Source organism: Panthera pardus, unplaced genomic scaffold, assembly GCF_024362965.1.
Source record: "Panthera pardus isolate Hobbes unplaced genomic scaffold, ASM2436296v1 HiC_scaffold_6, whole genome shotgun sequence".
NCBI classification, from domain to species: domain Eukaryota; kingdom Metazoa; phylum Chordata; class Mammalia; order Carnivora; family Felidae; genus Panthera; species Panthera pardus.
Window position 1 is genome coordinate 112,417,440 of NW_026526991.1, and position 128,378 is coordinate 112,545,817.

General features: G+C 36.1%; 1 protein-coding gene across 4 annotated transcripts; it reads left to right on the top strand.

Moving 5' to 3' along the window:
- Positions 1-491: 491 nt before the first annotated feature.
- On the top strand, positions 492-121,476 carry ARHGAP12 (Rho GTPase activating protein 12). Of its 4 annotated transcripts, XM_053895797.1 has the most exons (19): positions 494-665; positions 18,702-18,740; positions 20,831-21,585; positions 65,228-65,491; positions 73,124-73,264; positions 74,438-74,518; positions 85,356-85,481; positions 89,493-89,567; positions 94,429-94,490; positions 98,533-98,614; positions 105,150-105,251; positions 109,175-109,273; positions 113,044-113,146; positions 113,953-114,069; positions 115,907-116,005; positions 117,321-117,398; positions 117,495-117,629; positions 117,856-117,958; positions 119,074-121,476. In XM_053895797.1, the coding sequence occupies exons 3-19, from the start codon at positions 20,908-20,910 to the stop codon at positions 119,246-119,248; spliced, it is 2,520 nt and encodes an 839-aa protein (XP_053751772.1). In that variant the 5' UTR covers positions 494-665; positions 18,702-18,740; positions 20,831-20,907; the 3' UTR covers positions 119,249-121,476. The 4 variants fall into 4 exon arrangements, with proteins under 4 accessions (XP_053751774.1, XP_053751775.1, XP_053751772.1 ...); XM_053895799.1 differs by lacking the exon at positions 109,175-109,273 and having other exon boundaries at positions 492-665; XM_053895800.1 differs by lacking the exon at positions 73,124-73,264 and having other exon boundaries at positions 493-665.
- The last annotated feature ends 6,902 nt before the right edge of the window (positions 121,477-128,378 follow it).

The following is a 128,378-nucleotide window of genomic DNA, read 5'->3' on the forward strand; positions in this document are numbered from 1 at the left end:
AGCTCCTCATGGACCCAGTAAACGGACTCACTGTCTCCAGTGTTCCATTTCGTCCCCAGGAGGTAGCTGGTGGCACTTTTTCCGAGTCTCCCCGAGGGATTTCCGGGGCGGTGGACGACTGACCTAAGCCTGGCAGCAGCTCCCAGCAGGCCAGTGGGCCGAGAAAGGGAGCGGGCAGGGCCCACCGCCCCGCTGTCTTTCCCTGGGCTCCATTCCTGTCACCCTAGTGCTCGCTCCGTTTCCCGTTCGCCCTTCCCTCGTTTTCGCCCGAGCGTTTTCTCTCAACGTTTCCCACTTCATGTTTACAAAGTGCTTACGCCCACTTGGCAGGCAACAACCTCGCCAGCCCGAGTCCCTCAGCCAGTCCCTCGGACCGCCCCCCTCCTCCCGGATCCACCTCAGCCGATTCACCCGGCGCCCGCCCGGGTCGTCACGTGAGCCCCGCCCCGCCCCCTGCCATCACGTGAGCCGCCAGCCCCGCCCCGCCCCCGCGCCGGCGCGCTCCGACGTGCCCTGGAACTTACCCTCCCTCGGAGACCAGCCTGCGGGGACGGGCTGGCCGCGGCCGCCGCGGTTGTGAGCGCCCTTCGGGCTCGCCTGGGCGTTCTGCAGACCCCGTGCTAGTACAAGAGGGAGCTGCCTCCCGCGAGGCCGCCGTCCTCTCGGTAAGGTGGGGGACACAGGTTCCCGCGGACGGAGGGCAGGTTGGTGAGGTGCTGCACAAAGGCGTCCGCGGCCGGGGCTGTGCCCGCCGAGGGCGGCGGAGTTAGGGGGAGGTGTGTGCGGGAGGCGCGTAGGCGCCGAGGTGAGCGCGAGGTGCGGTCGGGAGCTTCGCGGAGGGGGCGCGGCGCGGGGCGCGAGGTTGGCGCGGGGGGCAGGGGGGCCGTGGCCAGCCCATTGGCTGACGTGGGCGAGAGGGTTTAAATGGCTCTAAAGTTGTGGCTCCTCTGCCCCCCGGGTTTCCTGACTTCCTGTGTGAGGGCAGCGCCCGCCCGCCCCGCCCCTAGGAAGGAGGGCGTCGGGGTGTGTGTGTGTGTGTGTGTGTGTGTGTGTGTGTGTGTGTGTGTAAGAGGCAGGCTGGTGCCGCCCTCCTTCCTCGCCTTCTGCAGCTGCGTGTGCCCGCTCTCTAATTGCTGTGGGGTGTGCAACCCTCCGCCCATCCAGGCAGCCCACCTGGGGCCTCCCCTCGACTGCTGACCTTAAACTGGGCACTTTGGTCTCCGCAGTCTTTAGAGGTGCTCCGCCCCTGTTGAATGGACACTTGCTACTCTAGCTCTTCTGGGAGCAATCTCCTCAAAGTCCTTGAATTTAAAAAAAAAAAAAAAAATGCTCCTTATGAGCGTGCTGCCCTCCTGCCGTTTCAACGCAGTTGATTGTCTTCCAAGAATGGCTGTCCTTTAAGTGTTGGATCTTAAGTTACCGCAGACCCTCTGAGAAGAAATGTCCGCAGGGTCAGCATACCCTTTGAGAAAAACTCAACGGCCTTCAGTTTTAGAGGCTTGCGATGTTTTCCTTCGACTGCAGCAGCGGTTATAAATGCATTTGCAAAGGCTAAAGCAAAATGTTTAAAGCATACCTTTAGGAAAGTTCTAATGCCGTTCCAAGTGAAGTGTTTATTATGGGTAAAGGCACCTAACGCTCGAATTGTTTTATAGTTAATTATGACCTATGAGCAGATTTTATTGAGCATTTATGCACATATTCCAAAGGGGAGGAAATGTGGAGGAAGGAGCAGCAAGCGAGGAGTCACTCGGCTTCTGGTTCAGATTCTGCCACCCCTTCTGAAGGTGAGACCTCGGAAGACTCGGTGTTACAGTGGAAGGTTGTTAAAAAGTATCTAGCCCCTGGCCACGCCTGTTTCCTACTGAAAAGTTGGGAAATGGTGGCCTAGAGCTGTTATTTATTTGTCCATATCCAGTGTTCCTTCCCTGGTCTGTAGAAGGGTGTGTTACAGAATGGGTCATCTTTCTGTACATTTTCTTGTCTGAGTAGACATTCTGGCTGCTGGTGCTAGTATTTTTCTCTTTTTCTCTGTTTTGAAATGGCTTGGAAAGGTTTCAAAATAGGGATTTGGGAGCCCAGAGAAGTGCCTAAAAGCAGGCTGTGAAATTTTAACCCTGAGCAGTGCACCGTGAAGAGCCAGACAAGCCCGATGCACATGTGGGACCCGCGGTTGCACGTAGCTCCGCGGCTCTGGAGGGGTTTGTGCTTGGGGGAAAAAATGAAGTGTAATGAACAGATTATGTGTTTATGTATGTGTATGTCTAGGATTTGTTGATAGGATTCTGTTCAACTTTATCCACCATAAAAGTTGGAAAAGATTGCTAACGCACTAATTTTTGATATAATGCCATTTGTAAAGGTTATTCATATATAGACAATAACTTACATATTTTTATTTTTTACTTACTGTACTAGTTGTGAGGCACAAGTGAAAACGTGTACTATAAATGCTGTAGAAAAACAGCGTATTATTTGCAGTTAATCACTTGGTTTTCATTTAATTAATTAGAAAGTATCTGTTGGGTGCTTTTTTTTTTGTAAATAGGTGGATAGACAGTGGGCTTTACAAACTTAAGTACTTGAAGTTATGAAGTTGACATTCCTGAGAAAAGGAGGGTAATAAAATGTTTAAATTGATTGAAATAAAGCAGTGAATATAGTGAGGTATAAGTGGTAGTACCAATATTTTGCTTATCTGAGAAAATTGGTAATAAGAAAAGGTAACTTAAGGTGAATCTGGCTCAAATGGACATTACAGTTTTCTAATAGTGGGAGAGAAAAGTGAAATTAAACTTTTATTTTATCTCATATTTAACATTTTTAGTTTTAATTGCAAATATGCAGTGTTTTGTGGATTGAATCATACCTGAAAAGGTATGATTATCACATACCATCATTTTACTTCAAATCATGCTTTTCAAATCTCTCTCTTTTGAGGAACCCATTGGGCCACTATCTTTGTGGTTTTTCTTTTCTTCTGTTGTTAACTGGTCTAATTATGATACATCCTCAATTGTGGACGGCTTTGCTGTGATTCAGCCATTTTCCATTTACTTTCATTGACTTAAATATTTTGCAGTTTCAGTTTGCAGTTCATTAGCTTTTTATTTGAACCAAACTGCCAAATGCTGACATCTCTAAGCACCCCTCCCTTGTTGATAATTAGTGTTTCTCAAACTTTAATGTGCATGGGAATCACCTGAACTTCTAACAATCCCCCAGGTGATAGATACCCTTGCTGCTCTTCTGCCCAGGCCACACAAACTATTGTCCAAAAGGAATGTAATACCAGTCACCTGTGTATTTAATGTAATGTAATTTTTTATTTAAGTAATCTCTACACCCAACATGGGTCTTGAACTCACAACCACGAGATCAAAAGTTTCATGCTGCTGCAGCTGAGCCAGCCAGTCAGGCGCACCTCACCTGTGTAATTTTAAAGCTTTTAGTAGTCACATGATAAAAAGTTAAAAAAAAAAAGGGGGGAACCCAAGTGAAATAAATTTTACCATATCATGTAATCCACATGATTCTTTTATTCAGACTAAGTGTTCAAATCCTATGTGTATTTTACACATCCAGCACATCTCAATTTAGATTAGCCACACTTAAAGTGCTCAGTAGCCACATTTGGCTAGTGGCTCCTGCATTGGACATCACTTCTGGAGTCTAGAATCTAGACCACTGCTCTTCTAAGTGTATTTTTACATTAGCCCCATCAGCACATCAGCATCCTTTGGGAACTTGATAGGAATGCAGATTTGGGGGCCTCACCTCATACTGTTCTCATTATATTGTCTGGGTTTCAGTAACTTGTGTTTAAAAAAAATTTTTTTTAATGTTTATTACTTATTTTTGAGGGAGGGGAGGGGCAGAGAGAGAGGGAGACACAGGATTCAAAGCAGGCTTCTTCTGGCTCCCAGCTGTCAGGACAGAGCCCAACATGGTACTCATGAACCCCATGAACCATTTAAACCATGATTTTATCATGATCACAACCTGAGCCAGAGTCAGATGCCCAACCAACTTAGCCACCCAGGCTCCCCAGTAACTTGTGTTTTAAAAGCTACAGGATATGGGGCGCCTGGGTGGCTCGGTAGGTTAAGTGTCTGACTTCTGTTCAGGTCATGATCTCACAGTTCATGGGTTCGAGCACTGTGTCTGGCTGTGTGCTGACAGCTCAGAGCCTGGAGCCAGCTTTGAGTTCTGTGTCTCCCTCTGTCTCTGCCCCTCTCTCTCTGCTCCTTCCCTGCTCATGCTCTGTCTCTCTCACTCCCTCAAAACTAAACATTAAAAATATCTTAAAAAAGAAAAAAGCTACAGGATATGATTACAAAATGTATATGTGGTATTCTGAATGGAATTCTAGAGCAGAAGAAGTCCATTAGGGGAAAACTAAGGAAATCTGAACAGAGCATGGTTATTGTGTCAGTGACAAATGTACCATACATACATATATAAGATGTTAAAGGTAGAGGAGACTGTATACAGGGTATATGGGAACTCTCTGTTTATCTTTGCAATAATTTTGTAAATGTAGAACTCATCTAAAAAAGTTTTTATTAAATGTTTATTTCTTTTTGAGATAGAGAACATGAGTGGGGGGGGAGGGAGGGAGGGAGGGAGGGAGGGAGAGAGAGAGAGAGAGAGAGAGAGAGAGAGAGAGAGAAAGAAAGAAAGAAAGAAAGAGAGACAGAGGATGAATCCCAAACAGGCTCCTCGCTGTCAGAGCAGAGCCCTGCAGGGGGCTCAAAACCCATGAGCTGTGAGATCATGACCTGATCCAAAATCAAGAGTCAGACACTTAACCGACTGAGCCACCCAGGCACCCCGCAACTTTTGCATTTTTGAATAAGTGATTAGTGTGGATATTCTGTATCATGCCTTATAGTTGACAGAGTGCTTTTTTCTCTTTCCATTCTCACAAGGATCTTTTGAGGTTTGTGTTGTCTGTTTTACAGGTAAGTTAAGGTGCTCATAAATGGCAAATCCTAGATCTAAATTTCAGACCTCTAACCTTGATTTCTGTGCTTTTTTGCCACAGGAGAATTTAGAATACATTTTACGTTTGAGTGGTAGCTTTAAAAGTTTGTTGAAAATTACCACTATTTTGCTATATATTACCGGTTTGTTTAAAAAAATCAGTTTTGTATACATTAACATATAATAACATTTAACAGTAGAAAGAAGTGAACTATAGATACATGCAACTACATGGATGAATCTCAAAAGCATTGTTCTAAGTGAAATAAGCCAGATGTAGAAGGCTACATACAGTATGATTCGTGGGTTCTTTTCTTTCACCACTTTGTTTCCTTTAGTGAACAGTGATTAATGTGATGGTCTGTATCAAGCTTTATAGTTTAAGTACTTGTTCACATTTTCTCTTTCCATTTTCACAAGGATGTGTCAAAGTTTGAGTATAGTTGACACAATGTTACATTAGGTTCAGGTGTACAGCATAGTATTTCGAAAAGTTACATGTTATACTCTGCTCACCCACAAGTGTAGCTACCATCTGTCACCATACAACACTATTACTGTAGCATTGACTATATTCGTCGTGCTTTGCCTTTTAATTCCATGACCTATTCATTCCATAATTAGAAGCTTGTATCTCCCAGTCCCCTTCACCCATTTTGCCCATCCTCCTCCACTCCTCCTCCCTTCCCAGAATCTCTTAAGGTTTCCATTCTTTCCTATTTTACACATGGATGTACCACAGTTAGTTTAGGGTTTCATTAGTTGATAGGCCTTTTTTTAAAAAATTTTTTTAATGTTTATTTATTTTTGAGAGAGAGCGAGAGCGAGAGACAGTGTGAATGGAGGTGGGGCAGAGAGAGAAGGACACAACAGGATCTGAAGCAGGCTCCAAACTCAAGGAACTGTGAGATCATGACCTAGGCTGAAGTCAGATGCTTAACCGACTGAGCCACCCAGGTGCCCCAGTTGATAGGCCTTTGAGTTTCCAGTTTCTGGCACTTATGAATAAAACTGTTATGAATGTTGATGTAAGGCCTTTGTATGGACTTATGGTTTCACTTTTCTTGGGTAAATACCTAGAGGTATTGAAAAGGAATGGCTAGATCATATGGTAAATGTATACTTTATGAGAAACTGACAAAATGTTTTCCAGAGTGTCTGTACCATTTTGCATTCCCATTAGCAGTGAATGAAAATTCCAGTTGCTAGTATTCTTACCATGCAAGATATCCTTTATATATACTTTAAGTCATTGTAGTATAGGAGAAAGTAATATTTGGTGCTTTAAATTTGTATTATTTTTTTTTAATTTTTTTTTTAATGTTTATTTTTGAGAGAGATAGAGAGTGGGGTTAGAGGCAGAGAGAGAGGGAGACACAGAATCCGAAGCAGGCTCCAGGCTCCAGGCTCCGAGCCGCCAGCCCAGAGCCCGATGTGGGGCTCGAACTCACTAACCGCGAGATCATGACCTGAGCCGAAGTCAGACGCCCAACCGACTGAGCCACTCAGGTGCCCCTTAAATTTGTATTATTACAGGGTTTTTTAACAGGTTTATTGAGGTATAATTGCTGTCTAATAAACTGCATATATTTTAAATGTGTAACTTAATGAGTTTTGATGTATGTGTATGTGTGTGTGTGTGTGTATATATATATATATATGTATGTATGTATATATATAACCTGTGAAACCATCACCACTATAAAGAACATGTTAATCTCCTCCCTTCCCCCCCCCCCCCCCCCCCAATTTTCTTGAGCTCAGGATAGTTCATTCCCTTGTTCTCTGGTCAACATTGATTTGTTTTCTGGGGCTTTAGATTCATTTCCATTTTCTAGAATTTTATGTAGATGGACCCATATAGTATGCAGTCTTTCTTGTCTGGATTTTTTTTCACTCAGCAAAATTATTGTGAAATCCAGTTTGTTGTGTGTATTAGTAGTTCATTCCTTTTTGTTGCTAGGTGATATCCCATTGTGTGGATATACCACAATTTATCCATTCACCATTTTTTTTAATGTTTGTTTATTTTTGAGGGGACAGAGTGCGAGTGGGGGATGGGCAGAGAGAGAGAGGAAGACACAGAATTTGAAGCAGGCTCCAGGCTCTGAGCTGTCAGCACAGAGCCAGATGCAGGGCTCGAACCCGCAAACTGCGAGGTCATGACCTGTGCCAAAGTCCAGCTGACTGAGCCACCCAGGCGTCCCTATCCATTCACCTCTTGATGGACATTTGGATTGTTTCCAGTTTGGGGCTGTTACAAATAAAGCTGCTGTGAACATTTACACACAGGTCTTTGTGTGGACACCTGGTTTCATTTCTCTTGGGTAAATACCTAGCAATAGAATCCTTGGGTCATATGGTAGATATATATTTAAATTTTTAAGAACCTCTCAGACTATTTCCAAATTTTACCATTTTACAGGTCCACCAGCAGTGTTGAGTTCTGGTTGCTCCACATTCCAGAAAACAGTGGTATATAGTCAGTCTTTTAAATATTAGTCATTCTAATAAATGTGTAGTATTATTTCTTTGTGACTTTAATTTGCATTTCCCTAATAACCAAAGATGTTGGGCATCTTCTCATGGACTTATTTATCATCTGTAGATCCTCTTTGGATAAGTATATCTTCTACCTATTTTTTATTGGGTTGTCTTTTTTTTTTTGTTTATTTATTTATTTTGAGAGAGTTGGGGGACAGAGGGTGAGAGTGAGTGTGTGTGGGAGGGACAGAGAGAGAGAGAGAGAGAATCCCAAGCAAGCTCCACACTGTCAGCGCAGAGCGTGATGTGGGGCTCAAACCTGTGAGCTGTGAGATTATGATCTGAGCTGAGATCAGGAGTTGGACACCAACCTCCTGAGCCACCCAGGCACTCAGAGTTTTTATTGGGTTGTCTTGTTGACTTGAATAGTTCTGTATATGTTTAAATGTGAGTCCTTTCTTGGAGATAAGTTTGTATGTATGTTCATGAGGGATGTTAGGTCTTTAGTTTTTCTTACAATGTCTTTGTCTGGTTTTGGTATGAGGATAATGTTGACCTGATAGAATGAATTGGGATGTTTTTTCTCTGTTGCAATTTTCTTCAAAAGGTTTGTGTAGAATTGGTATTATCTTCCTTATATTTTTGGTAAAATTCTCTAGTGAAGCCATCTGGGCTAGGACTTTGTGGGAAGATTTTTAAAGAGATGTCAATTTAACAGATACAGGGCTTTTTAGGTTATCGAGCCTTGGCAATTTGTCTTTCAGGAAATTTGTCTGGTTCATCTAAGTTGTTGGATTTATTGGGTTAAAGTTGTTCATAGTATTATCTTACTTTTGATGCCTTTAAAGCTGTAGTTGTGTTCCCTGTCTGAATGCCTGATACTGGTAATTCATGGTTTTCCCCCTTGTGTTGTGGATCAATTTGACTAGAGGGTTAGTACTACTGATCTTTAAGAACCAGCTTCTGATTTCATCTAACACTTTTCTGTTTTCTCTCTCAGTGATTTCTGCTCTGATCTTTATCATGTGATATCTTCTGCCTACTTGATGTTTAATTTGCTTGATGTTCATCTTGTAGTTTCTCAGAGGGGAAGTGTACATCATTGATTTGAGACTTCTTTCGTTTCTAATATGGCCATTTAGTGCTATGAATTTTCTCTGAGCACTACTTTAGCTGCATCCCAAAAGTTTTGAGATGTCATGTTTTCATTTTTATTCAGTTTAGATTTCCTGTTTGATTTCTTCTTTGACTTCTGAGTTATTTAGAAGTGTGTTGTTTAGATTCCAACAACAAATTTGCAGCTAAGTTTTTGTTAATTTATAACTTAATTCATTTGTTAGAGAATATACTTAGTATGATTTTAGTCCTTTGAAATTTATTGAGATTTGTTTCATGGCCCAGGAACAATTTGTTTCAGGCTGCAGAAAATCTTTGTTTATAGGAAACTATTGGACTGGTTGCACTGTTTTTAGTATTTCCATTAGCACTGTGTGTCTGATTCAGTTGTTGGTAGACTTATCAACATTTTGTATTGTCTTTATTTTTTGAAAATAACTTTATTGTGGTTGGTGTGTAGCAATAATCTTGTTTTGGTTTAATTTGCATGTTTGGATTTTCAATGTTTTGTAAAATAATTTAAATCTGAATAAAAATTAGGAATCATAGTGTGCTTTCTTTTTTCAATCTGAGGGATTGGTAGTAGTGATAATTCATCATTTGTATGCCACATAAGTGCTACTTTCAGTTTTGTAAAAGTTTGAATGTGTTTTTGCCTTTTAAAATTTACTTTGAAAGCGTATCTGTAAAAGCTGTGTGAGGATTTTAGTGACTTTTGTGGTTTGGGGGTAGGCAGGTGTAAGGTGATTTAAATTGTATTCTGCAATGACTATTGGGGTAATATATACACAGTAGTATTTTATGTATGTACCACATTTTGTTTAGGCATTTATCTGTCCACAGACATTTGGTTTTTCTTTCCATCTTTTGGCTATTGTGATTAGTGCTGCTGTTAACATGGGTGTCCATATATGTGTACAAGTCCCTGCTTTTGGATATATACCCAGAAGTGGAATTGCTGGATGTTTTAAAAAACCACCATACTGTTTACCCCGGTGCTGCTACTGTTTTGCACTTCTACGAGCAGTGCAAAGAATTGCAATTTCTCCACATCCTCACCAGCACTTGTTATTTTGCGGTTTTTTTGGTTGTTGTGGTTTGATTTCCATTTCCCTAATGATTAGTGATGTTGAGCATCTTTCCATGTTCTTTTTTTTTTTTTTTTTTAAACATTTATTTTTGAGAGAGACAGAGTGTTAGCCGGGGAGGGGCAGAGGGAGAGGGAGACACAGAATCTGAAGTAGGCTCCAGGCTCAGAGCTGTCAGTGCAGGGCCCGATGTGGGCCTTGAAATCACAAACTGTGAGATTATGACCTGAGTTGAAGTTGGGAGTTTAACTGACTACGCCACCCAGGCGCCCCCATCTTTCTTTGTTATTGGCCACTTGTGTTATCTTCTTTGGAAAAATATCTATTCAAGTCCTTTGCCAACAATGGCTCTTATCATGATGTTAATTTGGAGTAGGTTGGTATAATGTAAGCATTAAACAGAATAGTTTTTTCTTTTTTGAAAAGTTACTGAGGTCTGACTAGAGCTTTGCAATGGCCAGATGTTAATAATCACTATTCTTGTATTTGCCTTTGTTTTGTAGATTGTATCTTTTTTTAAAGCACAGGATTTGGTAAACATTTGAAAGTAGTTGAATGTAAATAGTCATTTCAAAGATTTTAAGAGGGTAATGTGTATAGTTTTGGAGGAATATCTGAATGGGTTGGGGGAGAGGGTGGTTAATACCGAGGTAACCAATAGAATTGTGAAGTGAATGAAGTTTTTCTTCTAGAGTAAATTATTAGAAGATTAGAAATCCTATTAAACTTTATAAAGACCAAGGTTATGATTTTCTTTTCTTTTTTTAAGTTTATTTTGAGAGAGAGCGAGAGAGTGAGGGAGAGTGAACAAGGGAGGGGCAGAGAGAGGGAGAAAGAGAATCTGAAGCAGGCTTCGTGCTGTCAGCACAGAGCCCAACTTGCGGCTGGATCTCACAAACTACGAGATCATGACCTGAGTAGAAAGTAAGAGTTGGATACTTAAACTGACTGAGCCATCCTGGTGCCCTGATATTCTTATTAATATATGACAACTTGTGTAATGATATGGACTGAGATCATGAGCATGGGTGCTTCCCCAAAGGAAAATCAAGGTGCTGTTACTATAAGGGGGGACAGGTTTGATGCCACCAAGGCAAGATCAAATTTATGTGACCTGTAAAAAAGGTTACTTTCTTTTTTTTAATTAAAAATGGTTATTATAGAAATTTCTTAATAAGAAATTAAAATATGGGACTCAGGTGTTGGGTATAGAAGGAAGAATCCATTGTTTGGAGTGCATTCAGAAAGAAGTAATAAGAAAGCTGAAAAATACAGAAGCAGAATTGATTATTGTAGAAGGGTGGTTTTAAAGGTTAACATGGAGCCAGTATCCATATAGGTAGCTTATGAAATAGAATCTGAAGGAAAAGGAAGTTAACCTATTGGCTCAAGAAAATTTTTTGATCCTTAGACTTTTTACTAGGTCTGAGTTTGTTTGTTTGTTTTTTTTTAACCTTATAGGCTGTCTTCCTGGTGTGTGCAAATGGATCTGAAAGGATTAAATTCTAGTTTAATCATTTTTGGTTTGAAAGGGCTTGATCAGGATGGTTTACTGAAGTACTGAGTGTGTGAAATTTTTAATACAGTGGGCTCCTCACTTTCTGCTCTGTCATATATCAGCTGGATCAGTATTTACTCTCCACATATAAGAGATTATTTTAGAATGATTTTGAACCCTACTGCCTCTTAAGTAATTGTAATTTATGTTTTATTGAGAAAAACAGGCACTGTGATTCTCCATAAATGCAGTGTGTAAAAGTAAAGAATTACAGAAATGTGAGTTTTTATTTAAATTATTCAAATGTGGGGCAGCATAATGTAAGATTTTTTTTTTTATTTTTATTTTTCAGAGAGAGCTCCATGAGTGGGGGAGGGGCAGAGAGAGAGGGAGACAGAGGATCTAAAGCAGGCTCTGTACTGACAGCAGAGAGCCCAATGTGGAGCTCAAACTCAACGAACTGTGAGATCATGACCTGACATGAATTTGGACACTTAACCTACTGAGCCACCCAGGCCCCCCCTAAGATATTTTAATATGAATATGAAATGGGTGCCATATCACTTTGAATTATAGTTTAAGAAGACAGTAGTTTAATAATAAGCATTAAAAAATGATAAGCATTTAGATCTAAGGAGTAGATAGTCCTTAAAAAAAAAGTAAATATAGTCCTTAAAATCCAGAGGGGGAAGGGTCACTATGGCACTACAAGGAGCTAGGGGCTCATCTTGTATATTTTCTGCCCCAGTCCTTGAATCAGCCATCTCTCCAAAGAGCCTTGTTTCCTTTATTTGGAGAACGGTATTAGAAACCATATCTGGATGTTAGGTGTACTTGTTGCTGTTAGGTATCATTTTTACTGACAGCAAAATGTGTATACTAAGCAATATATAGATACATATCTGTAGTATTTCTTTATAAAATCACCTTTATTTTTGTTGTTATTGTTCTATTTATTTATTTTTATTATTTTAGTTTATTTATTCTCAAATTAGCTAACATAACAGTGTAGTCTTGGCTTCAGGAGTAGATTCCAGCGATTCATCACTTACATACAACACCCAGTGCTCATCCCAACAAGTGTCCTCCTTAATGCCCCTCACCCATTTTCTCCACCCCCATCAACCCTCAGTTTGTTCTCTGTATTTAAGAGTCTCTTACGGTTTGCCTCCCTCTCTGTTTTTATCTTACTTTTCCTACCTGTCCTCTACGATCATCTGTTTGTTAAGTTTCACATATCAGTGAAATCATATGATATTGATTGATTTATTTTGCTTAGCATAATACTCTCCAGTTCCATCCACATTGTTGCAAATGGTGAGATTTCGTTCTTTTTTTATCACCAAGTAGTATTCCATTGTATGTATAAACCGCATCTTCTTTATCCATTCATCAGTTGATGGACATTTGGGCTCTTTCCATAATTTGGCTATTGTTGATAGCACTGCTATAAACATTGGGGTTCACGAGCCCCATTGAATCAGCATTTTTGTATCCTTTGGATAAATTTCTAGTGTGGTTGCTGGGTTGTAGGTTAATACTATTTTTAATTTTGTGAGGAACCTCTACACTGTTTGTGTGGCTACACCACTTTGCATTCCCACCAACAGTGCAAGAGGGTTCCCCTTTCTCCACATCCTTGCCAACATCTGTTGTTTCCTGAGTTGTTAATTTTAGCCATTTGATGGATGTGAGGTGGTATCTCCGTGTGGTTTTGATCTCTGTTTCCCTGATGATGAGTGATGTTGAGCATCTTTTCATGTGTCTGTTTGCCATCTGGATGTCTTCTTTGGAAAAGTGTCTATTCGTGTTTTCTGTCCATTACAGAATCACCTTTGTTATTTTATCTGTAGTAAGCTAAAAATGAGTTCGTATTGATGTTTCCAAGTTTAATCCATGGATATTCTAGTCTTTTCCCCATGATTATAAATTTCCACTCCATCACTGAGAAACCTGGTTCCTATCATCCATATTCCATTTAATTAATTATTTTGTTACAATACACAAATATGGCTGTATCAGAATTTTTGACTTGTACCCCCATGGGATGTGTTTTTTATCAAGTTAGAATACAGTATTTATGTTCAATTCCTTTGCCTATATTCTTACAAACTTCACTTATTTTCAAAATAAGTTAGATCAGCATCCTCTTCCCACCCTCCATCCATTCAGTGAGGTTGTTCCATGCATTTGTCATACTATTAGACTATCTTGTCTTAATTCATTATTATTTATATAACATCATTATTTGTGTTATAAAGATTAATGGCTTTTGACGTGTACATTGTCTTACACCCACCATTACAGTATCATACAAAATAGTTTTATTGACCTAAAAGAATCCCCTGTGCTTCGCTTGTGGAACCCTCCGTCTCCTCCTCCCGTCCTGGCAATTACTGTCTGTATGGTTTTGACTTTCCCAGAACGTGATATAATTGAAGTCATTCAGTGTGTAGCATTTTCAGACTGGCCTCTTTCGCTTTGCAAAATATATTTAAGATTAGTTTGTATCTTTTCTTAGCTTGATACCTTATTTTTATCACTGAAGAATATTCCATTGTGTGGATGTCTCACACATAGTTGGTTTATCCTTTGTCCTATTGAAGGATTTCTTTGTTGCTTCCAGGTTTTGGCAGTGATACATAAAGCTGCTGTAAACATTTGCCTGCAGGACTTTTTGTGGACATAAGGTTTCAACTTATTTGGGTAAATATCTTGGAGTGTGATTGCTAGATCGTATGGCAAGACTATGTTTAGCTTTGTAAGAAACTGCTAAGCTGTCTTCAAAGTAGCTGAACCATTTTGCATTACTACCAGCAGTGAATGAAAGTTCCTGTTGCTCTACATCCTCACTAGCTCTTGTGTTGTCAGCTTTTCTTGGATTGTAGCTATTGTAAGAGGTGTGCTGTGGTGTCTTGTTTTAATTTGTAATTCCCTAATGGCATGATGAGCACTTTTTCATGTGCTTATTTGTCATTTGTCTGGTTTTTTTCATGATTTGTCTTTTCAGATTCTTTTTCCATTTAAAATGTTAGGTTCTTTTTATTGACTTTTAAGAATTCTTTGTATATTTTGGACATTAGTCCTTAATCAGGTATGTATTTTGAAAATATTTTCTCCTTGTGTGTGGTTTGTGTTTTCATTCTTTTAGCAGTGTCTGCCACAAAGGAGTTCTTAATTTTAATAAACTCCTATTTTTTTTCTTTCATGGATTGTATATTTGGTGGTATAACTAAAAACTCATTGTAAAACCCAATATCATATTTCTTCCCTTTTAAATTAGAGTATTTTCTCCATTCTTGTAACAATCCAAGAAGTTATTATGTCCACCCTTATTTCTGACTAAGACTTTATGGCACGAATCATTCTAAAATACCCTATGCAAATGTAATTTTTAGTAAAAAATGCTTGCTTCCTCAAATGCTTTGTTGTTTCCTCATTATTCTTTCAGATTTAAATCTCAGTTTTTAAATTTCTTTTACTACTCTATGTTTGTGTTCTCTCCTGCTTTCCAGTTACCCAAATATTTCCTGTATCCTTCTTCTGTCCCTGTTTTTGCTATTTCTTCATGGCCAATATAGTTGATAATATTAATCACTATATTTTTCTTCTCTTCTTTAGGCCTAAAGAAATGTCTTACATCCTACACGTTTTTATTATTAGAAAACAGGTGTCATGCATTGTGAAAAACTCTAAGTGCCTGATAAGTGGCCTATGATTTTTCATTGTGCAAGTGTACAATTTAAAAAAATTATTGGGGCGCCTGGGTGGCTCAGTCGGTTAAGTGGCTGACTTCGGCTCAGGTCATGATCTCACGGTCTGTGAGTTCGAGCCCCGCATCGGGCTCTGTGCTGACAGCTCAGAGCCCGGAGCCCGTTTCAGATTCTGTGTCTCCCTCTCTCTCTGACCCTCCCCTGTTCATGCTCTGTCTCTCTCTGTCTCAAAAATAAATAAATGTTAAAAAAAATTTTTTTTTAAATAAATAAATAAATAAATAAATAAATAATTATTTGCTGGTATAATTCTTTATGCTAGAACTTAATGCTGGAATTGTCCTTAACTATTTTATTGTGCTCATTACGTTTAACTGATTTCTTCAGTAGAGGCCTGTTTACGAATTGTTAATTTTATTTATTTTTAATTTTTTAGGGAGATTATTCATTTTAAACAAGTACTTTCAAAACTACGTGGAGGGCTTCATGTCAAAAAAAAGTGGCCTAAATTGTACTTTTTAAGTTGGTTAATATTTACTTATATTTTTAAATGGTTTCTTTTTTTTTTTTAATTTTTTTAGGGGCGCCTGGGTGGCTCAGTCAGTTAAGCATCCGACTTCAGCTCAGGTCACGATCTCACGGTCCGTGAGTTCGAGCCCCGCATTGGGCTCTGGGCTGATGGCTCAGAGCCTGGAGCCTGCTTCTGATTCTGTGTCTCCCTCTCTCTCTGCCCCTCCCCCATTCATGCTCTGTCTCTCTCTGTCTCAAAAATAAATAAAAACGTTAAAAAAAATTAAATTTTTTAAAATGTTTATTTGTTTCTGAGACAGAGACAGAGCATGAGTGGGGGAGGGGCAGAGAGAGAGGGAGACACAGAATCTGAAGCAGGCTCCAGGCTCTGAGCTGTCAGCACAGAGCCCGACGCAGGGCTTGAACTCACAGACCATGAGATCATGACCTGAGTGGAAGTCGGACGCTTAACCAACTGAGCCACTCAGGCGCCCCTGGTTTCTTTTTTTTTTTTTAATGTTTGTTTCTTTTTGATAGAATGAGAGAGAGAGCGTGTGCAGAGGAGGGGCAGAGAGAGGGAGACACTTTGAATCAGAAGTGGGCTCCAGGCTCTGAGCTGTCAGCACACAGTCTGACGTGGGGCTCAAACTCACGAACCGCGAGATCATGACGTGAGCCAAAGTCAGATGCTTAACCGACTGAGCCACCCAGGTGCTCCAAAGTTGGTTAATATTTATGCACGTGAGGCTATATTAATATTTTGTTGCTCACGGCATTACAATTGCTATACTCATTGTACATATATGTGTTAGATTTAAATTGTAGACTCATCCCCCTAAAATTATAGACTCATTAATTATGGATGCATTTACTGTATTTCTCTTAAGATTGTGTTCATTTGTTTACTTTTTTGATATACCTAGTAAAGATACCATGCTGAGAGATGTAGTTGATTAAAACAGATGTCCTGGGGGAGGAAGATAACATGTGCTGAGCTGTGTAATTTGCCGTGGGAAAGAAAATGAGGGGGAAAAAAAAAGGCAGACAGAAAGGAGGAGGCTATTAGATTTTAAAATAGCATGGTAGAAAGTTCTGAAGCTGACGTGGAAGAAGAGAAGTAAAAGATGTAAGGAGTTGTATATATCTGTTCTTGTTGAAACATGAGGAAGAAAACTGGTAAGAGTCATGGAAAGCCTACATGGGTGTTGTTGAAACTGCCGAGTAAAGCAGTGGTTGGTACTGGGTCAGTAGATATGCAAAAACTTTGTATATATTGGTGGTTGGGTACTTAGTTTTAAGATGTGTGTGTGTGATGAGTGTGGATGGGGGAGTGTGGTGATGAGTACAGAATGTATTTCAGTTCGAGGAGAGCTGTGCTCAGAGCATTATAGTTGGATGAGTAAGATTCAAATCAAAATACTTGAGAGGGTAAAATAGCAGGATAAACAGTGCTTAACCTATCTAAAGAGAAGAATCCACAAGTTTGGAGAGTAGAGAAAAAGATAAGTGTTTGTTTTAATATAGCTTATGTTTTTAAATAAAATTAGGCAATATAATATACTTGCAGATAATTTTCACTTAGATCTCAGTTTTTAGAGCTACCCCATAATTATTTTAATTTTCTTTGAATCCTTAACTTAAAATAAGGCTTTCCTCTTTTTTATTTTATGTAACTTTTCCTAGACCTTGGGTTGTGATACATAATTCCTGCTATGTGACTTTCTAGAAGTTTATAATTTTAATAGTCTCTCTGAGGGGCTTCCCAGTTTCATTCCCCACCTCACCACCCCAGTATTATAACTAGAAAACTATGTCAGCTCCATTTCCCCTATTCTTATCCCATGTGTCTACTCCTGTTCATGTTGTCTGCCTTGATATCCAATTTCTTTTTCTATGTAGAAGTCTTTTGGCTACTTCTCCATCTTCTTTGTCCTCCCAGTCTCATTTTTTTTTAAACTTTAGATTGCATGTCTCATGTTGAACATAGTGAACTGACTACTTCATCTTTCTCTCTAACTTCTCCTTCATATTTATCTTTGTAGTCACAGGGCGGGGTGTAGTCATAAAGCCTGGCAGTGAAAGGGACTGAGCATGGATTGGCTTTTAACCTATTGTTGGTCCCCACTGCCCAGCCTCTCTCCTACTAGCGTGACATACAGTTTTCTTGTTATTCTTCATACTTTCCTTTTCTTCATTGCTGCGGATAAATACCTGACTGCTTATGGTATGTATGAGCTTAGAGGTGTTGCTTAAGTTACTTTATTACTTCCTGGAAAGCAAAAGAAAAAAAAAATCACCTGAGGAGAAGTATTTCAGTGTAGAATTTTAAAAAGTTGTAGTGAAAAACTTTTATGTAGGTAAAAGGATTAAAGCACATACTGACTAATGTCCTGGTAACACATGAAAGTAAAGGCTGAACATTTGGAAGGTTAGACTTTCTATTTACTGCTATTGGAAAGACCATGCAGATCTGGTGGGGCTCGAGTGGGATAGAGATAGGAAGTAGGTTTTGCATGTTGTAAGTTTTAGGTACCTACTAAAATACCAAGTGGGTTTTGTTGTTGTGGTCCAATAATCTCTTTTGATCTAGAAGACTCTTCCTCCCTTATTCATTTTTCCATGAAATTGTATTTCTTGAAGAGTTCAGGTCTGTTATCTAATAGAATGTCTTATACTTTGGAATTAATTGTTTCTTAACAATTAACAAGATTTAGCATGTTTTTGACAAGAATACAACTTAGGCAACATTGTGTACATCACATTAGGAGGCATATATCATCAAGGTTGTCCCACTGTTGGTGTTATTGCATTTGATCACTTGGTTAAGCTCATGACTGCCAGATTTCTCTGTTGTAAAGGTGTATTCATCTATTTATAATTAGTAAGTAATCTGTGGGGAAACATGTTAGGACTCCCAATAGCTTGGAGTGTTTGTTGTCATTCTCTTTATCCATTCAGTACCATAAACTTGAAAACCAGTTCTGTCATTTTAACAATTTTACAAAGGTTGCTTTCATATTATTAAAAATTTTTAAAGATATTTGTTAGAATAAAAAATAAGGGGCAGAAATGAAATTGAAACCATGTGAGAGTGAAGTAGGAGGGGCAGTGGTGAAGCATACCTTGCATTTGTCCACGTTTGGAGGGTGGTGCGGAACAGTCTTGAGATATAAAATTGTACTGTTTCATAGAGCTGTTATAAAAATGTGAGCAACACATCGCAGCTATTCTAAATCATGAACAATATTATTAGCCTTCTTAAAGCAATCCTGGTTAAAGTTAATGAACTTTATTATTTTTTTATAGGTTTAAATGAAATACTGGATATTTATTTCTTCCTTTAAGGTAAGTTTTTTATTTTTAATCTTTTTCAAAACATTATTAAATTTGTTATCCAAGTACTTTGTCCAGAAAGTAAAAGTTTTAGTTACTGAAATTGTGTCACTAATTTATCATCTGGACTTATGGGCTTTATCTATTACAGAGAAGAAAAATGTCCTCAAGGAAATGATTGTTACTGTACATACAGCACCCAGTAATACTATGCCCAGCATTTGGGTGCTGAAGAGAATTGGTAGGTTATCATGGGACCTTAGGTTTACACATTTGTGGTGTATCTCGGTATTCAGAATTGCTTAGCTTTGCCTTAGGATCCTTGAGCCTTGGGTTAATATTAGTTTCCTAGGGCTGCAATAACAAAGTGCCACACACTGGGTGGCTTAACACAATAGAAACTTATTCTCTCCCAGTTCTGGAGGCTAGATGTCCCAAATAAAGGCAGGGTTGTCCTCCATTTGTGAAGGCTTTAGCAAAGACTTTCTTTGCCCCTATCTTCTGGTAGCTGCTGGGTGTCCTTGGGGTTCCTTGCTTATAGCTGCCTCACTCCATTTTCTGCCTCTGACTTCACGTAGTTTTTCCTCTATGTGTTTCCTTTCTCTGCCTCCAGATCCCCCTCTCCTTATAAAAACACCAGTCATTGGATTTTGGTCCTACCCTAATGACATGTAACCTCATCTTAAATTGATTACATCTGCAAAGATCCTATTTCCAAATAAGGTCACATTCATAGGTCCTGGGTTTATGACTTAAACATACCTTTTTTGGGGAACACAGTTCATCCTACAGCAGTTGGTACTTGAGTTGTAGTAATACCGAGATGCTATGATCACTTTGAAGCTTGAATACTGTATTCTATGAAGTACTAAAGTATTTTGGAATTGATATAGAAATAAAAGTGAATCCCTAGATTTCTCAAGCCAAGTTAGAACTCATTCTGCAACAGACTTTGAGTGGTAGAGGGGGTAAGAATTTTTAACATTTATAAATAAAAAGATCGGGGGCACCTGGGCAGGCTCAGTCTGACTCGATTTTTGGCTCAGGTCATGATCCCAGAGTCATGGAATGGAGCCCCACTTCGGGTTTTGTGCTATGCATGGAGCCTGCTTAAGATTCTTTCCCTCTCCCACCCCCTCCTCTCCCCCTTCCCACCCACCCTACCAGCTCCTGCTCTCTGTCTCTCAAAAAAAAAAAAAAATTATAAGACTGGTTATTTATTTCCATTTGTGGGATTCAGCCTGACAAGGATTGTGACCCTCCTGAGGTACAACATGGAAACAAAGTAAACTAGGAGTTTTGTTTTCTTCATATGCATACTTTGTCTGGAAATAACAGTATTCTCCTTTTTATCCATTTATGTTAGACGAAACTCATATAATTGGATAATTTTTTAAAGCACATTAATACTCTTGACCATTTTAGAAAATAGTACAGGGTTACTGAAATTCAGTTCCAGCTTCAAAGCAGGACTTAGATAAGTGAACCTAGCTCAGTTCTTGGCTCTTGGTAAGTGCCTAAGATGTATTTGTTATTATTAGTAAGCCTTTCTAAGAAAGTGAAGGAGGTTTTAGGTAGTCATGAAAAGAAGGAAAATTCTCACCTCTTATTTATTATTATTTTTTTCTGTCTGGCTGGTTAGGATATTTACTGTTCCAGTAATTGGTTTGGTTTTGCTTATAAATGACTGGAAAATGTAGATTACAGTTAGAATGGATGTTTTTAATGTAGGAAAATACATATGATATTAGACACATGTTTACTTTTTGGAGGGTGAAGGTAATATTTTTTAAAACTGTTTATTTATTTATTTTGAGAAGGAAAGAGTGCACTCCCATGTTAGCAGGGTAGGGGGCAGAGAGAGGGACAGGGAGAGAATCCCAAGCAGGCTCTGTGCTGTCAGCACAGTCTGTCAGCTCATGAACCGTGAGATCATGACCTCAGCCGAAGTCAAGAGTCGGACGTGTAACCGACTGAGCCACCCAGGCGCCCTGGTAGTATTCTTTAAATACCTTGATTATATGATGCTTTTGGATAAATATTAAAAATCCAGGCTGTGTTAACTTTTTCTTTATTCTCTTCTTCCATTTAAATAAAAATAGCTGTATTAATCCAACAAGGCATAAAGCCATAATGTGGCATACCATCCTGTTTGAGAGGTGAACATTACTGAATAAAAATGGCTGACAGAAGTGGGAAGACTATTCCAGGACAAGTGTATATTGAAGTGGAATATGATTATGAATATGAAGCTAAGGACAGAAAGATCGTGATAAAACAAGGAGAACGATACATCTTGGTGAAAAAGACCAATGACGACTGGTGGCAAGTCAAACCAGATGAGAACTCCAAAGCCTTTTATGTGCCAGCTCAGTATGTCAAGGAGGTCACCCGTAAAGCTCTCATGCCACCTGTTAAACAGGCAGTTGGACTGCCAAATAATTCTATGAAAATGATACAGAGTCTTCATCTTCAGAGGTCAACAGAAAATGTGAACAAATTGCCTGAGCTTTCGAGCTTTGGAAAGCCGTCATCGTCTGTTCAAGGAACAGGTCTTATTCGTGATGCCAATCAGAATTTTGGACCCAACTATAATCCATGTCAGACTGTGAACCTAAGCCTGGACCTGACCCATAATAATGGAAAGTTTAACAGTGATTCACATTCTCCTAAAGTTTCTGGCCAGAATAGGACGCGCTTATTTGGTCACTTTCCCGGCCCGGAGTTCTTGGACATAGAGAAAACTAGCTTCTCCCAGGAACAGTCTTGTGATTCAGCAGGAGAAGGCTCAGAAAGAGTACATCAGGATTCTGAATCTGGTGATGAACTTAGCAGCAGCTCCACTGAGCAGATAAGGGTAAGATGAAAAGTAGAATGATGGAGCACTTGTACTACCATAACAAAAATATTGCAGATTTTAATTAAAATCTTTGTAGGAGTTAGGCATTGTTCATTTTGCTTTGTTATTAGAATAGGTTCTATCCTGACTAAATGAGGTGGAGAATAGTGTAATAACTTGTAGAGTTCATAAAGGTTGGCCTTATGGTTTCCATAGTTCTCGTACCTTTGTGGGACTAGAGCTGCCTCAAGTGTGGAAAAGTTTTTTTTGGTCTTCACTATTGATAATGCATAGGGTAGAAAGGATTTACTTACCCAGTGATATTTCTTTTACTAGACCAACTTTGTTTTCTAATTGTACTCATTTGGCTTATTTGTGATAAGTTTTCAGGTAATAGTGGGAATATGAGGAAAGGTGTCACTGGAATGTTAGCTGCTAACTCTTGTTCTTTAAAACTTGTTTATTAACCTCTAATATTTAAAAACTAGCTGACAAATCTTTGCCTTCATTCATGCACTTTGGTGTCTTAAGTGCTTAAATATACACACTTGTTTGCATGGAGCATTGGCCTGAAAAAGATTGTGTGTCAGTGATTTGATTTTTTTCCTCCTTATCCAACTTTATTTTGAGATTAGTTTATGCCAGCTTGTCATGTAAAGTGAAATAAAATTAAAAGCAATTGCATGAAATCAAAACTTGAATGTATTTGGATAAGTCTAATTAAAAAAATGTTTTTTAATGTTTTATTTATTTTTGAGAGAGAGAGAGCGAGAGAGATGGAACGAGTGGGGGAGGGACAGAGCGAGAGGGAGACACAGAATCTGAAGCAGGCTTCAGGCTCCAAGCTGTCAGCACAGAGCTTGATGCAGGGCTTGAACCCATGAACTGGGAGATTATGACCTGAGCTGAAGTAGTTTGCTTAACTGACTGAGCCACCTGGGTACCCTGGAGAAGTCTAATTTTAAGTGAAATTGTAAATTGATAAATTTTTGGTCTAAAGCTCTGTTGTAAGATTTATTCATCAAGTTAAGTCAGTAATTGTGAGGCTGGTCTTAGATGTGGTCTGACTCTGATGGAACTAGTTTGTTCTTACTATAGCTTTTAATTTTTTTGTGACATTTTGAATGGAAAAGGGAAGATTCTCTAGAAAAATTTCTGATGTTTGAGATCAGGGCAGTTAATGAAGTAGCACTGCCAGTTTACCATCATGTGTCTTAGGAGGCTTCTATTTCTTCAGTCTTTATGAGATACTTTGACATAGGATATACAGTGTTTCCTGGAATTTTTCTGTTCATAGTTTCTTTTTGAACTAGCGGGACTTGGGAAAGATGCGTTTTCTATTACTGATAGCCATCACAGTTCACGGTATGTTTTATATTTATGTATCCCAGCAATCCTGTGTTCTCTTCATTATGGTCATCTTAAATTCACTGCATGGAAGTTCATGGCTCCTGACCTCTCCTGAGCCCTTAACACTGCTTGGAAATCCTGCTAAATTTCTCTGGCAGGTCCTTTTCCTAACTGTTCATGACAAGTATTTCAAAACTTTATCATTTCTCTCATTCACCTGCTTTTCCCTGCTCTCTTAGGTCAAATAACTTTACCTTCTATTACCTTCTATTAGTCTGTAGCCTAAATAAAAGCTTTAGGATGGAAATGCTTCAGCTGTGGGGAGGATGTATTGCACAGCAGTTAATAGCACTGGCTTTAGATTTGGATCTGATTCCATACCACTTACCAGCTCTGCCATAATTGGGGCAAAGTGCTTAACCTCTGTGTCTCAGTTTCCTCATTTTAAAATGGGATCACAGGGTTGTTGAGGATTAAGTGGGCTACTATATCTAATATGCTTACAACTATGCTTTGCGTATAAGTACATTATGTATCTATTGCTATTTAATAAATTCCTCCCAAGTCTAGTGGCTTAAAACTGTAACATCTTCTCAGAGTTTCTGTGGTCCATAACTCAGAAGCCGGTTAAATGACTGGTTTTAAAGGCACAGGGTCTCATGAGGTTGTAGTCTTGTGAAGGCTTGGCTTGGGCTGGAGGAGCTGCCTCTAAAATGGTTCACTCACATGAAATTAGTTGGGCCTCTTCACAGGTGCTTGTGTTGTAGACCAGCTTTCCCTCAGGAGCAGTCCAAGACAGAGCAAGGTAGAAGCTACATTGTCTTTTATGCCAGTCTTAGAAGTCATACATTGTCATTTCCTATTAATTACACATCTCACTTCTATTCTATGTGGGAGGAGACCATAAAGGGTATGTGTATCAGGAGATGAGGATCATTGGGGTCCATGTTGGGGCTGGCTAGCATAGTAAGTATTCAGTAAAATAGAGCTGTTGTTGTTGTTATTTCTATTATTATTTCCACCATCAAATCTATAGGTACACCTGTATCAGCAGTCCCCTTTCCCCTTGTGTGGTGCAAGCATTGTCTCTCTTCTCCCCTCCATATCTGCTAAATATTATGCAGCATTGTGCTCATGTGGTTGATTATTTACCATGTTTTCTCCCTCATTTAAATCTCGTGTTTTTCACATTTTAGTAAAGCACTTCAATAATACCTTCCCCTCTGAGTATCACTTTATCACCCTTTTCTTTTATTGACAACTCCCGGGAAGAGTTGTATGTATTTGCTTCTCTGCATTTTGTTGTTTCTCACTCACTCCTTAACCCATTCTAGTAGGACTTCTAGCTCCACCATTCTACCTAAACTGCTTCTGCTAAAAGGTACTCAGGTAAATAAATTTACAGACAATTGAAAACATTCATACACAGCCAATGCCATCATCATGGTGAACAAGATTAATAATCATATGACAATTTAAAATAATCTTTTACTGAGGCAGAGCATACAATCAAGTGTGTAAATTGCAGCAGTCTTAAATGCACAGCTTGATGGATTTGACTTACGTATACACCTCTGTAACCTTGAGCTGCTCCCCTGCCCCTCATGTGTCTTCTAGGAGATTGTTATTTTTCTGACTTATAGTGTCATTGGTCAATCTGCTTTAATTAAACTTTTCATTTTGAGATGCTTGTAGATTCATAAAAGCAGTTGTAAGACATAATACAGAGAGATTCCCTTGTGTCCTCTATCCAGTTGCAAAACTATACTGTCATATCACGATAAAGATGTTGTCATTTGTGGGGCGCCTGGGTGGCTCAGTTGGATGAGCGACTGACTTCGGCTCAGGTCATGATCTTGCAGTTTATGAGTTTCAGCCCTGCATTGGGCTCTGTGCTGATGGCTCAGAGCCTGGAGCCTGCCTCAGATTCTGTGTCTTCCTCTCTCTGCCCCATCCCTGCTCATGCTCTGTCTCTCAAAAATGAATAAACGTTAAAAAAAAAAAAAAGATATTGTCATTTGTACAATCTAGATACTGAGCATTTCCATCACCACAAGGATCCTTTATATTGCCCTTTTATAACCACATCCTCTTTCCTCCCATCCCCATCCCTCCTTAACCCTGGTTACTACTAATTTGTTCTCCATCTTTATAATTTTGTCATTTCAAGAATATTATATAAATGGAATCATATGCTATGAGGTTGGCTTATTCATTCAGCGTAATTCTCTGGAGATTGATCCAGGTAACTGTATCAGTGTTCGCTGTTTTTGTTGTTGACAAGTATTCTGTGATATGGATGTACCACACTTTGTTTCACCATTAACCCATTGAAGAAAATCTAGGTTTCCAGTTTTCTGCTGTTGTAAACAAAGCTGCTATATATAAACATTTCTGCACAGGTTTTTGAGTGAACATAACTTTTTGTTTGTCTGGCATAAGTGCCCATGAGTATTGCTAATGTTATGGTAGATGTGTGTTTAATTTTTTAAAGAGACTGCTAAACTGTTTTCCAGAGTGGCTGTACCATTTATATTCCTACCAGCAATATATGTGATCCAGTTTCTCTGCATGCTCACTAGCATTTGATGTTGCACTGTTTTTTTGTTTTTGTTTTTTGGTTGTTTTTTTTTTTAGCCATTCTGAAAGGTGTGTAATAATATCTTGTGATTATAATTTGCATTTCTTAACAGCTAATGATGTTGAACATCTTTTCATATGCTCATTTGCCATCAATAGATCCTTTTAATTGAAATGTCCTTCATATCTTTTGCCCATTTTTTAATTGGACTGTTTGTTTTTGTACTCTTGAGTGTAGAGAGTTCTTTATATTGTCTAGATACTAGTCATTTGCCAGATACATGGTTTGCAAATATTTTCTCCCAGTCTATAGTTTGTCTTTTTATACTCTTAACAGCATAGCTAGTTTAGTCAGGGTTCTCCAGAGGGTGTGTGTGTGTGTGTAAACTGCTTTTATATCTTTGTGAAAAATCAGTAGGCCATATTTGTATGGATCTATTTCTGGATCCTCTATTGTGTTTCACTCATATATGTGTCTTTCCGTACTCTAATATCAGACATCCTTGATTTTTTTTAATATTTAATTTTATTTATTTTGAAAGAGGGTGAGTGGGGGAAGGGCAGAGAGGAAGAGAGAATCCCAAGCAGGCTCCACTCTGTCAGTGCAGAGCCCAATGTGGGGCTCAGACCCACAGAACTGCAAGATCATGACCCAAGTCGAAACCAAGAGTCAGATGCTTACCTGGCACCTCTCAGACATCGTTGATTACAGTAGCTATATAATATGTCTTAAAATTGGTAGACTGATTCCTCCCAATTTGTTCTTCAAAATTGTTTTAGTTATTGTAGTAGGCTAAATGATATTCACCAGAGATATCAGATCCTAATCCCTGGAACATTTCTTTTTTAAGAAAAAGATCTTTATACAGATAAGATTAAGTTAAGGATTTTGAGATGAAGAAATTCTCCTGGACCCTGCATGTAATCACAAATGTCCTTACAAGAGAAGAGCAGAGGGGGCATCGCACACAAAGAAGAAGGCTATGTGAAGATGGAGCACAGAGAGATTTGAAGATGCTGGCCTTGAAGACATGAGTGATGTGGCCACAAGCCAAGGAATACTGGCAGCCACCGGATGTTGGAAGAGGCAAAGAAAGCATTGTTTACTAGAGACTCTGGAGGAAGTGCAGCCCTGCCAGTTCCTTGATTTCAGCCTGGTGATACTGATTTTGGACTTCTGACCTCCACAACTGGCAAGGAATAAATTTTTGTTATTTTAAGCCGCTTTGTATTAAGTTCTTACGGCAGCCACAGGAAACTACTCAGCTATTCTAATTCCTTTGCTTTTCCTCATACATTTTAGAAGAGTCTGATCCATATCTATAAAACATCTTGCTGGGATTTTGATAGGAAGTGCATTAACTTCCATGTCATTTTGGAGAAGATGAACATTTTTACTATGTTGTGTCTTTAATCTGTGTATGTTGTGTGTCTCTTTCCACTTACTTAGATCTAATTTGATTTGTTTTCATCAGCGTTTTGTAGTTTTTGGTAAAAGTCCTGTATGTGTTTTGTTGTATTTACACGTAAGTATTTAAATTTTTTAGAGCAATTGTAAGTGATACTGAGTTTTTAATTTTGGTATTCACATATTCATTACTAGTATATAGAAATACAGTTGATTTATTTTTTTAAAGATTATATTTTTAAGTAATCTTTACACCAAATGTGGGGCTTGAACCTACAACCCTGAGGTGAAGAGTCTCATGCTCCACTGACAGTCACTCAGGCGCCCACGATTTGTTTTTATTCTTACTTTTGAACTTTTTTAATGCACCTTTAGACTTAAAGAAATATTGTGAAGAAATTATAGACTTCTGATATACCCCACACCTAGTTTTCACTGTTGTTAACATATTAGTATGATTTATTTGTCATAATTAATGAACTAATATTGATACATTATTAACTAAAGTCCATACTTTTTTCAGGAGTTCTTTATTTTCTATCTAATGTTCTTTTTTATCTCTTCCTGAATACCACATTACATTTAGTAGTTATGTGTCCTTAGGTTCTTCTTGGTTTTGATAGTTTTTCTGAGTTTCCTTGTTTATAATGACCTTGACAGTTTGGAGGAGTGTTGGTCAGGTGTTGTAGAATGACCCTATTTTGTAATTTGTCTCATGTTTTTCTCATGATTGGACTGTAGTTCTAGACTTTTGGGCAGGAAGACACAGAGGTAAAATGTCATTTTCATCACATCTTGTCAAGGGTAAATAACTACGAACATCATTTATCAGTGTTGATAGTGACCTTGATCACCTGATAGCTGTTATTGTCAGATTTTTCCACTGTAAAGTTACTCTTTTTCTCCCTCCCTTTCCATACCATGGTCTTTAGAAGGAAGTTGCTATAGTGGCCCATACATAAGAAGGGGAGGAATTATGCCCTACCTCTTTGAGTGTACAGTGTCTACATAAATTATTTGGAATTATTTTATATGAGAAATTTGTATGTTTTGCACCATTTATTCAGTTATTTATTTATATCTGTATAGACTCACAGATTTTTTCTTTATACCTTGCATTATGATCAATACTACTATATTTTGTTCCTCAATTATTTCAGTTTTGGCCTTTGAGAACTCTTTCAGGTGTGTGTATGTGTGTTTTAGCCATTCCTTACTTGCTGGCACTTCAGGATGCTCCATGCTCATCCTCTGTATTTTTTTTTTTTTTTTTTTTTTTTAATTTATTTTTGGGACAGAGAGAGACAGAGCATGAATGGGGGAGGGGCAGAGAGAGAGGGAGACACAGAACCGGAAACAGGCTCCAGGCTCCGAGCCATCAGCCCAGAGCCTGACGCGGGGCTCGAACTCACGGACCGCAAGATCGTGACCTGGCTGAAGTCGGACGCTTAACCGACTGCGCCACCCAGGCGCCCCTCATCCTCTGTATTTTATGCCCCAGCCCTAGAATCAGCCATTTCTCCGTGGGGTCCCTTGTTTCTTTAACTGGAGAATGGTATTAGAAACCAAGTTCTGGGTGTTAGTGTGCTGATGCTACTAGGATGTCATGGCTTCTAGGCCCTCTGAGCTGACAGAGCAAGGAAATAAACATAGATATGCTAACTCATATATATACCCAATCTATAATTATTTCCATATGTAATCATCTGCACCTATGTTGAGCTAAACCTGGGTTCATATTGATGTCTTCCACTCTGTAATCTCTTCCTGCATGGATCATTGCTTATCTATAAACTTCCTCCCCAACATTGAGAAATGGGGCTTCCATTGTCCACTATCCATTTGCATAATTGTTCAATACAAGTGTATAGGAGTATCAGAATTGTTAACTTGTATCCTTGTGGATAGAACTTTATTAAATAGAATATAGTACTTCATATGCAGTTATTTTTTTTACTTTATTTTTAAAGTTTTTATTTATTTTTGAGAAAGAGCACAAATCAGGGAGGGACAGAGAGAGGGAGAAAGAGAGAAAGAGAGCTAGCACGCCAAGCAGGCTCTGCTCTGCCAGCACAGAGCCCCACACGGAGCTCAAACTCATGAAACCGTGAGATCATGACCTGAGCCGAAACCAAGAGTCAGATGCTCAACTGACTGAGCCACCCAGGCGCTCCAGTTGTTTTTGTTTTTGTTTTTGTTTCCTAATGTTTGTTTATTTTGAGAGAAAGCAAGAGAGTAGGAGCTCACAAGCTGGGGAGTGGCAGCAAGAGAGAATCCCAAGTTGGTCCCATGCCCAGTGCGGAGCCCGTCATGGGGCTCGACCCCAGCCAGTATCAAGAGTTGGATAGCTAGCTCACTGAGCCACCCAAGCACCCCAAAATTCAGTTCTTTTTGATTTTAGTTTTACAGACTCATTTTCAAAGTTTCTTTGATCATCACCCTACCCACCCCCGCCCCCCCAGTTTAATGAGGTTGCTGCATACATTTATAACATTTAAAAAAATCATATTCTGCTTTCTGTTTTGGGATTCCCCACCCCACCTTGAGTTTCTATATTAAAAAATTGCATACATTGAGACATTGAGGTTTCCTCTTTGAGCTGTAAAGTTCAGTGGGATTTGACAAATGCATACTATTGTGTATCCATAATTACAGTATCACACTGAATAGTTTCACCCCCCTAATTCCTTGTACTTCGGTTATTCACCCTCTCTCCCCTTCCCTCCCCTCCCACTCTTGGCAACCACTCATTATTTTACTCTCTCTGTAGTTTTGCCTTTTTTGGAGTATCTTTTAATTGGAGTCCTACAGTAGGTAGGTAGCCTTTTTCAATTGGCTTCTTTAATTAGCAATGTATATTTAAGACTTATCCATGTCTTTTCATGGCTTGATAGCTCATTGCTTTTATTGCTGAATGTTTTGTAGGGATATACCACAATTTGTTTATCCGTTCATCTTTTGGACTGGTGGTTGTTTCCAATTTTTGACAATTGTGAATAAAGCTGCAATAAATATTTGCATGAAGTTTTTTTGTATGGACATAAATTTCAGATGAGTTGGGAAATACCTAAGAACAATTGGGTAATACCTTGGATAAATATCTAAGATTGCTGGATAGTATGGTAAGACCATGTTTACCTTTTTTTTTTTTTAATATGTATTTATTCTTTTAGAGAGAGAGAGAAATCACAAACAGGGGAGGGGCAGAGAGAGGGAGACAGAGAATCTGTAGCAGGCTCCAGGCTCTGAGCTGTCAGCACAGAGCCCAGCACGGGGCTTGAACTCACGAACCATGAGATCATGACCTGAGCCAAAGTCTGACGCTTAACAGACTGAGCCACCCAGGCACCCCAAAACTATGTTTACCTTTGTAAGAAACTGTCAAATTATCTTTTAAAGTGCCTATACCATTTTGTATTCCCATCAGTAGTAGAGTTCCTGTTCTGCATGAACATGAAGATGGTGAACCAGCATTTGGTATTGTTAGTTTTTTGGATTTTAGTCATTCTAATAGATGTGTAGGATCTGATTGTTTTAATCTGTGTTCCCCAATGACAAATGATATTGAGCATCCTTTCCTGTGCTTACTTTGCTGTCTTTTTATCTTCTTTGGTAAGATGTCTAGATCTTTTGCCCATTTTAAAATTGTGTTTATTGTTGAGTTTTAGGAGGTTTTTCTAAAATCACATTGTATGTTTTGGATACAAATCCTTTATCAGATATCTCTCTCTCTCTCTCTCTCTATATATATATGTATATATCTCTCTATATATATCTACAAATACTTTCTCCTAGTCTGTAGCTTATCTTTTTATTTTCATAACAGTGACCTTCACAGAGTAGAATTTTTAAATTTTATTAATAAAGTGCAAAATTTAATTTTTTTCTCCCAGACCGTGTTTTTACTGTTGTATCCAAAAACTCATTGCCAAATCTAAGATCATATAGATTTTCTCTGTTTTCTAGAATATGTATAGTTTTGCATTTTATGTTTACGTCTGTGACCCATTTTGAGTTAATTCTTGTGAAAGGTGTAAAGTTTTTGTCTAGATTTTTTGTGTATATGTGTGTATATATGTATATATATATTATATATATTATATATATTGTATATGTATATTATATGTATATGTATATGATATACATATATCTATCTATCTCCAGTTGTTCCCACTATGTACGGAAAGACTTTCCTTTCTCTGTTGAATTGCCTTTGTTCCTTTGTTAGTGGTCAGTTGACCATTTGTGTGTGATATATTTCTGGGCTGTTTTGTTCCATTGATCTTTGTGTCATTCTTTTGCCAATAACATGCTGTGTGGATTAGTGTAATTTTATAGTAAGTGTTGAAACTAGGGAGTGCATGTCTTCCAGCTTTATCATTCGTCAGTATTGTGTTGACTCTTCTAGGTCTTTTGCCTTTCCATATTAAGTTTAGATTCAATTTGTTATGTATAAAAGAGTTAATTGGGATTTTGACTGGAATTATATCGAATCTATAGATCAAGTTGGGAAGAATTGATGTTTTAACACTATTGAGTCTTCCAATCCATGGGCAAGGAATATGTGTTCATTTATTTAGACTTGCTCTTGATGTCTTTCCATTAGAGTTTTGTAGTTTTTTGTACCCTTTAGCTATCACTTCGCTATTCCTCTATCCACCCCTGCCCCAAACAACCTTTAATCTATTTCCTATTTCTGTAAATTTTCCTGTTCTGAATGTTTCATTTTAGTGGAATCATATAAGATGTGCTTTTCTGTGATTGGCTTCTTTCACTTAGCGTAATGTTTTCAGTGTTCATCTATGTTGTAGCATGTATCAATACATCTTTCCTTTTTATGGTGGAATAATAATCTCTTGTTTATCCATCACTTGTTAGGCATTTTGCTTGTTTTCATCCTTTTTTTTTTGCTACTGTGAATAATATTGTTATAAACACTTGTGTACAAGTTTTTGTGTGGGTATATGTTTTTACTTCTCTTGGGTAAATACCTAGGAGTGGAATTGCTAGGTGATAGGGTAACTCAGTGTTTAACTGTTTGAGTAACTGCCAGACTGTTTTCCAAAGTGCCTATACTGTTTTGCATTCCCACCAGCAATATATGAGGGTTCCAATTTTTCCATATCTTCTTTAGGACTGGTTAGTATCTGACTTATCACAGCTGTCCTGGTGGGTGTGAAGTGGTATTCCATTGTGGCTTTGATTTGCATTTCCCTCATGATTAATGATGTTGAGTATCTTTTCATAGGTTCATTGACTACTTGTGTATTTTCCTTGGAGAAATGTCTGTTCAGATCTTTTGCCCATTATTAAGTTGTCTTTTTATTTGAGTTGTAAGAGTTCTTTATATAGCCTAGGTATAGCCTGCTACCACATGATTTGCAGATACTTCTCCCATTTTGTGGGTTGTCTTCTCATTTTCTTGATAATGTGCTTTTAAGTACAAGTTTTAAATTTTGATCAAGTCCAATTTACCCATTTTTTTTTAATTTTGTGCTTTTAGTGTCTTTGTTGCTAGTGCTTTTAGTGCATCTCCATTGCAAAATATGAGGTCAGGAAGATAGTCCTTCATTTTCTCCCAATAGTTTTAGCTCATAAATTTAGTTTTGATCCATTTTGAGTTCATTTTTATGTATGGTATAAAGTAAGGGTCCAACTTAATTTTTTTTTTCCAGGACCATTCCTTGAAAAGACTTTCTTTCCCTCATTGAATGGTCTTGGCAACTTTGTTGAAAATCAGTTGACCATAGACATGTGTTTATTTCTGAACTGTTCAACTCCAGTGATTTATATGTATATCCTTATGCCTGTGCTAGATAGACTGTCTTGATTACTGTTTTGAAAGTTCAAAGTGTTGTCCCTTCTACTTTATTATTCTTTTTCAAGAGTGTTTTGTCTCTTCTGGCTCCTTTGTCATTTTATGTGGATTTTAGAATCAGCTTGTCAGTTTCTGCAAAGAAGACAGCTGGAAGTCTGATAAAGATGGTCAGAAGTCTGTAGATAGTTTGGGGAATGATGCCATTTTAACAATGTTAATGTTTCTTTCAGGGCAGATGTGGTGCTGAATTCCTTGTTTTGTTTGTTAAAGCAGGTGTTTATTTCTGCTTCATTTTGCTGCATAAAATCCTTGGATACAAAGAAAATTGGTGATTTTGGTTCTTTCAACACTTTAAATATTTCACCCTTCTCTTTTTGTTTGCTTGGTTTCTGATGAGAAGTATGCTATAATTCTTCAGTAGTTCAGGTGTTTTTTTTCTTTTGGCTTCTTATAAGCTTTTCTCTTGATCTTTGTTTTTTTGCAGTTTGCATATGACCTGCCTTTCTGTAGGTTTTTTGATATTTATCCTGTTTTCAATTTGGGACGTTTCTTTTGACATATCTGCATGCTCATTGATTCTTTTCCCTGCCATGTCCATTCTAGTGATCATCCCATCAAAGGCATTTTCTATTTTTTTTTTTAACAGTGCTTTAATTTCTGGAATTTTTTTTTGATTCTGTTTTAGCTTTTCCATCTCTCTGCTTACATTACTTATTTGTTTTTGAATTTTTTTCTTTTATAGCTCTTAAGATATTAATAGAAGTTAAATTCCCTGATAATTTGAAGATCTGTGCCATATCTGATGCTTGCTTTATGTTATCTCTTCAAATTTTTTTCTTGTCTTTTGCCATATCTTCTGATTTTTTGTTGAAAGCCAGACATGTTCTATTGGGTAAGGGGAACTGAAGTGACTAGACCTCTAGTGTTAGGCTAATCTGGCAAGATATTGAATTGTGTTTAAATTTTGCTGTGGTTGTAGGTAGCAGAGGCTTTAAATTTCTCAATTATCCATGTTTGGGAGCTTTTCTGAGAGTTTCTCATTAATGTCTGGTTCCTCACTAAATCTCTCTGCTACCTCCCTGGCTAGGAGGGGTTGAATTACCTCATTACTTGGTCCACCTGGCTTCCACTAACACCGCGGGTTAGAGGATGGCTTCCTTGCTGTTTGGCAGTAACGTAAGTTCTGATTCTCCCAGTAGGCTGTGTGTGTGTGTGTGTGTGTGTGTGTGTGTGTGTGTGTGTGTGTTGGGGGTAGAGGTTATCTTGTTACTGTCTGGTAATGACTCCTAGTTTCTTCTTCTGCCTTCTCTGACACCACTCAGGTGGGCATTTTGGAGTGCCTTGTTCCAGCCTGGTAAGTGTGAAGATCTAGGTTACCTGTTTGCCATTGTTGGTAATATGTGGTGAGACTGTTGGGGTTTTTTTCTATGTAGCATTTGGCTGATGCAGAGTGGTTATGTATAAAAGTTTTCAGTCTTGCTAAATCTTCCTCTTTTTTGGTCCTTTTGTTAGAGCAGGGATTTGTTGGGGCCTTTTAGTCTGTCTGTTAGTGTTTCTGTTTTTTGCTGACTTCTGCCTTCAAATCTGGGATATATGAAGCCAAAATTAAACATAGGAAACTCACCACCATGTTGTTCGTTGGGTCCTGAGGTCACTAGTTGGTCTACTTTCTCTCTACTTTTCAGAGTCTGTGTGTGTTTTAATAATTTAATAATAGTAATTCCTAATCCATTCCCCTCACTCTCTTCCCTCTGGCAACAACTGGTCTGTGCTCTATTTGTGAGTCTGTTTCTGTTTATTTGTTTTGCTTTTCAGATCCCACATGTAAGTAAAATCATATGGTATTTGTCTTTCTCTGTTTGGCTTATTTCACTTAGCATGATACTCTCTAGGGCCATCCATGTTGTAATAATGGCAGATCTCATTCTTTCTTATGGCTGAGACTGTGTGTGTATGTGTGTACCACCACATCTTTATCCATTCATTTGTGGGTGGACAGATGTGTTCTTGTGTTTGTTTTGTATTACATCCAGTGTTTTTATTTGTACTTAGTGTGAGGAATAGGGAAAAGCACATTTACTTCTTTTTCCCAGAATGGAAGGTAATTGATAAGTTTTCAGTGGTACTTTTTAAGTATTAATTTTCTTTAAAAAATTTTTTTATGTTTATTTTTGAGAGAGAGAGAGAGAGAACATGAGCTAGGGAGGGGCAGAGAGAGGGAAACAGAGAATCCCAAGAAGGCTCTGCACTGTCAGCGCAAAGCCTGATGTGGGGCTCAAACCCAAGAATTGTGAGATCATGACTTGAGCTGAAGTTGGATGCTCAACCGACTGAGTCACCCAAGTATCAGCTGCCCCAAGTATTAATTTTCTTGACCTCTTAACAGTCTTGTTAGTTTTGGCATCTCTGAGATACCCTCTCATCATAAACTCCCATTGCGTCCTGTACTCCTCCTTTGTTGTACTCACTGCATTTATGATTATTTTCTTCTTTTTCTTTAGTCAGTCTGTAATCTCCAGGCCATACTAGTTATTATGTCTTGTCTATCTCTGCATATCGAGTGCCCTTAGTGTAGTGCATGGTACATAATACATATGCTGAATGTTTCTGGAATGATGACCAGTGTTTAGCTACAAATGCATGAAGTCAAAGGGGAAAGGGAAACCTAGATTAATGTCCCATCAAAGGCATGTTCCTTTTTGAAAAGTAACCGAGAAGTATTGTGACCCTTGCTTGCAGCATGGATTTTATCAAAGAATATTAGGGAGATGAAGTTGGAGGAGTTGGTTTTAGAGATTCCAGAATTTGAGTCAAAATTATAAAATTCAGTTTGGCCCTTCACTTGCAGTGAAATGGACACATCATATTTATTGTCTTTCTTAGAGCAGTAGGTTTTTAGGTCATTTCAAAGTTCATATTAATGGTTGATAAGAATATGAAACTTTGAAAATCAGTATGTTAGTTCAGAGCTCTAAACCTTTAAATAGCCTTAAAAACTGTACATTTTGCTCCTGATACCCTGTTTTCCCTTCATGATCTCACTAATGCCCCTTTAATATATGACATATCAGCCTGGAGTATCAAGTTTCCCAGTTCCCTATAGGTAGAAAGTATGGTCTTAAACTGGAGAGTAAGGGGTGCCTGGGTGACTCAATCAGTTAAGCATCCAACTCTTGATTTAGGCTCAGGTTATGATTGCAAGGTTCATGAGTTTGAGCCTGGAGTTGGGCTCCATGCTGACAGTGCAGAGTCTGCTTGGGATTCTCTCTCTCTCCCTCTCACTTTCCCTCACCCACCCACTTCTTTCTTTCTGTCTCTCTCTCTCTCTCTCTCCCCCAATAAATAAATAGGCAAACAAACAAACTTTTAAAAAAACCCACAAAAACTGGAGAGTAGAAATGGTATTTTGTAGACCTTTATCTATGGGCTCGTGCCAGACAGAGAAATGAGGACTGACAACCTGCCATAAATTTAGGAAGGCCAAACAACTCTAATGCCTAGAATCATTATTTTAAAAATACAATATGAATGTTTATCATGATGACCATAAATCTAGAAATGTTTGGATTAAGTTCTAGCTTTTTATGTTGGCAGATATGTTTATAAAGGAGTGTCTTCACTGACCATGATAAGCTAATGCATTTGAAACCTATCTTAAATTAATCTGGAAATTAAATTATATATGGAGCAGTTCATCAACATTTTGAGGTGTTATTCTTCTCTGGGTTCACAAGATCAGTTCCTTATTTGTTATAGATTTACACTTCGTTTCTAATTGAAAAAACATTTAAATATTTCCTTTTAGTCCCTTTATTGCCAAATTGTGTTGGCTGTTGAAATAGATGTTTATTGTGTTTAAAAATTCAAATTTAACTATACATATGTATGTTTGTATATTTACAAACATTTATATTGTATGTGCAGTTTCACTATAGGGAATATTTTAAAAACTAACATACAAATAGAATATCTGTTATGCAAAGAAGAATGCTTGAGGGATGTAATTTTTCAGGCTAATTGGATTTTCTGGTTAATACAGGAATAGGTATAAAATGTTTCAGGGTTTGTTAGAGATTTTCCTAAATCCATTTCCACATAGATGGTGCTGACTCTAAAAACAGATCTAAATTAGCTTTGTATAGCAAAAACTAATAATGTCTCCTGTCATCCAAATCTTTGTTCACTGTTAATAGATCTTTTTGTTAAATCCTTCCGCTGCCACACTGCTGGAACCAGTGGAGTCATTACTTAGCTGCATCTAGGCAGAATGTTGATGTTTTAAAACTATTTAGTGTCCTTAACTTTCCTTTGTTTATATTTTCCTCCCTGAATGACATCTGTTTCTGCTTCACAGGATCATCTTCTAGTCACACCTTTCTACTTAATTAAATAGGAAAGAAAAATAGTTTTAAAAGTTGGTTTTATTTTTATTATTATTAAAACAATTTTTTTAATGTTTATTTTTGAGAGAGAGGGACCGAGTGGGAACGGGGGAGGGGCAGAGAGGGACACACAGAATCCAAAGCAGGCTCCAGGCTCCATGCTGTTGGCACAGAGCCCGATGTGGGGCTTGAACCCATGGACTTCAAGATCACAGCCTGAGCTGAAATTGTACACTTAACTTACTGAGCCACCCAGGTGCCCCCAGAAACCTGGATTCTTCAAGTGGAAGTTTTAGGCTGAGTAATTATGGAGTAAAAATTGATAAATCTTCTTTAAGGAAATTTAGGAATAAATATCTGGGTAGATGGCAGTTTGGTAGAGGAGCTAGATGAGCTTGAAGTTGTATTTGGGGTGAAGCTGAAGGCAAAATTGATTGAGGTCTTTTAGGATAACTGATCTTAGCTTCCTTCTGGAACAAAGAGCCTGTTTTATTTTAGCATAGATCTATTTATCAGGCTCCTTCTTTCTAAATTGTTTTTGTTTTGATCTTTTGAGGATCTAGGGAAAGGAATGAATCGTCTAAGAAAGTGCCTCCATGTGCATTCATGCATACAGTTTCATTGGGCTCACAGTTCACCTTTTATGTCCACCTCCCTTTCACCTCTTCTCTGACCTTTTCTCACTTTTTCATTTTCTAAGGTGTCTTTCAACTTTCTTCTAAACTCTACCTGTCCTTCTACTTTGATTCCTAATGCATTTGGTCTTATTTTACATTCATTTACTTTTTTCTGCTTTAATCCCTGTGATTGGTCAGAATGTAGCTGTTAAGTGGTAGACACCAACTGTGACTAGGTGAGGCAGAAGGGAATTTAGTGGGTCATGTAACCAGGCTACAGGAAGTGTTTATTCATTAGAGCTAGGGCCTTGTTCACTGTTAGGATTCCTTTTATCACTTGTGTCTCATATCTCTGATTCTGTCTCCATGATTTTGTTATTCTTCCAAACAGACTTCTTCCTCATGGCTGTAGATGAGTTGCTGGCAACTACTAGGATCACATCCTCAGTTTTATAGTAGAGTATCTTATTTTCTTTTCTTAGTTCTAGTTTAGAAAATCTCAGAGAAGAAATTGGGCTTGGCTTGTGACATGCTTGTACTTATGGCCAGGGACCCTACCCAAACCGCATGGTTGGAATTTACAGAGAAACAGTTCTCCCAAAGAAATAGTAGGTATGCTGTTCCCAGAATAAGGGAGAGGTGCCAGGCAGACAGTATAGTTATCAACCATATCCTCTGTTTCTGAGATTGATTCTCTGGGTCTTCTCACATTATATCTGTTCATATCAGGTCAGTCATTGACACCAGCTGTTCTGAAAGCCAGGGATGGAGCTAGCAAGGATGGAATACCCAGACTGATTCTGGTTCAGCATATGGAGTTTTGAAGATCCAGATTTCAAATGGAGAGGACTTCTCTGTGCCAAAAAATAGGAAGAGCAAATTTTTGTGCATATCTTGTTCTCTTCAGAGTATAGCCTTTAAAGCCAAAGATTGTGTCCTACCTATTTCTTCCAGTAAACTTTTGACAGCAAATAATGTAGTGAATAATCTGTATAGTGAAGCCAGTACTGATTAAAAAAAAAAAAAAAAAAACCACCACCACCTTAATATGATATGCCTACAGTTGACAAGAGGAGAACTTGTGATGACGAGCTGAATTTTATTTGTCAACTTGGCTGGACCATGGCGCCCAGATATTTGGTTAAATATTATTCTGAATGTTTCTGTGAAGGTGTTTTTTGGATGAGATTTACGTATAAGTCAATGAACTTTGAGTAAAGCAGATTACTCTCCATAATGTGGATGGGCTTAATGGAGCAGACGATAGACCCTCCCCAAAATGAGAAGAAATTCTGCCTGTAGACTGCCTTTGAACTCGAACTGGTACTCTTCCCTTAGTCTCCAGCTTGCCAGCCTACCCTGCAGATTTTGGATTTGCCAGTCCACCACAATTGCATGAGCCAATTCTTTAAAATAAATCTTTCTTTCTCTATATATACACACATATATCCTGTTGGATCTGTTTCTCTGGAGAACCCTAATTCACCAGATATGCAGCTGAATATTCCAGGCTTTTGTCATCACAGTTAGAGCCAGAAGAAAGATATGAAGTTCATATCTCAAGTCCTTTGCAGGGACATCTGAACCTAGCTTAATTAAGTCTGTATTCATCTCTGTAGAGTGTAGGTTGGTTGAGTATTCTGATTTGTCAGAAATCACTGTGTTTTGTGCCAATCCTTCACAAAGGTGTGAGGTGTGCAGGGTAGAGTCACATATTTGGGGGAAGGCAGATAACCAAAGAAAGGAAAGGTGCTGGTGCTAGCACAGGAAAAGGAGAATGCTGGACAGAAACAATACATGTTCAGATAGCACAGTTATTTGCTGTACACTGGGATCTATCTTTTGGAATATGGAATTAATGTATTTATGTTTCAGAATTTTTGCATACTGTGTAAGATCAATTACATATACATTTTTTTCACTTCTGTAGATGGATTCTGATATACTTAAATGCCTGAATATTCTATTCTATGACTTTAAAAAGTCGACATATTTAAAGATTAAAGTCATTGTGTCAGTTGACTTGCGATATTGGGAATTTCTTTCTCTGTCTCTTGATGTATATATGTGTATGTGTATATACATACCTATAATTGTAGTATGATTGTAGTAGAGTAGTAATGGAAAATGTGGTTGAAAAGATAATCTTAATAGAGTCATTAAAAAATGTGTACATTATACATGTTTTGTGTTTTCACCCTGTTTTCTTCCTAGGAAAGAATTTGCTAATCTAGGTGACATATCAACAAAAACAACAGATGTGGAAACATTTTTTGCATTTTTCTTCAGAAAAATCTCATCTGTATGCATAGAATATCTTTAGCAATTGCTTCAGTAAATGCCAGACAGATGGTTTAGACTCAGAATGACTACCAAATAATTTTATCACCATAATTATTTTGAAGTGGGGTATAGTAACACCACTCAGATTTCTGGAAAATCATGAATGTAATTTGGTACATTAAGGAAAGAGGTGCAGGAATAGGCTTCCAAACCAGAGAAATTTTTGTCTCAGAGCCTTTCTACAAGATATTTGACTTCTGAAGCCCTCTTTCTGTAACCTGTGGTTGAACATTAGTTACTTGCCTGCTTTTCTGACTCAGAGCAGTGTAAAATTCAGTAGTTCCAAAGTGATTTGAAGTGGGTGAATGGCAACTTGATTTTTAATGAGAGATACAAAAATAGAGGGGATTCACAAAAATAACCAATACTGTAGTGAGAGAGAGGAAGGTGAATGGATCTAGCCATTGCTGAGCATCTTTAATGTATCAGGCACCGGGAGAGATGCGTACATATGCGCTTGCTTCACCACTGCTTTGTAAGGTAGATAGAGATGACTTTCTTACTACTCTGAAGAAACAATTCCATATTCTCAGTTTGCACAGTCAGGGGAATACTTACACCTTTAAAAAGTACTTAAATATAACTATATAAAAAATCTGACATTCTTGTTTGCGTTAGGAGTTGAACCAGTCACTTTTCATGGAACACCAGTTTTACCTGAAAGAATGAGAAGCGGTATTCACACTAGGGCATATGTTAGATATTTTCTCAGATATGAACAAAGTAAGCCCATTACTTTCAGGAAAACAACAGTTGTTGCAAATGATAAAATTCAAGCTTTAAAGTGAAAATTAGAATTTTATTTTATTTTATATTTTTAAAGTTTATTTATTTTGAGAGCGTGAGAGCAAGAGTGGGCAAGCATGAACTGGGGAGGGGCAGACACACACACACACACACACACACACACACACACACACACACACACACCCCGAAGCAGGCTCCATGCTGTCAGTACAGAGCCTGATGTTGGGCTAGATCCCACGAACCATGAAATCATGACCTGATCTGAAATCAAGTGTCAGGTGCTTAACTGACTGAGCCATCCAGATGCCCCAAAAATGAGAATTTTAAAAACTTATATCTGCTGCCGTGAGCTTATAGCTTCTCAGTCTCAAGACCGGCCGACCTTTTTTCCTCCCTCCCTCCCTCCCTCCCTCCCTCCCTCTTCCTTCCTTCCTTCCTTCCTTCCTTCCTTCCTTCCTTCCTTCCTTCCTTCCTTCCTTCCTTTTTATTTATTTTGAGAGAGAGAATGCAGGAGGGGCAGAGACAAGGAGAGAGACAGAATCCCAAGCAGAGCCTGATGTGGGGCTTGAACTCATGAACTATGAGATCATGACCTGAGCTGAAGTCAAGAGCCAGACATTTAACCAACTGAGCCACCCAGGCGCCCCAGTCTCAAGACTTTTCTGATGAAACACCGGTGGTATTAAGAATTGTGTTTTGTTCTTTGTTTTTGATACTGTCTAATGAAATGTTTCAACATTTGGAAGATAAATGTAACTCAGTGAATTAGTATTTTTCAAATGACCAAAGCATGATGAATACAAGAGTCATTCAAAGGCAAGATAGACCAATGGACTTTTAATGTGCCAACGAACAAATAATTGATCGTTGCAATTTTAGATTCCACATTGCAGCTAATCTTTAGAATCTATCACTTGTTGAGTTTTGGCAGAGTGACAGAAAAGAATGTTCACAGTTATCTGGAAGGACTATTAAAATACTTCCCCCTTTTCCATTTCCATATCTGTATAAACCATTTTCCCTTCATGTAGTTCAAAACAACATATTACAAAAGACTTCACGCAGAAGTAGATATGTGAATCCAGACAATAAAGAGATTTGTAAATGTAAAACAATGCCATCTTTCTCACTAATTTTGGGGGGAGACTGTTTTTAGTTTTCATAAATATATATTTATGTTAACATAATGGAGCTTATTATTTTTAAATGAATTTAACAAATAATTTAAAATTTCTTTGTCTTAATTCCTAATAACTAAATAGCAATTGATAGAACATAGATAAACAAAAGCCCTTTGGTGTTCCCAAGTAATTATTAAGAGTATAAAGGGACTCTGGGACCAAAAAGTTTGAGAATTGCTGTTGTGGTGAAAGTCTGCATTTGGCTTTGTGAAATGGTATTTGATTGAGGCCTTGCAGAATTCTTCCCTTAGAAGGAAAAGGGTATTTGTGAGTGGTTTAGTGGTTGATGATAATAAACATTTTTGATAAAATGTCTTAAAATTTGACTATATACTTTTTGGCTAAACTCTTTTTTTCAGTTAGAGAGATTGGTAGGTTAATTCTTTGTTAAAATCTGCATCAGTTAGATCAGAAAGCATATATTCAGTGGTCTTTTAATAATATATAGAATTAATTTTTGTTGTAAACCCATATGAAATATTATGAATTATGACAATACTAAAATGTTGGAAATTTCATGCCTTAGAAGTAGTTTATACTTGGGGCGCCTGGGTGGCTCAGTCGGTTAAGCGTCCGACTTCAACTCAGGTCACGATCTCACGGTCCGTGAGTTCGAGCCCCGCGTCGGGCTCTGGGCTGATGGCTCAGAGCCTGGAGCCTGCTTCCAATTCTGTGTCTCCCTCTCTCTCTGCCCCTCCCCCGTTCATGCTCTGTCTCTCTCTGTCTCAAAAATAAATAAACGTTAAAAAAAAAAATAAAAAAAAGAAGTAGTTAATACTTAAATCAGTTATTGTACATAGGGTCACATTCCCACAAGGAAAGCATAGTGAAAATACTCAGTTTCAAGACCTGAAAACCTTGAGTAAGCAGAAATAGAAATGACAAGAAGTGAAAGACTTAATGTCTCTAGTAAAGATGGAAAAGAGGAAGGAGTCAGACTGCTTTAAATATTTTTATGCTGAAGTTAGAAAATAGAAAACTTACCAAAAGAAAAAAAAGCCTGCCTGCTGTATTGGTTCTGCCTTAAACATAGCATACAGTTTGAGAGATACCTTAATTAGTGATGGAACTTTTTCACTACTTTGTTATAAGATGAATTCATAGCACTTCTCTCCTTTTATTTGTTATGCTTGTTGAGCTGAACTTTGAAGCAAGTTTGGGTAAGGGGATAATTAATATAAGTCTTAGGGAATAAATATTTCTTAATGTAATGAAATCTCAGTCCATTTTCTTGGGGTACAGAAATTTTAGCCTAATTTCCCTTAGTAAGGTAGGGATGTCCAGTATCTATGTTTCCTTCTCCACTTACTAAAGACTTTCTCTGTGCCTGATAAAATGAAGTCTTGTCTAGTTTCTGCCTGTAGGAGGCTTATAATTTAGTGTATTGTAAGCCATGCTTAGTGTATTAGTATCAGTAATATATGAAAGATTATTGAACCCTTCTTTAAAGAAACCAAGACTGTTGTTGTCATCATAATTATTACTGTTAGTTATCTTCATAGTAATATGTTAGTTTGTAGTGTTTCTAGGACATACTCAATGCGGTTTTGGGGGAAAAAATAATTATACTACCAGATATCATTTGCCTAATTCCTCTCTCATGAAAACTCTGAGAAGTTACAGGTAACAGTTTTGGTTAGGTAGGCTCTGACTACTACAGTTTTTTTAATGTAGATTTTCACTTTTCTTTCTATCTGATTAAAACAAAATTTAAACAAAACTCTCTAAGTTTGAAACACTTGTTCCTTCGACTGTATTAACTCTTAGCGTGTTTATTATTTCTGACATTCATTTAAAATCCTGTGGATGTAGACTTAGTCTTATTTTGGAGATTCTATCCTCTGAATGTTACTTACCATTTTTGGCCTCTTAGAGCCCAGAGCATACATCTGGCCTTCTTTGGTCTTGTGTCTAGTAGCTTCTCTGCAGATGAGGGCCATATGTTAATTAAAATCTCAGTACCTAAGCACATAATCTAGCCAAATGTCATACAGTGGGAGAATTGTTCTGCCTCCCCTCTCTTTGAGAAACTGATAGAGTGGGAAGGTATCCAGTCCCTTACTTTGGGAGGGTAGACAGAATGTGCGCTATAGTCAGAAATGTATTCAGAACTTATTTTAAAAAAGAAATTGGTGGGTGTGTCATGACCGTTATTTTATAATTTCCAAGGTACTAGAGAACCATGAATACAAACCTTGAGAATGACCTTTTTCTGCTCAAAACTGCCTAATGCCCTATACTTACAGGCACTAAGTTAGATGACTCTGTGTAATGAGTCAAGTAGTAATCTGTTTCCTAGTGGAATACGCTTTTGCACCATTAATTATTCTACTTTCATTGTGCACAGCAAAATTAGTTAATTAATTTAAAAATTTTGAGCTTGGATATTTGGTAGTGTCATGGATGTGGCAACCATACTGTAGGAACCAAAAATCAGAACATTGTTGTGACAAGTATGGGAAGTGAGAATGAACTTCTGGGGGCAGTAGGAGGCACTGAAATCTGAACTGAACTGTATGGTTGTCATGCTCGTAGAAAGAAGAGTATTATTTAATTATTTAAAATATTTATTGATTACTTATGCTGTGCCAGTCATGTTATACAAAGTATGGAACAGTATTCTCAGATCTTTTACTAAAAGGTAGGCAAACTGAAATGAAAGTGGAATAATTTAGTACTTAGTATTTCCTGTTAGTGTTTTCCTGTTTGCAGTTTCAGGGAAAGACAATGTGTCAGTTCCTAAATGCGAAAATATTTTGCACTGTGGTAACAAAAGTATTTGTTAAACACAACTCCAAGAAATGATTACTTTTACTTCTACTTGGTAGCAACAATATAGGTACTAAGAAATAGCCCGGACTTTTGAAATCAAATAGACCTAGTTTTGATCTTGGTTCAGCAACTTCCTCATGAGGAGGAGTAATTAAACTCCTGGGTGTTGACAAGATTAAGGAGATGAGTTAAGTGTTTTGAACAGAGTTTATGCTTAATAAATACTAACTGCTATGTATTATTTTTGTTCCTGCCTAAGGAAAATTTTATTGGAAAAAAAGTACAAAACTTTTTGGATCTTTCTTTCTTTCTTTCTTTCTTTCTTTCTTTCTTTCTTTCTTTCTTTCTTTCTCTCTCTCTCTCTCTCTCTCTCTCTCTCTTTCTCTCTCTCTCTTTCTCTCTCTCTCTTTCTCATTCTTTTTCTTTTTTAAATGTTTGAGAGGGAGGGGAGGGGCAGAGATAGGGAGAGAGAAAATCCCAGGCAGTCTCTGTGCTGTCAGTGGAGAGCCTGTTGTGGGTTTCAATCCCACAAACCATGCAATCATGAGCTGAGCCAAAGTCAAGAGTCAGACATATAACTGAGCCACCTGGTGTCCCAACTTTGTGGATTTCTATTTGAGACCCTTCAAAAAAATGTTTCTGAGACCAGCAAAGATTCTTTTTTTTAAAGGTTTTTTTTTTAATGTTTATTTAATTTTGAGAGAGAGAGCACTAGTGGGAGAGGAGTTGGACACTTAACCGACTGAGCCACCCAGGCACCCCAACAAGCACAAATTCTTAAGTGTATTATTGGTATATTACTTTGGAATTGATTTGTTTGGAGTGTGTACTTATGTATTTTGTATAGTGTATTGGGCCTTTTGTAATATATCATTGGGCCCAGGGCATTTATTTGTGTTTTTCCACCTATAGAGACAGTGTTACTGCTTTAGGCAGTTTTTATTTTTTATTTTTTAACATAGCATTGCTTTCTGCACTTTTATTATGTTAGATAATTTTTTGTCAATTTTAATATTCTTATGGAAAACTGATACGGTACAGTTTTTTGGCGGTATTTATGATGTAAAGTCTGGAAAGTATACTCAACTGCATTGAGTCTTGCTTCCCATACCTGAGTTGCCACACTTCTCAAGGACTCTGGTTTGTCTGTTACTTTTTTCTTATCCTTTTAGTCAAGGATGTGAACATTTCTTGAATGAGTAAGTGAATGATGGAGAGCATAAAAGATTACTAGTGAAATCAAAAGACCTAGACATTGAAGAATATGATTTCTCAGTTCTTTTTCCTAATTAATGTATACATTGCCAGACAGACATGTTACTTTATTCACTGGCACAAGTCCTTTTCTTGGTTTTCCAGTTTGGTCTTTACCCCGAAGAAGACTTGAATTTTGGTATGGTTTACTTTCTATAGCTCATAACTGTTAGCCATGTCTAAAATTTCAGTATTATATTTATAACTTTAATACACTTTTTACCCATTAATAAAGTGTAGAGGCAGTGTTGTGTAAGACAGGCACAGAGCATGGGTTCTAGAGCCAGGTTGCCTGGGTTCAAAGATCACTTTCTAGTTGTCTGACAATAAATGAGTACCTGAACTTTTCTGGCAGTATTTCCTCATCTGTAAAGTGGGAATAAGAGTACCTATGTCATAGGGTTTTTATAGGGTTAAATGAATTAATATAAGTACTTAGACTAGTGCCTGGTCCATAAAATATATGATATAAGTGGTTTCTGTTATTTGTAGATGTACTTTTGTTACTGATCTCAAGCATATAGATAGAACTACACACACACACACACACACATACACACACACACACACATTAATCTGTGAGTAAAGACAGTTTGTTTTTTCTTCTCAATCTGCACACAAGAAAATTTCTTTTCTTGTCTGGTTGTACTAGCTGGGTCTTCAAGTATGATGTTGATAGGAATGGTGAGAGGGAACGTGATTGCCTTTATTCCAGTCTTAACAGGGAAAACATTCAGTTTCTCACCGTTAAGTTGTTAGAGGTTAGCTGTAGACTTTTTGCAGATTAGAACTACATATTTTTGACATTTTAATTAAAAATAGAAGAAAGGAAAAATAGCTAAAGCCTATTTTAATACCTACTTAGGAAATAAAATTTACTTATGAAGTAAATGTATGAATGTTGTAGAAATACCATTATATGTCTGGTTGAAGTAGTAAAGGTGGAACTTAGTTAATTACTAGGGATAATTTGATATTGACATTCATATGTGTCTGTATTTGGTTATTTTACATGAGGAGATGTGAGCCTGTGTTTTTTACATAAGTATTTTTTGGAGACCATAACAAGGTAGGGTATTTGAAAATTGAATCTGCAATATCTTCCCTGTGTTTCAGAGAAGTTTGAACTCCTCAAGTGAAACAAGAATTTTTTAATACCCATTGTCAGCTAGGGGCTTTCAAAAAACTGGTTTCTTTCCCATACATATTTGTTATCTGAATATTTTTTATTTGGAAAGGAAGGGAAGATACTGATGGAGAAGAATAAAATAAAGCAAAAAATCATGACTTTAGATTTACTGGAATAATTCATTCATTCATGCATTCATTAAATAAATGTTTATTGGGCACCAGCTACATACTTTGTATAGTGCAAGGTTCTAGGGATATGATGATGAGTAAAGGATCATGTCTTATAATAAAACCATGCTTTATAAATGAATACTACATACCATTGTGTAATAGTAGATCATTTCTACTGCTTCCTAGTGATCTCCCATAAGAAAAAAATTTCAATTTGGACATTCCTGACCTTTAGGGGTTGTTAAAAGTACCTGCAGAGACTAGAATGACCAGCAACCTTGTAGAAGCGTGTAGGAGCCATTACTGTAAACATCAAGGAACTATATAGGAGATTCCAATACGATTCTGGTACTGTAAGTGGAGATGATTTTAGTTATGATACTTACCTGATATAAAAACTGCTAGTCTATGCTTGGCAGTGATGTACAGTTCAGATGTTTTAGGTGTTCCTCCCCGCCCCCCCAGCTTTCAAATGTTTAGAGGTCACAACATTTTGAGTGTCTTTCTCTCTGTATATAAATCATAGAAAAAAATTAAGTCACACACATTAATTTTTATTGACTCCTCCAGGAGACTTTGCAGGAAATGGGAGAGGTGGAGTGCTAGAAAACCAAGATAATCAAGTGACTTCAACTTAACTTGGAGAACAATTAAATGGTTTTGAATAGACAGTTAAGCGTAAGTGTATTTAGACAAAGGAAAATGTCATTGTTAATCAGGAAATGAAATTGCAACACAACATCATTTATCCTCTAATCTTTATTACTATGGAGCTTTTTTTTTTAAAGTTTATTTACTTATTTTGAGAGGAGCGAATGAGCATGAGTGGAGGAGGGGCAGAGAGAGGGAGACAGGATCCAAAGCAGGGTCTACGCGGACAGCAGAGAGGGTGACATTGGGTTTGAACTGAGGAACTGTGAGATCATGACCTGAGCCGAAATCAGGAGTTGGCCACGTGCCCCACAGCACTAATTTTCTGTTCTGCGAATGCAAAGAACTAAAATATAGTAGTACAAAAATAAGAATTAGATCCAAAATATGAAGAGTACCCATTCATTGTCTTAAAAATTCCTGACATGTAGGAAATAGAAATAATACCACTTAATATACTTTTAGTAAGTAAGCTAGGGGGGAAAAAACCCTGCCAGCCTAGTGTCAGTCTGTTAGTCTGTATTGACTTTTTTTTTTAAAACTAGAGCCAAGTGTGAGCATGTTAGGTGATTTGTTGGAATGCAGGTAATAAGTAGGATAAGGCAATGAATAAGATATGAGGTCAGAGGGAAAATATGTGGGGAAGAATAAGTTAAATAATTTTTAAAACTAGAGATTCTACACTTAATTTGTGTGTCTGATTTGGTCTAGGTACTAATGTTGTATTTTTATTTATTTTTAATTTTTTAATGTTTAATTTTGAGAGAGAGAGACAGAGTACAAGTGGAGAAGGGGCAGAGAGGGAGGGAGACACATAATCCAAAGCAGGCTCCAGGCTCTGAACTGTCAGCACAGAGCCTGATGCAGGGCTTAAACTCACAAACTGCAAGATCATGACCTGAGCCGAAGTCGGACGCTTAATTGACCCAGGCACCTAGATGTCCCACCTTACATTTTTAAAATAAAAATTTTATTTTTTATTTAAAAAAATTTTTAAGGGAACTCACTAAAGGCCTTTGTGAGAACTCTTTCTGTAGCTAAGAGAACTATGCTTGTCTTTTAAATAGGTAATAAAACTTGCATGTGAATTATGAAAATCAATTGAAACTCACTGGTAACCTAAAAGCTGAAGATTGTAGCTTTTCATCTTTTCTGAGGTTTATAGGATAATGTCAATGCTGAACAGATCTAAAATTTGTAATTATTGAAACTAATTACTTTGGAAGAATGCAGTAAAATACATACCCATCTAATTCTTGTGTACTTGGTTTTAATAAAATCTAGCTTAATACAAGGAGGGCATTTTCACAGGAGTTGGCAGACTTTTTCTGTAAGGAACCAGATAGTGAATACTTTAGGTTTTGTGAGCTTATATGATTTCTGTTTCAAGAATCCAACTCGCATTGTAGCATAAAATAGCCATAGACCATATGGAAACGGTATGTTTCAATAAAACTGTGTTTTACTGAAAACAGCTATGTTTCAATAAAACTTAATTTACCAAAATAGACTACAAGCTACATTTGGATTATAGTTTGCCTTCTCTGTATCATAAGGAAATCTAGGGGAATGCTATACTATACTATTATTTTTCGCCTCATTTTAATAAGTGTAAAATACAATAAAATGCTCACATACCAAATTATAATGGTCACTTGCTTTGCTGTATCACTATTGTTATGTAATAGTTTTCATGTTAGTGCATTCACTGAAATAGAATATGAAGACTGAAAACTGTGATAACCAGACTTGTTCCTTCCTACGGTTAGCAGTTTCTTCTATTAAAAGGAACGAGGCATCTTTATGCCACTTTCAGTATGTGTCATTCAGAAGAGCAACAGTATCCTAAACAGACACAGTAAACAAGAAGTTAGTAAATCTTAATTTAGATCTCTGTCACAGATTTTCTCATCTGTCTGTTTTTATATGTAGAGACTTCTGAAGCCTGAATGAAATGTTTTTATTTCTCCTTGAACGTTCAGATACCTGATGAAAAGGAGCAAACATATAAATAACTGATTCGGAAGCAAAGGGGACTGACATGTCTCAAGTGAGTCTTGGAACAGGATAGAGTAATTCTGAGCCTTTAGATGAGAGTCAGTAGTTGATTTGACTTAGAGGAAATGTATCTTTTGTATTTAAGAGCTTTTAAAAAAATTCCAACTGAGAACTAGTTTTGATGAGGAAGAGAGGTTGGAAAGGCCCTAAAAGGAGACTAAAGGTCTTGGAAAACAAACTGCAGTTTTGGCTAGCATTAACTCTGTAGAATTCAAGTGCATTTACTGGATGAATTTTGTTTCATGTACTTTGGGATATAACTAGAATGTTTTATATTTTTCTCTTTTACGATGAGGATATATGAGGAGGTCAAGAGGAACAAGATTAAATTGCTTTTAAACTTAGCTGCTGATTTTTCCCTCTTTAAAAATTTTTTAAAAACTATTTATTTATTTTTTTGAGAGACAAAGAATGCAAGTGGGGAGAGGCAGAGAGAGAGAGGGAGACACAGAATCTAAAGCAGGCTCCAGGCTCTGAGCTGTCAGCACAGAGCTGGATGTGGGGCTGGAACTCACAAACTGCGGGATCATGACCGGAGCCGAAGTTGGATGCTTAACTGAATGAACTACCTAGGCGTCCCTGATTTTTCCCTCTTTTAGATTAATGGTCTTTCATGTATATGTAAGATGTCAGGAAGTGGAAAACATGCAAGGTATCAATGTTATTTTTTGAATGATGACCTTTAGAGCTAATGGTAAGTTTACTGAGGAGTTTGAGAAGAAAAGGGCTCTTATTGGTATTGGGGTTCTCAAGAGAAAAAGAACCAATAGGGTATAAATAGGTATATATATGAGATTTATTATAGGAATTGACTCATGCAGTCATGGAAGCTAAGAAGTCCCAGATCTGCTGTCTGCAACCTGTAGAACCAAGGAAGCCAATAGCGTAGTTCAGTCCATGGCTGAAGGTCTGAGAGCTGAGGAAGTCTGATGGTGTAACTCCTTGTCTAAGTCTTTAAAAAAAAAATTATTTTTTAATGTTTATTTTTGAGAGACAGAGAGACTGAGCACCAGTGGGGGAGGGGCAGAGAGAGAGAGGGTGACACAGAATCTGAAGCAGACTCCAGGCTTTGAGCTAGCACAGGGCCCGACATGGGCCTCAAACTCACCATGAGATCCTAACCTGAGCCGAAGTTGAACACTTAACCAAGTGAGCTACCCAGGCACCCCAGTCCTTGTGTACATCTTAAGACTCAAGAAACAAGAGAGTCATGCAAGAGAGTGATTTTGCCCTTCCTCTGCCTTTTTCTTCTATTTGGGCCCTTAGCAGATTTGGAGGATGCCAGCTTCCTTTGGTGAGGACAGTCTTGCCTTAGTCTGCTGATGTAAATGCTGATCTCTTCCAGAGGCACCCAGATATAATGTTTTTCCAGCTATTTGGGCATCCTCTTAATCCAGTCAAGTTGACTAAATTAATCATCACAGTACCCAAAAGAATTGAATGCAGGGATTTGAACAGATATTTGTATGTCCATGTTTATAGCAGCATTATTTTTAATAGCAAAAGGTAGAAGCAACCCAAGTTTCCATCAACAGATGAGTAAACAAAATGTAGTATGTCCATTCAGTGGGATAGTATTCAGCCTTAAAAAGGAAGGAAATTCTGACACCTGCCACAGCATGAATGAATCTTGGAGACATTATGTTAAATGAAATAAACCAGTCACAAAAAGACAAATATTGTATGATTCCACTACTCGAGTAGTCAAATTCATAGAGACAGAAAGTGGAATGTTGGTTGCCAGGGGCTGGGGAGTGAGGGGATGGAGAGTTATTGTGTAATGTGTACAGTTTCAGTTTTGCAAGATGAAGAAAGTTCTGGAAATGGATGGTGGTGATGGTTACAAAGAGAGAATGGTTGGGAATGATTACCTAGTGTCTAGACAGGCCTCAGTTTATGAAACTTTAGGATGAACTGCTCAAAGAGGTGTTAGACTTTTCACTGCTGTCATTATACAACATTCTCATTCTGTCTCACCCATTTTACCTTTCCCTTCTCTCCCCTGTCCTGTTTTATCCTTTAGCAACTTGGAGAACTTGCTAATGGGAATTGTATTCTCATTGTGACTTATGAGGATTTTAATTCTAAGGACAGTGACTACATTTGTCATTTAGAATGAACCCAAAATACTCATGACTGTGAACTAGCCCTTCTTCCTTGCCTACTCTAGATTTTCTGGGTAAACTTAAAGTTTTGAATTTTGAACTCCATGGGTATCATCAGTGTGTTCTTGCTTTTGTAGCTTATGTTGTAGAATTTCTTAAAGATCATTCCAGAATTGTTGTATAGATTTAAAACTAATGGCCTTTTTCTCTTCCACAAATTTTTTCTTTTTAATCTCATTTCAGAATAAATAAGAGAATACAGGTAAGCCAAGCCAGCCATAATTCCATGAAATAAGTTACAAAACTTATAGTCTTGATTTTTTTCATGCATCTATGAATGCATATGTGTGTGAATTTATGGATATATTTTTATATTTTTAGGTTCATCTATATGTGTCTAAATACCTATTTAGAATATCTTTTAAGGAATTCAGGGCTTAAATGTTTCTTGTTTTAGTATAAAGTGGCCATTAAAATGATAGAAAATCATCTACTTTTTATTTGCTTTGTATAGGTATAAGGTGTTCAATACAGTTTTAAGCGTATAATACTTTAAACCTTGTAAACTATGCACTCAGTTTAGAATTAATATAATAATAGATTATCCAAGTACCTGTCATACGGACTTGTTAACAAATTGGTACATGAAGTAAATTAGAAACCCATTTATTTGGTTGTGCTCTTTTGAAGTGAAAATTTATATTTTCCTTAGATAATGAGTTTTTCAGAATATTTTACTTCAGAATCTTATTTTTGAAAAAACAAAAGAACAGTCATGAAAATGACAGGACGGTATGTCAACCATTTAAATGTGTACCATGTAACTTTGGATTGATCTTGTATTTGTTTTTAATTTATTATATTTTTGGCTATTACCAGAAACCTCAACATCTAAGCTTAAACTTGTATTTATATTAAATGCTTTCTAACGAGTAAAGCCAGATGCATTTTTTTCCATGGGTGATTTTACCACAAACTTTTTACTCTCTAGAAATTTCACAACAGAGTATTCTTTATTCTTTAGTCATCCTCTGAATGCTGATCATACAGTTACCATTCAAGTCCCTAGGGAGAGAGATTTGCGATAGTGAATGGCAGCATACCAGGCCATTGCATGTTGCTTCATCAGTATAAATTAGTAGCTAAGTCTTGCTATTTCAGCATAATGTCCTAGTGGAGAATTTTGTTTGCTTAACTGACCAAGGACAGGCATATCTGGTTGAGTACTTTCAACACAATAATGAGGTTTCATCAATAAATATTCTTAGCTGTTTCATTTATCTTTCTGTTTTTTAAAATATTCTATGTATTGGGAAAGCAGTTACTGGGAAAATTATCAGTGTTTGAGTCAGGGCTTGAGAAGACATCTTAAATTTATTAATTTGTTTCTAGATTTTGAAAATACAGTGTGTTTAAGACATGATCTTGCTCTAAACTCTTGGGGGGCTTCAGGTTTAGTTGGAGAGACTGAAAAATAACAACTAAGTATAATGTAGTATGGGGGGGAATTAGTAGAGGTGGATACAAAACACTGTGGATTGATACTGTTTAATACAGTAGCCAGTTGCCATGTGTGGTTGTTGAGCACTTGAATATGGCTAATGAGACTGAGGGACTGAATTTATTTTAGTTTTAGTTATTATAAGTTAAATTTAAAAACGAATATAGAATAATTTGCATATGTGAATTTGCTTAATTGTAAATTTTATGATATCTACAAACAGATTAAGTACTTTGAAAATTTGGGATCTAAATTGAAATATGCTATAAAATACTGGATTTTAAAGACTTAGAATTTTTATATTGATTATATGGTAAAATACTGGTATTTTGGATATATTGGGCTAAATGTATATATTATTACAATTCATTTCACCTCGTTTTGCCTTTTTAATGTGGCTACTAGAAAATTTTAAATGACATATCTGGCTGTCATTATATTTGTATTTGTGCTACTGTAGATGCATAGGAAACCTGTGCATTCTGCATTGAGGAATAGAGGAGTGTCTCAGAGAGAAAGTGACCTTTGAACCAGCTCTTTATGGTTTTATGTATGGTTTACTCATTGGTGATTAGGGACAGGATATCCCAGATAGAAGGATAAAGAAATATTTGAAGGTAATGGTTGGAGGTGGGGGAATAGCATGACATTCATAATAGATGTGTGAGTAACATGGGGTTTTGGAGCAAAGAATGTGAAGAGAATGAAAAGAAAGGAGGCAGAAAAGATTCTTTGGGACTGGAGTGTTAAGAGTCTTAAATTCTCTGCTATGGTATTTGAACTTATTTTATAGTCAGTGAAATATTCATTGATGTTTTTAAAAGCAGGTGAGTAGAAGATCAGATTTGTGATTTTAGAGAATAATTATTGGTACTGTGAAAGACCAATTGGACAGGGTGAAGAAATGGAGACAGTTGACCCCCAAGGGTGCTTGTAATCATTTAGCAAAATAGATGAAGAGGACCTAGACTAAGGTAGTTATCTTAGGGTAAGAGAGGAAAGAATTTAAGGTATATTAGGAAGAATTCATGGAACGTATTGGAGTAAAGAGAAGAGACACAAGATGACTTTGAGATTTCTGATTGAGTAGCTTATGATGCTGTTATTTGAGCTGGCAAATATTCAAAGATAGTGTGTTACAGAAAAAAAAAAGTTTAGGAAGAAGATGTAAGGAATTTAAGGTATGTGTGGAGGATCCATGGTAGTAGGTCTTTCAAAATACATGTCTGTCATTTAGGGGAGAGAGGTGGATGTTAGAGAGAGAGTTTGATTTTATTGAAGCAGTAAAATTAGGTAAGATTTCCCAAGGAGACTATGAAAACAGCGGTAAGGAGTTAATTTCAGTGTATGGATTCCATGATAGCTTGTTTAGTTATATGAAATAATTTTCATTAAGGGGTGCATTGAGTGCTTACTGTGTGCAGGTGCTGTATTAGGCACTGTGGATGAAGCGATAATCAAGGCAAACATTTCTGCCTTGAAGATCATCAAGTGTTAGAAGGAAAGGCAGACAAGTAAATCTGCGATCGTAGTGCAGTCTAATGAGTACCCCAGAAATAAGCTGCAGCATAGTAAGGCTGTAGGAAGAGATGCATGTGAGGGCACAACAGAGAATTATTGAAAGAGCTGTGGGCTTAATTTTTGTGTGTGTGGGGGCCTAGTTTTTAAGGGAAATAGGTCTTTTGTTCTTTTTTGGCAAATCTTTTACCTGTGACAGACTTCCTAATTGTACACACCCTTATGACTATGTCTGTATGGGTCCCTTTTATTGTGGTGTCTGTCAGCTCTTATCTGTCCACCCTCTGATTATCTTCAGCTCCCAGTGATTTTAGTTGACAGCATGGCACATTTGCACTGTTGTCAGTTGGCATCTGGTTTTGCAGGTCGGCAGCACAGAAATGACTTCATCAGTATGTTTGTTTATGGCTTCCTACAAATAAGCCTTTATGGGGCCTCACAGCTCTCGTACTTGTGGCCTGCCTTCTTACTGTCTGTCAAGGGAGAGGCAGAAATGGTGACAGATCTCTGATGTTGGGAAGCGGTTGTTGAGGTTTGTCAGTTAAGGTGATCCAAGGGGAGGGAAAGAGGATGGAAACAAGGTGAAAGATAAGCAGCTAAAATGTTTTAATGTATGAATATAAGGTATCAAACTCTAGAGGAGCTGAGCAACCTTGAGTGCAATAAATAGGAAAAAAATAATACAGAAAAGAGGCTTTTTGTTTTTAAACCATGAAAATAATATTTATTAAAGCTTTTCACAGTACTGACTTCCTTTAGCTACCAGTTATCCTTTATTATGCAAAGGCTGCTTTTTATTTTTTTGTGTTATGCTAGCTAAAAACAGATTTTGAAATGTACTCAGAGTGCCCTTCAGCACTTCCTTTGACCTCCTTGGCTCCCTCCTGCTTCCCTCTGCTTCCCTCTGCTTCCCTCTGCTTCCCTTTATAGATCCAGTTAAACCTGTGTTGTGAACCTTTCTTCCACACTATGTCTCGCCCTCTCCTCCTTGTTTATTGCCACTTTTTTTGTGTGTGCTCCTAGAGTATCCTGTAGACATAGCTCGCTGTAGCACTTAGCTTGTGCCATTGGAATCATTTTATTATCTGTCTCTTCCTCTTTACTAGGTTGCTGGCCCTTAAGGATAGGGACTGTCACAATTTCATCTCCCACCCAGCTCATAATTAGTTCTTAAATGTTAGTTAAGTAAGTAAAATCATAGAATACTCCATAGTAAATTCTATAAACACTGAAATCTTAATGTAGGCATGCTTTAAAGATATAAATATTAGAGGGGTGCCTGGGTGGCTCAGTTGGTTAAGCATCTGGCTCTTATGATATGGGCTCAGGTCATGATCTTACAGTTCATGAGTTCCAGCCCCACATTGGGCTCTGCACTGATGGTGTGGAGCCTGCTTGGGATTCTCTCCCTCCTTCTCTCTGCCCCTTCCTGGCTCATGCTGTCTCTCTTAAAATAAATAAATAAAACTTTAAAAAAGATATAAACATTAAAGCTTTTAAGTTTTTATATTTTAAAATTATCAAACAAAGGGTAATATATGTTTTTCTCCCTAAAATTTGGCTTTAAGTGAATAGATTTCTTTTGGAAAGTAACATTTTTCAGTTAAAATTAATATGCAGTTTTCAGTTGTGAAACTAAAACAAATTTTATCACCTATTTTTTTATTATTACTATTTTTTAATGTTTGTTTATTTTTGAAAGAGAGTATGACAGAGTGTGAGTGGGGGAGTAGCAGAGAGAGAGGGAAACACCGAATCTGAAGCAGGCTCCAGGCTCTGAGCTGTCAGCACAGAGCCCGACATGGGGCTAGAACTCACAAACTGTGAGATCATGACCTTAGCCAAAGTCGGATGCTTAACCAATTGAGTCACCCAGGCGCCCCTTACTGTTACTTTAACTGAATGTTGGCTTGTTGGCTATTTTTTGTCCTTTATTCTGTTGACTGGACCAATGTTATGATAATTGGCAATTATGGTAAGGCAGAGTTTAAGCAGGTAAATTACCAAAGGCATATAAATGTCTTTTCTCCACATCAATTAAAATAGAGTTAAAAAATAATTTAAATTTTGTTTTGGAGTCTGATACTTTGGTAAATGTTTTGTTTTGTTTTACCCATACTAAGTCAGAGATATGATTATAGGCTGCAGGGACTTATATTGGTTGAATAATCAACTATATTACTAAATAGCTATATAAATATAAGCATATTTGTATAAATGTAATTCATTATTATTATGAAGGTAGATACTAAGTATTAGTACTGAGTGGCATATGCTATTTAAGAAACAAGGGGCCTAGCTCCTTAGTTAGTACATATTCTGCCATTCTCTGAAGTTTATTTTAGAAGCAATACTTTAATGTTAAAAAGTAAAAAGAGAGCAAATCTCCATGTTTTTGGTATTAAAAAAGTAAGGATTCAGGTAGAGTCTAAGTTTAAAGTTACCTTCTTATATATATATGTGTGGTTCCCCAGTTTTTTCTTTCTGTGCATAGTGGGAGGACTATTTTAGTCTATGTATAGACAAAGTGGAACAGGCCAAGTCTTTTTTTAAATATAAAATTGGGTCATGTGCAGAGGTACTAGTCCCAATTCAGTTGTTAATTAATGACAGATATATGGCCCATAAAATTAACTTTGTTTCTTTGTTCTCCTTTTAAAGTTTTTTTTGTTTTGTTTTGTATGAAAAATCACTTATTTTGTTGTCTACAATTCATGAGCAAGGTTTTTTGCTCAGTTTAAGGGCACAATGCATAAGTCTTACAAATATTAGAAAATTAATTTTTATGTGATTCATATGTTGGAAGAACTTCTTGTTGCTTATTCTTTTATTTTAATTCTTTGACTTATCTGTAGACTAAGAAACAACTGGGGGTGTGGAGTTCAGAATTATCTTTAAGCCTTTTAGAATACAAACTTGTTGGACCAAGGGTACCAGTTTGCCCTGAGTCCATTCAGGAAGATTTAATTTTATCAGTGTGTTCCAAACAATGGTACACATAAGGATCCCATAGAGTATTTAAAAATACAGATTCTTGACTACCACTTCCCAGTGTCTCTGGGATATGACTCAAGAATTTTAAATTTTATTTTATTTAATTATATTTTTTAACGTTTATTTATTTTTGAGACAGAGAGAGACAGAGCATGAACAGGGGAGGAGCAGAGAGAGAGGGAGACACAATCTGAAACAGGCTCCAGGCTCTGAGCTGTCAGCACAGAGCCCAACGCGGGGCTCGAACTCACGGACCGTGAGATCAGGACCTGAGCCGAAGTCGGACGCTTAACCGACCAAGCCACCCTGGCGCCCCAAGAATTTTAAATTTTAAAAAGCATTCCTAAATGAGGCTGATCTAGATCATCCTTTGACCACCTGTTAAGAAACACTAGTTTACATAGTGTTAATACTGTTGCTGTCACTTTTGTGAGTCCCCTGGACTAGGCAAGTGCCCCAGATTATTGAGGAAAATAAAATTGGGAAATAAAGCACATAAAAAATCATACATAATCCTATTATCCAGAGAAAAATGACCATGTTTAGTTGGTTTTTCTTCATACTTTAAAATTTTTAGTTGGAACTTAGTTGGGTGTTAGAAGCAGCTTTATATTCTGCTATTCTCATTAACCTCAAAATTTTTATTGTGTTATTAAAAATCATTAACATTTTCAGTGCCTCACTGAAAAAAAAATATTATTGCCTCATATATCATTATTTACTTAACCATTCCTCTGTTGCTGAATGTTTAGATGATTTCTAATTTATTTCTGATAAATAACATTGGAATGAACATCTTTGTGGGAAAAACTTTTTTCTATACTTAGGATTTCCCCCCCTCTCTGCTCAGGGTTCTAAAAATATATATAAAAGCTTTTGAAACATACTTGCCAAACTGTTTGGCAAAAAGGTTCAGCTAACTGAAGTCACCAGCAGTAAACTGAAGCTCTTACATTCAACCTTCACCAGCATTGAGTGTGTTTGTTTTAAAAAAAAAAAAAAAAAAAGTATTTTTGGTTCACTAGACAAAATGGTGTATAATTATTTACATTCCTCTTTGTAGTTAATCTGTATTTATTTATGTGTAAAATTAGTTTGATATTTTATACTATTTTTTCTATCAGGAATTTATATTTTTAAAAGTTCTTGAGGAAAATCCTTAGTGATCTCTAAGGAAATGCCTTACAGAAATGGCATTTTTCTTCAGTTTTTTTCAATGATTTGAGCAATTGACATAAACATACACAGTTTTCTTTTTGTCAGAGATGAGAGTATTAATAAAAATACTGAATCCTCTTCTCTTTCTGTATACTTTGGAAGTTAAAGTATAAACTGATTTTAATCATGAAGTTAATTCCTTTTTATTCTTTTTTTAATGTTTATTTCTGAGACCGAGCATGAGTGGGGGAGGGGCAGAGAGAGAGGGAGACACAGAATCTGAAGCAGGCTTGAGGCTCTGAGCTGTCAACACAGAGCCCTGTGCGGTGCTGGAACTCACAGACTGCAAGATCATGACCTGAGCCGAAGTTGGACGCTTAACTGACTGAGCCACCCAGGCGCCCTTTGAGTTAATTCTTAATTAAGAAAACAAAAGTCTTCTACCAGATACTGTTTCTGACAGTAGATGAGCAACATACAAATGAACATCTGTCAAAAATTTTAACTGGTAGTAAGAATGTGAAATATTAAAATTTTACCATTCATTCATTGTCAATAAACCTCTTCTAACTACATGTCATTCTGTTTAAAATTGCTATTATATTTCTGATTTCAGACATAACTCTCCTTGATTTCTTAGTTTATCAATTTTGAAGAACATCAACAAAATTTGGAGATTCCTGGAAAAATTAGAGACCATTCTCCTTGTCCTCTCTTTGCAATATTTGATACTTGCATAATTATTTTCATTTGTTGTATTTTTCCCTTTGATATTTTAAATAAGAAATGTAAACCTTTATCTCTGTACTGTTTAGTCAGTGAAACTGTATAGGTTTCCCCTTCCTGTGCTGATTTCTGGAAACTACCTCCAGGCAGAAAGCCTTGGAGTGGTCAGGGGACACCTCATCTGTTTCTTCTTTCCTGAGATCACAGTCCTGCGCTGCTTGTTGTTACAATGCCTGAAAATGCCCGTTTCCTGTATTTCATTCCCTTTTCTGAATGTTGGTGGCAGGGAGATAATTTGGGATCTTCATGACTGGAAGTTGAAGTCTTGTAATGACTCCTTAATTGTTAAATCTAATACTCGTTCCAGAGCCCTTATATTGAATTCTTTGGAATGATACTGTCAAATTCCCCTTCTTTTGAAATTTTCTTCTCTTTGATTTTTTTAAATACCACCTTTTCCTGTTTAGCTCTTCTATCTCAGACTTTCCTTTCTTCCTTTTTTATTAGATCCTCTAACTTTGGTACTTTAATTATAGTAATGGCAATAATAATTATAACAATAACAACACTAGAGGTCACCATATTAAACCCTGTGCTAACTTTATACCTATATTTGCATTTTAATTCATAAAGCAACTGCTTAGTATTCTCCACAGTTCTGTTTTCCTCCTCCTCACATTCTGGATACTCTACTCTCTTAAGGTAATGGCCCCACCTGTATGCTGATGACTTACATTTATATTTTTAGCTCTCATTTCTATACTGAACTCCCCATCCTTGTAGCCAACACACAATCTGTGAATATTTTCAAAAGGCGCATCAACCTAATACAATCTGAATGGAATCCCTCTTCGCTTCTTTTTGTCCTGTTCTTTATCTTGGCATTATTTCACCTGTAGTTAAACACACTGACAAAATAAAAATATACTTCACATAAACAAACATACAGTCCGTATGCTAATGTAACCTCATTATTTCTTCAGTCTGGCCCTGCTGCTTCATTCCCACCATCCTTGTCTCATTGTAGCTTTCTTCATCTTCTGTCTGTACCTTTGTGCCAGCGTTAACAGCGCTCCGCCTCTGGTGTGTCCCTCCGTAATATTTCTCAGTTTTAAACCAGAGTGTATTTCCTGCCTTAAAGTCTTCAGCCCTCCTTGTTCTGTCATTGCTTCTCCTTAGATCTCCGTCTTGCTGCTCCTTTTACGTACTGTAGGAGTCACATCATTCCTTGACTGTGCCATGCTTTTTCCCCAAACTTTTGTTTGTGTTGCCTCCTGTATCCCCAACTTTTGCCTGGCTGACTCTTATTATTTATTCATTTCTAGAACTCAGTCACTTGTTTCCAGGTCTTTTTCCTTTTAGCTCCCACAGCACCCCATGCGTAGCTCTAGAGTCTTGTTGATTATCCACTTAAATGAGCTTTTGTTTCAGTTTCTTTTGCTGTATCACGAAGTCCCAGAAGACAGTACATTTTTTAGTTCATGTTTGTAACCTTAGCACCTAGTTAAGTGCTTGGCTCCCAGTTCATTTTTAGATAGTTTCTTTTCTTAAGATACTTTTTTAAAGTTTATTTATTTTTGAGAGAGGGGAAAACATGAGTGGGACAGGGACAGAGAGAGAGAGAGAGAAAGAAAGAGAGAGAATCCCAAGTAGTCTCTGCACTTCAACATAGAGCCCAGTGCAGGGCTCAAACTCACAAACTGGCAAGATCGTGACCCGAGCTGAAATCTTGAGTTGGACGCTTAACCGACTGAACCACGTAGGCGCCCCTAGATAGTTTCTGTCTTAAATGGTGACACAACCGTCCATCCTTTCCCAAGACTAGAAATATAGATGTTTTTCTAGTTTCTTCTCTCTTTATCACATGTAGCCAGTTCCAAGTCCTTGAATTTCACTTTCACTTGGGCGTTAGGTGTTTGTACTTTTTTGTTCACGTTTGTTCGTTCATTCAACGAATTTCATTAAGTGCTACTTTGTGCTGGGCAGTGTACTAACTATACTGCTTGCTGGACATAGTGTTGAATTTGTAGGATTTATAGATTTTTTTTTTTGCAGAAATCACATGTTTACAAGATAACTTTTTCCCTTTAGAAACAAAGGTTTGTCTGAATAGATAAATATAATTTTAGGCACCTAAGGAAGGTTTTATAAGTACATATTCCTCATTTGGTTTTATACATTTCTTTTAAAGCTTATTTATATTCTTTTCCTATCGTGAATGAGGTTTTTTACATTGTTACATTTTCCACTGTGTCATTGCTCATGTATGAGAAACTGATCAGATGATCTTTTATCTGGCCAACTTATTAAATTTCTTAGTAGTTTTTCTGGACTTGGGTTTCCAGATATTTGTTATGTCATTGTCAGATATCAGGGTTTTTTTTCCTCTAGGTATTTATGAATTTAATTCATTTTTTATATCTTAGTACATTGCTTAGAATCTCCAATACAGTGTTGAATAAAAGCAGTGATATTTAGCATCCTAGTTTTTATTCTTTTAATGAAAATGCTTCTTATCAATCCTTGCTGTGATGCTTATTTTATTTTTAAAAAACTTTTTTAAATGTTTATTTTTTTGAGATAGAGGAAGCACGTGCAAGCGGGCAGGGGGCAGAGAGAGGGAGACATGGAATCTGAAGCAGCTTCAGGCTCGGAGCTGTCAGCAGAGTCGTATGTAGGGCTTGAACTCATGAGCTGTGAGATCATCACCCAAGCCAAAGTCGGACACTTAACTGACTGAGCCACCCACTCAGCTTAACTGACTGAGTGCCCCTGTGATATTCATTTTAAATAGTAATTTCTAAAGTCACATTAAGGAGACATCACACTTATTCCTTACTTGCTAAGAGTTTTATCCTGAATCCACATTGAGTTTTATCAAATGGTGTCTGTGGAGAGGATTATGTGAATCTGTTAATGTAAAGAATTATAGTATGAGAGTTCCTAAAGATGGACTTCCTTAACATTTCTGGTTTTTTTTCTGATTTACTTACTTAGTACAGTGCTAGATTTGATTACTAATGTTTTACTTAGTATGTTTTCATTTATAACCAAGGTTGGTTTATAATTTTCTTCCATTTAGAATAATGCTAGTCTTATAAACTGTGTTGGAGCATTTCAATTTTTTTTTCATGTTTATTTTGAGAGACAACATGAGTGGGGGAGTGGCAGAGACAGAGTAGAGAGAGAATCCCAAGCGTGCTCCACTTTGTCAGCCCAGAGCCTGATGCGGGGCTCGAACTCACATGAGATCATGACCTGAGCCAAAATCGAGGAGTTGGGCACCCAACCAACTGTGCCACCCAGGCGCCCCGAAGCATTTCAGTTTTTTTAAGTAGAAAAACTGTTTAAATTTGCACTGTTTAAATAACAGGACTTGGTGGTTTCTTAAAGATAGAGTAGAATTTTCTATCAGTAGAATTTTCTATGAACATCTTTTAGAAAATGGCTGTCTCTTGGCTCTTTGTTTCCCTAAGTCTAGTAACATATCAGGAGCAAAGTAAGAATTTCTTTTAACACTTGTTGAATAAATATTCTCTAGAAAAGTTTCTGGGAAATGATTTGCTACATAGAATTATTTGTTGTATTAACAGAGTTCATTGTAGTCAGAGAAAAACATTGTTACCTTGGCTAATTCACCAGGATATGGAATTACTCTCAAAGAGAAATACTACATGGAAATCTGTCTTCATAGATTTTCTTCATAGATTTTCTTCATAGAAAGATGCTGTTCGGTGGTAGTCTAAATTCACAGCTAACATTTCAAGGAAAACAGTCTTAATTTGTATCATTGTGCATAATTACTATGTGTAAAAAAACCAAGGTAACAATTTTACATATGTATTCATGTTTGGAGTTATTTTACTGTTTTCTCTTTTAAATCTTATTTGATTTAGATTCATTATAATTACTTTATAGGCAGGTAATATTTTAGAAGTTAAAGTACTTTAATTTTAATATAACTGACTCTGTATCCATCCACATTTCCCTTTTTAAATTCAGTATTTTTAAGCATTCATAAAACTCTGGATACATTATAGATGTAATTAAACATCTGCATATAATGCTAGGATTTATATAGTAAAGCAGTGGTTCTCAGTCAAGGTTAGTTTTGTCCCCAGGGGACATTTGGCAATGTCTGGAGACTTTTTAGTTGACACAGTGGGGGAATGCTGCTATCATCTAGTGGGTGGAGGCCAGAGATACCAGTAAACATTTTGTAACACACAAGATAGACCCCCCACAGCAAAGAATTATCAGTCCCAAAATGTTATGGTGCCCAGGTTGAGAAACCCTGTGGTAAAAGGAAAGATACATATACAAATATGAATACACAGTGTAGAAAGGTGTTCTCAGACATGTGCTTTTTTTCTTCAGCTATTAGAATTTTAAATTCAGTCATAGTGTCCTTATGCAAAGTGTCTGAAGAATATTCTGCTCTTGACTGACATCTAGTGAGACATTTAAAAATAAAAAGTAAAGCTGGAAGTTGAGATTAAGCATGTAAATCAGTTCCTGCTAATGCTTATTTTTCCACTGTTAGGAAATTCACAAATGAGGAATCTAGGAAGAGATTAAATGATTTGTTTATGGCAACTGAGAAATTATTAGTTGAGAAGGAATAGAATGTAGTAAACTCTTAGCTGAAGAATTTATCTCCTTTATCTTTCACTTATGTATTCCTGATTTAATATTAGAGCTTAGAACATAAAATCTTTCTTTTGGTAGTTTTTTGAGTTACCCAGGTGTAAGGCTTTTTGTGTTTTAAAAGATTGTCTGAAATGATAGACTTTTAGAGACAAAGGAGACTGGTGTGATTTAATCTGATCCCCTCATATACAGAGATTTAAAAAATCAGTTTTGGAGAGATGAGGTGATCTAATCCAATGTCATACAACTTGTTAGTGCCAGATCTTGAACTGAAACCCACAGATCCTGACTTCTAGTGCACGATTCTTTTAGGATAAGGAAAAGTTACTAAGTACACTTTGGATTCTATTTGAAACTTTTATGTTTTCTTTAACCAAATCATGAATATTAATACCATTGCATTGTTTTTTCTTTAGAAAGAATATATACATCTGTATGTATGTTTTAAATAAATTTGTATGTATTTTCTGTGTCTCATGTTTCATTCAATTTTTATTTGTAAATGTTATGCCAGTTTAAACATGAATATTTCACATTTTCCACAGGCCACAACCCCTCCAAATCAAGGACGCCCAGATTCTCCTGTCTATGCTAATCTACAAGAACTGAAAATATCCCAGTCTGCTCTCCCCCCACTGCCTGGGAGCCCAGCAATTCAGATTAACGGAGAATGGGAAACTCATAAAGATAGTTCAGGGCGATGTTATTACTATAACAGAGGAACACAGGAAAGAACCTGGAAACCACCTCGTTGGACTCGGGACACAAGCATAAGCAAAGGAGATTTCCAGAGTCCAGGAGACCAAGAGGTATGAGTGATTAAGGAAATCAACCAGTGACTTACCAAATTTTCTGTTTCTATTATTCAGGATAAAAGAAGTGAATAGGTTTGTTTCTTGGTATTAAAATAGTAGAACATTTGAAATCTCTAAGATACTAAATGTTCTTTCCAAGTTTCATTATATTCATGCTACTTTCTAATATCTAACGAATAGACAGTAGCTAACCTTATAATGTACTTACTAGTTCCAGAATTAACTCAAAGTTGCTTAGTGCCAGTTATAGAAGATACTAATTTGGTTATTGTTATTGCTGAATCAGTGACATTTTATAGAAAAAGGAAAGAAAATACAGATATGACTTAGCCAAACAAATAAAAACAAAGTTATTAACTGGTTAAAACAGACATTTTTCTATATTGGTGTGGTATGACTAAGATACTTTCCCAGTTTTTGTCAGTCAGAGGTACAACATCACTTTTTATTTATATGTAAGGAAAATGAGTAAATGTAATCCTTTGCTGTAAATGAGCCACCCTGTAAAGTTTGACCATTCACTTTCAAGTCATTATTTTCTCTATCAAGTGTTCATACTACCTGTCCCCTACCTTTGTCTCACCTCTTTGAGGCTGGTGCAGTGAACTTGGCCAGCCATATTTTGAGTAACTCTCATGTCAGAAGTCTGGAGGGATTCCTTAGGACTGTTCAAACATGCAGGAGAGGCTTGGGTAGAATTGATAGAACGGGATTAAAGTCTCCTGTTTGATAGACGGAAGCCCCTATGCCCGCATAGGACACCTTGGTCTTACAGAAAGTAGCTGGACTGTGTAATAAAAACAGAACTCCAGTCACATAGGAGCTGGAAAAATCAGGTAGCACATCTCGTATTTAGCAGAATCTAAAAGCTTTTTGTAGTTAATAACTCCTCTTGTCCTATTTTTCAGTTGGTTATTTATAGCTTTGGTTTGGTGGTAACTTGTACTTTTAGTGTTCAAGAATGAGATCGAGAATACTGAGAGAAATTTGCTCATGTGTTACTATAATAAGAAAAATGTTGGGAAAATTATTTGAATTGTAGATCTAGAAAGATTTAAAATTATATTGTCCTGTGTATGAATAATCAAGTAAAATCTAATAATTTGGAAGAATTAGGGATTAAATTAAATTACAGAATAATTTAAAGGAATTTGAAGTATACACAGGAATTTTCAGTATGTTTTTTAGCTTTCCATTTTAATAAATACATGAGATTGATTTGTATATGAGAGTCTCAGTCTCTGCACAGATTGTTTCAAAATAGTTATTTCCATAGTAGCTGGAGCACATTTTCCAGTAACCTCTTGAGAAAGGTTGCATACATTATATAATATTGAGACTTTATGTGTGAAAATGTTTATATATTTTTTTAATGTTTATTTATTTATTTTGAGAGAACGAGAAGGGGAGGGGCAAAGAGGAAGAGCAAGAATCCCAAGTAGGCTCAGCACTGTCAGCATAGAGCCCATCGCAGGGCTCCATCTCAAAAAGCATGAGATCATGACCTGAGCTGAAGTTAAGAGTCAGCTGCTTAACTGACTGAGCCACCCAGGTGCCCCGAGAAGGTTTATATTCTGCTCTTATATTTAATTGATAGCTTGCCTGAGTGAGTATAGAATTCTAGGTTGGAAATCATTTTTTCTCAAAATCGGAAAGCATTTTGAACTTCACTTTATGGCTATATGGATCAACTGCTTGTAGGGAGTCTCCAGTGTCAGAACCATTAGGTCTTTCCTTTTAGACTAATGAGTCTTCACAGAAGTCTTAAAATCTTCCAGGAAAGTAAGGGTTGCCAGGGTCTTGGTAGTCAGCATTTAGTGTGCGTTTAGTCTCTCCTCTTTCTGCTTGGTACTCATGTCCCAGTTGTGTGTGTTGTCTTTCAAATCAGAATCTTTTTTCCCTCTTAAGAGGGAGTGAATTCCTGTACTTCTGCTGGGAAAAGGGAAGGGTGCACACCTAGCGGTCGGGCCTGAAGGAAAGGGATTCTGGCAATTTTAGTGCTCATTGCAATACCCTCTCTTCATCCCCAGTTCAAAGAGGACCTAATACTGTCAGTTCCTGAGCCATTTGAAGATTCTGCTCTGTAAAGTGGTTGGATTTCACTTCCCTCTCCAACTCCACCCACTACCCCCACCATTTTAGACTTTGCCCTTTGCAGATAATTTAGTCTTTTGTTCATCTGCTTCTTAGCTTCCAGAGTTTTGTGACTATTGTCTCTTCTTGTGTTCTCCCTCTTCTTGGGAGTTTAGGTCTTTTTATTAAAGCATATTTGAGTACTTCTAGTGGGGATTGAGAGGAAATAAGTGTTCAATCATCCATCTAATTCAGGTGTATTATTTTAGTGTTTAGAACAGTTGTTCTCAGCTGGAGATGGTTTTGCCTCCTGGTGACACTCCATGTCTGGGGACATTTTTGGTTGTTAGAACTCGGAGAGGGCTATTGGCATTGATTGGGTGGGTAGAAGCCAGAGGTGCTATCAAACACCCTATAATATGAAAGAAAGCTCCCACAATGAAGAATTATCTGGTCCTAAATGTCAGTAGTGCTGCTGTTGAGAACCCTGCCTTATAAGTGTTAAGGTGCATGTATATCAAAGTCTAAAGTTAGTATCTTCTTGCTCTTTAAAGCCATACAAGAACCGTGTGCTGTTTGCTGTTCTTGTCTTTTATTTCTGTTTTTAGCCCCTTCTTTGTACATGGTGTCTCATAAAATTTGTCCTTGTATTTAGCACTTTCTTTTCTCACACTCCTTTATGCAAATTAGATATCTTGGTTAACTTTTGGTTAACTACTGTCTTAAGTATGTACTTTTAAATTTTCTTAGTGAAGATTTATTAGTGATAGAATCTAGTTTTGTCTGAAAATTTAATTTTCCTCATTTTTGAAGAATATCTTTACTTGATAAACAGTTCTGAGTTGACTGTTTTTTCCTAGTTCACTGACTATTGTATTCTCCTGTTTTCAGGCTTTCATTGTTGATATTGCAAATTCAGCTCTCAGTTTGATTGTCATTCCTTGTCTGTTCTCGCTGGCAGCTCTTAAATTCTATGTCTGTAATTTTCCTATGATGTGATTAGGTGAGGGTATCTTTAGTTCCTGCCAGGGTTTTTTTGAGGTTCTTGAACTTGAGGAGCCCTGTCTTTGATTAGTTCTAGAAAATTCTTGGTCATCTATATATAGCCTCTGTCCCATTTTCTCTTTCCTCTCATTCTGGAACTTTGATTAGAGGAACATTTAATCTGCTTACATTGGTCATGTCTCTTGATTTCCCTTATACTTGTGTATTATATCTCTAGGTCTCTCTGTGCTTCTCAATTTTTAGATGTAGTTCCAGTTCACTATTCTTCACCTTTATTTGTTTTTGCATCTTTTTTCTGTAAGTTTGTTTATTTATTTTGAGAGAGACAGAGAGAGTGTGAGCAGGAGAGGGCAGGGAGAGGGAGACACAGAATCTCAAGCAAGCTCTGCACTGACAGTCCCAATAGGGGGCTCAAACTCACAAATGGTGAGAGACATCATGACCTGAGCTGAGATTAAGAGTTGGACACTGAACCGACTGAGCCACCCAGGATCCCCCTTCTTTATTTGATATTAAACCAATCCTTGAATTCTAAAAACCTGTTAGTTTTTATTTATCTGGGGAGCTTCTCCATCTTGTTACTCTGGAAAGTTTTAAACCTAAAGAATAGAATAGTGAACATCCATATACTACATAGCCTTATTAGTCAAGATTTACCAGTTTTAAATTTTGCTACATTTGCTTTATTTCTCTCCCTCCTTCTGCTCTCTACCCTCCAGTAATTTTCTTCTGAACCTTTTGGATAAGACAACATAATATTTTATTTTCTAAGGATAAGGACATTTTCTAGCAAACCTTTTTTTTTGGTGGAAAATAATTTATCATACTCAAGTTTAATATTGGAATACTATTTAATACATAGTTAATATTCAGTGTTTCTCATTTGTCAAGTAATATCCTTTACATTTTTTTTCCTGCAATAAAAGATCCAGTAAAGGATCATATATTTCATTTGTCCTATCTTTCTTTAGTCTTTTATTTTTTATAATTCTAGTATATAAAGTCTTTAAGAGTTGGATTATGATGCTTTTTTGCTGTCTCTAACTTATAGTGTTTTGTTTCACATCTTGTCCGTGTGTGTGTATTTTAAGATGAGATTATAGTTCATATATAGGAAGTCTTTAGTGCTGGGGTTGACAGTCTGTTCCATCAGAGGGGATTTGCTTTTGTTTCTGCCAGGAAGTTAGTATCCTGTGAACATTTGAAACTGAATTTTCAGCTGTAGTTTTTACAGGCCACCTAGGTAGTAGTAATTTGGATTGCATGAAGACTGGTTTGTGGCTGGAGAGTCTCCCATTTTCCCTCCCATTCTTCCATTATTTGGGAAGATTCCCGTGATTTCTCTTGTGTGGAATAAAGGGACAAAATTTGTTTCTGGTTAACTGATAATCTGAGGGTATAATTCTTTGGGGTCCCAGTTCTTTATTTTCAGGGGGGAATTCTGTTAGACTCCCTACTTTTGGTAGTCTTGAGTTCTGTTTCCCAATGCTTCATGACTTTGAAAAGTAATGTTCTAGTTTGGGGATTGGCAAATGCCTTCAAAGAGAAAGCTGGTCTTTATATTCTTCTTATACTTTTGGATTCTTGCTTCTACTTAGTTTTGACTTCTGAGTATTTCTTAGTCAGTTTCTTGCTTCTTGATAATTTTTTTAAAAAAATTTGGGGCACCTGGGTGGCTCAGTCTGTTAAGTGTCCAACTTCAGCTCAGGTCATGATCTCGTGGTTCATGAGTTTGATCCCCGCATCAGGCTCCTGTGCTGACAGCTCAGAGCCTGGAAACTGCTTTGGATTCTGTGTCTCCCTCTCTCTACCCCTACTCTGCTCGTTCTTTGTCTCTGTCTCTCTCAAAAATAAACTTTTTTTTTTTTAAAGAATGTGTTAAAAAATTTAATATATTAGGGGTGCCTGGGTGGCTCTGTCAATTAAGCGTTGGACTCTTGGATTTGACTCAGGTCATGATCCTACGGGTTTGTGAGATCGAGCCCCACATCAGGCTCTGTGTTGACACAATTCTTGCTTGGGATTCACTCTCTGCTCCTCCCCTGCTCATTTTCTCTCTCAAAATAAATAAACTTAAAAAAAATTAATATTTTAAATTGTTTTAATCCAGGTACCCATTTCAGTACCTCCCTGTCATTCCCCTGTAAATGGGACATCTGTGTAGCCCCCTTTATTTCTACTAGGCCATGTTTGCTGCAAAATATATACCCCAAAGTTACTGAGCTAAGTATGCTGCTGAATGGAATTATGAGTATATAGCACAGTTAACATTGACAATGCTTGCCAAAAATAATCTTACTTTTATTTAATTGCCACTAAATAGCTCCTTTCTAGCAGTAAACAATCAAGATCTTCAAAGTACTCCTGGTTCTGTAATGAAACACATTGAGATACTGGAGGTTTCTTTTCATGGAAGAAAGGAACATCTTACTGCACAAAAATTGGGAAATGATGGGAGCATTTTGCCAAGTAGAAAGTCATATTTACAAAAAAATTGATTTAGTAACTTTGTTTCCTAAATTAATTTTACTAGTTTTTTTTATTCAGGTATAATTAACATAATATTTTGTTAGCTTCAGGTATACAACCTAATGATTCAATATTTTAAATATTATAAAATGATCACCACTATCTAGTTAATATCTGTCACCACTTGATTATAGAAGTTTTTGTCTTGTGATGAGAAGTTTTAATATCTACTCTCTTTGCAACTTTCACATATGCAATACAGTATTATTAACTGTGGTTGCCATGCAGTACATTATATCCCCATGACTTACTCACTTTGTAACTGAATTTCGTGCCTTTTGTCTCCTTTGTTCATTCAACCTGCCTTCCCCATCTCTGGCAATCACCAGTTTATTCTCTGCATCCATGAGCTTGTTTTGTTTGGTTTTGAGGACTCTACGTAAGTGAGATCATATAGTATTTGTCTTCTCGCTATGATTTACTTCACTTAGCATAATGCCCTTAAGGTCCATCCATGTTGTCACAAATGGTAAAATTTAATTCTCTTTTAGGGCTGAATATTATTCTACTGTATAGATTTCTTTTCTCTATTTCTAAAAGATTTTCTTGTACTTTGCCTACGTGAACTTATATTTTAAGTGGCCTCAATTAAATAAAAATAAATTCTGATTTTTGCAATAAGTTTTCATTAAAAAAAATTCCTGTTACAGAACATATATAGCGCACTTTATGCAAGGCTTCTGTAAAGTTGTTTATGTCAGTTTTTGTGTTATGTTATTATTAGTATGTTTGTATCTTTAAGTTACATTGAGAATCTACACATTTTACTATTTTAGACCATTTAGTATTTTAGTATTCTGTGGTGGGAGAAAATGCAGTCTGATTAAGTAAGATTTAATTGTAGAAACTATTTTACCTAAAAGTGACCCAGGAAAGGTCATTAGCACATGAGAGTTAATCTAGTAAATATTTGTTGAATTAATGACACTTAAGGGCAGTAAGTAAATTGCTACTCACATTATGATACTTCTTGTTTGAAAAAAGCAGAGATTAGGTTTTCTCCGTCTCAATCGCTTGTCTTATATGTCTGGATTCTCTCATGCTTTTATTTATTTTTATTTGTTTTTAAAATTTTTTAATGCTTATTTTTGAGAGAGAGAGAGAGAGACAGAGAGAGAGACAGAGAGAGACAGAGTGTGAGCAGGGGAAGGGCAGAGAGAGAGGGAGACACAGAATCTGAAGATCCAGGCTGTGAGTTGTCATCACAGAGCCCCGCATGGGGCTTGAACTCATGAACTGTGAGATATGACCTGAGCCAAAGTCGGAAGCGCGACCGACTGAGCCACCCAGGCGCCCCTCTCTCATGCTTTTAAAAGTAAAGTATACCTAAGTTACTTCCATACTGAATTTTTTCATCTATCATGTTTGAATTTTTTTAATATTATTTTTTGTTGTTTTGAAGTTCAGTTCCCAACCATCTTTAATAAACGTTTGGTTGAATGAGTTAGGAAATCTTGCCAATAATTTAGAATATAAAATACAGTATTATAAAACTAATGTCTCTTACCTCTCAGTTTCACACATTTAAAAAAATCATTCAAGATCTATTTTTCGAACACTGTCAGGCATTTGTCTAGGAACTTGTATATATAGGTGAGTGAGAATTTTTAAGAAACTCAGTCTGATGAAGTACCCTCATCCCCTATTTTGCTTACACATGGATGTGTATACCCATACACACATTCCTGTCAGTTTTTAACCTGATTTTGGTTCAAAAGCAGCATTAAATAGAAGGCAGCATTTTTATCTCTCAGTCTGAAAACATTGTTTTCAGTTTTATTATAGAGAATTTTTCCAGGGTTGCATTATTGTGCTAAAATAACCATTATTAATTTCACCTTACCACTTACAGTGTACTCTTTGAAAGACTAACAATTTGTTTTGAAAATATTAAGATATATATAGTCAAGATATCTTAGTGCTTCAGCCAAATACAGTTTATTGCTTAGATTTGCAACTGCTGCATATATATTTTTTTTTTCAAAGAAGAAAAATACTTCTGTTTCTGACTATTTATAGCTTCTTTCATCAGAAGAAAACTACCACAGCATTTGTTACAGCCAGTCAGATAGGCAGTGTGGTTCTCCTCCAAGGGGTTGGTCAGAAGAGTTGGATGAACGTGGGCATACCTTATATACCAGTGACTATACTAATGAAAAGGTACATTCTTTTTTTCTCATCTAGTTTTCTTGGCAGAATCTTCTCATAAAGTAGTTGTGTACTCAAGTTTGGTATTTTAAAAACTCATGAAAATATTCTTTATTGTAATTTTGTAGTCATGGCAATTGACAACATGAAAACTCACTATAACTACTGATTCATGGTTTTAAACTTTATAATTACAGTGATTCTTGTGGTGTCAAAACCCATTTAAGACAAATCTTTATAAGAGTAGACCTATTGAGTGTCATTCTGTTTAAACTTCTTCAATAAACATATTTCTTTATATTTTTTTGGGGGGGAATGGTTTTTAGGGAATCGTTTTCTCAGCATGTGTCTCTATGATAAACCGCTTCACTTTCTGTGCTTTTTATTTTATAACCAAGTTACGTAAAACAAAAACCATGAGTCTAGTTATTTTATGATTGATTAACTATTTTGGGAATGCATATTGAAATTTTATGTATTATATCTCGTGTCATCAGAGAAGGTAAGGTTGTGCTTGCCTAGAGAATAGACCTTTGGGAATAAATGGAGATGGGCTTTTACCCCTCATTTCTGCTTTAATTATTTCACACTAGAACATAAGGAAACATTAGTTTTCATTTATTTCACAATTTTGTTTATATTAGCAGTGCTTAGTCTTTTGCCCCACATATTCCCTGTATTATTTTATATGAAGTTTTATTAGTATTACTTAAATCATGTTGAGTAAGAAATTTGTTGGCTACAGGAGGTAATTCCTAAGGGTTTGCATTAAGTTTGGCTTAAATTGTTCAATAGTTTTATATTTGAAGGTTAAAAAAAATTTCTCTTGTTAATTTCTCAACCTTGTTTTCAGAGTGAGTGTGGCTCTGTGTCTGGTGTATATGTGTATCTGTGTATCTTTGTTACATATTTCTTACATTAAGTGGTGCTTGACATTGGAACTAGCTTGACACACTGGAAGAAAGAGAGAGAAAAGAAATTCAACTAAAGAAATTAATATTAAGTTTACTTATTTTTACCAAACTTAAAATACAAATCTATTAGTATAAGTTTGTAAATTTCTTTTATAGTGTTCTTGAGCAAGTAGAATAAAATTCCTAAGAAAATATCTAATATCTCTGGTTGTATAAGCTTAAACTTACTTTTACTTAAATTGAAAAAGTAACACCTATTTTGTTTTTATAGTGGCTCAAGCATGTTGATGATCAAGGTAGACAATATTACTACAGTGCAGATGGATCTCGGTCAGAATGGGAATTGCCAAAGGTAATAAATCTTAACACTGAATTTCTGTTTTAAATAGCAGATAAAATATTATCTGAAAATTGCTTCAGCAGATTTACTTAAAATTTTTATTCAACCTTTAAAGAACAAGACTTTTTTTTCAGAATTCACTGAGAATCTTTTTGGTAAATTTTTCTAAGATGTGTATTATCTTTATAATACTATATAATACTGATAATTTCTATTCAAAAATTCTGGTTTAACTTGAAATCAGTTTTTCATCGTTCCTAGAGATAAGCATCCCCTTCAGTGCCAATAATGACATCTTATACCTAGTTATCTTGAATATATTGAATTTTCTACGTGAGGTTGGTTTTACATTTAATCTTTTTTTTTTTTTTTAGTGTTTATTTATTTTTGAGGGAGGATAGAGCACACAAAAGCGGGGGGTGGGCAGAGACAGAGGGACAGAGGATCCAGAGCTGGCTCTGCACTGACAGCAGCAAGCCTGACGCGGGGCTCGAACTCACAAACCGTGAAATCATGACCTGAGCCAAAGTCAGATACTTTACTGACTGAGCCATCCAGGTGCCCCTAATCTTTTTTTTTTTTTTTTTTTAGGAGGAAAAAAAAAGCAGCTCAATATTCCAGTTTATTCTCATATGTAAATATGTGTTGTAATTGTGTCAGTAATTAGCAGCATGTGCTGATAAGATATTCTGGGCTCTCACTGGATATCTCCTTTCAGATAAGTACACTAGGGTTGAGTTTAAAAGGCAGCAGGTTTCAGAGTGGTCATGTGCTTGTCACTAGTAGTATTGAGATCATTTTAAATGATATCGAGCAGGCTTTTAAATTTTAATTGGTATTTTGATGTTTTAGAAAACAGCCATAGTCAGCAGACATATCTGTAGTGTTAATTATCAGGTAAACTTCAGTTTTTAAAAAAATTTGTCTCTTTACCAAAGTCAGTCAATTTAAAGAAAAGTATTAGTATAAAGATACATATAGAAAAACTCACTATGTGTTACTAAATTGAAGATTGGGAAACACTATCTAGTAAAGTAGTAATGATGGTGGTTTCTTCCTATGTGAAGGTTATCTGCCTCTAATTCTTTTATGAAATTATAAGGGTTGATATTAGTAGAAAAAGATGAACCGCTTGTACTTGACTTTTAAGAACATCTTTGTGGCCTATCTTGAGCCACTAGCATAAGAACTCCATTATAAGTCTGACAGCTTTTATTTTTAGTATTATCTTTTAATTTTGAGAGAGAGAGAGAGAGAGAGAGAGAGAGAGAGAGAGAATATGAATCACAAGCAAGCTCCATGCTATCAGCGTAGAGCCTGACCTGGGGCTCGATCTCATGAACTGTGAGATCATAACCTGAGCTGGAATAGAGAGTCAGACACTTAACCTATTGAACCACCCAGGTGCCCTTAAGTCTGACACCTTTTAAAATGTTTAGATTTCAGTGCGCCTGGGTGGCTTAGTCATTGAAGTGTCTGACTTCCACTCAGGTCATGATCTCATGGTTTGTGAGTTCAGGCCCCACCTCAGGCTCTCTGCTGTCAACACAGAGCCTGCTCTGGATCCTCTGTCTCCTTCTCTGTCTGCCTCTCCCTCCCCTCTCTCTCTCAAAAATAAACATTAAAAAAAATTTTGTAAATAAAATAAAATGTTAAGATCTCAAAGAATGATGTAAGTTGCTATAATGCAAACTTGATAACATTCGGGGATAAGGGTTGGGGATAAAGGAAATAATAGCTCTTTTGGTTAATTTGACTATCAAGTACAGCTCCGGATTTTTCTTGTGTTTAAAAAAAGCCTTGTCAAATCTTCAAGTGACTATTTATATTCACATATTTTAGCACTTATTTTACACAGGTACTTTCTCTTTTGTCCAGCTCAGCAGAAAAAAGTATTTCATATTTTTAACCATTTTTAGTAGTTTCAAAATGAGAAGTTGTATTAAAATTTATGTATAGACAATAGGTACTACTTGTTGGGCACCTGGGTGGCTCAGTTGGTTAAGCCTCCGACTTCGGCTTAGTTCGTGATCTCATGGTTTTGTGAGTTCAAGCCCCACATCAGGCTCTGTGCTGACAGCTCAGAGCCTGGAGCCTGCTTCGGATTCTGTGTCTCCCTCTCTCTGCCCCTCCCCCACTTGTGTTCTGTCTGTCTCAAAGATAAACACTTAAAAAAACACAAATGCTATCTGCAACATAATATATTACTGTTTTTTTTTTTTTGTTTTGTTTTATGTTTTTTTTTAAACATTTTTTTTAACGTTTATTTATTTTTGAGACAGAGAGAGAGCATGAACGGGGGAGGGTCAGAGAGAGGGAGACACAGAATCTGAAACAGGCTCCAGGCTCTGAGCTGTCAGCACAGAGCCCAACGCAGGGCTCGAACTCACGGACCGCGAAATCATGACCTGAGCTGAAGTTGGCTGCTTAACCGACTGAGCCACCCAGGCGCCCCTATGTTTTTATTTTTGAGAGAGAGCAATAGTGGCAGGTGGGCAGAGAGACACAGAATCCTTATCAGGCTCCAGGCTCTGAGGTTTCAGCCCAGATTCTGATGCAGGGCTCGAACCCACGAACTGTTAGATCATGACCCGAGCCGAAGTCAGACACCTAACTGACTGAGCCACCCAGTCGCCTCCATGACATATTACTGTTAATGACGATAAGTTTTATATTTTAATTACAAAACTCCTTTATGCAAAGAGTTTTGAAGATATCACATTGTGGGTTTTCTTTTTCTTTGTAAGCCTTAAGTTTTTTAAACAGTTTTAGGTTTACAACAAAATTGAGAGGAAGGTACAGAGATTTCTCAGATATCCCCTACACATGCATAGCCTCCCCCATTATCAACATTGCTTACCAGAATGGTATATTTTTTACTAAGGATGAACCCACATTGACACATCATAATCCCTGAAGTCCATAGTCTACTTTAGGGTTCATTCTTGGTATTGTATATTCTGTGTGTTTGGTTAAAAGTATACTGACATGTCCATCATTATAATATTGTATGATGTATTTTCACTGCCCTGAAAATCTTGAAAATCTTGAAAATCTTATGGATGGTGAGAGTCAAAATATGTAATACCTATGTGCTGGGAAAAGAATATGTATTTGGGGACATTATTCAATATTGAGAACTATGTAACAATGATTGATTGTATTGGGCTTATAAAATATGAGATCTGCTTTTACTTAAAGACATCAGAAGATAAATCTGCTGGAAATTTAGTTCACTGAAAGTGATTTAGATTATAGAAGGCCAATATTTTATTAATATATTATTAATTAAATAATTTAAACATATATTAAATTTTTGTTCCACTTGACAAATTCTCATTGTAGCTCATATAAGTATGTTAAATATCATTTGAGTTATAGAAAAATCTTATTGTATTACATCTTCTTTCATAGTAGTTTCTGATTACCTGGAGTAATGAGATCAAACACAAGCTGCCTTTTGAGCGATTTGTCTCAGGTCAGGGTCCATTGAAAGAAGAGGCTTCCAGGATGACCTTATGTAAGGAGCAATTTGGAACCTGTACTTAACTGGTAGCTAAGTATTTGTTTGTTTTTGTATTAACTCCTATACTTTCCTTGGTCAAAAGACTTAAAAGTTCACTATTAAGAAACTTGTTTGTGGAGATGCCCTGGATGAAAGAAAGAAGAGAGGCAAGGGACTAAGTGATATCAAAACCTTTAAGGATAGTTCCACAACAATGGAAGTGAGTGCTGATTGTGACCAGGAGTGAGTCATTAGTTTTGTGATATTATTTCATTTTCTGCCAATATTTGCCACTTGGACAGAGTCAGAATGGGCAGTTTCTTGAACTTCTAACTAAATTGGATGTAGGGAGGTTTGATTTGGGTACAGTGGGAATGAGGAAAAAAGACAAAATGTTTTAGAACCATTATTTAAAGGATTTTTACTGTATGATAAAGAAAATTATAGGTTAAATTTTGTACTCTAAGCAATTTACCACTTAGTAAATCCAAAATAAATTCTATGAGATAGGTTTGTAACTCCCAGTGCAGATAGATATTAGAAACTTAGCTAACTATTTTATGAATGTATCTTTGTGAGCTCTGTGTAGGTATTATAATGGATCCAAATGCATAGGGCATGGTCTTTACCCTCAAGGAGTTTGCTGTAAATTTGGAAAGAAGAAACATGTTCATATGACAGCTAAGTGAGACAGAATACATACACACATACATTTATGCATACCTGGTTCTAAATTGGGTGTAGGTGAAGGGGATCATAAAACTAGACAGGAGCAGGGTACCTGGGGGCTTAGTCAGTTGAATGTCTGTCCAACTTCGGCTCAGGTCATGATCTCACATTTTGTGAGTGCAAGCCCTGTGTTGGGCTCTCTGCTGTCAGCATAGAACCTGCTTTGGGTCCTCTGCCCATCTCTCCTTTTCCTCCCCCACTCGTGTCCTCTCTTTCTCTCTCTCTCTCTCTCAAAAATAAATAAACTAAAACAAACAAAAAACTAGACAGGAGGAAGGACTGGGAGAGAAAAATAAGGATGAATGAAAAGAGAACAAAACAAAATATCCCCCACTCAAAATGAGTCTGGTTCCAAAATTCTAAGTAAAACACATAAAGAACCCCAACACTTATATAAACATGAAAAAATCCAGAATCAGAACATTGTACTCCAGTTGAAATTACTTTTTAAAATAACTTAATGAAGACTTTATAAATATGTTGTAGATGTCTAGAGTTAAATGAAGTCTTTCATTTAAAAAGAACAAGAAATTATGAAAAATAAATACAAATGATATTTTAATAGGTGAATATGATAAAAAATAAATTGGAAATATTTCAGGTGAGGGACGCCTGGGTGGCATAGTCGGTTGAACATGTCACTTTGGCTTAGGTCATGATCTCACGGTTTATTGAATTTGAGCCTGGCATCTGGCTCTCTGCGATCAGCATGGAGCCCACTTTGAATTCTCTGTCCCCCCGCCCCTCTCTGCCCCTCCACTTATGTGCACTCTTTGTCTCTCTCTTAAAAATAAATAAAACATTTTAAGAAAAGAAATATTTCAGATGAAGAGATAGTGCAATAAAAAGTGTAGGTAGTCAGTAGTGTAAACTACAGACAGAAGGGCAGAAAGATAACAAATATTAAAGCATAGTTAAGAGAAATGGAAGATGGGTGAGAGGTTTCCTGTATTCATATACTAGGAATTCCAGAAGAGGAGAATGGAGAAAAGATAGGGAAATAATATTTAAAAATATAATTTCTAGGAATTTTCTAAAATTGAATGAAGGCATGAGTCTTTAACTAGAAAATATGCCTTAAATACTGACTAGGATATATAAAAATAAATCTACGTGTTGACAAACTTTACTGGATATTCAGAACTTCAATATAGGGAGACAGTTGTAATAACCATCAAAGGGTAAAGGACCATATTACCTACTGTGGTAGAGTGCATCATTGGATCCGTTCTGCACCCACTCCTGTATCAGTGCTCTTTGGTGTGTGCCTTGTAGAGGCCTCCCACTGTGAGTGGAGGTACATTCTGCTGTTAACTGAGTTCAGTCATGTGACTTGCTTTCCCAGATGATTTTTTTTAAGTTTATTTTTTTTATTTGAAAGAGATACAGTGTGAGTGGGAGAGTGGCAGAGAGAGAGAATCCCAAGCAAGCTCTGTGCTGCCAACACAGCGATGCGGGGCTTGAACTCATGAAACCATTAGTTCATGACCTGAGGTGAAACCAAGAATTGGATGCTCAACTGACTTAGCCACCCAGGTGCCCCAGCTTTCCCTAATGATTTTGAGCAAACGTGTCACTAGTATTGAAATGAGCATGTGCAGCAAAAAATAAAGTTTTAAAAAATGAACAGAGCTTCAGAAATCTGTGGGGAAAATACAAAAGTGTTAGATATTTATGATATTCATTTTATTGGAGTTCTAGAAGAAGAGGAGAAAGAGTGTGAAGCTGAAAAATAATATTTACACCGTTAGGTATTTGAAAACATCTCAAATTTGGCAAAAGGCAAACCAAGAATCTGAGCAACACTAAACAGGATAGATCCAAAGAAACCCACATCTAGACATAGTAGTCAGATTTCTGTAAACTAAAGACTTCTCTTTCCTTTCCTGCTAAAATAATCTTGAAAGCAACTCAACACAGTAGCTGTAGGGTAATAGTGGTTTGAATGGCAGTGGATGTCTTATCAGAAGCCATGAAGCTAGAAGGAAGTGGTATAACATTTTTCAAATTCTGAAAGAAAAAACCGTAAACCCATAATTGTACATCCAACAAAAATGCCCTTCAAGAATGAAAATAAAAGAGACATTTTCAAAGGAAAGGAAAGTAAGAATTTTATTACCAGTATCACGTTCTTAAAGAATTACTATAGGAAGTCTTTCACACAGAAGGGAAATGATAACTGAAGAAAACCTGGAACATCAAGAATGAAAAAAGTACAGTGGAAAGGGTGAATATCTGAGGAGACTTGTCTTGAGTTTTAAAAATTATGTTTGACATTCAAAACAAAAATTAAAACATTTCTGAAGTACTCATTGTAGTTAGAAATGATACTTTTTTAAAGTTTATTTTGAGAGAGAGAGAGTGCATGAGCAGGGGAAGGGCAGAGAGAGAGGGAGAGAGAATCCCAAGTAGGCTCCCCACTGACAGCACAGAGTCCAACATGGGGCTCAATCTCACAAACCATGAGATCATGACCCGAGCCGAAATCAGGAGTCAGCGCTTAACCAACTGAGCCACCCAAGTGCCCTGGTAGAGATGATACTTAAAACAGCCAAATACAGTACCATAAAGAGGGGAGAGTAAGGTGATATCACTGTTAATAAGTTTTCTGCATTTCACTTGAAATAGTAAAATGTTGATACTAGTAGACTGTGGTAAATTAAGCATGTAAATTGTAATTCCTAGAGCAGGCACTAAAAGCCAACAAAAGATATATTCAAGAAACTATAGATGAATTAAAATCTAATAGTGAAAACTTTTCAAGTAGTCCATAGGAAGGTAAGAAAGAAGAAATGTGAATGATAAACAGGATAAAAAACAAAATGGCAGCCTTAAATCTCATGGTTTGTGAGATCAAGCCCTGCATCAGGCTCTGAGCTGACAGTGCAGATCCTACTTGAGATTCTGTCTCTCCCTCTCTTTCTGCGTGTACTCTACTCATGAGGGTACTCTCTCTCTTTCTAAAAATAAATAAAGAACCTTAAAAGAAAAAAAACAACTACCCATTTCTCTAGTAAAAAGTCAGGTTTGAAATGTGATAGAAATAAAGATCCTCTTTACATTAGCAGCAGTGGCAACGAGAAGAGTTGTAACTACTGATACACCTATTAAAGGTTTGTAAGATCTTAATGAAGAAAATTTCAGAGCAGAATGGAAGAACATAAAACCTGAATAAATGGTGCAATATGCCATTGTGGTTTTGGACAGGGAGGCCCAGTGTTAGTGTAGTGTCCACATTAATCTACAAATACACTGCATTTCCACTTACTTTTTCCCTCTCCACCTTTTTTGGAACTGATGCTAAATTTTGTTGACAAACAAAGGTCTATGAAGAACCAAAGTATTGCTGAAAATGGGAGTTGGGGCATGTGAGGGATGAGGTTCATGAAAATAAGTGATTAAGATGGGTAGTAAGAGCACACATATAGAGAAATAGACCAGAATAGAAAGCTCAGATCTGACATTACAAATCTATGAGTTAAGCATGGACTGTGCAATAAATGTTGCTAAGATTATTGGTTATTCTCATGGAAAAAAAAAATGAAGTGTAGATCTTGACTCATGTCATACTTAATGATTAATTCCAGGTAGATGAGAGATGTAAATTTAATCAGCAAAACTTTAAAATCTATATAAAAATATCTTTGACTTCAGAATGGGAAGGATTTCTTAAAAAGACTACAATAACGAAAACCTATGAAAGGAAAGATTGACAGATGTGATTACATCAAATTAAACAAAACACTAATATAAAAGGTAACTTTTAGGGGAAAAGCTGAGCTATGGACTAGGAAAAGGTATATTAAACTCAAGAACTCAAGTAGCTTACAAATATTTAGAAGCAAAATGTATAAAGAACTTCCTGATCCTTTCTGTATGTAAGAGAAAGTCCAGTTGAAATTAGGCAAAATACACGACTAAGCAATACACAGAAGAGGAAATACATGAAATAAGTATATGAAAAGATGTCCAAATTTATAGGTAATCAGAAAATGTAAATTAAAACACTGAGCTAGCGTTTCACCTTTCACATATTTTTTTAATGTGTATGTGTACTTAACATTTATTTTATATATACAAATGCATATAAATTCAGCAATTCAAGTAGGGCAGTGCAAAGCATTATGTTCTGCTGGTAGAACTATAAATAAATTAGTACTGCCACCTTAGACCTATCCATTTGTAGCAAAATGGTTAAATTGTGGTGTTTACATATAATGTAATATTCTGTAGAAGTGAAAATACGTGAGTCAGAACTGCATAGTCACCAGCATGGATATGTTTTTTACAATAACATGTTGAATGCAAAAAGCAAGTTGAAGAATGATGCAATATGTGGTCTGATTCCATTTATATCACTTTTAAAACTCCACAGGTAAATATATTTATAGGTGCATAAGTATATATCAAAGTGTGATGAGAATGATGACCACTGAATTATATGATGCTGCTGGGAAAAGAGGGAAAGGAATGGAATCTCAAAGATGTGTTCAGAGGGTCTCTAACATGTCTATAATATTTTCCTTTTTTTTTTAAAGGGTACCTAAAGCAATGTCTTCTATTAGATATGCTAAAACTTGATGGTGGGTTTTCATTAGTCTTTATTCTTTTGTATATGTTTGAAATAATTCAAATAAAAGTTCATTTAAGATTGTTAAAAAGGTGTTTTTAATGGGATTAGAAAAGTTTTAAACTTAGCCGTCTTTTTAACTAGACGCGCGTGTGTGTGTGTGCATGTGTTTTAACTGTGGGGTAGTTATTTTCTGTTCTTTGCACACAACTGTGCAAAAATAACAATTATTTTTCCTTTCTCTAATTATGTGGTGCCTTGTTTTTGTCTTCTGTCTGTGCAGTATTTTCTGTTTGACATTTTATTTATGCTTTGTTTTTATGAACGTACTATGCCCTAGTAAAACCACCAACACATTTACAATTGTGCTTATTACCCAGTTTAGTTTTATGTTATCTTTGATACTGCGTAGAAAGGATTTCTCAGCAACTATAGTAATTATAAAGCTCATAAGCTAAGGTAGGTATCTGTTATGGTTTGTATACATGTCTCTACACAGCTATACATTTTAGTTCTTGCAATGTTTGTATTGAAGGGACAGTGTATTTCTGTTTTCACTTAGAGACTTCTGGCAAAGAATTTTGGGGGTGTAGCCTTTAAGTTTCATCTTTGTTCATTCTAGAAATTATCCCTTTGTGAACTTCTGTGACAGATTTTAAGATTGCTAATTGTTAAGCAACAGTGATTTAAAAACAAATGCCATATGTGACTGCCTGGCTTTGGCAAATTTTAATGTGAAGAATGAAGTAACAGATTTGGGAGACAGTTTAGGGGGCCTATATAGGCTCATTTTGGGGACTAAAAAAATGGCATAGAGAAACATGTTGGAAGATTTTTTAATATTAAAAACATTCCTATAATATAATTTTACTGGAATTGTAATGAATCATTAAAATTTTAAGATTTGATGGGCTTTTTACGGGTGAGAGAAGTAGATAGGTATTAGGTGTCCTTTGCTTTCAGGAGAAGAATGTAGCCTGTAATTTTTGGTCATTTAATTATGTTTTATTGCTTATAATTTATTAAAATTGGCTGTATAAATCAGTATAACTCCTAACCGTCACATTTCTGAAATGTTTATGCTTGCTGATCTACTTGACATTTCAAACACATGATTTAATACCTTACTGATAATACATTCTTAATTTTCTGTGTAATTTTAGGGGGGAGTTACTTTCTGTTCTTTGCACACAACTGATATATTCAGGATTGGTCTTTCCAACCAATACCATCTCTGTCTTCTGGTCTGCTATGTTTTACCACTTCAGAGAAACAAATAATAATATGTTTGGCTTATAAATGAAAGCAAAAATAAAAACAAACAAAAAACCCTTTAAATGTGAGGATACTGTTTTATATGTAATAATTATTTTAAAAACCTAAACCAAAAATTGAATTCATGTGGATTTTTGAATTAGAAGGAACCTTAAAATAATAAATTTGTTCAACAACTGCGTTCTACAAATTATAACTAATATTTACTGAGAATCTACTATTAGGGCAATATTTAGCACTTTTTACACTGCTTAAGTTTTTTTTTTAAGTTTATTTTGAGAGAGAGAGAGAGAGAGAGAGAGAGAGAGAGAGAGAGGCACACAGGGAGGGGCAGAGAGAGGGGGAGTCTTCGTGCTGTCAGCCCATAGCCCCACGTGGAGCTCCGTCTCACAAACTGTGAGATCAGGGCCTGAGACGAAATCAAGAGTCTGACACTCAACCCAGTGAGCCACCCAGGTGCCCCCATACTGCTTAACTTTGATAACACCGGTGTGAATGAGACGGTGTTTCTGTTATGCCTGTTTTACAGTTGGTGAAACGGAGACCCACGGAGACTGAATATTTATTTTGCCAAGCTAACGTTAACTTTGTCCAACACCAAAACCCCTGATCATCTCAGTTGTGCCACAGTGTGGTCAAAGATGAGAAAACTGAGACAAGAAAAATTCCTGTGATGAACTTCGCCTAACATTATGTGTCATTTGGAGCCTGCATGTTTAGATTCCACTTTTGTTTATATTATTTATGAGGTATAATTTTTTTTTTTTTAGTATAATGCTTCATCCCAACAACAAAGAGAAATAATTAAAAGCAGGAGCCTGGACAGGCGGCTGCAAGAACCGATAGTTTTAACAAAGTGGAGACATAGCACCATTGTGTTGGACACCAATGACAAGGTAGGACTTTTTGAGAAAAACTGTTGACAGTATTGGCATGTTCTTTATTCTTTATACTTTTATCTTTTTCCTTAGGTGGATCTCCTATTTTGGTGACTACTGTTTTATTATATATAGACAGCAGCAATTTATCCTGGAATGGGTTTTGGTTTTGAAGCTTACTGATTTTTGCACAGTGGACTGACTTATCTGTGGCTTAATAATGTATACGTTTGAGCCTAGTAGGTGATAAATACTTTTGATAACCCTTTTTAAAAATCATATATCTGTTACTGTTTATCTTCAGTCTTCCAGAAGTTTTATAGTAAAGACATTAGTTAATTTTCTTCATCCCCTGGAAAGATCGGAATCCCACTCCTCTGTTTCCCTAATTGTTCTCTGCACAAAGGACTTTTATCAACCTGAGAAGTAATGTTCTCTGTTTCAAATAAGGGATAAATTTTGATGCAAACATCAGAATGGAAAAGCCATAATGTTTTTAACTTCCTTGTGAGTTTTCTCTTTATGTTGTATCTTCATTTTGGGGATGGAGTAGGAAATTCATGCGAATTTGTAGAACATCAGCCATACTAATGTAAAAATGAAAGGGCAGTAGTAACACTCTAAAACTAAAAAACTTATTTTAAAAAGATATCTGTCACTGGGGACTCTTTTATTTTATCATAATCAGACTTTTCTTTAGCATAATTAACAGGTTTCCTACGTTTTCAGGTGTGTGAGTGAAAACAGAATGAACTCTCCTAAGGCGTGTTTCTCTATGCCTAGGTACTTTCAGATGTAAATTCCTTTATAAATTATATAAATCAGTCAAAACAAGTTGGTTTTTTGTGTTTGTTTTTTTTAGTGACTTTAATATTTTTGTGAAATTAAATGGAAGGTTTTTTGTGCAGCTGTAGAAACAGTCTACACACATTATGTTTGTAAGATAAACTAATAGCACAACGACGGAAGTAGTAGATCAGTTTGTAATTTATATTTTTTAAGAATATTATGTGATTTGAAAGTAGAGGGCATATCTAAGGAATGAAATTCTGGAACCTGTGCTATTGAAGAATGCTTCAATATTTTAGCATTGGGATTAATGTGAGTAGGTGAGATTCCTAGATATTTTTAATAGAAAAATTTATTTAACTCCAAAAACCAGATTATAATTCATTGTAGACACAAAGCTTGTGTATGTTGTCATATATAATGCTCTAAGGCAAAAGCCATTTTTTAAAAAATTTTTGTTTATTTTTGAGAGCTAGAGAGACAGAGCATGAGTGGGGGAGGGGCAGAGAGAGAGGGAGACACAGAACCTAGAAGCAGGGTCCAGGCTCTGAGCTGTCAGCACAGGGCCCAATGCAGGGCTCGAACTCACAGACCACGAGATAACTTGAGCCAGAGTTAGCCAAAGTTGGCCCAAGTTGGCCCAAGTTGGCCCATTGAGCCACCCAGGTGCCCCAAAAGCCATTGTTGAAACAACCCCACTCCCTCTTCATTCTCGAGTAAAAGGGATGATTACTTTGCAGATGGAGACTTAGTTTCTTACTCTTGTAAAATCTTTTTTGAGATTTATTTTCAGTCTGTTGTTAGAATAACTTGCCTGAAGTTCTTACGACATTCCTTCTTTTTTAATGTTTATTTTCGAGAGAGAGAGAGAGAGAGAGAGAGAAGAGAGAGAGAGACAGAGTAAGAGGGGGACAGAGGATATGAAGTGGGCTCTGTGGTGACAGCAGAGAGCCGAGAGCCCGATGCAGGGCTTGAACTCATGAACCATGAGGTCATGACCTGAGCCGAAGTTGGACACTTTTAACCAACAGAGCCACCCAGTTGCCCCAGACATTTCTTTTTTTACCTGATTGTTTCAGAGTTCTGATAGCCTGATTTTCTTGTGACCAGAGATTTACTTATTTTTGGTAGAAAGGTCTTTTTTTTTTAATACCCACACCTTAAACTTTATAAATGAAATCATAGATAATAACTTCAAGTAAGCTTTTCTATTTATTATCACCACCTAGTATATACATTAAGATTTGAGGAACTATGCCAGAACAAACTAGCTGAGTAATGTATGATGAGGGTTAAAGGATGTGTCACTTGAAATGTAATAGAAAGTGGGGTGCTTGGGTGGCTCAGTCAGTTAAGCGTCCCAACTCTTGATCTTGGCTCAGGTCATGATCTCACTCTGTTCATGGGATCAAGCCTCGCTTTGGGCTCTCTGCTGGCAGCTTGGAGCATACTTAGGATTCTCTCTCTCTCTCTCTCTCTCTCTCTCTCTCTCTCTGCACACCCCTCCCCGCCCCTTGCTTGTTCTCTCTCTCAAAATGAATGAATAGACTTTGAAAAGAGGAAAAAAGAAATAATAAAGAAACCTAATACTATGTAGCAAATGTTGTCATGATGATACAAGTCCTAATTCAGATGTCAGACAACTTTGGAGAAGGTAGATGTGTGTATATCTGTGTGTATATGTATATGTGTGGGTGCACTGTTCCTGCCTATGTATGTTTTTTTTACTAAAACCTCATTATAGACATTTAGATATACATGCACATACATTTATAAATATACATAAATAAGTGTAAAACTTTTGTTATAGAATTCTACTTGTACATATATTATTACTTCATTTGCTGTGGTTTTTATTTCTGTAGGACTGATAATGTCATGAAAAAAATCGCAATTACCATTCACTTATTTTTTAGTTTGTGGGTCATCAAATCTATCTTTTCTCTTTTTTTCAAACTCTTAATATTAGACACACAAGAAATTAAAAAGTGAAACATCTGAAGCAGTCAGAAAAATACTTAAGTGAAGCTATACTAGATATGTGTAATTTCTTTTTGTAAAGATACATTTGATATGCTTTTAATGTTTCTTCATTAGTAATATAGGCTTTGAATGTTTGATTTGTAAGATTGTCCCTTCAGGGATTTTCTCTGTAAACTTTCACTACTATCTAGTTTCTCTGTTTACAAACTTTATATGGTATAAACCTGAATATTTTTTTCCAAGTGAATGGATATGGAGTGGATGGTTTTTTTTTTATCGTGTTTTAATACAAATTTCCAGGTTTGCTAACAGTACCTGATTTCATAACCATGGTAGACTGATACAGATGTGAAGATGAATGTGCAAACACATTATTTAGTTTTATAAGAAAACTAATAATAAGTGTTGGCATATGATTTTTCTAATTCTCTTTTCCTAAGATTATTCATAAAGCATTTAGGGGAATGGAAAAAATTAAATGGAGTTTGGCTGTGGGTACCAAAAAGGTTTTTTCAGTCTTGTCTTCTATGAAGAGTCTTGTAAACATCTGTGGTGGAAATCACATAACATGTCTTAATATTGACAAACCAGAATTGCTTTTAAAATACACACCATCGATTTGCTCCTGTTATATATTCTTGTAGGCTGAGACATTAAAACATTTTTTTTTCTGGAGAGTTATTAAAGTTTTTTTGTGTGTTTTAAAAAATCTTGTTTATTTCTAGTAATTGAAAGTTAGCTATAAATTACTTTAAAAATATTAATAACCATTTAATTTAATTTACATAGATAACCATTAACCAAAAAAGTTTTCATTCTGGCAGTTGCCACGTCATTCTTGTGACTGTTGCTTGCCTAATCCCGGCTATTCATACCTGCCGTACCAAGAGCCAGTTAGTATGGTGACTAATACATTTTTATCCATAAGTGTTTAGACTTTACCTATTTTAAATGTGGTCAGTTGAAGCTGATACAACATCATGGTATTAAGGCAACATGCATCATTTCTTTTGAGTAATTCTGTATGCAGTATTTAAGTTTAACTATAATTAGAATAAAATATGTCATATTTCATTAACTTTAAGACATCTGTATTTTATAAATCAATACCATACTAGTTTCAGAGCTGAATATAGAAAGAAAATAACTAGGAAGAAAATTTTTTAGCTTCCCTTAATAAGCTCTCCCACTGCGAATAGAGGGAGAAATATAATGCTATAAAATAGAGTAACATTTTTCATTACTTATTTCTTGTAGGAATCTCCAACTGCCTCAAAACCCTGCTTTCCTGAAAATGAATCTTCTCCCTCTTCACCAAAGCACCAAGATACAGTTAGTATGATAGCATATAGTATAATATAGTCCAGTTATTTCAATCAGTTTCAATAAGTTAATTTTCTCTAAGTATAATGTTTAAATATTTCTTTGGCTTCTATTAACTTTCTTTGGTTTTTTAGATAATAATCATAAAATAGGTTTAAATTAAGAATTTAATCATTTTATAGACTTAAAAGCCCCCTTTTTATGCAAAATATGGTATCTTCATGATTAAATAATTTATATACCATATTTGTAAGTGACAAATTTATATTCGGTTTTTTAAAATAAATATAACATCCCTGGAAAATACTGTCAAATTATACTTCACTCTTTTTTCCTCAGGACAGCAGTCCAAAGGTAAGCAGTTTCCCTTCTTCCTAATGAGCACAGACACCACTTTTGTTCTGTGCTGTACAATTCAATGACGGGTCTAAGCCAGAAGAATATTAGAGGTCTGTAACTCAACTTTAAGGTTGCCCTAAACTGAAAACCTCCAGATGACTTCTCTTCAGAGACCTGGTTTGACTTGGATGAAAGTTTACTTAATCTGTGTATTGCAGTCCCTCCTGGTCTTCCCTGTATTGGGCTGATCCTGCTAGACCTCTTCAGTGGCTTCCCTTTTCTTTTAGAGTGAAGATCAACATTTGTAATGAGGACTACAAGACTGAGCATGCTCCAGCCTTACCTCACACTTCTTGTGTCCTCCTTTTCCCTCCTTGCTTGTTTTCCCTCAGCTGCACTGTACTTCTTTCCTCAAAAGAGCCTGCTTTTCAGCTCAAGGTCCTGGCACATGTCATTTCTCTGTCCACTGAACCATTTCTCTCCCACATCTTTGCCTGTTAACGTCCGTTTGTTTGTTCAAGTTCAGTTCCGATTTTGCTTCCTCAGAGAATCTCATTTGAATCTTCTAGATTTGGTCAGATTTCTCTGTAATACTCTTTGTAGCATGTAATTGTATGTTACTTGATTATAGAAAATAAGATAACACTTTTCATTTTTATTTCTTATAGGAACCTCAGACCCTCTATTTGTGTTTGTCTTCCCTGCTAGACAAAGAAAAGCTTTATTAGAGCAGTAATAGAGGAGCCCTAGTACTTCTGTGGGTACACAGAGTAGTAGCTTTTCAGTAAATACTTATTGAATGAATAAATAAAACTTTTAAAGCTTTTTAAAAGACAAACTTTTATTGTTACTTCCTTATTTTATGGAACTGTAGTAGACTTACTTATATGATACTTCTGATTTTTTAGAGGCAAAGGCTTCCACAGATGCCATTTTATTTTTGTAACTCTTTCTCCATTCCCTAACTGAATCACATCTTTTATGGTTCATATCACATGTTGTACACAGTTCCTTCTGACATTCATTGTCAGAGTCAGGACTGACTCTTTCAGAGGCCTTGCCAGACTAACCTTAGCATAACAATGGTCTCTTCTTTTTAAAAAAAATTTTTTTTGATGTTTATTTTTCAGAGAGAGTGAGCAAGCAGGGGAGGGGTAGAGAGAGAGGGAGACACAGAATCTGAAGCAGTCTCCAGGCTCTGAGCTGTCAGCACGGAGCCTGACACGGTGCTCAAACCCACAAACTACGAGATCATGACCTGAACTGAATTCAGACGCTGAACTGACTGAGCCACCCAGGCGCCCCATGATCTCTTCTTTTTTTCCTGAATTGCCAAGTCTCTTACTGCATCGAATAGTGTAAATGTTAACTCATGTACCTGTCATCTCCCTACTAAGGTTTTAAACTCCCAAGGGATACATAGTGACTACTTTTTTAGTTTCTATTTTTGATCTTTTGCATTATGTAACATAGTACTGGGTACATAAACATTAAAGATAAAAGTGAACATGACTTTAGTGGTGGTGTCAGGAATTAGTGTATGAATCTAAGGTGTTGTTACCCTAATACTCTTTATTAGCGCATCTAGAAAAAAAAGCAGAAGTCCTTTCTAACTTATTTGAAATACAGGTAATACATAATTATTAAGGAGACCTTTTATAAATTATTTACATTTTGGTAAAAGCGAATCTCTAGGTTAGACTAGAAACACAAATTTGCAAATGTTCCACATAGAGTTAAAAGGACAATTTGCAAATTATTTCCCAAACCATTTACCCCTTTTCTCCAGAGTTCGACAGCAACTAGACCATCCTGGACTCATGGTACCCCCTGATGGCCATCACAGGGAACTGTCTCACCAGTATTTTCCTCTTTGATTCTTTTATCTTCAAGTGAAAAGTTGAGTAGGTTTGTTAGTTCTGCGTGACTCCATTCTTTTTTCCACATAATCATACAACTCTTCTTTCCTGTTCTGCAGTACACCTCTTCCAGGCCATCTGGCCCCTTCGCATTGAGGCTTTGCCCTCCTTGACTTTTCCCTTTCTTGGCCCTCCACTCCCTATTCTCAACTTGTGCTTTTTTCCACCAAGTCTTTTTTCCACCAAGCCTGCCTTTCCCACTCTTAATGGGTTAATATGGGTTAATACTCCGTTTTTGTGAGTTAAAATCTGGTTAGTATAACGCCTTAGCAGTAAGAAAAAGAAAGCTACAAATTTAGGAATGAAAATAATACTGTAATCATTGTTAGCTTCCTGATGTCATCTTAAAATCTCTGCAAAGTGCCCATCTATCTCTTCAGACCCTGTTTTGTTTTTATAAAAAGCTTTACTGAAATATAATTCATGTACTGTACAATTTACCTACTTACATGTATAGTTAAATGGTGTTTAGTATATTCAGGTTTGTGTAGCCATCATCACAGTCAATTTTAGAATTTTTTCATCACCTCAGGAAGAAACCACATACTATTAGGTATCATTCCTCTACCTCCACATCTCACCCAGCCCTGAACAACTAGGAATCGCACTTTCCGTCTCCCTAGATTTGCCTATCCTGGACATTTCGTAAGAATGGAGTCATACAATATGTGGTCATTTTTGACAGGCTTTGTTCACTCAGCGTGATATTTTCATTTAACCTCTTCTAATCAAACCAGATTTAAAATTCCATCCCTCAGTATAAATTTTAAACACGTTCATTTTTTTTTCTTGTTTCATTTCCATTCAAATGCATTACTGTTGTTTTTAATGGTCCCTTCAAATCCTTTTTTGAGATATGCCGCATATGCTTTTTAAAAAGATCGGTGTTAATATTTCCGTGCAGTATGAGTACAGTGTGGATTAAATAGGTGTGGGCTGATGCAAGAACCCAGTCTCTTTCCCAGTGTGTCTGTGACAGATGTGCATTTTTTTTTAAGTTTTTATTTAAATTTGAGTTAGTTAACTTACAGTATAGTATTAGTTTCAGGTGTACAGTACAGTGATTTAACAATTCCGTGCATCACCTGGTGCTCATCACAACAAGTGCCCCCGTCCTCACACCCACCTCCTTTCTGGGAACCATCAGATTCTTTTCTGTAATTAAGAGCGTGCTCCTTGGGTTGGCATTCTTACAGGCTGGACTCCCTCTCCTCTGTTCTTCCAATTCCTTGTCCCCTAGCTCACATAAGCAGTGCCCTCCTGGCAGTTGTTGTTACTTAGTTCCTGTATCATTGAAAGGGTTTTTTTCCCCCCTCCCTGCTCCTGATAGTAAGTTGGGAATATTCTTACATAAATGTGCATACTTAAAATTGTGTAATTGATGTTTTTGTTAAGAGGCAATAGAGAACTGTTAGAAGTATCAGGCTTGCATGTCTAAGGAGATCTAACCTGTGTTTCATGAAAAAATTACAGTAAAACTTCATATGGTATTTCCCGAGTCTTCATTATACCACAAATGATGAACATTAATACTTTATCAGCTTTGTCTATAGATGAGAATTTTTGGCAGAGTAGGCAAAACTTTCAAACATTATTTTTTAGACATTATTGAGAAAACAGTCCACATCATGTTTATCTCTCATACAAGAAAGATTTATCTGTTTCTAATGGAAATACATTGAGAAAATAGCTGAGGGATAAATTAAGTAGAAATAAATTCTGAATTGGGAATATTTTTTCTTTGGTGTGTATGTGTGTGTGTGTGTTTTGGTTGAAGTAAAATTGTTCTGTCATATACATACAGTGCTTACTAATTTGGATGATTGCTATAGACATCAACTCATGTAGATTAAATTCAGTTGAATATTGGAAACTAAGCAATGAGAAAGTGTTTCCTTTCTTCCACCTGGAAGAATTTTAAGATCAAATTTAACTTCAGCAAAGTGGTTTTGCCTTCAAGGGGTTTGATGATAAAGCTGTGTCACTATTTGACATCAGCTAACTACTATATCTGGTTTGTCCAGAGCCCAACTTACCATCTGATAGTATGTTTAATGAAGCACATACTGAATTTTTTAATGCCACATTAAGGCCAGTTCTATGCATAGAAACATTGACTTTTGAGTAATTTATTAATACAGTTACTGCATTTGTTTTATTTAGTTATTTTTACATTCTGACAAAGGAGGTTAGTATCTTAACTAATTTTCAGGCAGTACTGCTGTAAAATAATACAAAGCAAATAATTTCTTTTTGTAGTATTTATCATTATAGCATTGTATTACTTTCTTTCAATAGGAAGTCATAAATCATTTTCCCAATACTGACTAGTAGTGTTCATGTGGAAACCTAATTTGACAGCAAAGTACTTTATGGCCGCTGTGACTTGAGAAGAAGAAAGGTTTAATTGTAAAGTTACCGAAAATAACCTTGCGGAAGTACTAGGAAATTGTATTCCTAACATACTTTAGAACTAAGCATATTACATACTGACTAATCTTTTTTTAAGCTGATTTTTAGAGTACCAGATCATTTTGTCTTAATCATATATAAGAATTTAGATTTTACTGTCTAGATGAGTGATGTGTAAATGGTATTACTCTGTTACATAGGGTCAAGAAAAATATGGATTATTAAACGTAACAAAAATTACTGAAAATGGGAAAAAGGTTCGGTAAGTATAAAAATCATTAATATTCTGACATGTATTATTTGACTGAAATTAAAAGCTATGAATATAGTTATAGTAGAAATGATTAAAAGGTTCATAAGAATTTCAAATAATGTATTTTCTAATATAATGTATGTAGGATTGTCATGAAATGTATGAAAATCTCCCTTTGTCTTGGCATGTTTAAAGGTGGTACTAGATTCAGAGGTGATAAAGCAGAGGATTCTGATCAAGCATTAGCTTTATTTAAACATTTTTTTCAGTAAGTAGTAAGTGCACATGGTAAAAAACAAAGATATGCATAATATTTAGCCAAAAGTCAGTCATCCATCTATGAGTTCCCTTCCCTAGAGGCAACTAGTTAAGTCTAATGAGAAATAGTGTTTTCTTCCAGAGTTAGAAGATATATACATCTGTATATGCATAGATTAATTTTTTAAACAGTCTTTGAAGAGTTTATTTTGGAGATGGTTCTGTTTCGTTCATGTAGAGCTGCCCATTGGTTTTAACTGCTGCAATATTGTGTGGCTGTACCCTAGTTTATTTAACCATTATTTGCAGGTAGGTAAATAGGCCTTGTCTACTGGTAGACATTTAGAATGATTACATTTTTTTTTGCTATTGCAAACAGTATTACACATACATTACATCTTACATAGTTCATTTTGCAAGTATGTAAATATACTTGTAGAATAAATTACAAAAGTGGACTTGCTAAGCCATATGCAGTAGTCATTTTGATAGTGTTCCAAGTTATGCTCTATGGCACTGAATCGGTTCATACCTCTAATAGCAGTGGATTTCTCTGCACCTTTGCCAATTCAATATATTGCCCACTTTTTTGATCTTTGCTAATAGAGATTAGAGAGAAAACGATATTTTTAATTTGTATTATTTTTAATGTGGTAGAATATCATAAGCCACTTGTAGGTCTTTTTGTTGTTGTTGAATTGCTAGTTCATCCCCTTTGTCTGCTTATCTATTGGGTTGCTGGCTTTTTTGGTTAATGTGTAGTAACTCCTAATGAATCAAGGAAATTAACTCTATAAGCTAAGTTGGATTTTCCCCAGTTTTTAAAAACTGCTAAAATGCTGTGATTTTATAGTCAACAGAGATCAGTCTGTTGTGTAAAGAAGAGTTTAAAATTTACATATAGTTGAGTTTTTAAGATTTGCTTTAACTGAACTGTCTTTGTCCCATTTTAGTACTTGGAAGTTTTTCTTTTAAGTGGTCGGAAATAGCTTTACAAATACTGCAATTATTTGTTCCTTCATCTGTTCTTTGGGTGGAGTCACTTGTGAATAGGGTCTTTATTTTTCCTTTTCTCCCTTTTGGGCATGTGTAGTGCAGATAGTTCTTTGGCCACTTTCTCTGTTTTTGTTTTTCCTGTGGTAGTCTTTTAGATTTTCGACTTCTTTTGGAATACTTTTGGTGATTTATGTTTTCTAAGAAAATCATCCATTTCATCTTCAGATTTATTTGTGTGGAGTTGAACAAAATAGTTTTTTTACTTTTGTGTATATCCAGGGTTCTCAAACATTTTGATCTGAGAACCCCTTTAAACTCTTAAAAATTACTGAATACTGCAAAGAACTTTTGTCTATGTAGTTTATAGCTATAGCTATTTACTTTAAGAAATTAAAACTAAGAAATTTTAAGTATTGCAACTCTTAAAACTATAACCCATTATCTGCTAACACAGATAACAAAATTACACATTTTTATGAAGGAAAATACCTGCATTTTCCAACACAAAAAATTTCCCTGAGAGGTGTGGCATTGTTCTACATTTTTGCAAATCTTTGAAATTTGATTTGATGGAAAACAGCTGGATTCTCATCTATGCTGGCAGTCAGTCTGCTGTGACACATTGTTTTGGCTGAAGTATATGAAGAGAATCCTCTCTTTCATATATAAAGCTGGCAAAGGGAGGAGTAGTTTAATATTCTTAGGTTATTGCACATATTTCTCTGCTACACCATAACTCCACAAGTGTTAGTTGCAGTTAGTGAACTTTCCTACTTAGTCACGTCAAAGTCCATCGGTCTGTATTGCACTTTGAATGAGTCTTTACCCATGCACAATTTTGTAGCATCTTGTGGATCATTTGGAAAATACTGGTTCACTAAAGTTTGCTGATTTTTTCAAATGTTGACATATTTTATAATATCAAAGAATCACAAATCTGTAACATCATCAGAAAAATCATTAAGGATTGGAAAATTGTCCACATCACAGTGGTGGGTATGCCAGGTTTTCCCAAATTCTACTTACCCTTTGAAAGCTTTAATTTTTTATTGTCAACAAATACTGTCATTTAAATGACACGCTCACTTCATTTATTTTTGAGATAATGTCTACCTGCCAAATGCTCAAGACTAAATAACCATAGTATGATCATCAGTCTTGTTTTTGTTGTTTTTTTCCAGGAAAAATTTCCTGGGGAAAAAAATTGTGACTAATTCCGCTTGCAGCTCAGTCCCACGAGTGCTTCAGTCTTTGAGACAACTATTGTTAATTCACTATTTAATATTCAATATTCTTAATATGTTTACTAGTTCTATAGTTTTTCTAATTTTGAAAACTAAATTCAAAAAGTTTATTTAAAGTAGAAATACACTAATTTTAGCATTTTTCAGAGGAGGGAATCAGTAGATGATCTCTCTAGAAATAGAAGATTGAGTATAAAATAAATTTACAAATAAAAATAAATCTCTTCAAAATATCTTAAGAGATCCACACAAAACAAAATAATAAAATGAAATGAAAATATAGCAAAAAGATGACACAAGGACTAAACATATGTCAATGTCTATACTCCTCTATTAAAAGAAAAAGATAGATGAAGCACAAAACAAAACCCACCTAAATATTATATATAAAAGAGATACCTGAAAAATGATTCAGAAGAGTTAAAAAAAAAAAAAAAGGGCATGTCCAAGATACAAAAAGTAAAGCAAGAATAGGGCTTTTAATAGCAGACATGTTCATTTCGGAGGGGGGCAGGGGGAAGGAAAGCATTAAGCATCGCAAAGATGGGGACTTAAGATGATAAAAACTGTGGATAAATCCACAATAAAGATCTAATCATTAGGAATAGCCATTCACCAAGTAAGTAGCATTAACTACCATAAACAAAAACACCAGGAAATAAAAGGAAAATTAGATAGAAACTTAGTAGTAGTAAACTTTATTTTACTTTTAATCCATGAAGTTCAAGTATACATAAAAACAAATAAAGTAGGTCTAATTGATATGTATTGAGTTCTGCATTCTGAAAAAGGAAAATAAATCTTTTTAGTACCCATAGAATTTTCACAAAACCGTCAGTATGTTTGGCAGTAAGGTAGGCCTTCATAAATTTCTGTAGTAGACCTATTTGACATTCATTTTAGCCTGCCAGCAGTTGAATTTCCTTATAAGGTAAATATTGCTTGTCTTTGGAATGTGGGTTGAAGGAGAAGAAATAGGGACTTTTCTCTTTATACATTTTTTTCTTCATGCATTTTATATTTAGAGTTTTATATATGTGTTAATTTTGTAATTTAGGACAATTAAAAAAAACCCTCATCTTAGTAACCTCATTGATCAATGAGTATGTAATTTATTGTATACTTGTAATGTACCTAGTATCTATCACTTACATTGTGTAGCCTTATTAGGGGAAGGGAGAATACTAAGAAATATAAAACAATATGTATCTATAAAGAATTAGGTGAAGGGGTCATGTTTGCCTAATTTTTAATCATGGGTAATTCTTGCCAAATAAAGGGTTCAGTTCGTGTTACTTCAGAATAAATTCATACCCTTGATCACAGGTGTGCTGGATTAGTCCATGAGAACTTAATTAGGTATATAGTTATTCTGATAACTTCTATCTCTATTAGCTTCATTTATTTGGGGCATTATATCCTCAGTAAATACAATTAGAATGTCAATAATGAGTATACATTGTGGAAAACATTGTTAAGTAGGTTTTAATATTTTAAATGCAGTTGGAAAAACTAAGTAGCAAAGTTTTAGTTGGTCATATTTATAATTACAGAAAGAACTGGTTGTCTTCTTGGGCCGTGTTGCAAGGTTCATCTTTACTCTTTACCAAAACTCAAGGAAGCAGCACAAGTTGGGTAAGTATTTCTTCTCTTTGAGGGCTTTATACATTTAAATTTTGTGGAAGGTATTTTACCTGAATTTCATGTAGTATTTCAAAGTCCTTCTAGCTACAGCTGGTATGCAAATAAAAGTAAATGAAATTTTTAAAAGATGCATTTTGACTCATAACAAGAGGGCTAATTAGAAGTCTGATAAGTTGTATTATTTAAATCATCAAAGTCTGTTGTATCCATTGGACTGAAAGGGCAGCTTATTACTTGGACATAATAGAACAAAATATATCTCTTTATTCATCTCCAGGATGTTATAGGTTGTCCGAAAGCAGAGCATTCCAATGAAACTTCATAAAGCAAAGAAGCAATTACCATCAATTTATATAGAAAAATTTTTGAGCATTTTCATCCCTCCCCCCACCCACCCCCCATCCCTCTTTTAGGCTTTTCTGATACCTTAGGAAATATCTTGCTAATGGATGCACAAACGAGCTAAAGCACAGATGCTTACACAGTCAAAACCATGGTGGATTGATGCTCAGGTGCTAGTGTGGGTCCCTGAGAGGGAGCTTGGGGTGTGAGTTTGTCTCCACAATTGCTCACTGACAACAAATGTCCAACGCTATTTTCACTCTTCACCTTTTTTTTTTTTTTTCAATGTTTATTTATTTTTGAGACAGAGACAGAGCATGAACAGGGGAGGGGCAGAGAGAGAGGGAGACACAGAATCTGAAACAGGCCGCAGGCTCTGAGTGGTCAGCACAGAGCCCGACGCGGGGCTCGAACTCACGGGCCGTGAGATCATGACCTGAGCTGAAGTCGGACGCTTAACCGACCAAGCCACCCAGGCGCCCCCCTCTTCACCTTTTTTAATGAAAGTGCAAATACTCATCAGATTTGTTTTGGTTAACAAAAACAGGTACTAATGTAGGTCTTTTGTAAAAAGCAAAGTGGTGTAAAACTTCCAAAAAGCAGGGGACACCTGTAAAAACTTTCTTATGCTTTGTGGTTTTGCCAGTTCAGATGTTTACTCAGAAAATAAACAGTAATGTGTCAAGCCCCACCTTGAATTGTGATCTGATCCTTGGATTACTAGTCAGTGATTACATATCTGTGTATGTCAGCCAGCATTTAGAAGAATAAGTAAATGTCCCATTACTTGTGGGATTTTTGAGGTTTTTTGTATATCTGAGTGTTTGTTATTATTACCCCTCAGTTAATTTGTAATAGAAATATTAAAAATTACAGTTTGTGACATAATAGTTAACACTTTTTGAATGCTTAATATGTATCAGGTACTCCTTTAAGGGCAGAAGATTATGCATATATTATTACCCTTTTAAGTCTGAGATAGCTACTGTTTATCATCCCCTCTTCCCCTGTTGTAGATGAGAAAATGAGGTGTGAAACAGTTAAGGAGCTTGCTGAAGGTCATATAGCTAGCTACTAAGTGGCAGAACTAGGTGGCATTTTGTCTCCAAAGTCCACCCTCAGAATATTTCCAAAAATTTTTGGTAATTGAATTTGAAAAGTCAAGCTTAAATAAAATTTAAAATGAAATCAATCTAATGTCTTTAGTCTGCTCTATATCCTACCTTAACCAGTATTTTCTTATATTTACTGTTGCTTTAAAATTAACAGGACTTATGGACCTTATGTTTGATAAAAAAAAGAAATCCATTTATAAAATTCAAGCAAATTCTACTCATTTACATTTATAATGCAGCCATTTAACATATTGCTCAGAACCAGGAATGCATAGAACATGTTAGAACTCTGATATGGCAACAACCCCAAAATCCTCTGGATTGGGCACTAATATGAACATTCTAGAATGTTTCTTCTGTTTTGTTCACCAGTTTTTTGGTTTGCTTCATTGTTTAACCAGAATGGTGGAACAGACCTGTGATCTGCTTTCCATATTTAAAGATTGAAATTTATCTTAAAGTAAATGGATAATTATGTGTTTCTCCTTTTTTTCTCTGAGGTAAAGCATATGGTACTTTTTGTTTGTGCTAATGCATTTCTAGAGGGTTATGCAATTCTTCTTCCTGCTTGTGGCTCAAGCTTTCTTTGAAATCGAGTGCAGGAAATGAATGCAAGAAGAGGAATGGAGAAGCAATTAGAGATTAATAAGTAATAAAAAAGTACCTAAAGAAAGCCGAGTAATGGTTGTTTGATAATTTCTGATACTTAAAGATTGGAGGTTGTGTTATGTGCAGATAAAGTAGAGAACATTGTGGTAAGAGGTGTCATTTAGCTAGGCAGATTTGTATGTTATTTAAAGAAAATGAAAACTTTTTTAAATTTAAAGATGTTAAGTGAATACCTCAGCTCATGATCATCAGTACAGGCTGGTTGCATTTTACTTAAGGTTTTCACTCTTGAAGGTCTTACATAATTCAGAACTCATAATTAAATCTAATCTTGACAAAGGATGTGAGGTATTTCTGTTCATCAGCTAAAGTTGTGTTACTGTATTACCATGTGGCAATAACGGAAACAGTGTAAAATTCAGTGAGCCAGCCAATTTTGAAACTGTAGAATTCTTAATTAATTTTTAAGTTTAGGGATTCACTATTTGAACTACTGCCTTTAAATGAAATTTTATTAATGTATTTTGAATTATAGAATATATTGTAATCATTTCAAATTGGTATAATTAAATAAAACTAAACAGATGTGAGATGATAAAATGCTTGGATTTGCAGTTAATTCTTAATTTTTATTTTATGGCAAATTTAAAAATCAGACTTTCTTTCCATATGTAACATTTATGAAGTGAATGAAAACTAATTTAAATGGGCTAAGTAAAAGCAAGTCAAGATGATTCAAATAAAAAGTATATGAGTGTGTACAATATATTTTGGCACATACAACATTCATAAATATTAAAAAATTGGTGAAATATGTGAAATGCTTCTTAATTAACTCTGTAATTAGGATTGTTAAAAAGGATTTGAAAAAATCACAGCTTTGTTTCTCTGCTCAGTCACCGAGTAGATCTATTGTAGGTAAAATGTATCCTGTTTATATAATGAAATCACACCTTACCTGAGGATGAGATTCTAAGGCTAGATATAAGCCAAAAAGACAAAAATCACTTGTAGTGAAAATGTCCTTGAGTATCTCTTAGAAAGGTGTTAGTTAGAAGTTGGTCTCTAGCAGAGATATTTTCTGCCTTTGATGTTGGAAGATTGCTTGCCCTCCACTTGGTTTATGTTAAGGGGCTAGTTGGTCCCCAGTCCAGTTGGTTCTTTAAAAATTAGTTTCACAATTAGTGCAAAAACCTATACCTAGATCTACTTGAAAAAAGAGCAGGTTCAAATCTTATGCTCACTCCAGGGCATATACTCATTGATTGAAGGTTGAGCAAAATCACTCACACTATTTGAAATTGTTTTTTGTTTTAATTAATTCATACTTAGCATTTATTTTTGGTTCCATGGATAGTTAATATTAAGTAAACAAAACATACATATGCACCATGCAACTCCACTATATAAGATAAATTTTACATAGGTGGTACATGATCCAGTGAGCCTTTCTTTCCCCTTTAGGATATATTCCAGTTGTTTTCTGTATAATTAGTTACCCACTGGATTGTGATATCAATAACATAAATTATACTTGTTTTTTTTCTTACTTCATTTCACCTGATCTGTTCAACAGACCTTAAAGCCTATTTTGTTCTGGGCATTGTGTTAAGTTTGGGGAGTTACGAGTAAGTAACATGGTCTTTATCCTCATGACTTACACTATAATGGGGAAGACTGACAAGTGCACAGTTATAATGTGACATGACATGTATTGTGCTACCTTTCGGGATATCATTCATCATATTCCTTGAGTATTATAAAAATCACCCCACAAATATTAGTAATTATTCAAATTTATTTATATGTGCTTTTAAATATCTAAAAATTGTCATTTTGGGGGGCAGATAATTCTTTGTTGTGGGGGCTCTCCTGTAAATTTTGTGGTATTTAGCAGAAGATAGTAGCATCCTCACCTCCAGGTGTGACAACCACAAATGTCTCCAGACATTGCCAGATGTCCCCTGGGGGACAGAATTGCCTGTGGTTGAGAACCACTTGTCCTAAAGGAAGAGAAGGCAAACTGGATGGTAGGGCCACTGGGGGACATTGCCCAGCAGGTTGCAAGGAGGAAGCTCCCAGATTCAGGGGCTGCTGGGTAAGATGGTGGTGGGCCAGATGTGACTCCCGTCTGTGACCCTTCAGGTCTTCTGTTGTGAATACAGACGAAGATGTTTAATGTAATTTCTGTTTAATGTAATTTCTATAAAGCATTCACCTTAAAAATAAAGCATGAACTTACATAGTAACAGAGTCAGAAAATAATTCTGGGATATAAATGCTTAGTGTAATGTTTAATGTAATTTCTGTTTAATGTAATTTCTATAAAGCATTCATGTTAAAAATAAAGCATGAACTTACATAGTAACAGAATCAGAAAATAATTCTGAGATATAAATGCTAGGGCCTTTGCAAAATATTTGGAAGTTAAGCTTTGTGTTGTGTCTGCTTGTGGAATTGTATTTTTGTCCCATTTGTTTCCATATGCTTTTCTCTTATGTGTCATTTTGCCGTTGTGCATTATTATGACATCATCACTTTCTTCCCTTTTTCCATCAAGTCATTCTGCCAACAGGGCTCTGTCTCTGAGCTCTTGCTTTCGCTGCTTTCTTCTTGGAAAAATTCTGTCAGTCGTCGGCCTGCATATGTAAAATCTGATCCTGTTTCGGCTGTCACTGTATGTGTTCTTGTTGCATGCCCCTTGCCACAATTATTCCATTTTCTTTGCCATGAATTTATTGGAGGGATGTATGATAAAGTGGGACTAAAGTTTGAAAAAGAATGAGTAACAAACACAAAATTTTGCCAACCGCATTGAATGTACTTTTACCAGCATTCCATGTCCTGTCATTGTATTTGTTATTTGGTTGCTATATCTTACTTGGTTAGTTATTTAAGCTAAGTATCTTAGTTTATAGCTAACCATTTACAGGCATGTAATGACAATTTGTACATGGATTTTTATCATTCAGTTAAATGTGTACATTTAAGTTTTACAACTTTTGAGATCATCATTTTTGCTCAAAAAGTTCTCTTTGCCCATTGTAGCTCCTATGGTTAATTAAATGTCTTTTGAATGACAATGACAAAGACACTTAAGGCCAAGACTCTGTAAATTAGTCAAAATTTTTGTGATTGTTATTATGATTCCACTAATAAAAAATTCCATATAACACTCTAAGCTTTGTTTTGATTCCACTAATAAATGCCATATAATATCCTAAATGTTGTTTTGTTATAACAAGTACATTATTTAAGTCCACGTTGCTAGCTGAAAAGATGAAGTAAAAGGGAACAGATGAAGTTGAACCATTCATTAAATGGGAAGCTACTGAGTAGTTATTGACGTTATGAACAGTGACTAAGATATCACTAGGTTGCTGGGGTAATATCCCTTTCCAATGACAAACATAATTTGACTTGAAAATATTTTAAGAAACGAAATCTTCTGTAATAAATCTTTGGCCTTAAGATTATAGCCCTTAAAGATTTAAAACCTCTAAACCTTTCAATAAATGGGAATGCTATTTTCTGTTCTTAGTTCTGTTGTCTATTCTTAGTTAAATTTCTAAACAAAAATTTAAGTTAATGATGACAAGGTGCAGAGTACGTCTGTATTTAACATGAATTTTCTGCTGCTTGCTAATCTTTTCCTTATCTGGTTAACAAAATCTAACAGCTAGCTAAGTGCTTTTTCTTTTCATGTCAGCTGTCTTCCTATTCTTTTCACAGTTTTTTATTAAATTGCTGAGGCTTCATAGCATCTGGCTCCAGGTATAATTTCTAACAAAGGCTAAATAAAAGAACATGAGGCTTAGAGTTTTCTGTTTTTATAAGTTACTGTTAGTTGTTGACAACATAAATAGTCAATAAGGAAATAACTCTTGAAAGCACAATCAAGTTTATAGAATGTTTATTGAGTGGAAAACAACTTGATATCTGCCAGATATTATTTATACATATGTAAGAATAATGCCTTGCCTTTTGAACACATCATTTTACCTAGTCCTATATAGTCTAGGTTCAGTTCCAAGCCAAAGGATACATGCGTTTGTAAATTTCCAAATAAAGTATTACAATTTTCCCTCTCTAGGCATTGTTCCAATTTGTACTGTACTTGCATATGAAGGCCTATTTCTCTATGCAAAACATAGTTTTTCATCTAACTTTTAGAATTTTTTTTCTACACTGATGGGTGAAAAAAGATTTTAGTGTGGCTTTATTTTGTGTTTTTCTTATTAAGATGCAAGTCGAGCCATTTCCTTTTCTGTGAACGATATATTCATGTCTTGTAGACATTTCAGTTTTAAGGTATGAATTGTTATTTTATAATAAAGACAAGAATTTGAGGTAATCACCTATTTGATTTATTGTTCATAATATAAAATTGGTCTAAATTGTTTTTGATACGCTCGTGTCCATGAATATCACAAGGGTTTTTCCTTTTTTCTAAAATGAAGTTTGGGAGTAATCAGTCCAAGCCAGAGTTCACAGTGGACCTGAAGGGGGCGACAGTGGAGATGGCTTCAAAGGACAAATCCAGCAAAAAGAATGTATTTGAGGTAATACAATTTTTTTCTAAGTATAATTCACCTTCTTTAAATTTTTTTTAATGTTTATTTTTGAGAGAGATTGAGAGAGAGAACAGGGGAGGAGCAAAGAGACAGGGAGACACAGAATCAGAAGCAGGCTTCAGGCTCCAAACTGTCAGCACAGAGCCCGACCCGGGACTCGAACCCACAAACTGCGAGATCATGACCTGAGCCGAAGTCGGACACTCAACCTACTGAACCACCCAGGCGCCCCTATAATTCACCTTCTTAACCATAGTAATTGGGTGTTCTTTTTTTTTGAGTTCTTTTGAGCTATATTTTAGTGCAACTGATTAAGGCAAAGTTGGTCTTTAAATCAATTTGGTGTCATAATTTAAGGGGAAAAAAGCTGGTATAAAGATCTGGGCTTCACTTGCATAAATTATTGGGTCTCAGACTATATATTACAAGCCTTTGTTCCACAGTCTTGCCTTTCCCTACCAACAATAAAAAGGGTGTGGATTCCTTTACCTACCAAATCTAATACTGAAAAATAAGTTGAAACCTTTCCATTTTGTCATTAAAAATCCCCCACAGTAATATATGATTCTGTATCTGTTATTAACTGCTGCATATCAGACCACCTTAGAATTTAGAAGCTTAGGAGAAAAGAACCATTTTTTTAGTTGGGTTTGGCCTTTACTGAGCTGAGTGGTTCTTCTGATCTCACATGGGGCCATTCATGAGGCTTTAGTAGTGGCTTGACTGCGTCTGGGCAGTCTACTCACATGTCTGGTGTTGTGCCAGCTGCTAGACCTCTTTCTCTCCAGGTTCTCTCACTCTTCAGGAGGCTACGCCAGGCTTCTTCATGGGGCCGTGTCAGGGTTCCAAGAGGGTAAGAGTGGAAGATATAAGACTTCCTGAGGCCTAGAGTTAGGAGTCACACATCAGTGGATTCCGTTGGTTAAAGCAAGTCCGAAAGCCAGCTGAGTGTTGAGGGTTGTGGGGAACTAGAAACCACCTGTTGATGGAGGAACAGTAAAGGCACATTGCAGAAGGGTGTGTATTCAGAGATTGGAGGAATTTTTCAGACTGTCTTTGCAAACAGTCTTCCCAATCCCAGCCTTCCTTTAGAGCCTCATGTGTCAGTCCTTTCCTGTCTTGTCCAGGCATTTACTGTTTTCCAAGTGAGACCTAGGCTTTCCTGCTCCTATGATTTTTACTCTTAGTATCCATGGCAGTCTCTGCTTATCACATGTTACCTGTCTTTCAAGACCCATGAGAAATGTGACCACAACACTGATGCTTCTTTTTTACTATGCTTTTAAAATAGCATTTAATTGAGTGTGCCTTAGTTGACTATCATGTGTAAATTATGCTTCCCACTAGATAATTATTATTTTTTTCAGCAGAGAGACTATTTTTCCTTCTCTTGAAGTAAGAACTTCTGACAGTATCTCATGTACAGTGAATATTCAGTATTGGTAGACTGGCTTGATGGACTCTGGGAAAGTAGTACAAGAAAGGAAGTCAGTGTTTACTGAATTAACCTTGTAGTTTTAAGAAGTAATTTAGAGTGAAAGTGAATCCATGGTCAAATAAATGCAGGCAATGGTGTATATTGTTATTCTTTCCTTAGAAAATCAGTGTACCCTGAAATATCAAAGCCCTGCAATATCTTGAAGGAGAGAATCTTGTTTAACTTTCTTCAATCCAGTATTTCCCAAATTAATACCTTAAATATCATTGAGGAATAGCTTTTTTTTTAAACATTACTTTGGTAACTATATTTGAGGCATATGTCTCAGAATGTTGTATGGGAAACAATGCAATATGTTCCTCAAGGAAAAAAATAAACAATTACTAACCACAAAATAGGAGGAAGGCTTTCTCCCAATACCTCATAATTTTTCTTAGTCAAGTGGAAGAAACTTTGAAGCAAAGTGATTACACATAATCTGGCAGTAGCCTTCATGTAGAATAATACATAGTATCCTTACTTGAGTAGTTCATGATTTGACACTTAATTTAGTACTGTTTCTTTCCAAAAGTGATGTAACATTTATTGTCTGTGCCTTCTCTTTATACCAAGACATTATATTTATTTGCCTATTAAATAGGAAATAATGAATATTTCACTCTTTCATATATTTTTTCCTACATTTTTTAACTGGGGAGAGAAAAAAGTTCCTCAGATTTACATAAAAAGATCACAGATTTTATTTCTTTACAAATGAATTTTGTTTTGGGGCACCTGGGTGGCTCAGTCAGTTGAGTGTCTGATTCTTGATTTCAGCTCAGGTCATGATCCTGAGGTTGTAGGATTGGGTCCTGCACCAGGTTCTGCACTGAGCATGGAGGCTGCTTGGGATTCTCTCTCTCTTTCTCTCTTTCTCTCTTTCTCTCTTTCTCTCTTTCTCTCTTTCTCTCTTTCTCTCTTTCTCTCTCTCTCTCTCTCTCTCTCTCTCTCCCCCCTCTCTCCCCTCTCTCCCCTCTCTGCCCCTCCCCTACTTGTGCACATGTGTATGTGTTCCCTGTAACATAAAAAACATAAATTAAAATGAATTTTGTTTCAATTCTAATTGAAAACACACAGCTTTGATACTTGAATTTATTTTTTTTCTGTTTATTTTATTTTTTGTTCTCATTAATTTTATTTTTTTAATTTACATCCAAATTAGTTGGTGTATAGTACAACAATGACTTCAGGAGTAGATTCCTTAATGCCCCTTACCCGTTTAGCCCATCCCCCCTCGCACACCTCCTCCAGTAACCCACTGTTCTCCATATTTATGAGTCTCTTATACTTTGTCCTCCTCCCTGTTTTTTATATTATTTTTGTTTTCCTTCCCTTACGTTCATCTGTTTTGTATCTTAAAGTCCTCATATAAGTGAAGTCATATGGTATTTGTCCTTCTCTGACTAATTTCACTTAGCATAATACCCTCCAGTTCCATCCACGTAGTTGCAAATGGCAAAATTTCATTCTTCTTGATTGCCGAATACTACTACATTTTGTGTGTGTGTGTGTGTGTGTGTGTGTGTGTGTGTGTGTGTATACATATCACATCTTCTTTATCCATTCATCCATCGATGGACATTTGGGCTCTTTCCATACTTTGGCTATTGTCGATAGTACTGCTATCATTGGGGTGCATATATCCCTTCGAAACTTCACACCTGTATCCCTTGGGTAAATGCCTAGTAGTGCAATTGCTGGGTCGTAGGTTGGTTCTATTTTTAGTTTTTTGAGGAACCTCCATACTGTTTTCCAGAGTGGCTGCACCAGCTTGCATTCCCATACTTGAACTTATTTTTTAATGAAAAAGTACACTAGATTTCAGCAAGTTTTATTGCATTTGTGTGATGGAATTTGGGACCCTAAGTTATTAGATTTTTGTTGAGAATTTTTTTGTGAAAAAAAATTTCATGTTTTATAAAATAATTCCTCTGGGATTATTTTATATTAAAGTAAAAAATACTCTATTGCTATGCAGCATTACTTTAACCTTTTATCACTTAATGTAACGTCTTTTGCTGGTGGTTTTGTAGACTTTAGCTTAAATATATTCATTTATTTGGGGGCTCCTGCCGGCTCAGTTTCTGGAACATGAGACTCTTGATCTTAGGGTTGTGAGTTTGAGTCCCATGTTGGGGGTAGAGATGACTTAAAATCTTAAAAAATAAAATATATATACACACACACACACACACGTGGCTTAGATGAACATCTGACTCTTGATTTCAACTCAGGTCACAATCCCAGGGTTGTGGGGTCAAGCCCTGCATCAGGCTCTGGGCTGAGCATGGAGCCTGCTAGGGATTCTCACTCTCTCTTTAATAATTATGTGTGTGTGTGTGTGTGTGTGTGCGCGCGTGTGTGCGCACATGTGCATTCATTTATTTGGTTGAAAGCACTAACTGTACTTTTTTTTTTTTCCTTTTCTCTAAAGCTGAAAACCCGTCAAGGAACAGAACTGCTAATTCAGTCTGATAATGACACTGTTATTAATGATTGGTTTAAAGTTCTTAGTAGTACTATCAATAATCAGGTATGTGTTTGACTTAGGTAAATGTTTTTACTTCAGAGCTGTTTTTCTTTTCTGCTTTCTAATTGACTGTTGCATATCTAGTTTCCAACTTATATGTGATAAAACAGGTGGGAAAGGCAGTGGTCAGTTTAGCAATTCCCCAGGGCTCGTGGAGACTTAACATTCTCAATTCTATAATATTTGCTATTAGTGGATGTTAAATAATTTTCAGATTGAAGGATTGGTCCTAAAAGAAATCATTCAAGAAGAGGGACAAACCATTCCTAGTGCATAGTATTTATTCAATGATTGATGAATTGGGAATAGTGCTATTTGGTAGAGGCAGATCCTAGGCAGTTATAAAATGAATAAAGCTATAGTCTCTTCATGAGCACCTTTTCTTTCCTCATGATAGCTCTCTAGCTACCCCTTAGGCGTTCTAGTTCCTCCCCTCACCCCCCTAATCATGGAGGTGTTCAGTACCCTCCCATTCCTGGTAAGTCTCCTCGTGTGTGTGTGTGTGTGTAATATTACACACACACACACACACACACACACACACACAGCAGATATAGAATATAGAGTATATGTATATATATAACAATAATAACCAAAAAGAACCTCAAATTTGTATCCTGCAGCTGTGTTAGTAAGAGCAGGAAGAAACAAATAGGGATGCTACTTTTTCAGACTATATTCTTACCCACACTGTATGGGGACATGTTCCTGATTAAGGATCATAGGTCAGTGACAAAAAGAAAAGTGAATACTGAAGAAAGTGTGTTATGGTTTTAAACTAAACAAAGACTGAAAAAAAATTGGGAATCACGGGCTTTAGTGAAGACTGAGAAGTCTTTCAGAGACTGTAGGTGAAGCCTCATTATTAATAAGATTTGTGATCTTGGGGCACCTGGTTGGCTCAGTCAGTTAAGCATCCAACTTCAGCTTAGGTCATGATCTCATGGTCTATGAGTTCATGCCCCGTGTTGGGCTCTGTGCTGACAACTCGGAACCTGGATCCTGCTTCGGATTCTGTGTGTACCCCTCTCTTTCTGTACCTCCCCCACTGGTGTGTTCTCTCTCTCTCTCTCTCTCTCTCTCTCTCTCTCTCACACACACACACACACACACACACACACACACAAATAAATAACCATTGAAAAAATAAGATTTCTGATCTTACTGAGGTATTCTACCTCTATGGGCATCCATTTTTTTCACTTATAAAATAGGGAGGTTGGATTTGATTGTCTCCCAGTATCCTTTTAAGCTCCAGTGTCTTTATGATGCACTCAGTTCAAAACAACCAGATTTGGAATCTTGAGTATTAACTCTTACTCCTCTTTTTACCTCTTGTAGCCAGTTATTCATTCATATACATACATATATACGTATATATATATATATACATATATACGTATATATGTATATATACATATATACGTATATATATATGTATATATACTTCCTTTGCAGTTTGTAATATTGTATATTTCTGAATCTTGTCTCTTCCTTTCCATTTATTCCTGAAACCTGATCAGGACTTTATATGTTAGATAAGAGTCACTTCCCAGTTTTTCTTATTTCATCTCATCCCCCACCAATATGTTCCTAATAGTATTGCTGTATGAAACTTCCTAATGTTAACTTTATAATCCTCTCCTGCTCAGAAACCTTCTGTGACTCTCATTAAAATTCAACAACCCGAGCCAGTCTGTCTTTTCAAATGTACCTTCTTTCTACTGTACCCAATATGGGCTTTCAGCTCTAGTCACTGTAATCTGTTCCCAATCCCTTGAAAAGCAAGTATGGCTGCATTCATTTAATAAACGTGAGAGTGCTTTATGCACTGGGGAGATATAGCAGCATGCAACCACATGCTACACATTTCTGTATGGAGTTTACAGCCAAAGACAGAAGATTATTGAAGACAGATGACTGAATAGTTAATACAGTGGAATGTGGTGAGGTTTATGATGGTAAGGGATATACAACTTACTATGAAAATACCAATTAAGGAGGGGCTAACCTAGTGTAGGGATCCAGGAGAGCCTTGCAGAGAGAAAAAGGGTTTTTTTTTTTTTTCCTTTCCATTTAAGCCTTATAGGATCAGGGGATAAGCCAAGTGAAAAGAGAGTAACATCAACTATGAAATTTTAAATATATACTGTTTACAAAGTGGCAAAAGATACTGTAGAAATATGCACAATAAATGTAGAAAGAAGCACAAGACTCCTGCAGGGAAGATTGTAAAACTTGACTGAGAGACATGGGAGAAAATCTCATTATATGTTCATGGATTGAAAGATTCAGTAATGTGGAGCGCCTAGGTGGCCCATTCAGTTAAGCATCTGACTTTGGCTCAGGTCATGATCTCCTGGTTGAGTTTGAGCCCCGTATTGGGCTCTGTGCTGACAGCTCAGAGCCTGGAGCCTGCTTCGGATTCTGTGTCTGCCTGCTTCGGATTCTGTGTCTTCCCCTGCTCACGTTCTGTCTCTCAAAAATAAATAAATATTAAAAAATATTTTAAAGATTCAATAATGTAGGGGCGCCTGGGTGGCTCAGTCAGTTGAGTGTCTGACTTTGGCTCAGGTCATGATCTCGTGGTCTTTGAGTTCGAGCCCCGCATCGGGCTCTGTGCTGACAGCTCAGAGCCTGGGGCCTGCTTCGATTCTGTATTTCCCCCTCTCTCTGTCCCTCTCCCGCTCATGCTCTGTCTCTCTCTCTCTCTGTCAAAAATAAACATTTTAGAAAAAATTTAAAAAAATAGATTCAATAATGTAAAGATATGTTCTTCCAAATGATTTATAAATTTATATATTTGAGATTTTTGAACCACCTTCAAAATCTCATGGGACTTGACAAGCTTGTTCTAAAATTCATACAGGAATATAAATTTGGTAAAAGTAAGACACTCTTGAAGAAGAAAGTGGAAGGACTTGTTCTCTCAGATGTCAAGACTTTATAAAGCTGTATTAATTAATAGAACATGGTATCCATACCAGGCTAGATATGCAGATCTATGGAACAGAATAAAGAACACATACCTTTGGACACTTTATGCTAGATTTAGCACTGTAAATAAGGAAGAATAAGCTTTAAAATAAATGGTACTGGGTCAACTGGATATCTAAGAAGAAATTAGAACCTTTTTTTATGCTCTACACAAAAATAAGTTCTAAGTGGAGTAAAGACATCAGTGTGAAAGGCAAAGCAATGCTTCTAGCTTTGAGAACTCACTTCAGTTTTTTAACCCGTAAAAGTGACTGGTCAGGCTGTACATGAGCCCTGGGATTTCTTTCAATGCCTAAAATCCATGAATTGTGAGTAATTACTAGCTATTGATACAAAGTATAATTTGCAACATTTGTTGGTGTGAAAAATTAATGTGTCCTAGGCTAGTTAGCTTTATCTTGTAGTATTAGCACAGAATGTAGCTTCATCATGTTCTGTCACCACAGATTATAGTCTGACCTTTTAAGTCTTGTTACTATAATTCTTATGCAGTCGATCTACACAAGGGAAGATAGCCTCATCATCAGTATATAAACCCATTGTCATGTGAATTATTAGCATTTTTTCTCTTTTGAAATCAGAATTAATTTCCCCCATCTAGAGGAAAAAGAATACTTTTAAAGAGTTATCAAGTATCTAAATCATATATATCATATACTAAATAGTTCCCTAAAATCATTTAGGAGGATCAGTTACTGATTATAATGAGAACTATGCTATCACATCTAAAAATAGTTTCAAAAGTAATATGTGTTTGGGAAATCTGTAATCAATAGACAGTAGAAACTGATGAAGCAATTGAAGAGGAGATACCAGATTCACCAGGAATAGAAAAGCATGATAAAGAGAAGGACCATAAAGACCCTAAGAAACTTCGTGGTAAGTTATTCTTTATATGTTTTGCTAGTAGCCTTCAGATTAACTGAATGATTAGAAAATCATTTCTGCTTTTGTTCTCCCATATTCTGAAGAAGGCTAGGCCTGTTACAGGCATTGTCATGGACATATAACAATGTAAACACATGAAAATTTGATTATTTTAATTCTTTACTACCTATTGTTTGTGCTCTCAACTTTCCTCATATATAGTTCCTTTCAAGAAATTTACTTTTTGGATATTTTTTATGGTAACCAAAAAAGAAATCAGATTGATGGCAATGTAGGACGTTATTCACGTGGTCCCATTCTTAGTGTAGAAGTAATTATGATGAGATTTTGTTAGCTTAAAGTACAAATAATTGTGATGGGTATACATATCTCCAGACTCCTAGTCCAGTAAGGATACTGCAGGATAGGGACTTGTTTATGTTTTATAGACATTTTTTTCTGGTCATTTTACCTTCTAAAACTGATGGAGAGTCAAAGAAGGTATAAGTAGTATCATTTATGAAACACTGAATATAAATTAAAATAACCAGTGTCTTAGCACATATACCAAAGAAGGTATAGTTCATTGTCACTGTTTAGTGATAAAAATGAAATGTTTTGCTTGATTTATCACTTTGAAATTGGGTCTGGGTTAGCTTGATTCTTCACATATTACTCTCAAACTATGTTAAAGTTACAATAACTGAATTTATAACTGATTTTTACATTTGAGATTAATATGTTTTGAGTGCTAGGTGGAAGAACTTTCATCAAGAAGTTCTTATTTTATGAAATGCCTAATATCTGTTTGTCTTAAGCCATGAAAGTGTCCAGCATAGATTCTTCAGAACAGAAAAAAACGAAGAAAAACTTAAAGAAGTTTCTTACACGGCGCCCCACTTTGCAAGCTGTTCGTGAAAAAGGTTATATCAAAGGTAGATAGAAGTGATGTTTTTACTAATGTTGGCCAAAATCAGAAATAAGACATTTTAAAATAAAAACTGAAAAATTTTTGACTAGTAAAAATGTTTTAATTCTTTAGAGTTACCAGGTGCATTGGTTAAAATACATTTGAGTGATTAAAATTGATATTTTAATGCACATGAAGGGTTTAACTAAAACATTGAACAGACCTAAATACCAGACAACCCTGTACCAGAGGAATTACAGGGATGTGATGGATGGATAGGAGACATGACTATAATAAAGATTTTTAGTTTTGAGATGCACAGATCAGAAGAAATTTTGAATAATTGATCCCTAACACAGTAGAAAGAAAAATATTGAACAATTTTATCTTGATTGTTTGCTTTCAGTTTTCATTTCAGGTGATTTTAAAATTCATATAAGGTGTGTTTTCCTAATTAATTTTTATATTTGTTACTTCATTTATAAGCAGTAATAGCAATAATGCACTAACAGGATCTTTTTTTAATAAGAGTATTCTTTAAAATCACATATACTTGTGTATGCCTTTAGTTTTTACAAGCACTTTTAATTTCAATGATTTCTAGTACATGACTCAGTGACATTAATTAGTAAATAAAGATATAGGTAAAGGTAATATATAACACATACATGTCTTTGAAATTTCAAATAAAGACCATCACTGGAACATCTGTTTGCAAAGCATCTAAAATACACAAATGGGTTTCATTAAAAAGATACTTAAAACTAGGTAGAGTTCAGCCAATTAAGGGATTCAAATTAGCAACCTTAAGAGTTATCGGTAAACAGGGACTCTGAGATGATGCATATGAATTTTGTATATTGAGTTTAGAACTTTAAAAAAAGCCTGACAAGTCAATGAAAAGAGACTGCTATTAATTTGTTCACCAGGCTTTTTCATTGAGAAATATAAACTGTTGGTGCTTTATAGTGTTATGCTGCCTTACGGTGATAGGAGATTGTGTTTAGCACTTCGAGTATTTTGTTTTCCTGGATACTTAGCACAAATGTGTCATGTCAGAACCGTGCTTTTTTCTTTTTTTAATGTTTATTTTTGAGAGAGAGAGAGAGACAGAGCATGAGCAGGGGAGGGGCAGAGAGAAAGGGAGACACAGAATCCAAAGCAGGCTGCGGGCTCTGAGCTGTCAGCACAGGGCCCGATGTGGGGCTCGAACCCACAAACCACGAGATCATGACCTGAGCCAAAGTCAGACACTGAACCGACTGAATCACCCAGGCACCCCGTGCCGTGCACCATGCTTGTTTTAATACTTAAAGAAATATTTCAGTATTTACTAAGTGTTAAGTGTTCACCTAGGTGCCATGAATACCTACTGGTGTTCAAGAATTACAAGGTCCCTGCCCTCATGAAACTTACATAAAAATGAGAAATGGACAAGATAACTTCAAATAGTGCTGACTACTCTGAAGAATTTACCATAGTAATAGAATAGAGAGTGATTGTAACTGGGTTGCCTTAGGCTGCTCCTAAGGTTTTTCTAAGTAGATGATACTTTAGCTGAGGGTGAGAGTGAAAAGAAGGAGCCACGTTTGGGAGAGAGGATGGATCTCTGCAAAAGGTGTAGAAAACAAAAAGGCTCTCAGGTAGAAATGAGTCAGGGTGTTTGTGGAGTTTAATAAAAGCAGGACAGTTGAGTTGTTTGAAGTGGCATTGGAAAAGGGCAGGCAGATCACAGAAGGCGTAAGTCACAGTTGACGGTGTCTGGCACGGAAATGTCTTTGATAGCACTGTGAATGGTTATCACCATGTTGTAAACTAAGTTTTAGCAAGGTGGTTTATTTTAAAAAATAAATCTCTTTCAGATCAAGTATTTGGAGCCAATCTTGCTAATCTGTGTCAGAGAGAAAATGGCACAGTGCCAAAATTTGTGAAGTTATGTATTGAACATGTTGAAGCATATGGTAAGAGAATGATTTTTTTTATGTTAAACATACTAACCCATTGTTTTGCCATCAAAATCCCTAGGATTTTTATGATTTTTGAGTGATAGAACAGTTGTAAGATATTAAGAAAAGCATCTTGTTTGCAAAAAACTTACGTGTTTATACTTATTTTAAATTAAGACCTTTTCAGGCACCTGTTGAATGTTCTGCACTTCTAGTTGACTAATGAATGGTATTCTTTGAAGCCATTTGGAGTTGGCATTTGCTTGAGATGAAGAAGGTGATTATGAAACTGAGTTTATTAAGAAGTGGTAGTGTAGAAGGTTGTGTTTACTTATCAAGAGAGTGTTCTTTCTCTTTAAAATAAAAATGAGATCACAGTTTAAAACCGTTAAATCAACTATGAAGTGTCTCAATAGACCAACCTTCTTAATGTCATTTCCTGTTAAATAAGACTTAAACCAATTTATATTTTGGTTAACGTTAACATGTTTATAATACTTATACCTTTATTATATAAATATTATACTTAGAATTTATATTATACAAATATATATTTTTAATAAAATAATATCTTGATGGTAATCACATTAACTTGTATCTGTACCTCATCAAAAACATCTTGTATAGTTAAAACATTTGCATAATTTGTAATTTCTGCCAGTTTCAGATCTTGTCTCTGATTTTTCTTGACAACACGCCTTTATGTGAAGTTATATGAAGAGGCACATTAGATAGTGTGTGCTTTGTTAAATGTGTACAGCCTTATCATTTAATGAACATTTGAATTTTTTAGGCTTAATGGGATGAATTTCAAATGATTCTATTCCATATATAAAATAAGTTAAACTCTGTCAAATTATCAATAGTTTTTATAGAACCTTTACTTTTTAATTGCTAGTTTATATTAAGTTTATTATAAGCACTTAATAGGACAGCCATGTTTGAAAGAGTGCTTTAAGATATACATCCACATTATAAAATGTGCAAAAAAATGGATGGGCTGATTTTACTGGTTTCCTTTACCTGTTGAACTATCCGCAGGTGCAGAAGTTTATCTTAAATTGTTAGTATTTCAAGTTTGATGAGGTGATTTTTTTTTGAAATGATCCACCAGCTTCATGATAAACAAAGTAGAATTGTTGCTGTTTATTAAACATTTCCACCCCCTCTGTCTCTGCCAAGCATCTATAAAAAGCCAGTTAGAGGAAAAGAGCATTTGCCCATTTGATTTTAGGCTAATGTTAATGAAGAACAATTCTGAAACATGCAAGCATCTTTAGAAGAGGCAAACACCTACTTTAAACACAAAAATACTGTAATTTTCTTTTAGGTTTGGATGTTGATGGGATATACAGAGTAAGTGGCAACCTTGCTGTGATCCAGAAACTGAGATTCGCAGTCAATCATGGTAAGATTGTACTCCCTATTGTTATCTGCAAAAACTCTCATAACTGTTAGAATAAGTTTAAAGTAAGTTTAAAAAATTTCCTATTCTGTTTTTCAGATGAGAAGTTGGACTTGAATGACAGTAAATGGGAAGATATTCATGTTATCACTGGAGCACTCAAAATGTTTTTTCGAGAATTACCAGAACCTCTTTTTACATTTAACCATTTTAATGATTTTGTTAATGCAATTAGTAAGTATGTCATTACACTCAGTTTTTTTTTTCTAGATGTTGAAAGTCCTCTGTACTGATTAAGCTACTACATTCTGTTTGATCTTTTAAATTTTTTCAAAGGTTTTACTTCAGAAATTTTAAATGTGACCACCAGATGTCACTGTGTATTACCAAATATCAGGTTCTAAAATATGTCACTGTTTTCAATTTCATGCAAAATCTCCAGTTTTTATCTTTTTTTCAGAACAAGAACCAAGACAGCGAGTCGCTGCTGTTAAGGACCTAATCAGACAGTTGCCAAAGCCAAATCAAGATACAATGCAAATTCTTTTTAGACATCTCAAAAGGTAAGAGGTTTACCACAAAAGAAAGAAAGAAAGAAAGAAAAGAGAGAGAGAGAGAGAAAGAGAGAAAGAAAGAAAGAAAGAGTAATTAGGGAGAAAAAAAAAAAAGTAAGACAAATGCATGGTTATGAGATGTGGCGTGGTACCCCCAAGGCCAGGTCAGTGTCACTGAGACGTTGGTTCAGATCCCAGCTGAGCTAATTGCTATCTTTGTAACTTGAAAAAGACCATTCCTTTGGGCCTAGTACCCCATAGGCAAATGGTCTGCTATGAAAGATATTTACTTAAAGTAAATATTATATGTAAGCATTTATATAATACCTAGCACATAAGTGTCCAGAAATTGTTGAAGTTAGTTAATATGAAGATGAGATTGGTTAAGTGATGAATATTAAATTTAAATTACCCTTAAAGCCATCATAGCTTACTGCTGTAGTTGTTACATATAGTTGTTACTATAGTTATTACAGTACTATATTTATATAGTTACTATAGTACTATATACTGTAGTTACTATAGTTACTGCTTAGCCATTTTAATAACTGATTAAAGTGTTCTGATAGAATACTAGAATACTAAAATAAATTATCCCAACGAAGGAGATTTAAAACACACATAAAATGAGTAAAATGAAAAATTAATCTCTGTACCCTAATGAAATTTTTTTCCCCATCAATCTGGTGGAGTAATTATTGTTACCTGAATTGTAGCTCATACTTGCATCTGTGTCTTAATTTTGTTAGAGTATATACAGTTGTACCTTTCAGCTGTGTTTATCCAAAAGAAACTTTCACATGGTGTTTGGACTGAGTTCTACTTGGTTAAGTAGCTTAGTTTAGGAGAATAAGCATTATTTCTCATTTCTCTTTTTTTAAAATTTTTTTTTGTTTTTGAGAGAGCAAGAGCACGAGTGGGGAGGGGCAGAGAGAGAGAGAGACAGACACACACAGAGGCAAGCAAGCTCTGTGCACAACCTGAGCTGAAGTTGAACACTCAATAGACTGAACCACCCAGGCGCCCCATTATTTCTCATTTCTAAATGCAAACTGTTTATAATACAATTTGAAGAATTTTTCCTCTCTGCTTACTCTTTTAACAATTTATTTTTTCCTTCTTAGAGTTATAGAAAACGGAGAAAAAAACCGAATGACCTATCAGAGTATAGCAATTGTTTTTGGTCCCACTCTGTTAAAGCCAGAGAAAGAGACTGGTAACATAGCAGTTCATACTGTCTACCAAAATCAGATCGTAGAATTAATTCTTCTGGAAATAAGTTCCATCTTCGGGCGTTGATTCTTACTGAAGACAACCTGTGGAATAGAAGTTGGATTCGAGCAGATTTCAAACCCTTAATATGATGTGTTTAATTTTGGACCAAGCAGTTACTCTTTGATTTTGCACTTTTTGGAGGGATCAGAAGGGAATGGGAGAGTCAAGATGTGTGTTAGGCCCTCATATTTGCTGCTTTGTTGCAAGTTGATATAACTGTGTGTAATTTTGAATTAATTTTATCCTGAATGTGTGCATTTCATACTCTGAATTTCAGTAAAAATCAAAACTTGCAATTCTAACCAGTCGTATACACTGGATAATTTGGTAAGAAAAGTTTGTTTTTTTGTTTTTTTGTTTTTTTCAAACTGGATAATGTAGAATTTCTTCTCATGATTCGTTAGATTCATCACTTGATAGAACAGTACTCACTATCAGTTATTTTGAAGACGCTCTTGGGCATTCTAAACGAAATGAAGTACATCCTTTTTGAAACCTGTGTTGTTTTTTTTTTCAGGGTTTCTGCATGCAGTGGTAGTCTAAGTACTACAAGTCACTATAACCCAGATGTAATCCCTTGTGCAGCCTTGCTGCCTTTAACTGTGTTGCACAGCATCCTTACTGGATGGATGTCTTAGTTGTTTGTTTGGGCAGCACACTAATATTACTTAACACACTGTGATACTGGAGTTTAACTTAGCATAAGTCAGTTCAGGGTATTTTTGGGCTGTCTGTGCTATACTGATTTGTAGCTAAGCATCCTAATTCTGTCTAGTGCCATACTAAGTTCTTGGTATGACCCTGTGGAAACAGACATTAGTTGATGTAAATATAAGCTAAAGACAATGTCCTTTAGCTTATGTATATAATTTTGTTGTATAGTCTCAGAGTACATCCTAACCTGACATTTCTAATCATGATATTGGTAATCTTTTCCGTGAATATTAGGTTTCCTCCAGAAATAGGCTGTTATTTGAGAAACTTAACTGTGTGCACTTTTAGATTTTAATTACATTTACAGGCAAATCACTGTAATGCAAATGGTACTGGAAAAATACTGAATAGACTTGCTAAATGGCAAATGCACTACAAGAGGAACCTTTTAGATAATTTAATATGTACAGAATACATTAGAAAAAATTTATTACAGAATTCTAACTGCAGTATGAATAGTGGAAACCCATATGTAAATTAGATGGATGTCAAATGGAAAATGACATTGCTAAATTTGAGAATTTCTTTTTACATTACTAATGTAGGTTGATTTGTACAATAAAACAGGGTTTGGAAGGTTTTGTTACAGAGAGCATGGTCTGTTAAAGATATTTTAAGATGTATTTTTCTAGATTAACTGATGTATATGAAATGTCTAATCTGAATAAAGAAAACTATAAGAGGTTTAGAGATTTTCCATTGGAAATGTGCATTTTGGTTTTACTTTTTTCTTGTTTTTGCATTTACTGGCATACTCTTATACCTCATTTTTAAAAAATCAATTGAATCCAGTATTTCATGTGGTAAATATGTTTTCCTCATTTTCCACACCTTTTCTGCTCCCTGCCATGCCAATACCTCCTCCACTATCCCCCCCTCCAATTTTTATTTCTTCATCAATATTTAAAAGTGGATACTTTTGTAATTGAGACTCTTTTCTTAGAATTGCATTTGTAATTTACAGATTGCCTTCCTTGGGAACAAATAGTTTTTGTATGATCTGCCTAAAAATCTCTCACCTGAGTTTTGTGGTAAAAATATTGTTTGTTGTTGTGATCTTGTTGGATTGGTAACAAACCAAGCTACTTGATAGCTATGAAAAGCAGATTGTTTTGGGCAGGGAGAAAAAGCCCCCAAATGAGAATGTTTATATTTGCCTAACAATGTCCTGAACAATACAATATGCTTTAGAACTCACCCATATAGTGATTGTATGCCAGCAAAACAGTTAGACTCAAATCAGTGATGCTCTTTTTCTTGGTAGCTGTGGACATAACAAAGATTAAAATTGTCCTGTGTTTCTTGTTTCAAAGTACATACGTGTGTATGTGGGGTCTTAAATGTTTTATTAGTCTACAGCTAATTCGTTTATTGTAATATTGTATGTACAGTGAGATAAATGTGTTTTCATCCTTTGTGAATTAAAAATTCTCACTTTTTTTTGTAATAGCAAAACCAGTAATATTTTCCTGTCTTGATAACTTGATTTTTAGTAGAAAACATGTTAAAGGCTGAAATAAATTGTCAGTGGAATTTCATTTGCTAATAGACCTTTTCCTTCAAAATGTCATTTTAAAAAGTAGTTGGAAATTGAAAGGAAAAGTATATTCAAATATGAATTAGAAGAAAAATGTTCATTTAAATTTTACAGCAGTAAAACTACCTTTTACTCTGGAAAAATGATGTTGTCTTCGATAGAGGCAAATCTGCAAATACATATATATATATTTTCTTATGGGAGAAGCACCAATGGGATAATTCAGCCAAACTGGGCTGAGGCACATGTATGTGTATATAAATGTGTGTGTGTGTGTGTGCGTGCCATTGCTTACATACAAATGAAAATTTCATTAATAATAATGGCAGATATCTGGAGACCTTTGTGTTATTTTAGTTCTATCCCATGATTCTTTGTAAGCCTGTAATATTAGATGTTAAGATAGCAGTAAGAGGAGAAAGAGTTATTCTGTAATTTTGCCAAGAGATTCTTTTTTAGCTCATGGGAGAGATCCTCTAATTAAATATTTAAAGTAAACATGCAGTTTCCCATGACACTAATTTCTCCAACATATTTAGGCTTTTAAAAGACACAGAGGAGTCTACAACATGTCATTTTAGTAAAGAAGAAAATAAAAATAGTTAAATGGGCATCATGCTGTCAGTGGCCTAATAAAAGTCAAGTGTTCAAAGATTACATCTATATAGAGACCTGAAAATGGGTAGAAAATAAGATTTTGTGGAATTTTCTAGTTTCTCTGAACTCTAGCCATCAGCTCTAATGATCCTCTTTTATAGAAAGCACTCTGTAGTATAAGACTAGAGAAGGTGTTTAATAGGGACTGTAGCCTGTAACAATCCTAGATGCAGGGCATAGTCTTGTTTTTGTTTGTTTTTTTAAACAGTATTTCAGTATAACTACTACAGTTGTGTTAAATGCAACTTTCGTTTTAAACCAGAAACCCCCCCCCCCCACACACACACAAAAAACAAATAGCAAAGGGGGCTGCAAAACAAAATCAAGTCTTACAATAATGGTGTATTAGAATCTGTTGGAAATTCACAGGCTGCAAACCCAGGCCAAGCAGAGTCAGACTTCGTATTCTAGAGAAGGGGGAGGTACAGAATGCCTAATGAGACATTCTATAACTACTAAAGACAAGGGAGTTCTCCTGAAGAATCTCAATTAGTCTTCTCAACTGAAGTTTTGTGGGCCAGTGGTGGCTGTAAATATATTCAGCTGGATTGAGCTTTTACAAATTAGCCTTATGTGAATATGGCACTTAAATGAACTCTTTCATTTCCTTCATTGCTTCCCTTCTCCCACAGGAAAAAAAGGAAAGAAAAAAAGCACTTTCATGGTACTCTCATAAACAGAGCACTTGTAGAACAAGGTAACTGTTTAACAAACCATTACAAAATGTATTTAGAAAAGTCTGATTTCTTAGTTTTTTCTCATCAACCCCCCCCCCCCTTTATTTTACTTCCTCTCTGTGTTTTCAGAAAAACAGTTTTTGGTAAAGAATTTTAAATTATTAATGCTGGTAGATAAATCTTTCAGGTAGTTCTAGTAGTTGTAATGTCATGAACCTTGCAACGCTAAAATTTGTGGTGACATCATACCAACAAATGATGCTGTGGAAGCTCTTATCAGCAGGGCCTTTGCAGAGGTGAACATCAAACACTCATCTATCTCATGGTGGAGTGACCAGTGAAGATTCAGCATAGCATTCAAGGCCTTCTTTCTCCTCCTGGACATTTTGAGAGATTGTTTATATTTAGGCAAGAGAAATGGGACTCTTAGACACTCAAGTAAAACTGAGTGTAACTGATTGATAAAGCAGGACAGAACAAATAGGGGCCCTAACATTCACAGCCTTACTTTATGGGAGCACAAAATAAGAAGCTTAAGGCTGGAAGGAAGACCTATCTTGATTAGTTACGTTATTGTCTCTTTAAACTTCACAATCAATTTTAAGGAAAGCGTATTTTGCCATGTTCAAATACTATCATTTGAAGAACAAACTAGTAACTTCCCTACCTATTCTGACCATCTGTTTTCAAGCTAAGTTAGTTTTTATTTATGTGGCATATTGAAACTTCATTTACTTATTATTTATTTACATTTTTAAAATTTTTTAAACTTTTAATTTTTTTACTTTTATATATTATGTACATCTATTATGAATATAGATGTGGCAGAGAGGGTATGCATTGCTTTCTGCTGGTCTCTCCTAGTTCTAGTTGTATAATCAGGCTTGAGTGGTTGTATTTCTACCTGCTGACATTCTGGATTAGCCATTGTGTTCATTAATCTCTGTTTAATATGGATGTTTGCTTTCACTGGAGTTCTAGAACTATGCTGTCCAGTACTATAGCCACTGCACACATGTGGCAACTTAAATTTTCATTAAAATTAAGTAAAATGAAATTCAGTCACAGTAGCCACATTTAAAATGTTCAGTAGAAATGTGGAGTCTATGGCCACCATATTGGACAATGCAGGTATAGAATATTTTTTATCCTTACAGAAAGTTCTTCTGCAGTGTTGTTATAGAAGGTTGGTTGTGAGGAATAAGCAATTACAAAATACAAAATTCTTTCAAAAATATATGCTCTAAAGCATTATATTTCACAATTCTCCCTCATGCGCATCTCAAGTACATGACACTAGAAGAATTTAAAATCAAGAAGGGATAACATTTTTATACAAGGGCTGCCAAACTTTGAATATTTGTCCCATTATATGCTGTCATTATAGGGGGCTGGGAGAGTAGTAAATGTGATTAGACTTCTAATACAGCTCCATCAAAATGCTTGCAATTTGGTGAAAATCAGTTTGAAACTGTGGCTTAAGAAAACCTTCAGTTGACATTGTTCTCTGGAAATTTAGGAACTATGAGATAATTAACATTTCTGATGCTATGTCACAGTATTCTTACATTCAGATTTTAGGGACTTTTCACCTTGGTGGGAAAGATTTTCTGAAAGATTTTCAAATCTTTCAAGATTTTCTGAAATCTTACTTTTTTAATTCTTTTATGCAATCTTTATTTATAAAACTTTTTTTAAAAAAATTAGATTCAAGCTAGTTAACATACAGTGTAGTATTGATTTCAGGAGCAGAATTTAGTGATTCATCACTTACATATAACACCCAATGCTCTTCCCAACAAGTGCCTTCCTTAATGCCCATCACCTATTTAGCCCATCCTTCTCCCCACCTCCCTTCCAGCAACCCTCTGTTTGTTTTCTATATTTAATGGTCTCTTACGGTTTGCCTCCCTCTGTTTTAATTTTATTTTCCCTTCCATTCCCCTATGTTCATCTGTTTTGTTTCCTAAATTTCACATATGAGTGAAATCATATAATGTCTTTCTCTGATTGACTAATTTTGCTTAGCGTAATACACTCTTATTCATCCCTGTTGTTGCAAATGGCAAGATTTCATTCTTTTTCATCGCAGAGTAATATTCCGTGTGTGTGTGTGTGTGTGTGTGTGTGTGTGTGTGTGTGTGTGTATACACGTACACCACTTCTTTATCCATTCATCAATTAATGGACATTTGGGCTCTTCCCATACTTCGGCTATTTTTTTTTTTTTAATGTTTATTTATTTTGAGAGAGACTGAGCATGAGTGGGGTGTGGGCAGAGAGAGAGGGAGATACAGAGTCAGAAGCAGGCTTCAGGCTCTGAGCTGTCAGCACAGAGCCTGACGTGGAGCTTGAACTCACAAACCATGAGATCATGACCTGAGCCGAAGCCAGACGCATAACCCACTGAGCCACCCAGACACCCTACTTTGGCTATTATTGATGGCACTGCTATAAACATTGGGGTGCATTTGCCCCTTCGAACCAGCATTTTTGTATTCTTTGGATAAATACCTAGTAGTGTAACTTCTGGGTGGTAGAGCAGTTCTATTTTTAACTCTGCGAGGACCCTCCATACCATTTTCCAGAATGGCTGCACCAGTTTGCACCCACCAACAGTGTGAAAGGATTCCCCCTTCTCGGTATCCTCAGCAACATCTGTTGTTTCCTGAGTTGTTAATTTTAGCCATTCTGACGGGTGTGAAATGGTATCTCATTGTGGTTTTGATTTGTATTTCCCTGATGATGAGTGATGTTGAGCATCTTTTCATATATCTCTTAGCTATTTAGATGTCTTCTTTGGAAAATTGTCTATTCGTGTCCTCAGCCCATTTCTTCACTGGATTATTTTTTGGGTGTTGAGTTTGATAAATTCTTTATAGATTTTGGATACTAACCCTTTATCTGATCTGTCATTTGCAAATATCTTCTCCCATTCTGTTGGCTGCCCTTTAGTTTTGTTGATTGTTTTCTTTGCAGTGGGAAGCTTTTTACCTTGATGAGTCTCTAATAGTTCATTTTTGCTTTTGTTTCCCTTGCTCCAGAGACATGCCTAGTAAGCAGTTGCTGCTGCCAAGGTCAAAGAGGTTGTTGCCTGTTTTCTCCTCTAGGATCTTGCTGAATTCCTGTCTTACATTTAGGTTTTCTATCCATTTTGAATTTATTTTTGTGTATGGTGTAAGAAAGTGGTCCAGTTTCATTCTTCTGCATGTTGCTGTCCAGTTTTCCCAGCACCATTTGCTGAAGAAGCTGTCTTTTTTCCACTGGATATTCTTTCCTGCTGTGTCGAAGATTAGTTGGCCATATATTTGTGGGTCACTTTCTGGGTTCTCTATTCTGTTCCATTGATCTATGTCTGTTTTTGTGCCAATACCATATTGTCTTCAAGCTTTGTAATACAGCTTGAAGTCTGGGAATTAGGATGCCTCCCACTTTGGTTTTCTTTTTCAAGATTGCTTTGGCTATTCAGGATCTTTTCTGGTTGCATACAAATTTTAGGATTGTTTGTTCTAGCTCTGTGAAGAATGCTCGTGTTATTTTGATGGGGATTGCATTGAATGTGTAGATTGCTTTGGGTAATATAGACATTTTTAACAATATTTTTTTCAGTCCATGAGCATGGATTGTTCTTCCATTTCTTTGTGTCTTCCTCAGTTTTTTTCATAGTGTTCTTATAGTTTTCAGCATACAGATCTTTTATCTCTTTGATTAGGTTTATTCCTAGGTATCTTAAGGTTCTTGGTGAAGTTGTAAATGGGATCAGTTCCTTGATTTCTCTTTATATTGCTTCATTATTGGTATATAGAAATGCAAGAGATTCCTGCATATTGATTTTATATCCTGCGACTTTGCTGAATTCATATATCAATTCTAGCAATTTTTTGGTGGAGTGTTTCAGATTTTCCATGTAGAGTATTGTGTTGTCAGCGAAGAGTGAAAGTTTGGCTTCTTCCTTGCCAATTTGTATGCCTTTTATTTCTTTTTCTTGTCTGATTGCTAAGGCTAGGACTGCCAGTACTATGTTGAACAGTAGTAAGAGTGGACATTCCTGTTATGTTCCTGACCTTAGAGAGAAAGTTCTCAGCTTTTCCCCATTGAGGATGATATCAGCTATGGGTCTTTTATATATGGCCTTTATGATGTTGAGGTATATTCCTTCTATCCCTACTTCCTTGCGGGTTTTTATCAAGAAAGGATGCTGTATTTTGTCTAATGCTTTTTCTGCATCTACTGAGAAGTCATGTGGTTCTTACCCTTTCTTTTATTAATGTGATATATCATATTGATTGATTTGAGAATATTGAACCACCCAACAGCCCAGGAATAAATCCCACTTGATCGTGGTGAATAATTCTTTCTATGTATTGTTGGATTCTATTTGCTAGTATCTTGTTGAGAATTTTTGTGTCCATGTTCATCAAGGAAATTGGTCTTTCTCTTTTATAGCAGGGTCTTTGGTTTAGAATCATCAAGGTAATGCTGGCCTCATAGAGTTTGGAAGTTTTCCTTACATTTCTATTTTTGGAAAAGTTTCAAAAGAATGGGTGTTCTTCTTTAAATGTTTGGTAGAATTCCCCTGGGAAGCTATCCGGCCCTGGACTCTTGATTGTTGGGAAGTTTTTGATTAGTGATTCAATTTCTTCAATGGTTATGGGTCTGTTCAAATTTTCTATTTCTTCCTGTTTCAGTTTTGGTAGTTTATATATTTATAGGAATTTGTCCCCTTCTTGCAGATTGCCCAATTTGTTGGCATATAATTGCTCATAATATTTTCTCATAATTGTTTGTATTTCTGTGATGTTGGTTGTGAGCTCTCTTCTTTCATTCATGATTGTATTTATTTGGGTCCTTTCTTTTTTCCCTCTTCTTGAGTGCACATGGAACATTTTCCAGAATAGATCACATACTGGGTCACAAATCAGCCTTCAATAAGTACAAAAAGATTGAGATCATATCATGCATATTTTCAGGCCACAATCTTTGAAACATGAAATTGACCACAAGAAAAAATTTGGAAAGACCACAGATACCTGGAGGTTAAAGAATATCCTACTAAATAATGAATGGGTTAACCAAGAAATTAAAGAGGAAACTAAAAAGTACATGGAAGCCAATGAAAATGAAAACACAACAGTCTAAAACCTTTGGGATGCAGCAAAGGCAGTCATAAGAGGGAAGTGTATAGGCTTTCCTAAAGAAGGAAAAAATGTCTCAAATATACAATCTAACCTTACACCTAAAGGAGCTGGAAAAAGAACAGCAAAGCCCAAAACCAGTAGAAGAAGGTAAATAATAAAGATTAGAGCAGAAATCAATGATACCAAAATCAAAAAAACAGAAAAGATCAATGAAACTAGGAGCTGGTTCTTTGAAAGAATTAACAAAATTGATAAACCCCCTAGCCAGACTTATCAAAATGAAATCTTATTTTAGAAACAATAATTAAAGAAATGGTTCTAATGAGAACTTTTCCTTGAGATCCAAGTTTCTTCACCTTGTATTTACTTCTGATTTTTAATAGTACCTTGTAAGAGATGGAGATCTTGACAAACTGACATATAAAATTTCT

Excerpts from the sequence above, each read along its gene's own strand:
- ARHGAP12 (XM_053895797.1), top strand. The coding sequence starts at position 20,908 with ATGGCTGACAGAAGTGGGAAGACTATTCCAGGACAAGTGTATATTGAA. Across the intron at positions 73,265-74,437 it reads GTGACTATACTAATGAAAAG|TGGCTCAAGCATGTTGATGA; the intron begins GTACATTCTTTT and ends TTGTTTTTATAG. Across the intron at positions 89,568-94,428 it reads CACCAAAGCACCAAGATACA|GGTCAAGAAAAATATGGATT; the intron begins GTTAGTATGATA and ends TCTGTTACATAG.